Genomic DNA, 106,935 nt, shown 5'->3' with positions numbered 1-106,935 from the left:
TGGTGGCTTTGCTTTACGCTACCACTCAAAATACTTCACAGTTGCAAAGGTGAAGAAATGGAAACCTAGAAATGGACCTAACAAAGTTAAACCAGGAACTTTCTGGCAAAACACTGGAAAAACTGCATGGAGTACAGGTGGTGAGTCCAGTATCAAAGCCATTTCCTCCAGTCATGACAGTGAGGCTGTTTTTTTTAAATAGACCAGACAACTAAGAGTTTGACACTGCATCAAAGTGGTTTTTTTGTTTTTGTTTTTTTGGTTTTTTTTTTTTTTTTTTTTAAACACACACTTCTCTCCACAGCACCCCAACACTTCTCCTCTCTCCTTTCAAAGCAGGTGCCTCTGGTTAAAGTTTTCAGTAGTCATCACCTGGAAGCAGCCAGGTTCAAATTCAGGCAAGAGCTTTTTTTTTTTTTTTTTTTTTTTTTTTTTGCCTCCATCCTGACAGAAAAGGCAGCTTTGGCTGAGTAATACAGAAACACACATACACAGATTTGCCATGAAAAAAAACTGCTCACATTTATTTGATTAAACAAAAATAAAATAAACTGCATAGGAACATTTTAAAGTCCAGAGAGACACTGACTTTGTTTTAAGGCTGCCAGTAGCTGATACATCGTCTCCTTGCTACATCCTTCAGCCTTCCCTATGGACCACAAAGATACATTCAGAAGCCTCCGTTAACACAAGGGTTCTAACATTTTCCTCACTTATTCTACATAAAAGTTTGCACATAACCTGTCATGCTTTCTTCTCTGCGGTACTCAACATCTGACATCTAAAAATTATGTCACATTTTGTCCAAGTAGAAATGTGATGCCCTTTTTTGGAGCACAGAAGTCCTTGTCACAGCCTGTCTCATTATCAATTAGATATAAAAGATATAATAGATATAATTAGATATAAAAGCTCTGAGCAGCTCATTAAAAGCAGAGCACTGTCTGTCCTGCTGAGACATTTCTATTATTATTAGAAGAGCAGCATGATTAACCACTAAAGTAGAAAAGAAACAACTGCAACAGAAAAGGAAACCACAAAACCAAATCAACTCAAGACGCCCAACATCCAAGGACTGACAAAATCATTCTGGAACCCGATGCAAACCTGCACCAAGGCAACTCTACTTACACACTGGCAATGAAATTTTGTAAGACAGGCAATACCAACTACAGTCAATTAGATGAGGGGAGAAAAATGCACGTTTGTGACATTGGTTTCATGTGGATGACCTCCATTTTGTTCAAGGCTTCCAATTTCTACTTGACTTAAATTGCAGGCATGTGTTCAACACCCTCACTACTCCAATGAATTGTGCACGAACCAAGGAGCACATGACAGGTAATGCACAGTACAAACAAGAGTCACATACAGTAAGAAACCCCCACCAACTCAGGTGACTAAGCACACATTACAAACTAGTTAAAAACTTTTTAGTCATTTTAGAAAAGAAACTAAAAACAAAACCCAGAAACAGACATCTCTCCCTCTGAAGGAAAAACTACTACATTGTCTGAAAAGTACTCTACAAACCTATAAAAGGAATTTTTTTTTTTAAACTAGTCTGGTAGTTCAAAAGGAAGTTACTTAACTACGTTGCTACACAGACACTTAACATTCAGTCAGTAAGGCTCTATGAAAAGAGCTTAAAAAATTATCTACCTGAGTTTGTAAGTTGATACAATCATTAATAGAAGGTCTAAGACCATGCAGGTACACAAAGCAGTTTTAGAACCATTATTGGTTAAACAATGATGGAAAAAGATGCCAGTCTGGCTTGTTAACCCGTAAGATCACTTAGAGACATCAATGTACATTTTCCACCATAACATTTACCAAACCCAACACAGCCTATCATTATTAGGGGTCTCCTGTACCCACTTCTGTCACCCCCTAATATGAGCAGGGGACAAAAAAAGATTTTTTTCAATATAGTAATCTGAAAATGTGCTTCTGCAACTTTACTCCACAGGTAAAACAAGGGGCATGTTGCATGTCACTATTAAAGTTGCATAAAACCCCAACATACTGATTTTAAACTGCCTCTCCTGAGAATGTCTGAACCGAAACTGCCCTCCAGGAATAGGAACTTGGTTGCTTTGTCATGGTGGAAAAAATCCCATTGAGTCAAGAAAGCTACTAATACAATCACCAAGTCAAAAAAAATCAGGATCTTATTCCCTTCAAGCATTTGGTATAACGTTGTGTTTACAGCAATCGTAACATTAGTCTTTCCAACAGGACATATTTGTAGGCATGCATAAAAGTTTTTCTCTTGTAGAGAGAAGACCTAAGGGTCTTACGGACATAAGAACACTGCAAATGAACATGAAGTATGTCATGTCAGCTAGTAGTGTCATAATACTGAAAAAAGTTTACATTTCCATACTTCGTAGTGAAAACAGAACAAACTGAAAAGCGTTTCAGGTATCTCAGTCCAGTTTGCCTGAACATTTGGTTTTATTTACAGATCCTCTAGCAAGGGCAGCTTAATATTTCCATGGGCAGACAGCAAAAAACCAAAAGCAAACAAAAGCAAGAAGTCACCACATTGTACACACTTACTATCTCTGTTTCAATTAAAATGCTTGTCCAACAGGCAGGATGAATCCTTCCCCCAGGCAGATTCTCAAATTTTTCTCAAACATGTCTGATGCTAAATTGAGGTAGATGATTTACTTCTGCAAAGTGAGGTAGAACTTCAAGAAAAAGATAGTGGCATCTCTAGTTGTGCATTTTGTACCACAGCAAACTGGGTTTCAAACTCCCAAGGACTCAAAGACCAAAGGTACAACATTTGCCTAACGCAAGTACCAGTGTTCATTTTTTATACAGCTCCAAACTGTTTGTCTAAATATCTCTATCTTTAAATACCCTATTACCTTTTGGCACCGTTTGGCTTACACTCCTTTAAAAAAAAAAAAAAAAAAAACCCAAAAACCTGCAAAAAACAAACAAAAAAACCCCCAGCAAAACACTTTGGCACATTTTTTTTTTTTAAACCAGAACTGAACAAAGAAATCTTATTATCAAAGTTATGGCAAGATAAGCCTATAAATCTGCTCTCTTCAGAAATTAATTTTGGTTTAACTGCAACATGACAAACTGGGCCCATTTTACTGCAATTCCAAGGCAATGCCACATCCAAGTGCCTTGTTCTTCTTTCTCCCAACTTGCTTACATCAGGCCCCAATATGCATTAGTTTTCAGGTGTTGCCATCCTTCCCTTGCTTTCTTTACAAGTTTAAGGTTTATGGGCTTCCTTAAATAAATTATATTTAAAAGGTACTAAATAAAAAGGAGTGAATTATCTGGAGGACCTGCATTATCAAGTACTGAGTCTGCTTCAGTTTGCTACTGAAGTTCCTGCTTAAATAGTTCTGAGAAAGGACAAGATTGCTTCATAGGCTGAAGACAAAACAGCCATACTGACTGCTGATAACATTTTGTCATGCAAAAAGTTTACCGAGAGCCACTTGTTTAACCTGGCATAGTGAAATTCCTTTGGGAGTTCTAGTAGACAGGTCTGTCACCCATATCTGTTGTTCCCCAATGTCAGAGCTAAGAGAAAGAGGCACAAGCTCACCTCACCCTTCTCCAGGCCATTTCCACTAGTTCAGAAGATTACTCTGAATGCTTGTTCAGTTTGCAATCCAGCTTCAAAGCCTTGCTTTTTCTCTCTGCACTATGTATATTATGATACTGGGGCACTAACCTGAGAACATGCATAGCCTGAGAATATATATGCATGGAAAAAACAGAGCAAGGTTTGAATCTCATTTAAGTATTAATTTTTTTAAAAGCCCCTATGGGGTATCTGATGTTGGCATCGTATATTACCACTACTTATTTTCATTGCATATAAACCACTCCATTTTATAAGCTACACTACGACTTCTCAATGAGACCAAGTGTGCTTAGCACTATGACAAAGATAAGGAATTATTTTGGGTAGCTAAATAGTAGTGTTTTTAAAACGAAAAAAGCTCCCCAACACATGAGGTCAAACACTTGAGGTTTGGTTTGTAAGCAAATCCCACTGAATTAAATAGACAGCAACTTAGAAAGAGTTAAAGTCATTCCTCTTTCTGACAGAGCTGGACTGGGGGTTTGTGCAATGGCTCCATACAAAATAGCAAAGGGCAACTTCAGTGTCTGTCACCTTCTATGCGGTGCAGGCTGGAGAGGGGCAAAAAGGTTTCTGTAGTTCAACACCATCCTGAATGCACGCTTAACTTTTTTTTAATGCCTGAAAAACAACTCCCTTCTAGTCCCAGAGAATGGGGGAACCCAACAAGCATTAAAGCACAAGAGCATTTCTAGCATACTCCAATACTGTCAGCAGCCACTCTGGTCAAGGTAGTAAGAGACCTGGCATTTTTATTAAGACATGATAGGATAAATGCAAGGACACTGCAAACCAAACATTAAAGCTTTTTAAACCAGTTTTCTTTGGTATCTAGATCTTGCAGGCTATTAGTTTTCACAGCCCAAGTTGCAAATAATTCTTGGACTGAATAATACAAGACAAACATGGACATCTGTCACAACTGTAGACCACCCCCATGAAGGGAGGCATGTACACAAGAACTTGAAAAAGTTGAAGGTAAACTAGCTTTCTCTCATACCTATATTTTGAGTGGCCACAGAAATTTAATGACAGACATCTGTATAAAAGATTATCCTTTAAAGACTATTTTTAAACCATGCTATCCTAAGATTAAGCCTGACTGAAACACACTGCTTTGAAGAGTTTGCTTCCTTGAGGCTTTGGCTGAAAGGCAGCACAGTTATTTTATCCCATTTAATTTAGGTGTTTTTTCTCACCCTTCTTTCAAAAGAGGTGTTGCCATCTCATGAATCTGTCTGTCTCTTTCTGGTCCTTCAGTTTAAGCCTCCTCAAAAGCAGCAGCTATCTGTGGGCACACATCATCATGATGTCTACAAAACCCAGAAAGTCAACACACCTTGGAGGGGAAAAGCAGCAAGAAGGAAAGTGCACCTTGTGATTTATCACAAACTTGTGAAGAGCCTTTCAATCTCAGGTCACTTTTGTGCATGGTGGCTGGCAGAGAGATGAACCCTTTCCTTGGAGGATGGTTAAGGCTCTTCAGACTTTCTGATAATGACCATGTTTATGTTTCAGAGATCTTCTCTTGCAAACAGTAAGGTAAATACCATGGCATTTCCAAGCCTAAGAGGACTGATACATTAATTTTTTCATTGCAGAGAGACAGAAAAGCACTCCGTTCCCTACTTTAACCATTCCTATTTGCCACCAAAGGCCCTATCCAGAGGGTGAAGAAACAGCTCTGTAGAGACCATATCTGCATTAACAGCTAAACTGGAATGCCATAAATTGAAGAATAAGACCAAATATTTCCAGGGACTCAAAGTCACATTTTGCTAAAGAGATACCATACCTATTCTCCCAACAAGTTTCTGCTTCTCAGAAAAGCTGGTTTTTTTATCCCTGAAAGGGCTAACTTCCCCCTGCCTCCAAGCTTTTAAGGATCATATACATTTATTTTACACAGAATTCTTTGGTACTGCCCTGGAAAAAAGCAGCAAAGTTTCATCTTGACACAGTTTGCCTTATGCTGGTACTGGTAACTTTTCACTTGGATCTGTAGCAAGAGATACATGGAGCTACAGGCCCACCCCACCCTAAAAACTACAGTAGACCTTCCTGAATTTTTCAGTCCAGCTCTTTGGGGAAGCCAGAAGATGAAAAAAATATATTTTTGTTACCGATAAGAGTTATTGCAATCCTCTTTAAACACAAAAAAACTGTTGACTTCTCCAAAACACACCCTGAATCTCCAAAGCTGTGCTTATTTCTTACTTTTGGAAAAAGGTACCACTTCTGGTCTAACAAATCCATCAATCGTTATTCCCTTAAAGTCTCTCTACGGGGAGGGGCAAAAAAAGCTAGTCATTTTGCAAGAAAGTAAATCAAAAGGGTTTGATTTTCCCTGTTTCAATGCTCCTTGTAATCTCTTCTGTTATCCAGATGAGGTGCATTGATAAAAGAAACAGTAACTTTTTAAAACTAATTTAGCTTTCAGGTAAAAAGGGTAAAAAGAAATACTCAATGACAGGATACATTAAAGGAAGCCTTGCTTTCTATCTAAACTTTACAACAACTGCACTAAGCCACTAAAATGAACAATTTGGTTTAAACTTAAACAATTTTTGTGCATTTTCATCAGCTTCACTTTGTGCTGTTGGATTACTGTGTTTCAGAAAAAAATACACAGAAATGCCAAAAAGATGCAAACTTGCTCTTCCCGGCGAGTGAATCCCACTCACTTTCACAAAACGTTCAAAGTCATCTGGGAACAAGACGCTGTGCTCACCAGTAAATCAAACACACTGAGGTATAAAAAGGAGAACAGGAAAAAGTTCTCTGCTGCAGCAGCAATTCAAAAAACAAAAGTTCCCCCCTCCCATGTCCCCACCCACAGAACTGCAGTACGGTCAAGAACACAAATTCCCTACAAACACCTACTACCATTTTCTCCATTTAAAAAGTTACATAGAGCCTTTTTTGGCTTAGTCTACAGAACTCGCCACACAAACCACCTAATGTGCACAGCAACACTTGTTTGTGCATGAAACCCCATCGGGGGGAGAGGTAAAATGTTCTGAACTGCGAGTGTGTGGGGATGGGGAAGGGGTGAGAAACCGGGGAAGAAAGGGAGGACAATGAGGTAGATAGAATTTAACTTTACAGGCTCACTCCCTGCAGAAAAGATAAGTACATTCATCTGTAAAAAAATTAAAGATGAGGTAGGTTTGAATTAACGTTGTATTTTTTCATTTTTTCTTAGAAGAATTTCCCTGAGACAGTTTCTTCCTAATTCAAACACAGATTAGAAGACGAGAATTCGATTGTTTCCGAAGTCGACCACAACAATCATGCCATCAGGGGTGATGGCTATACCTGAAGGACGGTCCATCTGACCAAAGCCGCTTCCCTGAGTGCCAAACTTGCATAAAAAGCTACCATTTGACTCAAATATCTGCACCCGGTGGTTCCTGGAATCAGCCACGATGATGCGCCCCTCTTGATCCACCGCCACTCCCTGTGGGCGCAGGAACTGGCCGTTCCCGGTGCCCTCCGAACCCAGAAAGCGTGCTGACTGGCAATCTGGATGGATGACCAGAAGGCGATGGTTGTTGAAGTCTGTCACTACCAAGTGGCCCTCATGATTGAAAGTCACACCTCTGGGGGAATCAAAGTGCTTCCAGAGTGCCCCTTCGAAGCCATACTTGTTGAGAAACACGCCGTCGGGCCCAAACAGCTGAACACGATGGTTCCTTGTGTCAGAGACCAGGATCTTGCCCTCTGCATTGACGGCCACATCCCATGGGTAATTGAATTGCCCGTTCTTTGTTCCTTTCTCCCCAAACTTCAGAATGAACTGCCCCTCGAACGTGAAGATCTGGATGCGATGATTGTCCTTGTCAGCCACAACGATCCTACGCGAGATGTCACAGGCCACACCGGCGGGGCGATCGAACTGGCCCGGCCGGGAGCCCAGGGTGCCGAACTTGTGATGGAAGGTGCCGCACGGTTTGAACACCTGGATGCGGTTGTTACTGCGGTCAGCCACAATGATGTAGCCTTCTTTGTCTACACTAACCCCCCAGGGACGGCAGAGTTTGCCGTCGCTGTCTCCCTCACTGCCGAAGGAGAGCCCTGGCAGCCCAATGCCTATGTAGCTGCGCCCAGATTTCACCACAACTTTGAAGGGGCTGTTCTCAATGTGTTGGTTACACATCATCACGGATACCAGGTGCTCTCCCTCTAGCTGTGGACGGTAGCTGACCAGGTAGGTCCCGTTCTGCTGATCGCTGACGTCTGCTCCAAAAAGGTTTCCATCTGGGCCCATCACCACTGCAGAGATCATGTCCCCTCCTGAAAGGCGAGGCTCACCGTCATGGTCATAGCCTATCACTGTGAAAGAGGCCACTTTGCCCTGCAGCGCACGCTTGAGGCCTTCCCCGGTGGCTTTGGTCAGAGGAGCAAAAGCCCCACTGCTGACAAAGCCCATGGATTTAATGGCCATATACAATGCCTGGTCAGGGGGAGTGAACATGATCCTGTCATCTTCCTGAGGCTGGAGAAGGCCTCTCACATTCTTCAGCTCCTGCACCTGAGCCAGCATGCGGTCCCGAGCCAGAAGAATATCCATGGTACGACCTTCCTCCAGGACCTGCTGAACAGCACTAATGGTGTTGTCCAGCTTATTTAGGTTCTGACGTAACTTTTCAACTTGCAAGTAGAGTGACTTAGCCTTGACTTGACGAATCTTTTCCACCTAAGGGAGGAACAGGGGAGAGAGAAAAGCACACTTACATCAGAAAAGACAACCTGCAACACAGAAACGTTTCCTAATGTCGCTCTTCTACATGAAAACCAGTTGTGCAGTTGTTGCAGCATGTTGACACAGAACTGCAGAGCAAGCCTCAAAGCTGTGATGTAGAGAAGCAGAAATGAGAAAAAGCAATTATTTATCCAAATTTAGGATTATTACTCTCTCCCATCCTCCAGCCAAAATCATACATTCTTACTCTGCAGACCTGCTGCATCAGAGTGCCATTTGCTTACTAATAATAATTTGCTTCCTCAAATGCTGTTCTATTTTCTAGTTGCAAGGTACTTGACAGATCATCTGAGGTTTTTAGACTCCAGGGAGGACAGAGGTTACTGCAGGCTCTTAAAGAGCAGAGGCTGAGGCTTCTCTAACCAGAATTGAGACCGATTTCAGAAGGTAGGCTGTTATCACACAAAGCTGAGGCTAGGAGTCAGCATCAGCTAATGCACATGGGCTCTTGTCATTCCCCTGCCTGTCAGAACTGTTTTTACGTGACTGGATAATACCAGACACTTATCTCCAGGGATTTTTAGGGTCCAATTATTTTAATATTTTCTTGCAAATACTGGCAGTCATGCCAAGCTAGTGCTTTGCAACAGGATGCTTTGTAACGTCACTTCAAATGACACAAAAGGTTGCTGCCAGTCCCCGCTTGGGGGACTGAAGCCCAAGCAAAAGTCGTCTGTTTGTAACTATTTTATATAATTTTACGTGTGTGTGTGTGTGTGTGTGTTTATCTTTACTTGTGAAAAATCACTTTAAACCATCTGGCAAACACACCTGCCTTGTAAAACTAATTAAAATTGCAATTGTTTTATTGTTGTAAAAATACATTTCCTTAAGTCTGAATACCTACTTGGCTGCAGAACAATACCAGCAATGTATTTTAATGAGGAACAACTCACTGTCTGAAGACTCCTTGGTTATACACTGACTAGATTAACAGATGTACAAACACGCCATTTCATTTAAAGTTAAGGCATGCAGGTTTTACTAGACTTTTTAAAGTCAGAGATGCTTCCTCCAATATATTTCCAAAGGAGATTACTAATCTTAGGTCTCAGCTTAATCCTTGGCCTCAGCTTTGTACCCAAAATTGTTATTCACTAACACATTTCACATGAGGGATTAATACATTCACCTCTTTTTGCTAGAACAACTTACCACCACCAAGTTTCCTTCTTAAAATAATGTATTATAACCTGAAGAGAACTTGTTCTCAGTGCAGACATTCCAATAAAGTGCATTTATGCAGCCTCTTGGGATACAAATAGCTTAGGGGCAGCTCTTACTTCTCCTGTACTAGGAATACCTCAAAAGAGAAGGCTGCCAAGCTTCCTGGTGAAGGCTAACAGTGGAACACGAACTCATCTCCCTCAATCCCAATACCTCAGAAAAAGCAGCATTAGAAGTACAGTAACTATATAAAGTGCATTTATAATCTTGCCACTGACACTTATAAAAGAACTACAGAAAAACAAACTTCTCTTAGTGGATTATTAGTCTCACTGTAGCTAGAGTAGTTCCATACAATAAACTCTTACCAGAGTGGTCATTTTGCTGGCAACAGATAATAAACCAGAAAATTACTGTTCCAGTCAACGTTGATGGAGAAGAGGCAGGGGAGGAGTACTTCAGCAAGATGGCACTGCTTCTTGGCAGCATGTGCCTCACCAACCACATGTACACGCCATCCTGCCTGGTTCTGCTAGCATAGACAGTGGCCACACAGCACATGGTTTCCTGCTACACTTTATCTGGTGCAATAGCATACTGTAGGAGCATTCGCAATGTAATCTTAAACTTTTCCCATCTTGATGACACATTTTTTCTCCCCATACCAGTACTAGCTATCATGCAATCATAGGACAAGTTTGACTCACTGATCTAAAAGACCTCATCCAACAGCAGAGAGAGGGTTTCTGTTCAATTCTACAAGTGGGACCCAAAGGGCCAATCCAAACTAATCTGTGCTAAACAAGCAGAGAAGAGCCATGACACTAAGTTACCTTTCCAGAATAAAAGACTTTGCTGTTACATCCTTTCCTGCTCTCGAAATACCACGTGTGCATCGTGGCTGGAGTGCAGGAGTTTGGGACTGTGCAGATACTCTTACTGGAGATAATTCTTTTCTTCTACTAGTAAAAAAAAAAATCAGGGGGACACTATCTTGATTGAGGGTAAAGTAAGCTTTCATGTGTGGGGACAATGAAAGTTAGTATTGCAGAATTTCTACTAGTCTTTCTAAGAAAGCACATGGCCTATACAGCTTTACTCCCTTCCTTTGTTTGAGAAGTGGATCATATAAGAAAACCTGTATAGTACATACCTAATTCTACAGCAACGTGTTAAAAAGGTTTTAAAGGTGTTCTTTAAACAAGGTGTTTAAAGGTGATCTGATCCCCTCTCCGGTCAGTACTGAGATGTGAGGCACAGCTGCTGAGCCAGCAGGGGGAGTGCCCACCCTACCTGTGGGGCTGAGCTTGCCTCAGGATACAGTAGTCCCTACACAAAAACCCATCCAGTTTCTCAGATTAAGAGACACCTTCAGCACAAAACCAACCAGGACCAGAATCCAGCATCCTGCTACCTACAGAAAAAAATGAGTTTGCAGTAAACTGTAGTGTTTGAATTTAGTGTTCCTTGGGAGGATATCAGAATCTGGCCACGTACTAGTTAAAAAGCATCTTCTCAGTTTAAAAAGACACTTGTCAGCAGTTCAAACCACCAATATAAGGTGCATACCTTCCAGAGCAGCTCACACTCCCGCTCTTCCAAGGCCTTCTTATGTCTAGTAGTCACTGCTTTGACTTCAGACTGTACCACCTTAGCTTTCATCTCAACCTGCTCTGCCACAGCCTGGGCCTGTTCAATACTCAGCTGGGGAGAAAAAAAAAAGACACACTTAGGGCTCAACCAAACCAATCAGAAATGCATCAGGACTGCTGCTTATATTTGACTATGCTTTCAGGTGAAGGCATAAAGTGACAACTCTTGGGTTTTTACCAGGCCTTCGCCCATTTCATACATCAGAGCCTGAAAACTGACATAATTTTTTTTAATACATCTATTACATGGAATTTACACCTTTGTTGTACCATGCACCACCACCACAGGACTAAACTCCCCATGCAATTCCAGCAAGCTGCTAGTATGAACTCAAACAAAAGACTTGTACAGAAATTCATACACCTGTTTTCCTACATATAGACAACTCAGTTTGTCTTGTCCCTCAGAATGGTTCAGACTGTTGTGCAGTGGTTCTGCTTCTAGTAAGAAATGACACTGCAGGGAACGGACTGTTTTATCTATGCATCTGAGCTGCACAGATAAATACCCCTAACAGAATGTGAAGTTAATCAATTTTAAAAGAAAAAACAAAGATCAGATGGTTAACATTAGAAAGCGTTCATAAAGTTATTCACACCTTGGATAGAGACCAAATTCTAATATAACCTTGTAATATTAGTGTTTTTAAAACATTCTGTAGTACTATTCTGCAAATACACAGAACACATCTGGCAGGAACATGTCTCTTCTCCCCTTGAAGAAAAAAAATTGTTTCCTTGAAAAAACACTTCCCGAAGTGCTCCCAGTTTCACAAAATATTTCAGAAAAGGGCATAAAACCAAACAAGATAAAGAGCAGGCAAATCTGAAGGATCACAGTTCCTAATGGGTTCAATAGCATCAGTTAACTGAATCTTTTCAACACCTTTGTCATACAGTGAACCAGCATTAACATGCAGATGAGATTGTGAGCTTCTAAGAGGTTAGAAAGATACTAGTTTATTAGTTACAAAATTCTAGAACAAAATGATGGTTTGTGAAGGTATTTAGCCTAGAAAAGAGAAAGAGCAGGAGGGATCTTACCGATGCATACAAATGCCTGAAGGGAGGGTGCAAAGAGGACAGGCGGAGCCAAATTCTTTCCAGTGGTGCCCAGTGACAGGCCCAGAGGCAATGGGCACACACCGAAACACAGGAGGTTCCCTCTGAACATAAGAAAAACACTTTTTTTCCACTGTGAGGGTGACTGAGCACTGGCACAGGTTGCCCAGAGAGATTGTAGAGCCTCCCTCCTCGGAGATGCTCAAAAGCCATCTGGACACGGTCCTGTGCAACTGGCTCTGGGTGTCCTTGCTTGTGCTGGGGGGCTGGACAAGACCTCCAGAGGTCCCTTGCAACCTCAACCATCCTGTGATTCTGTGACTGTACCATCAAGCATTTACTTTTTTCTCTTTTTGTAATTTTGGCATATCACAGTATTTTATTTCTAGAATTTTAATATTAAGCAACACACACAAGACATCTAAACCCCTACCAACACCCTACACTGACTGTAGCAGCTCGACAAGTTTGACAGCCGAGAATGTAACTCGCCTTCATTTTCCACATTACATACTGAAAGCCACGGAAATAGCCATGGGTATTTGTTTTTAAATACAGCATTTTAGATACTTTACAACACCTTTCCCTCACTCTGGTCTGAGGAACTGGTCCATTTCAGAACTTGAGCTGTTTCAGGCTAGGTAGCCAGGAAATGCTCTGGCAGAAAACATCTTTTATCTTCAGAAATGCAGGCTTGATAAAGTGGGCAAAAATGTAATTTAAAGGCTTTACTGTACATTCAGGGCCTTATGGAAAATATCCTCGGTTTACTTATGTATATAAGTATGTACCAATCTAAGAACCACCTGATGGAACAATCTATGAACTACCCAATGTGATCCAGCTTTGTCTAGAAAGTCAGACAGGGCTTTTTGTTATCTTTCATGGAATTAGTTGTTTATATTTTCAAAGTATGATCTGGCAAGTTCAACAGCATCTAGTTTATGCCAACAATGGCAATGCTAAAACATAAAAACCGAAGTGTACTGTTACTTGGACATTTTCATTCCATGTAGTTATTTTAAGACAAATAGTTTGAATCGGATGTATCCTTCCAGGTCACATAGGAGTAGAGAACTGAAAGGAAAAGGAAGACTCCTAACTTATCAGGTGATTAGTCTCTGGAGACAAGATGAAGACAACGCTGAGAAAATAAGACAAGGCAATGTTTCTGATCTTTAATCCAAAGAAGTCTCTTGCAAACTGGCAGAGGAAAATAGGAGTGCTACTTACTAAGCCCTGTGCTGCAGAGGGGCTGTCAAGAGGAGCATGCCTTTCAGCTGTTCCTCCCTCATGCAACTCCCAGGTTAGTCACCTTTGCTACATTTTTAACAGAGAATGTCTTCAAACTCATGGACAGCCTAAATATCCCAGTCCCACTGGAGGCAGACCTGACCTGCCTTCACACAAAGCTTCTGGCAGACAAAGTTGACTTAACACTTCAAGTTGACAGAAAGTGAAAAACTCATTACAACAATTAGCAAAGCAGACATGAAGTCACAACTGGCCACAGATCAGGGCTTCATAAAAGCCAGTAAGTCTCAGTCCTAGCTGGAAGAGTCCACATGTAAGAGTACTGTGCCGCTATCATCTTTACTTTGCCATTCATATACAGAACCAGCTTCTACTGCATGGAAAATTTATGTATTTCTTCCCAAAAGAGACCTTGATTCTGGTCAAGTACAGCAAAACACCCTCGTCCTCTTCTTCAAGAAGAAACAGGTATCTCCTTGAGAAGTGTTAGAACTATGCTAGCCACTCATATTCCAATTCTAGCAAGCACATCTATGAAAGCAAGAAAGTCTTGATTTACTTGTTTGAGCTTTTTGTACAACAGTACCCATTAGGACTGTGATCTGTGTGTATGCTCTCCTCATACCTTATAGCTAAGGGCAATCTCAACTTCCCTCACAATTCTTCACTAAAACCAGAGTCCATCTTCCAAGAACTCCATCATAGCAGGAGAGGTATTAACTCCCTGTGGATGCTGTGATCTTTTGTCTGTGGGAACCAGTTATGGTAGGGCAAGTAACTATATTCAATAGCACAACCACTCATGTCATTATGTGGATTTATTTTTACTTGCCGGAGTCTGAACAGCTCAGATGAGTGAAAGATGCCCAAAACACTAAGGCTCTAATATCGTCCAGGGTATTGGTAAAGTTTTGGTTAAATTCACATGATCCTGCACTCTGCCATAACAGGCTAGAGCATCCTAGGAAGGCTAACCAGCATCAAACACAGCAGCAGACAGTGGTGGCGGGGGTGAGGGGGGACAGCAATAGGCAAGTTATCTATTTGAAGCAAAAGCAAAGAGCTTAAAGTACAACTTTTGGGAGTCTTCTTTACATGGAAATCCCTTATTCTCTTTGATTACTGTAAAATATCACAGCTCTGTCATAACTCTCTCCTGCTTTCTGCAGGCATTTCCTGTGCAGAACTTGTCTCAGAGAGGTCAACTTTTTAGGAAACATGTTAAGCAGCAGCATTTCTTGTTCTGGTCAGACACCACACAACCTTTTTAACAACAAATCCTTTTAAAGAAAAGCAGCTTTTATGATGCACTCCCCTCACGGTATGTCATACTTATTCCAGTGCTAGTGAATGAGATGGTCAGCTAGTTCACATGTTGGAGAAACAGAAGACAAAGCCTGTGTTTAGCAAAGAATCATGTTGGGTTACTGAATTTGAGATTGAGAACAACTATTTTGTTTCCTGCTGTTGGCTGATACAGTAAATCACGTATTTGCAGCTGTACCTATTCACTTATGACCTTCTCAGGGACCCCAAGATGGCCAATACCACTCCCCATTCTATTAGAGACATCACCAGTGCCTTGTGGGTGTTTTTTTAAAAAAAAAAAAAAAAAAGACTTTGCAATGTATCTTGAAAACTTCAGGGTTGAAACTGGTATTTCTAATTTGTCAGAGTAAAATTTAAGTAACAGTGTTTGTGCAGGTGATATGTTCCAGGGGGCCACAACAAAGGAAACCTTGCACATATTCCAGTGGGGCAGACAAGCATGTTTTCATGAAGGAAAGCAATGCAGACATCTATCACTAGCTATTGCTACCAGCACATTTCAGAATTTCTTGCTCTTCTCTATACACCTACCCAAATAACAGCAAAACATATTCAAAACACACAGTTTAGCAGAAGAGGACAATAGCATGCAGCATTACCTGTACTTTCAGATTTCAAAGCATTTAATGAGGATTATTAAATGTGCAGGTATCAAAGTTTTTATTCTCTGGATATTTTGTACAAACAGAAAAGGCTACTTTGTTAACACCTCAAGGTAGCTATTCCTATAATTCATACACCATCTTGCATCTTATTAGACCTAGCTCTGCATAAACACACCCCTACGTAAAGTGTCACTGGCACCCACGGTGTCAGTGCCTACATACAACATGCTCAAGTGCCAGTGCCTACATACAAAATGCTAAATCAAACACTCCTTTCCAGGGCAAGACAGCAGACCCGGCATGCCTGGCCAGTTCCTACATGCTCCAGCCAGTTTTGAGTAAAAGGTGAAGAGCAAAGTCATATTGGCCCCCAAGGAGTCCTTTGCAAGCCTCCTTTACCTGGGCACCTCTGTGAGTGCCCCTTTAGCTACATTTAATCACCTGGGGGGGGCGGGGGGAACAACTAGTAATGAGCTTGCTACAGCAGCTCTGACATGGCAACTGATGCTACACACAAAGCTTTGAAGAAACCAACTGCAAGAACCAGAAGTGGCAAAGTGGTACCATAGAACTGGCGGCACTTCTGGATATCTGGGCTGACTACAGAAAGGCCCAAATCAGGATTTGCCACTTTGTAGAATGGCAATTTTCAGGCATTTTTCACATTTCTGGTCTTCAATTGGACATTAGGAACTGTAGCCTCAAGTTAACAAAAAGCTTTCCACAATTTAATCTTAACTTAACTTAAATATTCCTATGCAATATTTAAATGTAACATTCTAGAAATATCATTACTCCAAGTTTTCACTCGTGCTGCCTTTTTAAACAAAAAATTATGATCAGAAGCATATAACACTCCAGGAGAAAAAAAACAAACAACCAACCACATTACAGAGCATGTGTTCTGACATACTACAAACAAGAACTGCAGAGGTACTGTAAAGGTGCTGATGCCCTCACTGCATGGCTTCCACAGTCCGATACCCAAATTAAATCAATGTGTCCAGTTATGTCCACACAGCACACAGGTGCTTAAAGAGGCTAACTTAGGTCTCTGAAACAGTAGAGCCTGTTAATCCAGATGCTGAGCCATGATGTTAGGTTATATCAATTCAGTTCAGAAAATTATCCATTTGAACAAACTGCAGCACAACGTGCCACTGTGGCAGCACCATGAGATATGTAAATGCTGCTTATGGTAACTGTATGGCAACTCATCAATGCTAGCTTGCATAAGCATTTGGATTTTTAATTCCATCCATCCAAAGATGGGAGGGAGGTATAATTTTTCAGGCATTAATTCCAATATTTAAGTTTGCTAGTTTAAATTTTCCAGTGAAGGTGCAAACCTCTGGAGAGAAAATTCAAACTTGAAAGCAAACTTTATTTTCTCCAGAGGAATCCTTCAGTATTTCAGGGGTGAATGGACCACAGGTAATGCCTGAAGAACCTTAAATACACACTTCCCTACCTCAATACAGAGGATCTACACTTTAAACACTAAGGAATTTAAGAGGAAATTAATCCTACTTAGAAGAGAAAAAGCTTTGAGATGCATATTCTCTGGCAAATCCCTCTCTAGCTTTTAAAAGCACATTAAATACAAAAAACTTAAGGAAACCTTTCTGTATATCTCAAGTTAGCCCTCCTCCACCAAATGGAAGGTGTTCCATCCATAAATAGTTTGTTTTCAGTTCTGTATGGTAACAAAAAGGTACAGAGGGCTTGTTTCACAGAACTTTTCCAATTACTTATCACTGTTTCAGAGCAGGATAAAACAACTAGGACATAACAGCCAGCTTTCTCCAGCATCAAGAACTTGATATCAACTTCCTAATGTTCTTATACTAGAAAAAATAATTGGAAGATCCTATACAAAGTATAGGTGCAGTAAAGATACTAGGATTAATAGGCTTAGCAGTGGCTTTCCAGTAATATTGGTGCAGCTATAGCACAAATCACAGTAGTTGGACCACTATAAAGGTTTCAGCCTAAAAACTGTAAAACACTAAAATATCCTCACTTAAAAGAAATATTCTCACATAAAGAGAATTTTAAAAGAAGCTTTGATAGAGGGAGGGCTAGAGGCCACGTTAACTCATGTCAGAAACCAACAAACAGTCACTTCGGTTTGTACTGCAAGAACAGACTTTTTGCCTAAGTTTTAGGCAGAACAGTAGTTTGGACAATGACACGTCAAATCCATCTTCTTCCCCGATAACCATCTGCTCATATGTTACACTAAGGAACTCACTAAAACACAACACAAAACAATAACTAGAAGTATAAAGAAATTCAGCTTATGTTGATATAAATCCTAGATTTAGAAAAGCACAATTGACTCCATTTTGTTTATAAAGCTTCATCTCAGATTCTCAAACCTGCAAGCCTGACTTCAAAGCCCCACACAAGGGTGGTGCCTGAGCTAACTCTATGTGACAAGCCCAGAACGACCCCTTGCAGCACAGCAGTGCCATCCTTCTCAGGTATCGACCTCCCAGCAGCACAGATCCATACAGCAACCCACAGGGAAGCTTCCACTGAAGGGGCAGAGGCTCAAGGCAACGGATCAGCTTCCTCCTCTGGCTGGCCAAGTTACTCACAGTACTTGCCTCCCTGCCTTCCCTAGAATAAAGGTGTTAATCTACTTCATATGACCTCCCCCACAATTTGGGAGAGAAGAGGCATTGCCTTAATGGCTGACCCCCCTTACCACCAAGGCCTAAGCCTTTCACATGCTGGTAGATAAGAGAGTGGCGCTCTCTGTTCTGCGCATGACCAGTCTCACTGCATTAATTTAAATGTGGAAGCCTGCACTGTCAAACATCCCAGCAAAACCAGCTATAGTTTCAGCTAGGAAAGAATTTATTTGTTTTCCAATAAAACCACTTTTAAGACAACTGACACGAACAGATCAAATTGTGTTTTAGCATGTTCACCTGGAAATTGACCCTAAATTGGAATGAGCACTCAATGCTTTACTGTTACCCAAGTGCATTAGATTACACACACATACATACATATATACAATTACACATGTATAGATGTATTTTAAGAACATGACATTTTGAAGAAGCCATCTATCTTTCATCATAACAGATTTACATTCAGTTTGTGGCCCAGTCCTTGGAAAAAATTCTGAAAGAAGACAGCTAAGTGTTCACATTCATGAGGTAAAACAAGGGAGCAGGACAAGCTCTCTGTACAGGAAGGCAGCAGTCCTGCTTCCCCCCACCCCATTAATCTAATTGTCAGCTTAGGCTCTCATATCATCCTGTGAATCAATTCAAGTCTCCCAAAAGGCTAGGAAAGTATCCCAGCAAGGAGGATAGCTTTCCACTGAGACAAGAAAGAGGTCCTACAAGCAACAGAGTTGGGTGTTTCTGCTCCATTCCCTGGCACCATCAACAGTCCTTGCAGCACTGCAGTGAACCAGCCAGGGGGCTGACCAAGCCAAAAAGTAATCCCATAGAAAGGTTACCCTTTCAGCTGGATCAGCTCACCACTCAGGCACACAAGCACAAGTTCTGGTATTAGGGACAGGCTTAGAAATGCATGATCCAGGCCAGGACCAACATGGGAAAGCCAGGGAAGCCTTCCATTGCTGCAGAACTTCACTGAGGAAAAAAGCAAGCCTCTTTCTGCCAGTCTTACTATTTCTTACAGAGGACTTCAACTCCTTTGAAAAGTGAGGTTTGGACTTTCCAGGAGTGACAGACTCCATCAGACTTCAGTGGATGAAGAGGCTGAAATATGTCCCAATTCACAGCATTTTTTTTTTTTTTTTTAAAGTCTGAAAAACAATCTTTCCTCCAAAGCCCCAGGAAGAGTTTAAATAAACATTTCTTCCTAAAAGCCTTCAACTTTGGTTAACCAGATACTCTCCAGCCAGTTGACTCATGGCTCGATTTCCTCTCTCTTGCAAAGCCCTTCAAATTCCACATTTTCCCCTTTACTCTCAACTACCCCTCCTCATCCATCCTCAACATCTTGTGTCAGAAAGCTATCGCTTTCAGAGTCTATTAAGAAAGACTTACTAGTACAGCAGTATCTATGAGCTCTAGTCTATGTTCCTCATATTGCAGCTTGTACTGGCATTTAATTCTCTGTTGACTGCTTCCAAACTTTAAGAAAAGCACTCAAGCCAATTTCTTTTAATTTAGACTCTAATTACTTTAAAGTTTGTTTTAAATTCATGCTGACATGCTGTCTCCTCCCTAGGATAAATACATAGCTTCACAGCCCTATCATCCCAAGAACAAGGAAAGCTCTGCTCCATGGAATTTTCTTACACAGCAGGCTCCCTGCATCAACCTTTGAGTCAGGCACCTCTGCTTTTAACTGCATCACATGCTCTTCTAGTTGTTGCTGATGTTGCTTAGGTAAGTAGCTGTCTTGAATTGTACAGTCTGCCCATTCCTTCATATGCACACACAGATTACTACCTCCTCAGCTTTATCACTGATCTGCTCGCTCACTACCCTTTTGCTGTACAGTAGTTCAGATTAAAAAGCCTACTAAACTAATAAAACAACTCAGTTCTTGAAAAGCATGGTTCATTTTACAGAATCTTTACACAAGCTGCCCAGTTAACACTTCCAAGATAGCCTCTTAACCTGGATGGGCTCTAGCTAAACCAGGGCAAAACTGCACAAACTAAGTTCAATTAAGCTGCTTGTTCGAGTTACATGAGCATAGTCAGTACCACCCATCTTTTACCTGTACCATCATAAAGTAGTCAGCTCACCACAACGGCAGGAGCCTCCAACATAAAAGCCAAAAGAAAATGGGGGAGGAATGAGCAAAGTAAACCCAGTAGGAAGCAAGCAGGAACAAAAGCATTCATGCAATAGTGGCAGGGTGGTACTCAATGACATTCAGCTAGTTTCTACTCTGAGACAGTCCCTCCTTAGATGATTTATCCACACCAGTTAGATGATTAAGAGCCCTGGAGGTCAAAAGCAGTAATTTAATTACTAACAGACAAGCCCTTGTCTAGGACAGCCTGGAGAAATTCAGAACACTGCACCAGTGAGGTTCTTTAAACTAGTATAATCCCTTCCTTCTTGCTCATTTTGGGGACATGTGAAATATTTCAGTATGGATACTGCTGAAGAGCCTTATGATCCAATTTAAAACAAATCTTGGAAGAAGCTACGGTTTGCAGGACTCTGTCCTAAGATGCAGTTTGAAACACAGCTCCAAAAACTTGGTGTTTGCTGTTCTGTTGTAACAAGTTAGCATCACAAACTAAAGGGAGACATCAACAACAGTTTACTATCTATACCATCCTAATACTTATTTCATTCCATTCCACAGGTGCAAAGACTTAAGGAGAGAAAAGTTAGCTGCTCCTGTTCCACTGAACAAACTTATTTCCTCATGTACTAGAAACAAGCAATGATGGGTGGACAATGGGTTTTTTGGGTTTTTTTAAATTATTGTTTGTACCATGTACATGCCAGGAAAGTACACCCAATTCAGAAAGTAAGTTTACTTCCTATACATGGCATTCTACCAATGTTTACTCAAAAAATTCTTGTTAGTTAAATCACATAGAAGTGTTGAGTTTCAGAATATCCAGCTCAAATCTAGAGCATGAGGCCAAAAAACCTAGAAGGTAGTAGTGTGGAGTGAAGCTTCCCACTATGCTTTCCCCATCCAAAGTCTCTTTATACAGGCAAAACTACTGCTAATACCATATAATAGTTACTACTAGGTATTACTCAGCAAAAGTAACTATCTACATATCCCTGCAGGTTAACTCCTTGTGTAAATTCCTTCTGTAGTCTGAAGTACTGTGCTAACCTTCCTTCCAGTTCTTGCCAGGTGTTTATATTTGCATTATAAAACATAGCTGAAGTAGAATGCAATAACAGGCAGTTATAACATGCATCTGTGTGTGCAGAGTAATCCTTGTATGGGGATAGCTCCAGATCCTCTGCACAGGCAGGTTAGAAGTTTCACACTAATCCAACAGCTGATCAGTATTTTATATTTGGTGGCAACACTGAAGACATAACCAGAGCCATAGGTAGTTACAGTGCTAGATGCTATACAGGCATGAAAGACAGCTGAAGTAAGTCTCAGTTGTAAAAACAAAACCAGGCTTGGCACTGCTATACAAGATCAGAACTTTCTTCAAAATTCTTCACGCTCAAGTGCATTTGTACAGAGCTTCATATCTATTGTGATTTACATGACAAGATTATGCTGCAAGAATGCAAAACTCCTAACAGCACTTTGTTTTCAGCTCCACAGCCACTTCTGTAAGAGATCTGAGAGAACAGAAGGGCTGAGAAGACTGACAGCAGAAGCAGAGAGTTTTTTGCCTTGACACCTTGCCCTGTAACAAGCTGTGGGGGAAGACAGAGGGGGAAATAAAATACTCAAGTTGGGAGTATCTTACTTGAATAGCCTGTCGTCCTTGCTGAGCATCTGCCAGGAGCTGAATGGTGAGAGTCCTGGAATCCTGTAGGGCATCTTGGAGGTAGATAAAGCTGTGACCCACGTGTCGTCCCATGGTACATTCCCGACATATGGGGACAGAGCAAGTATCACAGTAGAAATGCAGTACCTAGAAGAAAAAAAAAATCTGTACCACTATCTAATGAAGAATTAAAGAGAAAATAGAGCCAGGATGTAAAAAAAACCCAACAGCTCAACTATAAAGGAGATGGTTAGAGGCAGTAGCAATAGGCAAAGACTTCACAATAGTTTCTCCACAGAGGAAGAGCTATCCTTCCCAGTAAGCTCCAAATCATAGTCTCAGTTAGATGGAAGTGTCATTGTTTTCTTTGCAATACAATACTAGGAAGAGTGTCCACATCAGCTCCTCTTAAGAGCGGAAGCCATCTGCCAACACTTGCAGATTGGAGATGTCATCTATGGCATGTTTCAGGTGAAGACTTTTCCTGCATACACAAACACCACATTCTCTTAAGTGGATCATTTAATAATCAATGCACTGGAGAAGTGCAGCACCAGCACACCCCACCCCCCGGAAGGGGAAAACAAATTATGCATGCTGATAACCATCCTTTATGTTTTCAAAATACAGAAATCCCTCATGTTCAGAGCAGTGACAGTATTAGGCAAGGCTCCCTCCTGCCGCTCCCAACAGCAAAGCAAAAAACCTTTGCTATGACAGTGTTTCTACGCTAGTGATACTTAAGAGATGCTTAAGTTGGAAAACAAGACTGCAACATTAGCATGCCTATCAGAGCATTTGAATGCTACAGTGAACTGTGGGTAACCACTAAAACCCATTCTATTCACAAAGCACTTAAAAACCCTACATACAAATCACAATGAAAGTCTTACACCAAGATGTTAGCCTATGAAGTTGGATCCATTCATCGGCCATAACTGTTCCCATTCCACCCAGTAGAGGGAAGTAGCACACAGAAATAGCATCTTCCATGGAAGCGTGTTTTCTGAGGCAAGCAGAAATCAGCTGTTTTGTTTTCAAAGATGCAAGTGAAGGGAGTACAAAACTTTCACACAAGAAAGTTCTGTATTCAAAGTCTTGCTCTTAACTACATACACTATTTTTGTTAGAGTGTAATGTTAGAAAATATAGATTACCATGGAAGAGTCAAATGGAAATACAATGGCAAACAAGGTTACATACTACAAACAATTTTTCCATCACCAGCTATTTGAAATCTACCTCACAGAATGGAGCAAGAGCAGAACAAAGATTCGACAAGTGTTTGATATGCCTGTCTTCTCACAGCTGTCATCCAGCCACTCCCGATTCCAGCTAACAGTTCATGATATGGTGCATAACATCCCCCTTTCCCTTCTCCCTCAAAAGGAAGGGGGAGGACAGGACAGGTGATTCCCTCAGATTGCCTATGCTGCATAAAGTGACATTTTAAGCTCCTATAAGCGCAACAGCTGAAGTGGTATATGGATTAATTTCTCAAAGGGGTATGTGTGTGTTTATGCACACATGTCAGATTTTACTAAAACTTTTTTTTTTTTCAAAGTTAGCTTTTGCTGTAGGGAAACTGCAACAGATTTATGTTTTGCTTCTGTTCAAATACTAAATCCCCAAGCAGTGTCTCAGATCCTCCATCTTTTATAAGCAAAAAGCTGCCTTGGCTCTGAAATGCATTATTCAAATACATCATCTCCCTCAACTAGAGGGTTCCTTGTCTTTACACTGTGGTTGTCTAAATCTGTATACAATGTTCACTTGCTCATGCAGTTCTGTAATTTTGCTGTTGAAATTACAGGGAAAGTTTATTACATGTTGCTGAATGACTCCACTTAAACAACTGAGAAGTTGAGAGAGAATGAAAACCAAGACAGGGTATCAAGTTAAGTCATATGAATCCGATATACTTTAAAAACATACAGCAGGGATTTGGGGCCTCAATCAAGCACAGCAGCTGAAAGGAAAATGGTGACCATATGAACAGAAGTCCAGAACAGAAGTTAAATCTGTTATTAGTCCTCCTAAATAGTCAACACCAGAAACAAAAACTTGGTAAAACACCACAGATCAGTTCTGTCACCCAAGCATTCCTGCTGCAAGGTAACAGCATCCAGTGGTAAAGAGTAATCTAGCCATTCAAACCAAAGAGAAACTAAGTTTAAGCTGTTCAGTTGCCTCTTGCCACCCACCAAAATGTGGTGGAAAACATCACGCCTGAATTTAGAATGAAGAGAGACAAGAGCGATAATCTCATTTCAGAAATATGCAGATTACGTAGGACATGGCAGGGGAAAGTCTTGCATAAATACTACAGAGCCATTGATAAAGCCTCACATTTGTTTCTTCGTAAACAAAATGGTGAAAACAACCTAGATTTAAATCTGAGAGTAAGAGAATTAACAGGCTTGGGCGAAAAGTAGACAGTGATGGACTGATCTCCATCATTACACTGTTATTTAAAATGGTTACCTTAAATACACACAGGAGAAAGCACAAATGCATAATCCCTACTGGTCTCAGTGGGGAAGGGAGTTAGCCACCAGAAGAGAACTGGAAGTTCAGCCAGCTTCAAGATAAACTGGGAACCCCCCAGAAACTCCTTTCTGGACACAAAAGACTACAACACAAACCCCAAGCTTGGCAGAGGTACAAGAAGAGCAGTTCTCCTGTGGTCACTCTCACATACTCACTGTCAAGGAGCACCCAACAGGCTGTACATCAGCTCCACCAGCAGTGGGGCCACACTCCCAGAGAATTAAACTGGAAAGTACTCAGCTGTGCAGGGTGCAACAGCAAGGGGGATTTGTGCCAGCCAGGCCGGGCCAACAGAGCTTGGAGCACAGCATCCAGCTTGCCTGCACTTGCAACCACAACCAGGCATTTATTGTTAAGCTCAAACCTGCTCACATCCCAATCCCTAGGTCATGGCCACAGAGGTCACGTACTGCTAGATTAAGTTTCTATGCCTGTTTCTAAATAGAAGGGGGAGAAAATAAGCCAAATCCCCTTCCCCACACCCCCCCAACAAGCAACTCCCTGCAAAAAATTCATACCAACAATTTAAGTAGGACAATAGGCGACTGTGTTCTCAATTTAGATTTGATGCACTTGTAGCGTACCTAAAAGGTTGGCAGAGCCTCCCCTTCTTCCAATTTCAGCAATGTGAAAAGGCCATCCCACATTTCAGTTGCACTGTTAATATAGCAACATACTGCTCCTCCTATGCTTATACAACAAACAACAAGACTGGTCTTGAAATGTAGATGGGCAGGGGTAGTGAGAAGGAAGGGAAGAGTAATACCAAGTCTTCCATAACAGAGATCAGCTTATGATACTCAGCTAAAGAAAAAAAAAAAAACCAAACAACAACAACAACAAAAACCCAAAACAAACAAAAAAACCAAAACAAAACACCAGAACCAAACACACCCACCAAAAAAACCCAAACAAAACACAGTACTTCAAGGAAAGTCCTAGAACTTCCCCCCCTCCACCTTATCTGAAGAGGCAGAGATGATAGAGTCAAAAGATCCATCAAGCTGTAAATTAACTATTGTCCCGTTAATTTCACTATTTTCCCAAATGTATGAAAAAACTGTTTTATAAGCGAAAACTTTCAAACACACTGGTGTTTCCAAACCACACAAATGTTCTGACAGGCAGCAAGGAAAGAGAGAAATGTGAGAAAAGCAGAGACAGATTTCTCCTCTCAAAGAAATTCAGAATTGTGTAAATTGCATGTGATGAATTGTTTTTCTGTAGTAATTAAGTAAAAGTACAATTGTTTTAAGATAAAAACTGGTGCCTTTCTGACACCCATTTTGGTAACTATCTAGTAAGGGAAAAAAGATTCATAAGCAAGTTTAAAAAAAAAAAAGATGATAAATCTACCAAACTGCTTCACTACATTAATTAGTATTTTAGAATTTCCATCAAAATTAAATGAAGAGAGAAGTCAGAAGCAAGAGGGGAATAGTTTTAGAGATAGTTAGAAGTGATTTATTTTAAAATAAATCAGCTATGGGTTGATTATTTCCCAAACAGGAAATATTTCTGAATTGGTGGCATACAATTTTAGACACAAAACAATAAAGGGAGCCTACTTCAATTTAAACAGAATCAGTGAACCATATTACAGGGCTATTCATCTTTTACAGCCACAGCAGCCCAAGAAATACAACAGCAAGGCCATAAATGTGATTGCTTCAGGAAAGGCTGTACAGTGCACCGTAAAAACATTTTACAACAGCAGGAATTCCTGGGTGTCGCTCTCCCCATTTTTTGGTCCATCTGCTTTCAAAGGGGGCAGGGGGATGGGCGGAGATGTTGTTAAACGTCCCCTGGGACTGCACAGCAATCAATCATCATCTGATGAATGGCCACTAAAGTTAAACCCTGACCCCACTCAACAATTCCCACACCAGCCCTCCTCTCCTTGCTGCTGACCAGCTTCCAGAGTGCCCCCCCGCCTTCCAGCCCTCACCAAAATTTCCCAAATACCAAGCCCAGACAAAAGCAATGGAATGTAGTAGGCACCATGACAGAGGAGAATTCAGCAGAAAAAACAGTTGAGAAGGCTTATCCTTAACCTGTGTTTAAATAAATGTTCCTTCAGCAATACTCCAGCGCCCTTCTCCTCCCTGCTTGCAACCACTTGATTTCTTTCATTTCAGGGCACATTTAAGAGCATATATGCACACAGTTGTCAACAAAGCATATGAAATCTAACCATGTTTAAGCATTTGTTTTCTGTCATGACATTTCAGTGTCTTGCAATGATTTTATTTAAGCCTACTGTGTTAAGAATTTGTACAAGGCAGCAATACATAAGGTCACATTATTTTAAAATGTAAGTCTGATGCTCTAAAAGCTACCCTGTAATCTTAACCAACAATAAAAAAAAAATCTACAGACAAAACAGTAGCCTCTTGGTTTCTGCTTTTGGAAAAGTTTCAGTACAGCATTTGTAAGTTAACTTAGTTTGAGTTTATGACCAAAAAAAATCATACCTACCATAGTCAAGTCTAAAGTTTTCCATTACTAAAGGTGTTTTATTATCTAGTTCCCTTGACAATAACTCAAACACCAGTGGCTTTGTTAGGTAGTGTGTAAGGCTTAGAGGAGTATGAATTTAGTATAAACTAATTTTCCAATGAATTTTGGTCCTCCTCCCTCAGCACTGTGTTTTGTTTGTTTTGGTGTTTGTTCGTTCCTCCACCCCTGAACTGGAGAAAAAACTGGCTCCCTGTACCATGCATGCAGCAATTATTTTAAACAGCATATAAATACACCGCTCGGGATGACTGGTTCAGAGTTTGGTGCGGATAATCTTTGCAAGTGGAAAGAGGTAATATTTTTACTTTGTCGGAAGCTGGTCCTTAGTTTCCATTTTAATAGCAATTCATAACAGTTAATGTGCTTCACACCACAATCAGAGTAGCACTTTAGGGACTTCTGCACTAATATAAAGACTGAAGATACGTGCAAGCCACGTGATACACATCAGAACTACAGGCTATTTCCCAGTATACCTGAAACATTTCACTTTCAGAGATACTTAAAAACCTCTTTTTTTTTGGTACCAGTTAATGATCAAATTACTCTTAAAATCTGTGATTTGACTTAATGCTCTGGTGTAGAAAAGACTGGCTTAACACCAATTTTCCTCACTGCATCCAGTGGTAATGGGAAATGGTACACCAACTCCAGAAGGGTCTCCCCAGCAGACCAGAGTTAATTCTCTAATTCAGGTCAATATTCTAATAACAAAATTTCTACAAGAACATGAACATGGGCACCTTGAAGCATTACAGCCCTATACTACATAGGGCATGCAGCATGCACAGAAAGTTGTACCAAGTGGGATTAGTGAAACCAGTTTGCTTTTTATTACCTTCCTTTGCCACTTGGATGAACAGAGAAGTTCATCAAGTGCAAGAGGATCATTCAGCCCTTCTGTTAAATTTGGCTTGATTTCCTTACCCCACCTGGAATAATAAAAGCCCAGCTAACAGAAGACTTTAAGACTCATGCAAATCTGTTTGTAGGAAATAAAACTGTAATTCCACATGCATTTTTTTCCAGCACTAGTGCTAATACCCTTCCTTCCCCAGAAGCTCCAGTGGGTTCTATTCCTTGCTCCAGTTTCTCAGCCACACAGGTATCTCTTGGCCCAGCACGAGGGGGAAGAAAGCTCACTAATAAAACCCCCAATCTAACCAGCACTGCTCCCAATGTGAAACCACACACAGCTCAAGGCTGTCATTTCACTCCACAGTTAAACCGACAACCACTCTATGAGGAAGCCCTATACCTCCTGCCTTCCTCCTTTCCTCCTCTCTTCACTGCTCCTCCAGTCTCAGTGAAGAGATTTGGAGATCTTTACAAACAGCAGAAAATTAATTTTTGAATGAACTTATTTTCTATCAGCTCACCCTGGGATCAGAATAGCAGTAAGGCCAGCACAATGTAAGAAGAACCCACAACTAAGGACATGGAGACATCTGATGACAACTGTCTATTAAAAATCAGCTGAGCTACAGTACTAAGCCACATGGTTCAGCTCTGGTACTTCACCAAACTCACAGCTGGAAATCAGTGTAAATCTTCCCATTGATAGTGTTCATCTCAAGTTCTAACTGGATGAACAGTATCTAACCGGAGTTGAGTCTGATAAGCTAAACAGGCTGTTAAATCAGACTACCATACTCTCAAAACTCTTGATGTTTACCTTCTTCAATCCTGCTGTGATGTCATGAAGCCAGTAAAAACAGCTGCATATTTTAGAGAGTGGTGACATGGCAACATTGGGTCAGTCAAATCATCTAGGTTAAAAGCAGGTTTTTTTGGAAAACACACAGTTCCATTAATCAAGTTTAGAAAACCCAGTGGGTATTAACAGACAGCTGGGAGTGGAGCAGAGACCATTTAAGTTGTCTTTGCCAATGTAAACAGCATTTGCAAATTCAAAAGGACTTGGGTTAGAAGTGACAGGCAAGATCCACTTTGCTCTGAAGGCCAAATCATCACTGTAATGGTGCGACAACAGGCTGCAAACTGGGGCTAAAAGACAGGAAGTCACATCTTTGACAAAGCTGGTTTAAGGATCTGCTGGCTCCAGTGTGCTATAACATTGCATCCTCTGTGTTTTGAGTTAAAATCTTATAAATAAAACTTCACATGATGACAGTAGCTCCTGGTTATAGCCACCCACCTGGAACTGCAGCATCCCAAGCATTTCTCTCAGCAGCACCTCTGCCAGCTGCAGTACCCCCCCACTTCAGCCACTCTAAGTATGGAGGGAGCACTACACCACTCACCTGGAATTTGCCCAGCGCTTGAAGATTTAACATCTCATCAGCTAGCTTTCTAAAAGTTCTTGGGTGCAAGGTAACTTGGTCAGCTGATCTAATGTAATACCTCAGAGATTCCTGTTACTGATGGACTGGAAAGAACACCTCACATCCACCTTAACTCATCATTCCAGTTCTTCCTAAATAGGGATAAGCAAGGCTTAGTATACTTCTAATGTTAATACTGAGGTGGCACAGGTGTAATTATCCCACAATGGGCTATTATTTAATTACTGCATTACAGTAATTCTACATTCCACAATTTTCTTTTAAAGAAATTGTTTGGGGCAAGAAAATCTGCACTTCCTTTATTTAAAAAGGTCACAGCATCTGCTTTGGCACTAAAGCAGGTAACATGGTCAGTCTATGAAAAGATGCAATAGTATCAATAGCTAGTAGATTACTTAGCTGACTTACCACCAGTTCTTTTACAGATTTCAATAGGGGAGACCAGCCTGTGCTTCAACATGCAACTCATTAGCTGTTTAAAAGCAGCTTCTATGCCAAATCTACATGACACGAGAAGCAGCAGGGTGGTCTTGGCACAGGGGACAGTGGGTGGATCTAAATATTCAACAGTTCAAGCAAGCAAGCTAACAGCCTGCTGTGGAAGCAGACATTAGAGTGGGTCAGGACCCAGTTCCACTCTCAAGCCCATCTGTCCAAGTCACTGCTGTAAGTCCCTGCAAATCCTTCACTGAGCCTCCCTAACTCTTCAGCTCTCTGAAGAGCTAGTGTCTTACAGTTCTCAGCCAAAGCTTGGCCATGATTTCAGTGATGCTGTAAATTGTACTGGGTTGACAATTGCTTTGCTATTGCACATGAGGTTTTGTTTCTTAGAGAGAACCAACAAACTTCAACATTTTTGCAAACTCCTTATGCAACACATTTTCCCTTTTCCTGCACAGCTCAGCATTAGAGCTTTTGAAATTTTTCCTTCTATGCACAGGAAGGGTTAGAATAAGAGTCAGCGTACACTCGAGGCTCCTGCGTCCTGCTCTGTGACTAACATCAGTATAGGCTTCACCTCTCAAAATCTATATTCCTCAACTCCATGCTGTTCCTACACCACTGCAGAGAACACTACCTCCATTCAGGTCCTTGGCAACTGTTGACCTTCACATGGAAAGCTGACGGCAAGGATGCTATTATATGCCTTGCAAACAAATAGCTAGAAAACATTTTTGTCTCTTAATATACTGGAAACAAACCTTATTCCTTTTGATCTAAGGGGGAAGGCAGTGGGAAGAGAAACAAACCCTAAAGTTCCCAGATTTCACTCAAGGGCCAGCTAGTCCTCATGCTGAAGACAAGCAAATTGTGAAACAACGTCTTAAGCCGATGGGCTGCATGAAGTTTGCCAGAGCAGTTTCCTGATCCCAACACAAACAGGTCTTTTGTAGCATTAATTTTCTTATAGAGCTAGTCTGTAGTCAAACCACCACTACCTAAGAAAATTTACTTTGGTGCAACAGATTCCCATTAATATTTTTAGAGGAATTCTCTGGGGGGTCAGAAAGCCTATCAGGCTAGACATCTTAAACTCATAATGCTCAATTGTTAGGGAAAAAATGAATAAGAGGAGAAAGAACACATTTAGCCAGTGAAACTGTGGCTTTACCTATTTTAACTCTGTGATAGGTTCTACCTCAGTTTTTTGTTTCACATGTGGGGTTTTGGGGTTGGTGGTTTTTTGGGGTTTTTTTTGTTGTTGTTTTGGTTTGTTTTTTTTTTTTCCCCCTTCTTTTAAGCAGTACTAGAAATCCTGGTTCAGAAAAATATTCTTCAGAACACACATTTGCACTTATTCTTTCACATAGCTAATGCTTCAATTACGTTATCTAGTACTTTGTTACAAGAAAAAAGATTGAAAGTGCACATTTGAAAACTCCCACAGTTTAACCACCGTGTAGATTTAACCTGCAGTTCAAAACGCAGTAGCTAGAGAATGCTAGAAAACTAAGCAATTACAAATTCTGAGCCCACTTTGCAGCTTTATTATCTAGCTGGCCCCCCTTGCTTGTGTGGCCTTACTGCCATTAATAGGGAAAGAGCACAAGAACCCAGAGTCAAAACAACTAGTAGAGAACAGTGCTCAAAAGTAATAAATTTCAGACAGAGACTTTTTTATATGGAAGTACCATTAATATAAAACCAGAAGCGTGAGGTTAGCTCAACATCTTTAATTTCTATCTTCAAGTGCATACTGTATTTGGGCGAGATTTGTCTCTGTACCCATTATTTGTTTAAAATCATTTAAATAACATTACATAATCCCTACAGAATTAAAAAAGCATCTCTTTATACCTTTTCCAAGGAAGGAAAAAATATATCAACTTTTAGACTAACAAATCTCAAAGTCCTTTTAACAAAGAGGGTTGTTAACATACATTTAGCATTCAGATATCTAACACCAGGACTACTAGACTCTGGTAATTCCAGTTTGAGTAACAGCCTGGTAGGCAAGATCAGTCCACATACTTGTAACAAGACACTGTCCCTCCCCTCATTTCCAGTATCAGCTCTTCAACAGAGATTTACCTAGTATTACGCAAGCTAGTATCACTACAGAGATAGCAATTACTGAAGGGATTAGGCTGCTTGCAATGACTCCTTGTGGTAAGGCCTAGACTCTTACATATACAAAAAATTAAATACCTTTACTGGTTTAAATTTAGAAACAGAACCATAGTGGTCCTACAGCAGTTTAAACTATGGGGAGTAAAAACAAGTAACAGTAACAGAAATTTATGCATTATGGCATAAGCTGGTCACCTAGGATATTATAAGAAGGAATTCCTCCCTCCTCACATGCATGTTCTCAGTGGGAAACTGCCCAGCTGGCCAAGCCTGTGAGGCAGAGGAGGGGGAAGAAAGCATCATCCTTCTCTCCTCTCCTTCTCCCCCCACCACCCCACCATTAGGCATTGGCTGCTGATGCAGCCTGGATGTCTGATGGGAACAGCCCAGTTCTGCTGTTCCTCCCACTTCTGCCTTGCACCTCTTCTGTCTTCAGAGGAAAGCTGTAACAAGAACAGCCATGGTACTGAACCCCCACAGCAGGGGCTGTTAATTTTTTTTTTTCCTTCTTTAATTGTGAAACAATCCATGCCTATTAAACAAGTCCAGTTACCACCAGTGCCATATGCACATCAAACTCAGGTCAAAGTGAATATGACCAACTATAGCCTTTTATTAGGAAATACAGGCAAGACTGTTGTCTGGGAAAACTGACATATAAACCCATTCCAAGTGTTTTATACTGCAATGTTTTCAGTTACTGCTTATGTGGAACAGGTTTTGTGGAAAGCACAAAGGCAGCTCTGAATTGGCCCACTCTGTTCTTTCCCTTCCCTGTTCCTCTTGCCTTACTTGGTCCCAAAGACTATTTTACAACTATATACCCACATACCAAGTCCTTACAGAATAAGGCCTTTGAAGGAACCTCTCTTCACTGAAACCCAAGAATGGCTAACATGAACATTTGGAAGGTACCTTTTCAAAAAGCATTCAAGCTCTCCCTCTATACCATCATCCTCTCAAATGCTCACAGACTAAAAATATGCAAGTGTAAAAATTTTACTAGCTTAAGTACACATGTTTCAGAGCAGGAAGAAAAATTACGACATGTTGAGGTTTTGGTTGGGATTCCTCATAAATGAGGAATCTTAATTAAGCAAAAACAAATTTGGATTGCATTGAAAGAAAAAAAAAATTGGGTTTGCTCCAGACCCAGGCAGTAGCTTCTAAAAGCATATTATATACATACCGTATCAGGGTTCCTCAGCTAACATCATCAAATTGTACCATCCATGTCAAAAATAATCATTATCTGCTCCCAGCAGAGGACTTGACACATACACCGGAGTATCTTATTCAGAGAAACAATGTTGTCCTTGAGGATCAAAGCTTTGCTGCTTGTAGTAGAATGCCAGGCTAAATTTGTCAGATTAATACACTTGTTACAATTTCTCTTAATTTTAAGGAGGATTATACAATCACGTTTTATGAAAGACCCCTCACGAAAGTGTTATCCTATGGGTGCTAGTGCACTACTACTTCCAACTGAACTCCAGTATTTAACGTTTGTTTTGGAAGACCTAGCTGTCTTAACAGCCACAGGGCATTTCAATAATCATATAACAAACACTACTGCAGGTTACTCTTTAATCCCTTGCGAGTGAATGAGTAAATTCTTGTCCATCTATCTTATGACACAGCTCCACAACTACTGCCAAAAAGGTACTGTAAATCATGAAAGAAAAACATCTAAGAATAAGGACATGTGTTCCCCCGGGAAGTCAGAAGTGTTGACTCAGAATAATTTTTTCTCCATCACTATAGAACAGTAAGAACAACGGATAAACCTTTGTTTACAAGCCATTAACACAAAATGAGAGACATTTTTATTTCTATCTGAAGATTTAAGACTAGTCCTGATGGACAATTAAGTATGTCTTCATATATCTCTAGCTGTTTGCCTCTCTGGCAACAGAGCAGAAGCAAAACCTCTAGATTAATCACTTACCTGCCTCTCACTTATTTCCAAATGGGCAAAATACAGGTACAAGCAAGTTTAAAGCCTGTGTTTCCCCCCGACATGACAAAGTGGTCTTTTTCATTGCAGCTTTTTTTTTTTAACACCACCCCCCCCCCCCCCCCGCAAATACTTTCTGCCTTTCTGTCATAGATATATGCACAGTGTCCTACTATAATAGCCCTTTTCCACATGGAAAGGACTTAAGATTGCTTTCCTTTTGAATTGGGAGAGATAAGCATTCCCAGATGAATATCCAATTAAGTGAAAACCGGAGGAGAGCAGAATTAGTACTACTTCAAACTGCAGGGTAGATTCGAGGTGCTTACAGACAATGAATAAGAAACACTAATAATTGCACTTTGTCATTGCACCATAGACACCATTATTGAGTAGTAGGTTCAGTTTTGGGAGAGGGAGGACAATCTTCCATCCCAGTCAAGGTTTAAATTATGACTGATACACACAATCTATTTTTAACCCATTCCATGGGGGTCCCATGGGTCAAGTATGTAGTGTATGTATTCATACAGCCGCCAAACAAATTCTGTTGCAGAGCATTATAGTTTTTGTCTAACCAAACTATAGTGGTTTGGTACATTCTATCATGGTTCAGCAATGTATTTCAAGGACCCTTTAAGAATCTGAAAGCATTCTGAATTTTTAAAATGCTTAAATACTTTGAATCCTTCAGTGAAAGCACCAGCCTTTTCAATAGCAGCATCAACCATTCCAGATAACACTAGCTTTAGATTGCTTCTGTATTGTGCAGGCAAGTCAGCCTTACCCTAAACTTTAACTGTAGCCTTGTTTGAGCTTTAAATCAGGATAAATGTAAATACAGAAGGCTTGCTCAATCATCAGTGAAGGGAAGAAAAACTATCCAGGCTGAACTACAGGGGAAGAGTCAAATGTGACTCACTTTACCAAAGGAAGAAAGAAGGGTGAAGGGATGGTTAAAAAGATTAAATCCTTGCCCAATTCCCAAAGAGAAAAATACGGACTAGTCTTGCTACCAAAAAAAGCTGGTTTATTACAAAATCCGTACTGTCTTGTTATACATAATACAAATTCTAAGGGAGAGACCGTTCTTATAGCGAAAGCCACGTGAAAGTACACCATGAACATCTACATTAGAAACATGCTATTTCTGACAAGCACCAGCAGGAGTTTGACTGCAGTTTAGGTACACCAATTCACCAAAAGGCTGGGTTTACGCAAGGTATGGGTTGTTGTCGTTGTCCCCCCATCCCTCACCAAGGGAGGAAGCAGGTAGGCAAGGCAGAAGAAATTTTATTATCTCTGCACAATCAGCAGGAAGTTTTTATGAACTTGTGTACACACAAGTCTTGCATGTTAAGCCATTATCATTAATTTTTTATGTATTGCCAAACTAGTCCTACATGTCCCCTGCCTGCTAAGAAGAAAGTTTGAGGAGGTCATAGATCAGATTTATTCTCTCCAAAAAAGACGACGACTTTCTGCAATCCAGGCAGAAGAACAAAACATGCTTAACCAGATTTCCAAGCACAAGACAATTAACCTATTGAGTCATCTGCTTGGTCAAAAGACTTTCAAGGAAGCTACCCGCCTGCCTCTAGAATATTCTTCTATATAGTGTTTCCTAGCACTGGAACTACCACAGACAATTATGCTGAATTAAAAAAGAAGGCCAAGCTTTTGGCCAATGTTGTCATGCAGTTCTTTTTGCAACTATGCACACAGTGCTACGCACTCTGCTGGTTTCCTAAGTTATTAGGTTAACTTACTCTAAGACACAAATGGCTTATTGGGACAGTGTAATGGGTGTGTGATCAAGAGTGCAAGGGAGAAAACTCCCTAAGTTAACACGACAAGGATTTCAGGAAAAGCTGCATCTCTACCTTTGTCCTCTGCCAAAAGGTTAACTTGCTGCACCCCACACAGCCCCTTTACTATCAAAGTAACAGAGCAGCTTTAAGAGCCACACACAGGCAAGTACCTCTGGTAGCTTACTACCAAGACAGACCTACTGCATCAGGACCATCGCTTCCTGTAACGCTGCTTTCAAGTAATAACCAGACCCACTGATTCACTTAAGATTTAATGAGATTACAGCTTGAGGTGATTTGACTGGAGACCATAAAAGTTTTAGGAGCCCATCTGCTCTGCAAAACTAACCTCTCGCACACAAGCCCGGGTACGAGCTGACCTTTGAGAGCTGCAGTGTAGTTCAGGCAGGAATCAAGTCCGATTGGCACTTGTGATGGGCAGGCAGACCAGACAAAACAAGAGATTTGCACTTTCAGGCAAAGAGGAGTTTCCATATGCATCAGTACTCAAGGGGGAGTTTCCATATGCATCAGTACTCAAGGGGAATCTTTCCAAACAATCAGCAGTCTTTTCATTAAGAAAAGGCTAACCACCTTAGGGTGCTTTCCCCGCCATTATCACACCATTAATAGCAAATTCAAACTGTAATGGCAAAGGTTGCAAAATTACCGGTATTGCAAATACCTAATGCAATATTCACCTTGTATAAACACCAAAAATCCATTACAAAGTACTCTTGATCAAACTTTGCAGTGCTTTTGAAAAAAAAAAAAAGGAACTTCCTAATCACACTAAAAGGGCAAGTCACCACTGCTTTCCATCTCGCTTTACACTTCTTTTCCCCCACCAACAGCAAGCACACACATTTTCAAGAACCAACTGGTTATTTTTCTGATGTTTTCTAGTATCAGATCAAACACTGACTTTTATTCCAATAAAAAAAAGAAACACTGATTTGGAGGGATTGAAGGCAGAAGGGGAAAGAGCTACTGTTTTCACTCTGTTACTTTTTACAGACCTGTAAAAAAGCAGCATTTCTGCAAGACTGCCGTTAAAATACTTTAACTCTAGATGTAAATGCTGGACAAATATTCACATTTTGTTATTCTAAACCTGACCTTGTTAGCTGTAGAAGAGTCAGTCTCACTGGACAGGCTGTGTTTTGTAGCATAAAAAAAAATTAGGTGCTGTTATTTTTCCTTCTTCTTGTAGACTGAAATGTTTTGTTGTTTTGTTCTCACTTCAGTAACAGGCCTCAATATGCAAGTTACATCTGGAAACAGACAAAAGCCAACTGCCCAGCAGTATTGGAAAATTAAAACATTGGGTCAGACTCAAACGGACTAGGAAGCCAAAGGTCAAAGCAGCATTAAATCATTAGTTTCCCAGCTGCCACCAAGGCATGGAGTTGACCTTTGATTTTGTAAGAAGTGGTCCAAGCAATTTTCTGGTGGCAATATGGGCAATCTGGCACAGTGGAATATTATCCTTGAAAGGGGTGGGTGGGAGGGAAGGAGGAGTTTATGGTCTTGCAGGCAAAGATTAAACTAACTCTTTAATCTCTCCAGACCAAATTTGCACTGTGTAGCTCTAAGTGCAAATAATGAATATGAAGTTATCAAACTTTAGAGCAAAGACACTCAAGCATTTGAATCATCCAAGTAGCTTTTATTCATCTAGCAAGGGGAGCAAGTAGAATTTAAGAGCATAATGAATGCACTTCAGAGAATACTAGAATATTGTAATTCTTTCCTGGAATGATTTAAGTTTTCAGAAAATACAGTTGAAAGTAGTTTACTTAGTTGCATATTTTTAAAACAATACAGCTGAGATAGAGATCATGCTTCTTCAGACTGACAAGGACCAGAACACTGCATTTTAGTCTATTTGTATCCCCATTAATGATCACTTTTTTACATAGCTGAGGTAGCAAAGACAGAAAGCAAAGGCCAGTTTGTTGTTTTGTCTTTCTCTAGCCTCCATGATCTTAAATTTCATCTGCTACTGCCCTCTGGTAATAGTTCCCAACTGGTCCTTTTAAACTGCCCTGCTGAATGTCTGCGTTGTGCATGCTAAGTTCTGGTCTGGCTGCTTCCAAGTTCCTAGAAAGGGGTTGGTTTTACTGCTGCCTGGCAAAGAGCAGCACAGGTATCAAAGGGGTTTCCGATGCAACCAAGGTACATTTGAAGAGCATGTTTGATCCTCCATTAGCAGCTGAGCACATGCACACAGATGCAAAACCAGTTTGCATGCCATCAGCTGTTAAGAGATTTCTATGTGTATTTAAGACATTTCTATGTGCATTTTTTTTAAGTAATATGAAGCAATTTCCTTAGTCTAAAAGGGTCACCTAGTCCACACTTTATTGTAAGAGCAATTAAAAAAAATTATAAGCTACTGCTTTGCTTTGTGTTTTAGGGAGCAGCAAGTTGTCCAAACAGAACATAAAGAGCCTTCTCCCCATCCTATGCCCCAGTGTTCCAGGATTAGTCACTACCAGCTCTTCACGTGAGAAACTAAGAGTCACAGCAGCAACTTTAGGCATGGACTGAGTCATATATCCACAACCCCTAAGGACGGGGGCGGGGGGGGGGAAGGAGTATTTTCAGAAAACTGCAATTAGGCATTAATGACTTGAGTAAAAATACATCTCTGTGCTGCTAGCCACCCGGATTTGGTGTGTTTAGTTTTGGGGTTTTTCTAATACAATCAGTATTTTCACTGGCAAGGTGGAAAGGGCACCACCCTTAATAAACACCTTGGTGAATAAGGATGAGCAGAACAACCTCTCTTCCCGCACCCTTTCTTTCTAGAAAAGGTTGAAGATCACACAGCCAATATAAACATAACACATTATGAACATACAGACTGTTCTACACAGGTCACAGAGCTAACCACAGGAAGCAAGATTTCTCTCTCCAAAGAACCTGACATTATAACACTCAAACCAGTGGAAGAATATTTAAGTCTGCTTTAATAACAAGTACTACCAAAACAGAACACTGACAGACCACACTGGTAATTTCTTAGAGGAAGCAACTTCAAAGTTCATCCAGCTGGCAATTTAAGAGATACAGATGGGCAGCTGATCTTAATCCTTTCTGCAGGTAGCACTGAAGGAGCAAAACAAGCAATCAGAAGCCTTCTATTACAAAGACTTGGAAGACACATACTTCTTCATCAAGGCCTTTCAGAGAAAGAAAAAAAACAAACTGATTTTTTTGCTTGCTTAGCATTCTGGTTTACTTCACATTAGCACAAGGTCAAATTCACTACTGAGATACCATGGAAGTGTCACCTTCACTTCATGCAGCCTGCATGTGCCCACTGTTTCCTAGACAAGAGGATAGGTTCTACCACTGCAAATTTCCCTCCAAAGGAGAAAGACCAAAGCTTGCATCAGGTCTGCAAGCTACAACTTGAGTTAACTCTTAATGGTTGCTGCTGCACTACCTTCCATGGTCCTGAGAGTGGTGCAAGATGTACAAAGCTAAAAAGAGGCCTTGCTAAAAATAGCTATTCCTCACATTTCTAGTTTAAAAAATAGTTCTCATAAACAGGCCAGTCACCAAATGACATTGGTTTCGGACTGGATAATAAGGCTATTTCTGGAACTGGATACTACACTGACAGAGCTTCTGCCACAAAAACTTAAAGAAATCCAGCTACTTGCATACCTTCTTTCCCGAAAAGATGGTTCTGTTTATTGCTTAAGCTAGAAATAAGACAAGACTACGCCCTAGACCTCTTCAGGGGTTCAAGTATACTCTCTGGACCATAACCAGCAGCCAAGTGCTGGACCAGCAGCACAGGTAGTCATTTGCTCTTCAACAGAACACAGCATGGGAGTGTAACAAGATGGGAGTCATTCAGGTGACTGACTAGCCCTGATCTTGACTCAGCCCTATTCTGGCTGCCATGCAAAACTGAAAAATATCTTCTCTGCTTATACTAGAAAAAAAAATATTTTCCATTAGACCTCCATTCTCACCTCTGTGAATGGACTAGAGCCAGGACTTTAAGTTTACAGTAGAAGAAAAACACCCTAAAACTTGAAACCATTCACAAGAAACTCCTAGAGAATCACTAATGTAATGATTTTTTTAAGCATCCAGTCTCAGCAATGAAAACAATCCTATGAATGCCCACACGGCTGAAGCTTTATAAATAATAGGCCATTTTTTTGATTGAATAGGGTAATAACTGCTAATACAGTCCATCAAGATAACACACGAAAAGGGTAGAGTATTAGGCAACTATGCCCCTCCATATCCCAACTGAAGGGGCCCCATTTGATATCACCTAATGACGGTAAGGGACCTTGTAGCCTTCTACAATGAAGGTTAGGGAGAAGGAAGACAGGCCTTTGGGAGTTAGACCGGGGAAACGAAGAGGCCCCCCATCTGTGACTGCATGTTCCTCTTCATCTTATCACTAGAGCCAGATGCTAGAGGAGCTGGTGGAGAGCACAACAGCCCGCAGCAGAAGCCAGGGACAATAGCCTGGATGTTCGGGTGTGGTGGCCAACAGCAGCTAAAAACAACTACTTAATGCAAAGTCTTGGGCATGGCTGAAAGCACCCCACCCCACAGTACCTTCTGAGAGGAGTAGCAGGAAAGATGTATGGCTCCCCTCGCCTAGCCCCAGACCTCCTATGCATAGTGCCAGAACTATCTGCCTGAACCCTCCTTCAGTGCAGGTGCTTTGTTTTACTTTGCCTATTACCATGCAGGCAACAGGCCCACTTCCATCTCCACAGAGGCATTCTGGCGAAAGGCCCTCTTGCCTCCGAATCCTTTGTGATGCACACAAAGCAACAAAAAGCCGTTTGTTTGTGATGTGGTCTTTTTGCTTGGTCCTAACACACTGCTCTGGGAAGTGAGAAGACATTACTAGCCATCACAGTTTTCTTACTGGGAGGATGATCCCATAACCCTACCTCAGGGCAGGAAACAAAGTGGAATTTGGAGATTCCTCCAAAACCAGTAGTTAACAAAAGCTAATAACCCCCACAGTTTCAAGAACAAAGGGCTATTGTGTCTCAATCTCAGACTCTGTGGGCTTAGTGGATGGGCTTTCTAGTCAGCTCTCTCACTCCATGGGACTATGAGTTTCACTAGAGGCAGAGCTTCCAACCTGTTTGCTTTTGACAGGAGAACCACATCCAGTTTTACTTTCCAGCTCATGGTCTGCTTCTGAACGGCAGAAATGACAAAACTAGAAGTACGTGTTCAGCTCTGTGCTTTGTCAATCACATGGCTCAGTCCCCTTTGGAGCCATTCTGAGCCTAAACTGGGGTGCAAAGATTAATTCCCTTGTAGCCCAGAGTAGCACAAACTGCTCCTGGGTACAGACACAGACATCTAGCATTCCTCTGATCTGAGCAAGGCCATGAACCTAGAAGAGCTTATGAGTCAGCATCACTCTGTTCAGAGACACTAGGCAGATGAAATGATTTATTTCCAGGAGATGTTAAGTTCCACCACTTGTTTCTTTCCTGCTTGGAGAAAAGCAAGGGCCAAGAGTGGAAGACTACCTCTGACATGCAGTCTCACAGAAAGAGGTTCTACGAGAAGAGGAAACAGACCTTTGCTTTTATCCCACTGGCTTTCTTCAGCTTAACTCTCTCCCTTGGAGCTGCCATTAACACCTTACAAAAGGAAGCACAAGCCACAGCAGCCTTCTCAAAAGCCAGATCATGCTTGGACGCAGCGGATCAGAACTACCAGCTCAGGGAGAAGTGAAATTTGAAGTCTAGAGAGGTCTGCTCTTGGGAAGTTTGGTTCAGCTGCCAGCCACAGCCAGTAGGGGAATACAGGGGTCTGTGGGTGATTTGAACAGAACAAGTATTCCCTTCTGCTACTGATATAATCTGGGACAGGTTGGCAACAGAACCTTGTACCTTAAAGTCAACAGCTCCATAAAAGGCATAACAAAGATGTTGTCAGTAAAGACAAACATGCAGTTTTCTCTATTAGGAAGCAGCCTGTATGATCTCAAATACCTTCCTCTGCTGGCATAAAAAAAAATAAAGGAAAATTAAGAGTTATATGCAGTATTCTTGACGCTGCCTTACCTGTGATGGAAATACTACAGATTAAGAAGATTAATATAGTGCTCTAATCTGGTAGATCAGTAGCTGAAAGTCTCAGCTAGGTAAAGCTTTAAATGTGACCTTTATAAGTAAAGCTGATCTTGCAGGAAGTTGCATGCTCAAAAAAAAAAAAAAGTAATTCCAGTGAAACAGAGGCACTCAAGATGCTCGAGATCTGGAGCTAATACATACCAGGAAGGGATTTCTTTTCTTGGGAGAAGGGAGGAGTCAAGAAGGAAAAAAGGAAAAAAGCTTACTAAGAATGTTAACAGCAGACATTATATCTAATTTCTTTGCATTCCTCCCCCCACTCCTTTTCCTCCCATTTTTAAAAAACAGGAGCAAACTTGCGAGTTAAGGATTCTGATCAATGCAACATGTTAGGAAAAGAGAGCAGGAGGTCAAGAGGAAATGATTAATCCTGTGCAGAAGACTGGCAGGATGGGTCCTGGAATGGCTTACCAGAACAATGCCCCCACTAATAAGCAGGTCAAAAGACCCTTACAGTGAACAGAAGCCCCAGTTACACTGTACATGAATATTCTTCCTTAACCCGAAGTTACATTTGTTCATTAAAGCCAGATTCAAAAAACAAGTGTTGAATTAGAAGACAGGTGAAAAGTTGCTGTGCCAGACAAGCGGCAAATCTGAAAGATAAAGGATTACAATTCAACATCCCTGCAAGTGTTAAGAGCTCCATTCTAAGATAGTATTTGCAGAAGGCTTCAGTAAACTGAGGGACAAGCGAAGAGCCCGCTACTACATACTTCAGTTGTACCACTGACTTCTGTGTTCAGCTCATGCAGTGGACCAATGCCTCTTCTTGATAAAGACTGCTCTTCTGTTAGTGGCATAGTTTATTGTGCTTAAGAAACAAGAGGAAGCAAATTCACTGCGGGCAATACTTTGGACTTGAAGGCACATGTGGTTCAAGGTTTACTGTAGGAGATAGCCGTTTAGTACTGTGGTTTCATGGTGTCAAACAGAAGCAATGCAGTCCTGACAGATTCTCGGCTCCAGGTAATTATCCCAATCCCACACCATTTCTCCCCTCTAGTTTACCCAGCATTACAAGTCCCCAGGGCTGCACCGTGGAAGCAGTCAAGAGGAAGTCAGCCCTACTTCCAAAGAGACTACAAACTTACATAAAGCATTTATCAATTCCATGATGCGGCATGCAGCATGACCTCACAGATTTGTGTTTGCAAATACGCAGTGGGGGTTTCACAACTGATTCAAGGCTGACCCAAGCGAACCCTCCTATTAAAGGGCCACCACCCCGCCCGCCCCCCCCCCCCCCCCGTTTAGTCAGCTCCCCTCATGCAAGCATCAGCACCTTGCAGTGCCATCAGAGAACGGATCCGGCTGAAGACTACCCCGAACTTGTCCATAATCTGTAAAGAACGAGGTTGCTCGCAGCTCAGCCCACTTCCCTAGAGCAGCTTGTGGCACTGATGTTGGGGAAGCGACAGGAACGCTGCTACAGGTGTAAAAGCAAGTGGCGGGAAGGGCCAGGGCCAGCCGGGGAGCGAGAGGGGCCGGCGCGCCCCTCCTCCCTGCCGCCCCCTGCCCCGGGCCGGCCGGGAACCACGGCCTGGCCTGAAGGAGCCGAGCGGGGCGGGGGAACGCCCTCCGGCGGCACCGCCGATTGCCTTTGTACCGGCGAACGGCCTCCATTTTGAGGAGCCGGAGGCGTTCAGGGCAGCCCGGGGAGGCCAAGCGTCAGCGTCCAATGGCTAGGAATAAAAATGGCAGACTCGCAGCCTGCGCTTTCCAGCGCGGGCCGTCGGGAAGGCCCGCCGCGTTCCCTCCCGTCGTATGCCGCTTCTGCGTGTAGCGAGTATTTATCCCTCAGGTCCGCCTGCGCCTGCCCAGTAACCTGGGCACTGGGCCCCCCCTCCCACCCCACCCCACCAGAGGGCTGCTGCACGCAGAGCTATGGCCCAAGTGCAGGATTTTGGCAGCCACACCAATCCTCAAGGCGTGGTCAGTCAGAAACGCGAAATCTCTGTGTTTTACTAAATCTGAAGTGAAAGCGAGGGCTAATGATTTCAGTGTATTAATCTGCATCCTTCTCCCCCGCCCCCCATTTTTCTGCAGGGGAAAGGCACAGACTGTAAAACAGTACAGAGGTTTCAAAGCAAGGAGGCCTTTGGCATTAGCGGGTCATTTCAGCCAGGGAAATTCACCCTTCAAGAGCAGTCTTAAGACAAAGCTACAGTTTATTTACAAGCACGTTTGGACTCAGCAGGCTCCACAGCTCTTCTACTTAAAGACAAAATCCAGCTAGTGTACGTGTCAGTTTATGCCAGCACTTAAATGCCACCAGTATAGGCACAGTTAAGCAGGCACAGCTTATTCCAGTTTGTGACCTCTTTCAGGTCTGCTGGGAATCAACAGATGTTAGACCACTAATTTTTATTAAATCAGTGAATGAAATAGAAATTTAGCCCTTCAAGTCTGGAGGAAATTGAGTCAGAGTTACTAAATTCACCTTTTGCAAATCCATTTCCCTATTTAATCCACATTTTCATAGGGAAAACACATTTTTAAAACATTCCTTTCGTTTTAGGCCTAAATGACCCCTTCTACAACAAATTCCGCAACATGCAGTAAGAGAGACTGCCTTGAGGTAGAGACTGTCCTTATTAACACATCCTAGACACACACTTCAGAAGCTTTGTTCCCCAACACAAGCCGAAGCACCCTCAGAGCTGGGTTAGGTTGTTATACATCTCTGCACAGAATCACAAGCCAGTTTTCAGCAACACAGGAGTAATGAAAGCTAAAGCTCCTGCGAGCTACCAGGTTACTTTCTTCTGCACCTCGTGCGCAAATACGTAGGACAACTCCGTGTGGCTGGTTCAACATGCCAAATACAAGGATGTTAAAAAGCCAAATAATTGTTATCTGAAGCTCAGTGCACGTGCTGAGTTCAGTGCAAACATCCATTTTGCTCTGCCTCCCCACACAAAAGCCGGGAAAGTGGATTCCAAAGTTCAAGCACTGTTACTACAGAGGAAATGCTGAAATGAAACCCAGAGTCTCACTCTAGCTATGTTTCCACAAAATTTAAAGGACCAAGTTCTTGGACACCTCTGTCACACCAGTAACTTGCAAACTATTTAGGTTGCATCTCCTAAGTTTGCATACTTATTTGTCCTTATCCCATGACAATGAACAATAAAATAGAGCTCATACATCTACAGCCATTCACTGCAACATAAGCCTATTAAAAGTGAAATGGCTAATAAGTCCTTGAACAGATAAAAGTAGTAGTAACCATTATTAAAACAAGGGGTAACATGAGTTCTTACAAGAGCTATTTCTGTGGCTGCTATTTGTTTCTCCTCTGTTCCCTGCAGTTCATTATAATACACATTATCCAGGGTGGGGGGGTGGTAAAGGGACTGCTAACCAAAAGCTAGCACCTCAGAAGAGCCAGACACACAGAGGTTGTGATGTAAATGCATGAGAACATGCTGATGTTTTAAGACAGTCTCCTCTTATTTTGTGTGCAGCAAGATACTATCACAAGGGCAAATCCATTTCAACTACAGCTGAATTTTATGAACAGGATCAAGTCGCATTACTCCCCCCCCCGCGGCTGATTAACCTTTAAAAAAACAGAACCACCACCCCGCAAGTTTATAAGATCGTTTTTGACCGGCATAGGTTGTCATTGTTCCAGCCTTCATCCTGCACTAAAGTATCAGAAAATTCCCCCCAAAATAGGAACTACACTGTCCTCTATCTGCCCCGCATAATTACTCTTTCCTTGACAGTCACCATCTTTTACACGACAATCCCCACAAAACATCAAGCACTGTTCAGACCCAAAAATCAGTTTTTAATGCTGTCCCTTCTAATTCAAGTACAAAAGCCCAATCTGCTGTCAGTGCAAACATTTTTATGGAGTTGCAAACCTCCAAATTCCACCCAGAGCAACACTATCCTCTTTGAAACTTTTCCCAATGGCTGTCTCAAAGCAAGAGCCCATAAAAAAAGAGTTTATTTCATCAAACTGGAAGTTGTACAAGGGGAAACAGTCCTGGGAACACCACCACATTTAATTCATTAGACTTTTCAAATGTTTCGGATTTTGACCATTTCAGGGAGAGAGGGAGAGAGGGAAGAGAAGGCATTTACCAGCTCTAGCCATGATTGATTTAAAAACAGTTTAGGCAAACAGGCAGAAGCAAGTGCAGGGCTTCCTTTCAAATTTGAAAAGAAACATATCTTGTTGTTGGCCCTCCGGTCACATTCTGTGCTGTTTTTCCTTAGGACCATCTAAACAAGACAGATGTAGCCAGTATCCAGGCAGCAGCTGAAGCCTGAGCACTAGAAAGGCACTCTGGGGTGGGGGATGGAAGGGAAAAGAGGGAGAAGAGAAGGAGGAAGCCATTTGGCTATAAAAAGGATCTTTCTTTCCTGTTGAAATGCAATGGTAAAGAGTGTCAAAATGGCTTAAGGGTGGGGAGGTCAAACATGTTTTGAGATGTTAAAAACTCTTAAGCTTTGTCAAAAAGACTGAAAAAAATCTTAAAGGTAGGTTTTTGTTCTTCCATTCAAAATACTTAGCCATCATAATAGCTGCAAGCAATTCAGAAAATTCCATTATCTGTTCACTTTTATCACAAATTAGCCAGAACTATTCAGTTAATATTTTATCCTAATGAATCTGCCACTACAAAAATACTACTGAAAATTACTGTTTTCCAGTAATTCTCAGATGCACCGTATTTGCCAATCCTTCCTCCCTCCAGCAAGCCTCCATTTTAAAAATCAGTCACTGCTGCTTATCCAGTATGACTGACTCTGCAATAATAAGGATGCTGGAAAACAGACACTAAATAGCAGTTTTATTAATGACACAGCATCAGCACAATATACCTTTAATCTGTATCCCATCCAAACTGAACACAACATAGGGGTTTTTTTGCTGCTAAACAAAAATATTTTAGGAACCCCTGGGACTGTCATATTACTTGCCATTTAAATCCAAGAATGACATTTCAGAGCTCTTCTAAACCTTATGATTCACAAAGCTAGACAACTGATAGCGCTTACAAAAAGTCAAGACATGAGAGAAGGCTTAGTAAAGCTTGTATAGTATCTTTCGCCCTTTTCTATTTCCTCACCATAAAATGTGGAAAAAGGAAGTATATAGCTTGCACGGTGAAACCTTATTTGCTATGGCTACAATGTCTTTAAGCAACTCCAGCTTATTTTCTAGTTTGTACTGCAGTAATACAGGAGTCAGAGTTTGTTTTTTTTTTAATTCAGGATAAAGAATTTAGTGACATGAAATAAGAGCCACTGGAGCACAGACTGGCACCCCAGATCCCCCCCCCCTCCTCTCCTACTGATGAGGAAGCCAGGCTCATCCTTGCTCTCTTGGGCCAGTCACTCAGGTTCTGCTCTATAAAGTTGAACTGCTCCCACAAGAGACTCCAAACCACCATCCCAGAAGTTAGACTTGAGAGTTCATTCACAGGAAATTGGATTTACACCTGCCTCATCTTTGAGAGGTGCATACAATAGGGATACAACAGAGCAAAGCCATTTCTCCACCGTGATCTCCCACCCCCACACTTGAAGGGGCTGGGATAGGGGGTGTAAGAAGGAGACTGCCTTCAGGAAAGGGTTTTGAGCTGCAACTTCTGAACAGATGCTGGAAACCCAGATCCTCTATCCCCATCATGGAGCTTAAGTTACACATCAAGAAATTAATTCCATTCGCTAATATAGAAGTCAGGATGTCAGGGTCCTGACAATCCCCCTCAACCACTGAAGTCCTCTCATGTTCTATAAGCACCTTGTCTCTGTCTCAAGTTTCTGCATTCCACTAAAACTTGCTGCTTAGGGTGGGGATTGCACTAACTGGTATTACAGCCCTTTGGGTTACGGGTGTTACTGCTTTGCACCAGAGCTGTTCTATGGGAAAAGCCCTCCGAGAAGTGGCAAGTCAGACTTCTTTCTCACTTGGGCAGGTTTTAAGCAGGAAGCCTTTCCAGCACACCGTTGGGATTGGCTTTTTAGAGTAAGAGCCAGCCTCAGGGGTGTTCCTCAAGGCTGGTTTCATATTTGGCAGGTTGACTGGGCTGAAGAAGTCACCCTTCTCTATGCGTTCTCAGGAATAAGGCTCACTGCACGACCAGAGACACACACACGGCCAGCACAACACTGGACATTTATAGGAAAAGACAAGGGTGCTTACAGCAAGAAAAAGCATTTGGGTAGAAGCATAACTTTCCTCTCAATTGGGAAGTCTTCTGGAATTAAGGGTTAATTATTACAACCCCACACAATATAGGTAATACTAAAGCTGCAATATTTTAAACAACTCGTCAAGTCAGCTTCACTGAAACTGCTATCAGAAACATAGTCAGAACCTAACATGACCCTCTTTCCCCAACTCTGCAGAATTCAGAATTTAATCAACATTGTTTATTTGAATTTGGTCGAAACTAATATCAGTAGGAAATATCTTGTCAATCCTCTTTTAGGCTCATAAAGGCTGAATTCCCTTGTGCCAGACATTACTTTCAGATGCCAGCACTGTTGCCAAATTGTCTGGTCAGCTGATCTAGCAAGGACAGAAGCCCATCTTAGCCTAGTATATTTTCAAGCAAAGTATAGACAGAGATGGGTCAGGAAGAGTTGAGAGTCACAGAACCAAGCAGTACACCCCCCTCTTCCTTTTCTTCCAGGGTAGAATCAGTAAACAATTAAGATTTCCATACAAAATCTCAAGTCTACAGTATGTGATATTAATAGTTTCACCACAAAACCACCTGATTATTCTGAAACACAGCATCAGAAAACATCACAAGAAACTAGAAGTATTTTTTAAAAAAAAGCTCAGGACAATGAATAGCCAAGAGGTGGCAGTGTTTCTATCTGGTAAATAAGATTTGCTAAAAATATGCTAAAATAATTGTTTATAGCATTCTAGTAGGGTAGGAAGTCCAGTGGCATCCAACAGTGATACATTGCAAAGGGGTGCAGATTTTAAACTGCTCCTCTCTCCCTTTCAGCTACAGCCCAGTTAAACTGAATAGCCTCTTCAGGCACTACATCCAGTTCTTGGTTAAAGCAATTGCTTTTAAGTAGCAGTAGTAGTATACTACTACAAACATCCAGATTAATAGTAACTGGATGCTTCTAGACAAGGTGGCAGCAATATTTTAGTGGTTTAGTAGGCTCCAATAAATGAAAGCATTGTAAGAGATTGTCTATGCAGGTTTGTTTTTTTAACTTGACAAAGAAGTCTCAGCTTCAGAATAAAGATTTTAGCTTTTCCAATTTTACTTAAATTTACAAAAGAGGAAGAGTAACTGTATAAATCAGTACTTAAATTTCACTTTGCATTTAAGCTAGCCTAAGGAAATCCCAAGACTGCCTCACCTCTGAATTTTTAACATGGTTATTGAACACTGGAAGATGAAGTTTCAGTTCACATGTTCAGTGCAAAGGTCACAAGCTCTGCAAGACCATGATCAGAAACATTCCAGGGCAGTGTTGCTTAATTCATGGCAACAGCTTTATTTAACAAAAGCACTCAAGGAATGGTTTCCCTCCGTAACTCCATATGGGATCAAACATGAAACAAGTCAGCTTACTCCAAGAAGTGGCTTCTTTGACCACATGAGAGCTGGGTGTTTTGAGAATTTGTTTGGCTGGTTTTGTTTCTTTTTGTTTGTTTAAACTTTGATTTATAAAGGTCTTTCATATTGAAAGCATTTCTACCTAGTTGTAGTGGAAAAAGAGCCATGGTATACATATTTGGCAGGAATGTCTCCCCTGCTTGGAGGAAAACAGATACATGAAATGGGGAAAAACAACCCACACACCACGATATTCTGACTCTCACTGATTTAGGAGAGTACCTTTCAACAACAGCCATTTGCTCCTAGTGAACTGCTGGCAGCAGTTTGCCTGGGTCAGACAGGGGTCTCTGAAGAAGAGTTTCCTTTCTTAGATCACAAGTATAGTATTTTATATCTTTTCACATCATGCTGCTCAAAAGCATGTGCTACTTCATTAGAACATGGGCATCCAAAAACAAGTTACTCAATTTACAGCTGTGGAAGTCACCTTGGATTATTTCCCCGTACTTTGGCTCCTTAGGGCAAGGGACTATATAGCTGTCTGTAAAAGTATCTCTGCCACAGGAGCCAAATGGAAAATTGCCAATCTATTTCCAAAATGAGAATCCACTAATACAGGTGGCAACTATTTCTTTGCACACACCTTAGGAAAATTCATACCAGCAAGCTTTGTAGTAAAATCATAAGCCACAACATAGAATGACATAATTGTTCTCAAAGCAAGGAATAAACCAAATTCTGTCAGCTCCCCGAGAACAGACAACTAAAATAGGGTTACAATGAGAGTATACTCATTATCGTGAGTAGTTAGTCAGATTTCCATCCCAAGGTAAGCCATATACAAATGCACTTGAATTCTGCAAGAAGGTAACACTGTTCTCGTATGCTGAGGAATACCTGGAAGGGTAAACAAGATTTCCAAGACAGCATACCATTTCAGTGAGTCTCTCACCTGCTGATAGCATATTTGGATAGTACATAATAATCTCAGCTGGTAAGTATAACTATTTTTTTTTTGTTTTAACATGCAACACTTCCTCTTTCCAATCTATCCCCTAGCTTATGAGAAGCGTTTCCTTTTAGGTTTCCTCCTTGGATGGCATTAAAATGAATTTAAACTTCAAACAATAAAAACACTGATGAAAATACTGTAGTCTCTTCTGCCCAAGATGATATTAAATTTCATGCACTGTGTTATTTTCAGTTGAGACCATGTTTTTTTCTGTTGCTCATATTAGAAAACTAATGTTAAAGAGTGTAAGACAGGACATCTTCAAGACTTCCCCATGATAATTTTAGATATAAATCAAAATAGAAGGATACCTTGTGGACCAGTTACTCCAGAACTATATACACTATACAGCTTTCAATTTTTTTTTCTGAAACAGCTGTATTGAACATTGGTGAGAATAAAACAGCAGTTCTGACAGGATACTGGTTCAATACATTATTCCTAGATTGATTAACTGTCAAGATTTATTTTTCATTTAGGAAAAAATAAGTCAAGTCTTACTATGCTAGCCAAACCCTCATAAATACTATATAAAAATGATGTTTATATAGGTGTACTGACAATATATAATGAAGACAAATGAATACCAACAGAAAAAGCATATTACTAAACAGCTGAGAGGAATGAACACGTGCTCCATGTTCAGACAGTGACTTGCATGAGCAAAAAAAGAAGACTTAGAAGCGAGATGTTTAGTCACAAGAATGCTTTATAATGAAAAGCAGAACTATGGCTTTAACCAAAAATTCATTCAAAGCATCCAAGTTATTTAATTCCCTTTCAAAGTCTGGGTTGTTAGATTTAAGGCAGAGCTGGGGAAGGATTGGACAACAGAAAGGGAACTTCAGTACTTTTTCTCCTTCTTCCCTACAGCATCTTCAGCTGCAGAGTTGTCCAATTATTTCAGCCAGCCTGGCATTGGCTTCCTTCCCCTTACATTTGAGCCAGTTCACCCTGCTACTTGTTGCTAATCGATGTGTGAAGGGATCAGATACAGAACGCAGATGGTCTCAAGGAGGCTGAAGCAGAAAGGAGGCGCAGATTTAGATGACAAGGGATACCTGTGCCAAGGCTAGTGAAGCAACCAGCTGTGTTTTGCGTAAGCCACCTTGCTTTGCCTGCATATCAAACACTATGTCACTTCCCCTTCCCCATAAGGAATGCAACTTTCTGTGCCTGGATCCCGCCTGGAGTCCCCACCATTGAGGGGGTTCATCAGCTTGAGCTGCTTCACAGCCCTGTTCTTTGCTGAATGGCGTAGGCTGGCATTAAGAATAGGTTTCAGAAGTGACATATACAGAATGAAAATGCTAACTGTGAATTGTATTTACGGGGACATTACTTGAAAGGCATAACTTCTCTGTAAGAAACTGGTTGCCAAATGAGCCAGCTGAGCAAGTCCCCCACACAACGTTTTTGTGGCTAGATGAGCAAATCAGAAACCAATTAAAATAAAGCTAGTGAGTAGTTTAACACCCTAAATTACTTCTATAACTATAAAAATTATGGTCTTTTCTGTAGATAAATAAAATTCAATTGCTTGCAGCATCTAAGGACTGAGATATGAAAATGAAACTATTAACTGAAAGAATGGCTCAAGGTGATGATTTTTTTGTTCCAGTTTGTAAAAGTGAGCTTCATGGCAACACCTGCACTTTTAAACTAAGGTTCTTCCATTTCTACTCTCAGTGTAGAAAGTTTTTGGCACTGTTGCCAAGAGACCAAGATAGGAACACTAGTAAATACTGTCAGTAATCACGTACTACTTGAACTCACTTCACGGACTCAGAGGCATAGGAAAAGTAATGAAAGAACTGACAAGGAAGCGTTCAGGTGAAAGAAGAGCCTTTGGATCTAATCCAAGCCTGAGCATATAGTATGCCACTACAAGCTTAAGTGGCCAGCCAAAGAACCCAACTGCTCCAGTCTTTGCAAAGACATGCTGACCTTACCTATACCTGGTCAATGCCAAAGGCTCATGGAAGGCAAAATGAATGTACACACGATGTTAATTTTAATTGCAGTGCTTCAGAACTTCCAGCAGAATCTCTCTAGTAGTTCTCTGGAAGACCTATCTTCCTAGATCATAAAGAAATTTTAATTGTAACTAGCAGCATCACATGCAATCAAAGCATACAATTGCTCCCTGAAAATACTATTTCAAGAGAGAGCCACTCGGAATGGAAGCCCCACCACCACCCCTTCAGGCTCACATGAACACTGCCTTAGAGGTTTTTCCACTTGTCTTTGGTACAAAGACAAAGAAGTTAGGCTGGCTTGACACAGCTGCTACTGTTTAGAGACTAACAGTTCAGATTCAGAGGTACTTACTGAACTACTTTTTGACAAGATGCAAAGATGGGATAACATCACCTTTGCGAGAAAGGCAATAACACAAAGATAAAATGTTTGTTTTGACAAGGCACAATTATCTAAAACTTATCCCATCAAGTATAGCAAATTTGTATGCATCTGTATGCAGTCTGTCATTGGGAAAAGCACCTTTCAAGAGCAGCCTGAGGTTTGGAGCAGACAGCCCCCAGCAGCATGCCAGCTATGCCGAGGAAGTCAGTTCAAGACCCTCCAGAGGCTTGCTTCCACTCACACCAGCCTGCTTAGACTGCCCACTAACCTCCATCCCACCACTAACCACACATGCTAACTCAAGTAAGGGAGCCATGCTTCAGCAACAGAAAGCTCAAGGGTCATATGTTAGTTATCTCTGCTCTAGTGAGAGGCTCAGAGTCCTTGAAAAAATAAGTAATGCTAGAAAAGAGCAAGAGCTACCACGGAACAGTACTGTTGATTAAAATACACATTGTCTAGAACAGAGAAAGCAGATGACACCTTCACTCTAAGAAAGGGCACACTGTTACCTTTTGGGACACTGTCAGCTGCCACCATTTATAACCCTAGTCTAATTCCTAATTCTAATCTTATCAATGTTTCCATGATATTGGGGAGGGATTATTACATCCACCTCCTCACTTACAATTGTATTAAGTACAAGAGGGGAAGAAGCAAGAAGAATATTACATGTTCCTCCTGCTACCATTTTATTAAGTACAAGAACAGCACTGGGAAGACTGGGACCTCAGTGTTCCAGTAATTCTTCTGTACTTCATCCCCTCTAACTCCCTAATGTGGTGGTGGTGGTAGTTTGGTTATTTCTTTCAGGGTAGAATCCACTGCAGACCACTGCCTGACATTTCCACTTCTGAATTTTTTTTTTTGTCTTGGTTTTATTTTTTCATGAATTGTCCCTCCTCTCTTCCCAAAATATTTGCCCATCCATTTAAAAGCCTTTAACAGAAGTTGACACCAAATGCGTTGTGTTGGGACACCATTGCGACATTACAGCTGCTTCTACAGTAACTAGAGGGGGAAAAGTTGTATTTCCCACTTGTTTAGTCTAGTGTTCAGTCAATTCAATATGATGCAATAGATAATTTAGTTATCTGCACAATAGTTTCTATAACTTGCAAGCACTTCAGTGGGAGAATCAAAATTTTCATTTTCCCCTACAAATAACCATTGTTCTCTGAAGGGAGATGGTTCTTACAACAACTTTAGCTGGCTTGCTTATCAGTCATCAATTAAAGAAAATCTTGCTTCCAATTTGCTCATCCAGCCACAAAAACCGTGTTTAGGACACACTCAGCTGGCTCATTTGGCAACGAGTTTCTTACAAAGAAGTCATGCCTTTCTCAAGTAACATCCTTGTATGGATCAAGTATTCTTGAAATTTGAGTGACTTTGTCTAGCAGCCTGCAGACCCCCTTCACGCTCCAACTTCAATGTATTAAATCTCCAGTGCCTTTGGGCACACCATATATAGCAGTGGGGGCGGGGTGTGCTGCAGGGGGGTGAAATTTAACTCTCTCCCAGCATTGCTTTTAAAGGAAAAAAGAAGGCTTGGAGGCATGATTCTTTCCATTCTCTAACAAGTTTTTCCTCAAAGTAACGGACTTGCTCTGCCTCACATACACATGCACTTACTAGAATGTTTTCAAACTATATAGTTGACTTCCAAACCATAAAAAGACACAGCAACAGCAAGCTCCTAGAAGCTACCTTATTGTTATCTCTTATGCCCTCAATCACCTAGCATAGCATTACTCAAGGTTACAGAAAATCAGGAATAGTAAGTACCCCTGTCACGCGACAGGGACCAGTTCACTGGCGATGCGCAGACCACACTACCAACCCTTACATAAGGCAGCAGCATTCTCTAGTCCCTTGATGCAGCACTAGGTTGGATTACAAAGCTTAAAGGCATCCATAATGCAGACAGCTTTCAAGCTCTGCTCGCACCAAAGATTTAAGGCTAGGGATTTTTATATTGTACACGTAACTGTCTGACAGTGTGAATGGCATGAGTAACAAGAAGCACTGAAGTGAAGGGGGAGGGAAAAAGGGGAGGATTTGAAGTTTGATAGCTGACATTTTCCCCTAAATAATAGTTTGCCTTTTGTTAACCAAGACCAGCTGAACAAAAGGCTGTATAAAATTAGTCTTCTAGCACATGCCTGCCACTGTGGACAGCAAGTACCTAAACATGCAAATGGAACTCTCAAAACCCCGGACAACATGGGACAAGGGGAAGATACAACAACAAGCTCTAACATTACCATCCAAGGATCCTGTTGAAGTCACATTTCTGAGTCTTAGGTCCCTGCCAGCCTTTTAATCCAGCCAAACACAGTATTTGGTAGTTCTGTACATTTACAATACCTTAACTAGGGAAAGGAAATATTTACAGGAGATGGTAGTTTATAACATCAGCTATCCACAAAATGTATGGGATGAGCATGTAATACAAGCAAACAACTAGAAAAGATAAGGTTTAGCAAACTTGACAAAATACCTTTAAATATTTTGGTTATGCATGGAGACCAACATTAAAGGGAAAATGATGCAACACAAGCTTAGCTATTACCTTTAGCTCACTAAAGGACCCTTCTTCCCCCAAAGCACTGAGATCCAAGGTCAGGCAGTCACATTCTGACAGTCCTGGAAAGTACTGGTACCGAGCGCCTTGGGGATTACTTGTGTGATCTTAGTAAAGATTATACCATAGTAACAAACAGGAGTAAGACATAACTACTGAGGTAACAACAGGACAACAGCCTTTGATTGGATTAATCTGTCCATTTCAGAACAAGTTTAAGATATTCCACATTTCTTTGTTCAGCAAGAGACTATTTCCACTATAGCACTGAAGACATACCTCACAGTCCCCAAAATTTTAAATATTCACCTCTGAGAAGTGAGCTGCACCCATTGCTAATGAGACAAGTTTAGAGATTGCCTCAAGTTGCCTACCTACTGCTGGAAGGTAAGCCATTTTCTCCAAGTCAGCACCAGTGCAGAAGCATATAGTACAAAGTATGCAGAATCATAGAACAATAAGCTTCTCATTTAAAGTTTCCAGTTCAAGTCTTAGTCACTTCAAAAATATTTCACCTACATATGTAGGAAAACTGCTGACCAGACATCATGCTATCCAACAAGCTCACCATCTGAGGTTTTAGAAATGCATGTTATACACTCAAGTGAAATAACAGGAATGGAGCTCTTATTTCTTACAGCTGAACATGTAGCTATGCATTAATTCTTGTGAGGAAGTGGCAGCATTGCACACATATCCAAGAGGTAGCACAGTAGGAAAACACAGAACATATAATCGTGAGCCTCTTCTGTGGGTACCGAGTTTTACCCCTTTCCATACTAAATGGCTAGAGCATTCAAAGCTGGTCAGCATTTTTTAGTTCCTAAATAAGATTATTAGCTGTGGACTCCACAGTTGAAAATTTTGTTATTTTGTTGAGGGCTGATAAAGAGGAAGAAAAGTAGCTTAGAGTCAAAAGAACTTCAGGAAAGAAGTACTACTGCTGTATTAGCCACATAAAATTTCTCTTTTTTAAGGTGGGAGGGGGAAGGGGAAAGAGGAAGAGAAAGTTGTCCAAAGTAATATTGCATAGTAAAAAAGCTTTTGAACTCCAGTTCAAAACCAGTCAGCAGATAGTATTGCTCTGATTCTTTAACATGTTTTTGTTCTACTCCTGCGACTTTCAAAATTGGTTTGGATGCACGAGCAGTTTGTTAGATAAGAGGCCCAAACCCATCCCACCCACATAGCCCTTCAACAAGCACAGCCCAAGAAAGTAGAAAACAACCCGTGGAAGGAGCTGCAGCTGAGCCCATGATGAGAACAGCTAAAACAAGGACATATGCCTAATATATTTTAGGATCAAGGACATCCATTCATTACATTAACCAATACTTGCATTGCCAGGCAGTAGTCCCATTCCCATCCAGTACTTCTACACTTTAATTAAGACTTAGAATGATAGGGTAAAAGCATTACTAAAAATTATGTACTACATAATTATGATCCGAGATTATATTTGTAACTGCTCTATTGAAAGTGGTTTACAGCTAAAGACAATAAACCCCTTCTGTGAAATCTTATCTGTGGTAACATTAGTCTTGCATTTGGTGCATTGTTCGTACAGCTTAAGATCTGTGCTCTCAACACATCACTATTCTGTCTGATGGAAAGACACCAACAGCTTTGCAGGAAGGAAGGGAGTATGGGAGGAGAACTAGGAAGAGACAGGGTCAAGACAGTATTGAAAGAGGAATGATACCTTCTTAACTTTAAAACAGAGGAACTAGGTAGTTTTCCTCTAAGGAAACATGGTCTAGCAAAAGCATATTTACATGCTCTGAAGATTTAGCTGAAAAGAGTAACTCCTACACATGATGCAAGATTTCGTTACTAAATTGAGGCAAAAATTCAGTCAGACCCTCTCTCCAAGTTATGAGATACACTTCAAGACATCAGTTTTAGCAAAGCTGAAGTTAGAGAAAATTGTCAGTATACAATAAGACTAGTTTCATGCCTATTTATTGTATGTACATCTCCAGTCCTACCTTCTCAAGGAAGTTGTTATAACCTCAAGAGGTCTATGCTGCAGCCTGCAAGTTTCTACTATATTGATATTGTTAGTTCTTCAAAGATGTTCTCAAAGTAAAAACAGTCCAGGAAAGTTGCCTGAACAGACAAGGCATTTCTGTTTCTTCCAATTTTTACTCACTGGAAACTATCTGAAGTCATGTTTAATTAGGCCACTAGTGTAACGGTATCAGATTATCACCAGAAAAACAAACAACAAAAACAAAAAACCCACAAAACAAAACACCAACAACTTTGCTGTATTTACCCTAAAATGTTGAGAGTATTTGAATGTCAGTCACAGCAAAGCAGGGGAAAGGAGGGAAGGTTTTGATTCTGTCCAGTATGGTATTAAAGCTATTTTAAGCCCAGCAAAGTTTTCATTCTCTTACAAAAGAGCAGTTAAATAAAATACCTTTACATACACGGAAAAGCCAGGAGCTAAAGGTATGCTGGGGAAGGGGCATAAAAGGAAAGTAAGGCAAAGTAATCTAAGAGGTGACCTGTTTAGCACCAGATCTGAACATTATTTGTAAGTAAAAGAAAAAAGTGTGAAATTAGAGATTATTAAAACCCACCATCGTTCTAAAGATGTTAAGTCCACATCACATAGACCATGTATGAACAAAACAACTCACAGCCCTTCTTTCTTCACCAGGAAAAATTTAAAAAGGAAAACACAAACATCAGTAACTGAATCCAAAGTGCCGTCTTTCAGACTGGGCACCTGCATGTGCGTTTGATATCAGAAGAAAAAAGACACAGCAAGTACAATAAATGAAGGGTGCATCAGTATAAAGAAGTATATGCAGTTTCTTACATAGACTGGAAGTATTAATTTCTCTAGGTGATGTGCACATTGTCCTCCAAAGCTGAAACTACAGCAGCAACACAAAGTATTACATTAAGACCAGCACCTCCAGAATGCACTCCTACAAGTTTTAATCATTTTGTTAGGAGGTAAAAAACCCTAGCCGTTAGAAAAACGAACAGCAAGAGCCTGCATCACATTTGTATCATGTATTGCAGTTTCATATAAATAGCCCTTGAGCAAGAGACACAGAAGTGGGGACACAGGCATATTCCCTTTTTGTTAGCCAACTGTTTTGGTGAGACATGTGGGTGGACAGCATTAAGAGCACCATGGAGTAAAGCTCAGGGTTTGGCAGCAATGGCAAGCCATTACACAGAAGGGACCACAGCAAACCTACCCTTCCTTCCTAGCCACACTATTCCTCCTTTTCCCTCATACCAGTTCAATTTGGGCCAGACTCCTCTGCAATTCAAATAAACTTACATCAATGCTAGAAGAAGGAATAAGGGAAAAAAAAGTTTTCCATCAAGTTAAGCAAGACAAATTGGCTCACAGAAGCATCTCCTGAGTGCACACAACCAAGCCTGGTGAGAACAGAGGAGGAAGTGAGATCTCCTTCTTTGAGTAGCCATGAGATGTTAAGACAGCTCGCTCCCTTATTGTGAAACCAGAGCTTTACCCTCCTACATTAGAGCAGCTTAGGTATAAATTCAATCAGTAAATTTAGCCAAGGTACCGGATACGTAGCTTTCAGTTCAGCTGACAGTTTTGTGGTTGAATGCCTTCCCCTATGCATACACAAGCCTTCAAAAGTTGCACCTTTTACAGTCTGAGAGACAATAAGAAGTGTAATTTTTTGTAGTCTAAAAAGACAATAAATGCAGGAATATATGCAACTCCAGAATTCAGTATAGCAATCTAATTTTAGCCAGTCTTGTCCACATGCACCGATATCCCCATGAGCCATTTCAACCCACTGATCTGGCAAGAAACTTCTGAGATTGTGAATTAGTCTGATCAATGAAGAATCTGACCAAAGCCAGAACTGATGCAAGCAAAAGGAAGGAACAGCGTGGCTAAGGGCAAGGGAAGAAAGAACTCTTAAAATCCTTTCTTGCAGTGGGGGGAGCCATGGTGCTACAGGGTTTGCCTTGTACTCTATGAACCACTTCTAAAATGGAATCTGTAAAGCAATATGAGAACTAGGGGGTCACAGACCATTAAGTTGACTGAATTTGGCAACTCTGCTCTTTCCCTAGAAAGCATCAGAAGTCTGCTTTTGAACTGTTCTGACCATCCACCACCATCATCACCAAGTGGTACTAAAGCATGTAGCAGCTGAGAGTTGGCATAAAGGAAACCCCACATTATTTAACTTGAGACTTGTGGCCTTTTCCACTTTCTGCAACGGCAAACTCATTTGAATTCAGGTAGTTTATCTATACAAGCCAAGTATCATACAGTTGTTCCAACATTTTCTAAGCATCTGGTTTGGTTTGCAGCCTATTATTGAGAATTCTATGAAAAGAAAAACAGAGGTGCTCAGTCTGAGAGATGAGACCATCAAGCACACTTTGACGTATCAGTTAGCATATTTGATTTAATTATGGACAGACTAAGGCAAAACCTTTTTCAAGTTTACAGTCCTGTTCTAGCAGCTTTATGACAATAACATCACATTACTACTGTATGGACAGAATTATCAATGTTAGAACAAACATGGTCACACAGAAGAAAGTTTTCAGGGTTGCAACACAAATATTGCTACATTTGTAGAATGCTTTGAAACATCTGACTGAGATTAAGCATTTCCCTTGCTGCTCTGATAGCATTTTACCTCAGACAGAGCAGTTCCAAGAGGTAAGCAACCAGACTGGGTTTCAACAGCAGCTCTATGACAAAAAAAGATTGGCTTTTGCTCCCCCCTCTATCCCCCCCCCGGAACAGTCTACTTGCTTTCCTTTCAGGCATCGCTGTAGTTATTTGCAGGCACCAGCCACCCTGAAAGCAGTGTTCAGAGTTCCACTTTCTTTAATGTTTGCCACTACAGTAACAGTCAACATTCTCTGTTGTCAGTGACTGTATGTACTCATAGCACACAACAGGTTACTGTTGTTTTACATGAGTCAACAGCTCAACTAAGACCAGAACCAGCTCAACTAAAAAGAGACTGCTCCAGACATCCCAGTAAAGAGCTGAAATCTGCATTTCTCTGCATTGAAAGGATAAGCAACCATATTGATCTTGTCTTGGAAATGCATCTCTGTAGTCTTGTTTTGAGACTTGGAACACCCAGTAAGTAACCACCCACAGTGCTATTTCCCTCCTCACTTGAGGGAGTCTCAAAATGGGGGTGGAAGGAGGGAGAGTTATGGGGAATGGACAGTGCTTCCCAGGAGGAGGGGTGGAAAGACCAGAGAGGAACAGAACCAAAAGTAACAAGTGAAGTAGTGATGTTGGAAGGACAGGAGTTATGTTGTAGGTATAGAGGTAGAAAATAAGGGAGCCAGCTGCTTTGGCCCAGAAAAGCCCCAGGGACAGGGTCAAACTCCTTATAACTGATCTCAAACAGGGTGGATAGATGTGGAGTTCTCCTTCCCCAGAATGTGAGAGAACTACTATTCTAGCAGCGTACTGATGAGATCTGCCTGTGCTCAAACTTACCTGCATGACATTAGTCTGAGGGAATATCCTGCTCTGTCACCATCTTTTCCCACTTACATACTGAGCAGAACCAGAGTTTATAACTACTAATATTAAGCTTCCATTCCAGCCTTGCATTTTAGGTTTGTTTTTACACTATTAGACAGCCAAAAAAAAGTACTTAGTGCATCACTCAAGTACTCTCTTGGAAGGCTGCCTTTCTATTATCGTTCATTTTATGAGGCTGTAAATAGCATTCTTAGAATTAAACAAGCAATAACCCTCACAGTTTTGCAGCCACCCTTTCTCAAAAAAAATTGTACACCTCGCCCACATTTTTAGTGGAAGTGAGAAAGATTTACAGTATAAACTGTTCCCAACAGTCATAGTATCTCTCAAACATTTCCCCTTGACTGAGTAATAGATACTTGCAAATGCTGATCAGGCACACCTACATTAAGGAACCACCAAAACTCACTAATCAAGAACAGTAGTAGATCATTAATTTGCAGAATAAAAGCCTTTCTCAACAGGAGCTGAAGCTTGAAAATGCTCACTTGTTTTAAAGCAATTTCTAGGTCTACAGGACGCAAGGACACCCAAAACTAATCCTAAGAGACATGTACTCTTTTCAATGCACACTGTTGAAAATAAAATTAGTTATGCAAAATGAATTAACAAGCTTTTTTAGAAGTCCCTTCTAGAAAAACTGTATAGTTTAAGCAAGGCTAGAATGTCTTTTTTCCCTTTGCAATTTAAGCTTTTAAGTCTACAAAATCCCTTGGAGCTCCTGTCCCAGCTACTCTTCACCAAGTGGTAGAGAATACATCTGCTTTAGAAGCTGGATATTCTACGCTACGACCAACACCCCTCCGCTGTTTCATTTTACACGTTTCAACAAGAAGTTTTGTCATACTGATAACACAAGAACTAGAAGCTTTTTAGCCCATACCACAAGTCCAAAGTTATACTCCAAAATGAATGCAGAAACACAGCTTTTTTAGCCTATTAAGAATACCATACTTCATTTCATTCTGGCATTCAGTATTACGTATGTTCTTTAGGAAGCCCACTAGCAGGAAGATACTTAGATACCACTAAAAACTGTAAGCAGCCCAACTGCCTTAAGATTGCTGGGGTTTTTTTTGTTTGTTTCATTTCTGTTTATTTGTTTTTTTTAAACTTCCTTGCCCCTCAAGCACACCCCACCCCCAAAAAGTAATTAAGGTTTTTCTTTTTCCACAAAATTAATCCTTTGTCCTGACACTAGCAACTTTAAGAAACAGAAAAAGCTCTTCCAGAGCTTTCTAGAAAACTATTTCAGAGGTTCAACAGCATTGGAGGAGATAGGAAAAGAAGACAAAGGCATCACCACACTTCACTAGGCTAAACGCCTTCATCTATCAGTTAAGCAAGCATCCCACAGAAAACTCAGTACTACCCTGTCCTCAGGCAGGTTTTTCCCCTGAAGCGGCTTGTTGTGCTGTCGGATTTCATACTGGGAGGAAACTACCTCGAACACTGAAGTTACTGGAAAATTCCAGCAAAATCCCCCGCATTGACCCCCCAGAGCAGAAAGGGGGGGAACAGCAGACGGCCATTTTCCAGTTCCAGATGAAAATCAAGTTTCAAACTATCACAGCAAGAAACTATGTCCCAATGAAACTTAAGACACTTCCAGCACATTTTGAAGAAGCCTCAGCCTCTTTTAGATCTGTGAAACAATACTTAGGATAATCAGAAACAAAACTTGTGAGCAAAGCTTTTTAAATTAAGCCTATGTAAAGCAAGTTCCCATTTTTGTGTGGGTAAAGTTCTCGTTTGCACCAGAGAGGCAGCTAAAATGCTACCCAAAACCAGGAGATGTAGCTGGTATAGTCAAGGGTGAATGAACATCTTTGCTAACTTTCTGACTACCTTTAATAAAAAAGTCCTTTACTCGTTACAGTTATCTGCCTTCCCTATTTATTCGTTTGTTGTTTGTTTTTTTGTTTTTTTTTTTTTTTTTTTTCTTTGACAGGTTACATGCCGAACACGGTACAAAACAGACTCCACAAAGTAATTTTAACTCTGCATTAGAAACATTAGGAGCTTGGGGGACTCCAGACTTCTCTCGCTTTCATCTCCACGGTCTCGCCGCCCCTCGGTACGCGCCCGACAAGCTCCCTCAGAAAGGCAGCGCCCGCAGCAGCCCCCCGCCCCCGCCGCGTTACCGGCTTCCCGCCGCGCACGGGCAGCCCGCGGCTGCGACGACCGCCTCCCGGGACAGCGGCTCCCGCACCTCGCAGCGGCACACGCACACCCCCAGCTCACCTCCTCCTCTTCCTCCTCCTCCCGGGCGGCGGCGCGGAGCGGTGCCCGGAGGGAGCGGGGCGCCCGGGGACGCCGCCGCCCCGCCGCCCGCCCTCCCCCGGCCCGTTAACGGCTCCCGCCGCCCCCCCCCCCCCCCCCCCCCGAGACCACCCCCGGCCCCCGAGCCCCGCGGGGCGGCCAAGACCCGAGGGCCCCCGCGGGCGGAGGAAACGCCGCGGCCGCTCCCTGCCGCCGCCCGCCCCTCAGGGCCGGCCCGCCCGCCGCGAGGGTGCGAGGCGGGCGGGGGCCCTCTGGCGCCGGCGAGGGGCGGGAGCGCGGCCGCCCCCTCCCGCGCCGCGCTCTGGCTCACCTCGTCGTCGTGGTGCTGGCAGTAGCTGGCCCGGTCGGGGAAGACGGAGAGGATGTTGTAGGGCGAGGCGGGGAAGGGCGGGCTGAGGGCGAGCGGCGCGGTCGGGCCGGCGGCGGCGGGGCCGGCGGCGGCGGCGAAGCGCTCGATGAAGTGGTCCTTGGTGAGGCGGACGCGCTGGTGCGCCCGCACGCAGTTGTCGCACAGGTGCTCCTGGCAGTCGAGGCAGCGGGAGCTGGCGGCGTTGCCCTCGTCGCAGGAGCTGCAGCGGGGCTCGCCCTGCCGGCTGTGGGGCCGCCGCAGCAGGAGCGCCGCCGAGCCGCCGCCGCCGCCCGAGGAGGAGGAGGAGGAGGACGTCGAGGAGGGCGCGGCCGAGGCGGCGGCGGCGGCGGGCGAGGAGGCGGCGGCGCGGTGCGGCGGCGGCGGCGGGCGGCCGTGGTGGCGGTTGTTGCCGCCGCCGCCGCCCCCCCCTCCCGCGCCGGAGCCGGCGGCGGGGCCGGCCCCGGCGGCGCGGCCGTTCTTCTGCTCGTCGGCGGCGGCGGCCACGACGACGACGTCCAGCAGGTTGCTGAGGAGGAAGTTGGAGGAGGGCAGCGCGTCCATGCCCGAGGGCTCCGAGATCACCACCTTCTGGTCGCAGATGGGGCAGCGCAGCTTGAGCGCGTCCCCCGCGCCGGGGTGCCGCTGCGCCTCCAGGCACTGGCGGCAGAAGGCGTGCAGGCAGGGCAGGACGTGGAGCCGCCGCGGCGGGCCCCCGCAGGAGGAGCCGCCGCCGCCGCCCCCGGAGGAGCTGGAGGTCTGCGAGGAGGACGAGGAGGTGGAGGAGTTGGAGGAGAGGGGAGCCGGCGAGCCGCACATCTCCTTGCACAGCGGGCAGATCTGGAAGTCGGACTCGGGAAACGAAGCCATTTGCGATGGGCCTGACTCCCCGATGGGGTGGGGAGGGGGGTTAAAAAAAAAAAAGGAAAAAAAAAAAGTATCTCCTCTCCCTCACAAAAAAAAAAAAAAAAAGCCAACGGCAAGAAAAACGGGGGGGGGGGGGCGTTTGGAGCAGCGCGGGGAGAAGGTAGTTCTGCAAGCGGCTTACGAGCAAGCTGGCATCGATCAGTCGTTTTGCCAAGTGGGATCGATTGGCCGGTTTTGCAAATACGGTGTCATCGATCCGACGGTCTGCAGGGAGCTGGATCCTCGCCTCGTACCTCGCTGCTGCCGCTGCCGGGCTTGCTGCTGCGGGAGGCGGGGGGGGGGGGGGCGGGGGGGCGTATTTTTGGTATCAAGGTGTAGCTGTCCCGTTCTCTCTCAGCAAATGGATCCTCTCTTCCCTCACATATACTTAACCCCCGATCCCCCGTTGCATTAGACAAATTGTATCGATTCCCAGACGGGTCAATACCTCACACAGTCTTCTCATTTCCCCCTTGGGTCAGCAGTTTGACAACGTGGTTTGGTTACTTGTCTTCTTCCTAAACAGAAAGTGCATGGGCGCCAATCGCCCGATCCCCACCTCATCCAGCGGGGACCGGACCTCTGTCCGCCGGGGCTCGGCTCCGGTTCCCACGGCCGCAGGACGGGGTCGGGGCGCCGGGGCGGCAGTGCAAGTCCCTCTTGGCCGGGCGGGGAGGACGCGGGTGGGGGGCAGCAGGGCTTTAACTCAAGTTTCTCTCTTTCTTCTTGTGGCGTTGGGTTTTTTCCTCTTTTCCTTTAAACCTGTGCTTGTCGGGGGGGAAGGGGAAATTTCGTTTCAGTTCCCCCCTCCACTTTTGCAATCCAGAGCAGCTCTAGGAGAGAGAGAGGCACTGAAACACAGTGGCCAGGCAGACTTCTCCGGCTCCAGTCCTCCCCCGCCGACGCCTGCTCCACCACCGCATGACTGGGGGGTGGGGATGGAGGGCGGCGTTGGTGCCCACCCCACCAGCGGAGACTCGCGCTGGCGGGACGCAGAGGAGAAGGAGGAGGTGGGAAGGGAAGGGAAGAAGAAAAGGGCTCCGGGGACGGCTAAGAGCAGCAGTCCCCTCTCGGAGTCCCGGCTCCCGGCGGACGCCTTCCTTTCAGCGGGGCTCCCCACGGAGGGCAGCGCCGAGCCCGCAGCGGCCCCGCCACACGCGGTGCCCGGCGGCTCTCCCGGCCGGCGGCGGGCCGGTCAGCGCCGCGGGCTCGGCGCGGCTCGCACACGCTGCGGCGGCCGGGCAGAGGAGCAGCGGCAGGTCCCCGCCGGCCGCCCTGAATTATTCATGGGGGGTGTATTATATTCGCTCGCACAAATTGGAGCCGCTGTGCAATGCTATCCGAGAGCGCTACGCTCGCTCGCCCCCTCCTCCTCCTCCTCCTCTCCGGTTCTCGCTCGCTCTGAGCCCCTGCAGCGCCTAGGATCACATTTCCTTTGTCATCTCGCCTCTTCGCGTGGTGTTTTATTGAGAAAACAAAAATAATGTAAAACCCGAAGAGGGGGAGGGAGGAGGGGAGAAAAAGCAGCAAAAACCAAGACGCCCGCCTCCCCCACGATCTGCCGAGCCGGAGCCCACCGGCCCCCGGGGGGTGAATTAGCAGGAATTACTCACTGATGCGGCAGCACCGTCCCGGGCGGCGTGGGATCCGGGGAGAGCCATCGCGCCGGGCGCCTTCCCCCTGCCTGGCGGGGTGCGGAGGGGCAGAGCCGGGCGGCCCGGCCCTCGGACGGGGGGGGGGGGGGGGGGGGGGGTAAGGAAGGGAGGGAGCTCGCTCGCTCGCTCAGGGCGCGGGGCAGCGCATGGCCCGCCTCGGCGTGGCCCGCAGGGCTGGCGGCGGCGCTGGCTCCGGCCCCGCTGCGGCCGCCGGCACTGGGGCGGCGCGGCGTGCGGGAGCCTTTTAAGCTCCGACGGCGCGGGCTGACTTCCGCCCGGCTGCGGGGGGCGGCCGGGGGGCGGCGGCGGCGGGCAGGAAACATTCGCCCTCCTCCTGCCCGACCTGCCCCCATCCGCCCGCACCCGGCCCCCGGTTCTGTGATATCGCCGTTTTCGGCGCCGGCGGCTCCCCCCGCCCCGCTGTGGTTGGACGCGCGGCGGCCGCGGCGATCGCCAGCCCCCCCCCCCCCCCCCCCCGCCCCTCGCCCTGCTCCGGCGTGAGATGCGAGCGGGGATGGAGCGGGGGCTGCGGGGCCGTTCTTTGAAAGCATCGGGGCGTTAATGCAGCTTTGACCGTGCAGTGCAGCCGCTCGATGGATTGTTTTCTTACGCCCAGGCTCGGGGTGAGCGCCGGCTCCTTTCCGCGCCGTTGCGGTCGCTGCCGGGTCTGCCGTGCCCGGGAGGGCGAGCCCGAGCCTTGCTGCTAGCCAGGGGCAGGCGTTTCCTCTCCCGTAAACTGACGCGATGAAGTTAGCAAAAATTAGCCGCGATGCCATTCGCGCTGCTGCGAGACCGAACCTGAAGGAAAAAACGCAACAACTATTTCGTTTTAATGAAACGCCTCGCAACCAGCAACAGCTAAAAGGAAAGTTTCGGCTGCAGCACGGCTGAGCGGCCACCCTCTTCTTTCAGCGGGGCTTGTCCTAGCAAGGGAGGACGCATGGCATTTTACCCTCAACAAGGGAACTGGAAATGCTGGAAAGTTTTTTTAGAACGTGAAACTGGCTTGGGGATGGGAAAGCCGAAAAAAAATAGTAGGAAAAGGAATAAAAATAGGAAAAGATATGGACAGATTTGTGAACGAAAGCATCTGTAAATAAGCAAAATAAACTCAAAACAAGTTAGTCTTAAGTAACGATCGTGAGTTTTCGGAAACACCACAGAGAAGGAAAACTGGCTATTAAAATACATTGAATGATGTTCCTCCTCTGTTTAGGCCTTAGACATACAAGTAACTAATGCTATTTAGGCCTTAGACGCACCAATAACGCTAATTTAAATTGTCTACTTAAAAATAAAAATGTCTTCTGTCTTCTGCTGACAGGTACTACACATGGCGATGAGCCATGCCCGTGAGGATCTCCCGCCAAAAGCCCTTCAGAGAACTGAGAAACTCAGGAGCGCTAACGTCCTTATGCAAGACCAAGCCATGGGAATCGCTGGTAAAGTCCATGGGGCAACTAACACGCATTAAGTTGTAAACAACCATGAATATTTATTATGCCCCTCAGTAGTATATTCAGCTGAGAACTTGCCGTATGTATCACTAAAGGATTTGGTCTGGGGGCTGTGTTCTTTATATTACATATCCATATGTTCACATTTGAGCATGCAGGTGAAACCCACCACAGCTTTGACTAGCAGAGGTTAAAAAATCATCGAGCCTTGCCTCAGCTCTGTTTGGTTGTCCTGTGGTTGCCACAGAGGGTTACGATGCTGCGGAGGTTGTCCTTTTCCAGATGAAGCCAGTTAGCTGCGAAGAACAGTAACTCCCCGAACAACAAACGCGGGGTTGATCTGTTTGGGTTTCCCAGATAACACTTTCCACTAGCTCCCTCAGTAGAAACCATCATCTTTTGCGTTCAGAAGTATTTTAATTGGGCAGAAATTCCCAGATGCATGTCTCCAGGCATATCTGACACCCCTGCCTTCCTCAGTGACAGCTGTTTGCTTTCCAATGAAGAAAGAAGAGGGGAATTCTGCGCGTCCGCGCTTCAAATGGCTCTAACGGGTTCACGAGGCTACCTATACACTGTGGAAGGTCCTTTTCGCTGACAGGATCCACTGTATTTGTGCCAAAGCTCCCGAACCTCGTTTACAGCTTACACCCTCCCTGAGCTTGTAAAAGGCTATAAGCAATTCACTGTCCCTGAACAGTGGGTCCTTATTCCCCAGCTGTCATCCTTGTATTTGAGCACCTCTGTCTTTCTAAATCAAAGTCCTCCTTTTCTTCTTCCTCCACCACCGCCAAAGGAATGCAACATTTTGAGGCTTCCTCTGATTATGGATGGCTTTCCGTCTTCATTACAAGAAACGCTGAAATAAAGCTAAAGGGAATACGCCGATATTATACTCCGTTCTGAAACATTAGCTGCTGCAGCACTTGTGTGCTCAACTACACAGCAGATAGCACCATGCATTTTTCTGCTTAGTGCATTGACTCGATGGTTTTCGATCCAATTAACTTGTTCTGCTACAAAAAAACCCTCAGCTCTCCTCAGATAGAGCAAGGCCTCAATATATTTCATTTGTTTTCTAAGCCGGCAAACACATGGGTGAGAAACAGCGCGAGGGCGATAGGTAAGGTACGAGAGGCTTCTGGTTCCTTGGTAGACAGCAGGATGAGAACTTATTTTTGTGATTTTTCCCTGGGAAGCTAGTGCTTCACATTTACCCTTTTTGTTTCTTAAAAACAAAAGAACAATAGCTATCCTGGTTAGCAGGGCTATTGTCCCTCTGTGCCAAATAAATGAAATCTCACTGCTTACGTGAGTGTCTAAAGCATTTCTCTGCATTCTGCTCATTCTCCTTTGTGTCGCGCTGCTGAGGTTTCTCGCGTTTATTCCCTTCTCTCCAGTGTTTTTCACACCCATTTCTCTCATCTTTCTTTTGTCCTCCATTCATACACTGTTGCTGGTCTGAATTTGAAACGGTGTCGTTTGTACTAAAGGCAAGCCCATCATTTAAACTGTGTTGAAATCATAACTGTGTCAAGATCACATCAGAACTGTGTTAAAACATTAACCGTTGAAACATTCTAACAATGCTAAAATCCGTGCATGACTGGCCAGATCTTCAGAGACACCTAACAAGCATCAAAATAGCTCTGAAGATATGGGCCAACTTCCACGCAGTTGGAAAATCTCTATTTGGCAACATTTGTCTGTCCTTGACTAACTGCCCAGACACTGCAGCTAAAGTATGCATTAAAAATACTTTTTTTTTTTTTTCCCTTTCCCCCTTATATTTCAGTGGAAAATAGGACATCGGGGCAGAAGACTCCACCTGAGTCATTCTCTAGCATCTGCTTCCAATGTTGGGATGTGCTTTCCACTGTCCGTACTTGGAAGCTTCGTTCGCTTGAAGGAAAGCATCTGCTTTCCACCAGCAGCACGACAGGACAAACAGAATGGTGTTCCTGCCAAAAGCAATACAGCTGGAAAAGCCAGGGGTCTGGAGGTTAAAAGCTTTGTTAAATAGAACCAGGTACAGTAATTGTGGGTTTGGGGATATTTTACTGTAATTTTAGAGGCAAACATTCACATAAGGATCTCTGCCCTATACCACCTGCGTGAAATGGTCCAGCAGCCAGATACTGTTTGCCCTGCTATGTTGAGAACTAAGGCAGTGTGCAAGCTCAAAGCTCGGCAGGGCTTGTGAACAGAAGTCGCTGAGTAGCTGGTACAGGTCTCTGAACGTGCACAGGTAATAATAAACCTGTAGGACTGAACTTCTGTCGTCTTTGTTGCTGTTTTACGCCTAAGGACCCAGAAAACATTTCCATTTCCAGTATTGCTATACCAAAGAGGTCCACAGACGTAAAAAGCCAAGACAGTGGTCCATCTCTTCAAGTTCTGCATAGTATTTTCTAGGGATTATAAAGACCTAAAACTCTCCCTGTCCTGGTGCACCTGAGAATCCCCTTCCTTCTTTATTTGTTAGCAAAGAGGCAAGAGACACAGCATTGCATCCTGCTTGGATCTTTGCCTCCCATGCTCAAGAATTCTACTAGTAAATCAATGTACGAAGGGAACATTTCCAACAGGTCTATCCACAAGGAAAGGCTTCAGCAAGACCTTGATGGTGGTGTAGTCTTTAGGGATTTCACATTTGTCAAATAGTGCCAGATAAATGCTGTTGTTTTTTAGCTCACTGTTAGCAACTTATTCATTACACTCAGAGGAATATCCGTCTTTTTTTTTGGCTTTTACCATGACTGTATTCCACGGACAACTGTGCCGCTTAAGTCCAGCCACTTTAGCCCTGATTTGTGCTTTTTTTTTTTCTTTCTTTGTTTTTCCTCTTGCGAGCACAAACTTTTAAATTTGCCTCAGATTCCAAATTTGCCATGCCTGCTCTTGCATACTGACTCTCACTCAACCGTATATCTGTCATTGGATCCATTAGTAAGTACAGTAGTAAGTTCAACTTTCTGCATGTGTTGCTGAGCCTCCTGTATGGTATGCTGGATCTTGAGCAGGGTGGAGGGTTGGGGAGCAAAGTAAGTGTTGTCCCCATGGTATAAATCATTGGGAACTGGCTTGTTCAGCATATTAATTCAAGCTCTTGACACCCCCTCCTCCAGCCATCCATCTCCCCTACAGCAGGGTCACCTTGAGTTTAAAGATGTGCTTGTTAGGATATGATGGGATCCAGAGGGGAACAGAGACAGCCTCCCCTATACACGTGTGCAAGTGAAATCTATAGATCTTGTTGGTGTGCATCTTTGCATCTCTCCGCCCTTCAAGGGCTGGCTTTGGGAAGCAGGGATCTTGCACTCAAACAGCTGACGTTACTTTTAACCCCAGAGACATGACTAGGTTTAGGGATTGATCCTCTACTCTCCACTCCCAGAAAGAAGTAAACCCCTACTGTCTTGCCTTACAGCACTGAGCTCTGTAAGCAACTGATGCAAAAGTGTCATTTTCACTGCTATTGATAGAGTCCCCCAAAGCACCTTTATGCTTAAGCCTTGCTCTAGCTCTCCTGCTACTTGGTATGCATCTGAGAGGAAACTAAATGACCTTTCTTTTCTTTTTTTCTTGTGCATTCTGATTCATTCCTTCTTCCTTTCAGAAATTCTGGCTGAAAATCATCCATTTCTGACCACGTAGTGGGATTTAGCATCACGAGGACTTTTAGCACCTTTATCTCCCAGTGACTGCATCTCTAAAACCAGTTTCCTCTTCCAGACGTCTCAAGTGTCTCTCTGTTCACCATCTGTTCAATCAGATTTCTTGTTAGACTAAGTACCTGTGTTGGCTTTAATCTCTAATGGTGACAGTGAGACTATTGCCCTCCAGGATAGGCTCAAGGCCAGAAGATGCAAATGTCTGTTCTTCTCCCCCGACTCTACCCTTACCCTGTCACAGCTTTCAAATGTGATGCCTATCATTAAGAATGGTTTAAATCCAGGCTTTGGCCCACAAGAAGTCACTTCACTGACTGGACGTTGGACTTATGCAAAAACTGATGCTGGAGTAGTATTAGAGGCTCTCAAACTCACCTTTACAAAACATCCCATCAGATCACTTTTCCCTTCAGGAAAAGCTTGGCAGAATAGACGTGTCTTGTAAACGTGCTCTGCAGGTCAAATTCTGAGCAGCTGGAGGTAGAAAGCAGGTGCCAACTGCTATTATGGGCTAATAATTGCAAATGTTTTGTTATTAGCCTCCCGTTTCCTGACACTGCTGCTGCTCCAACACCTCACTTCGCATTTATCCTCTCCGCACAGTTAACTCGGCTGTAACTCAAAAATCCGCCCTACCTTCGTTCTTGTTCACATCCGCAAGATCCTTTTACTCAGCTGGGGGAGTGCTTTTAACTGCAAGAGGTGGTATACGCTAACGCTTAAGGGAGAATGGCTTGTCAGCTGCTAACGCTTCCCCACAGCTGTGTAAACTCTGGGCGTGGGCAGCTGTTCCCCTCCAGATCTGGCTGTGGGAGCTGGGAAGCCTGGCACCCTCAGCTATTCATTACCAGCCCCCAGTTCAGCCCCTAAACTGGGACGCGTGACTGTCCCCTAACACGCTGCAGCACCGCGACGGCTGACCTTGTGCCTGGAAGGGGGAAGCGCTCGTGTAGCCGGTTCAGAGGGACACTGGTGTCTTCCATCTCTTCGGCTGGTTGCAAAGAGACATCATCTCCATCTCAACGCTATCTGCGTCCAAGTGCTGCCTGTCTCCTTCTGCGTCCTCGTTGCTCCCTGGGGGACCTGGACAGACCGCTTCTCCCTCAGGGCCATGCGATGTAATTCCCTGAACATCGGCAAACCATGACCCTTGGAAAGCAGCACGCGGCCTCAGATGATTTTGTGTTACATGCAGCACTAATCCTGACCCGCATTTGGGAGCTGCTCTCTCCCGCAGCTGCTCTGATCAAGGCAGGTCAGTTCCAGAGGTATAAATTGAATGCTGAAAGAGAAAAGTGGACGTATTTCTGCATTGTCCTTAGCAGGAAACAGGCTTTGAGCTAATCTGGACCTGAAATGTTTAGGGTTTTATATGTTGAAACCAACACTGGTCAGGGACGGTACATGCAAAAGTAATATGCACCTTTATGAGAGCGAATGAACAAGCAAGCAGCCATGCAGGGTGATAATCAAAGTTTCTGGTTCATGTGAGTATTTATTGTCATTATAATTGCATTTCCTGCAGGGAAAGCTGTAAGATGGACTCAGAGGAAGCTTTTGCTACCTTGCATCGTGCAGTTCCTCCAGACTCAGGTTACAGGATGAGGCTGTTGTGCGCTCACGGGACGTGCGAGAGGTTGGAGTCTCAGATCCTGGCTTCTCTGCAAAGGCTCTGGGAACATGAAGTGATCCATGAAGAGACCTTTCCCCTCCTCGCTGCTCCACGAGGGAGCTTTCCCTGGCAGTGGGAGCGGGCGGCTGTCTCCCCTCCTACGTGGGACCCCAACGGCACCGTGCCGTCCTTTGTAAAAGCGGACTTGTAAAAGCAGCCCAAAGCCCCTCTCGCGTGCCGTTGGGAAAACAGGCAGCTGAAGCCCTTTGGGTGAGAGCCTCCTCCCAGAAAATGCACCCCAAGGAGCTGCGTGTTTCTCGGAGGCTATTCAAGGTCCCTTTGCAGCGTGCCTCTTCTCCGTGTGCAGAAGGGCCCTGCGCCTGCTGGTGTAAATCCTTCCCAGTATACCTCCACCATGGGAGCTATAAATAGGCTGTGGGATAAGACAAAGGGAAGCTTTCTTAAAATGGAGGATACCACGGGTCCTGATTGCAGGAGCGGGAACTTTAAAGGGAAGGCAGGGATTCAGGGACATTTTAAAGCTGTTGGTTTGGCTGGTGGTGTAGGTCTCGGAGAGGGGAACGCTGTCACTCAGAGGATCTTTTCCCTTTTTCACTTTACTAAAGCAGGGTGTTGTTTCTCCTTTCAAATAAAACCCACGTACATTTACGATGATGGATGGCTGCGGGGAAGAGAAGTTTGTATATCTTGTTTGCTAGCCGCAGAGCAGCGGAGTTGCGTTGAGCCTGACAGCCCCTTTTGTGAACCACTGCCTGGCAGTACAGATGCTCATTTGTTTAAATAAAAGCAGCCAAGGGGCTTGTGTGGTCTCCGCAGTGCAGACCCTACCCTTCCTCGGTGTTTCACAGCTACCGGCCTTTGGATGCTACGGCAAGCTGGAGAAGTAAAAATAAGGAAGGAGGGAGCGAGCCTCAGGAAGCCAAATCAAATGGCGGTAGCAGCATCTCAGGAAGCTCGCCCAAGGTGGTGGGGTGCAGGGCAGGTGAAGAAGATCAGAAGCGTAGGAAATCAGGGAAACAGATGTGGCCATGCCAGGCTTCAGGGAGGGAGCTCCCGAGATGCGGGGCCGGCATTCCCATGCCTTCCCATCTGGCGGTGAAGGAAATTATGTAAAGTGGAGGGGCCAGGGGCCCCCTTTCTCTTTTTTTTTTTCTTCCAATTCTTTTCTCCCCTCACTTCCCATGATGCAATTAAACAGCCATTGCTGACATCATCATGTATGCACGCTGAATGCAGCCATTGTGTCTCGGCTGCGGTGCTGTACTATATATAGATTAGTTGCCAATCTCTGCTATGTATCAGCAGGGAAGACACCCAAGGAATTAAGAGAGCAGTTGCACTGTAGGACTCCTGGCTTTTGTCCCATGGTCTCAAGACACGATGGGCTATACAGTGGAACTAGAAATAATCAAAGATAAGTGATTTGGAGACCGAGCCAGGAAACTTTTGAAGGATTGATTTGCAGCAGTGGTAGGAAAGCAGCCTTCTAGGTTGTGATGCATGAAGCAGGAAGACAATTTGACCCACACATGTTGCTAGCTTCTTTTACGTAAAAATAAATGGTTAGTCAGTAATCTTCCCTCGCCAGTCTCTATTCCAGGCAACATTAGATAGCTGCAGATCCTGCTTCCTTGGCCTTAGGTAGATGGAGGAAAGACTTCTACCTGGGAATTGTGGTTTTGGCCTTCTGGGCACTTGAGGGGACACAGTCAGTGACCTCCCCTCTGCGGCCGGTAAATGCACCCCGCAATCCACTGTGCAGAGACCAAGCAGAGCAGCCAGTGCCTGTCTTGGCACTGCCAGTGACATGAGAGGGTGAGCGTTTGGGGAGGACCGCTGCTACATCTGCAGCCACCACGTACCCGGGAATCTCTTCCACGCTGAGCCTGTTCAAGTGATCTTGCCAGCACTATGTTAGGGCAATTTGGTTTTGTGTATTTCCAATGGCAGGATTTTCTTTTGCAGCAAGGCAGCTCCCTTAGCTCCTTCTGGCTCCCTCCCAGCCAGCCCTTCGGCAGGAGGTGACAGGAGGTGGCTGAGCCAATCTAACAGCTCAACACTTCAGAAAGGGGCAAGTCCTGCTCCTTCCTGCTAGCTCCTGCTCTTTGCTGCTCGTCTCTGGACACCCCCGGCAGCTGACAGCAGGGGCTGATGAGTGCTCAAGCAGAGGAGGTGGTGGGACCAGGGAGCTGGATGAGCAGGAGAGGGTTGGGGTCCTTGGAGGTAAGCAAACCCTCCCTGTTCAGCAGCCAGCTGTTAGATTGACTCAGACAACAGACAATTTGAGGGTGTAAATTGACCCTGAGAGGAAAGCTTTGATGTTAGAGGCTTTTTTCTTTCTTGTTGACTTCACTCCAGGCCAAATTCCAACTAAACTGTGGCCACTAGCAGCTTTCTCAATCATTTCATGAAGTCCCATACCAAGGTGATGAGACCCACTGTTGCTGCAGCCCCAGGCACTCACCTTCCTGCCCTTACGCTGCCCTTGGGCCAGTCACAGCTCTCTGTTCCTAAGAAGTGTTCAGGTCTTCACTCAGTAAATGGTACTTTTTGTTGCTCTGGCTCTTGCTAGGCATTTAAGAATAAGCCAGGTAAAAATGTTTATTTCTTGTAGTTCCCACAAGAGTGTCTGTTGCATTGGTAGCAGGCAGAGAAAATGCTACCGGGATGTTTTGAAAATCTTCAGGGATGAAGGTTCCCCAGCCTCTCTGTGCCTCTGCTCCCACCTCTCACAACAAAGTTTTTTCCTTATGTCCAGATAGGATTTTCCTTCCTGCAACTCCTGACTGCTGCCTCATGTCCTTCCAGTCTTCTCAGACTGAATAAATCCAGTTCCCTTAGCTTTTCTTCACACATCCCGCTCCAGTCCTCTAACCATCTTAGTGACCCTCTACTGCACTTGCTCTCATATATCCATACCTTTCTTGCACTGGCAACCCCAAACTGGACAGCATACTCCAGGTGCAGTCTTGCTACTGCTGAAAACAGGGGAAAGATCACTTCCCTTGACCTGCTGGTTACACGCTTGCCGATCCAACTCAGTCTGGAGTTAGCCTTCATCTCTGTGGGAGCACACTGCTGGCTCGTGTTCAACCCATTGCTCACTGGGACCCTCAGGTCCTTCTCTGCAGAGCTGCTGTCCAGGCAGTAGGTCCCCGCCTTTGCAGGGAGTTGCTCCAGATGAGGTGCAGGACATCTTTGCATCTGTCCGTGCTGAACTTCATGAGGTCCCTGTTGCCCCATTTCTCCAGCTTGTCCAGGTCTCTGAACAGCAGCCCTGCTCTCCAGGGTAATGACATCCTTCTGCTTTGACATTGTCTGTGAACTTGCTGAGGAATTGTTATGTCTCATTGTGCAGGTCGTGGGTGATACTGGTGTAAACCAGTTCTGGCCTCAGTATTGACCCCGAAACTCACTACTCATAATTGGTTGCCTGATGGACTCTGAATCCATGACCACTCCCTCTGGAGCCTAAGCATCCAGACAGTTTTTCACCCACTTTCTGGTCCGTCCATGCAGCCCATATCGTCTCAGTTTGGCTACAAGGATGGTATGGGAGACCATGGTGAAAGCCTTGCTAAAGCCAAGGAAAGCGATATCCACTGCCCTCCTCACCCCTGTAGAGTGGGTCGCTTATTCCATCAGGAGGGCAGGCAGGCTGGTCAGGCACACTTTGTCCCTGGAGAGCCCATGCTGGCTATTCCTAGTCACTGCCCTGTCCTTCATGACGTGGACACAGTCCCTCAGGACTTGCTTCATAATTTTCCCAGGCACTGGATTGAGTCTGACCAGTTGGTCCTTCCCCAGATTCTCCTTCCTGCCTTTTTTTTTGAAGGCAGGAATCTTTCTCCAGTTATCAGGGACCACTCCTGGTTGCTATTACCTTCCAGAGATGAGAAAGTGTGCCCTCCCAGCGACATTGGCCATCACCCCCAGCACCCTTATGTGCATCCCCTCTGGTCCTATGGAGTTGTGTGTACTCAGCTCTGTGGTCCCTAGCTTGCCCCTCCTGTAGCATGGGGAGTGCCTCTCTCCCCTAGTCTGTGGAACTGGGCTGAGACCTTGCCAATAAAAGTGAGGCAAAGAAGGCACTGAATGAGGCTTCTCCAAGTCCATCGTCAGGTGTCAGCTAGGTAGGAAGCTGTGTGCCAGGGCACATCACAGCTTGGTGGGCTTGGTGCCTGCCTCATATGCAAGCCAGGAGATTAGATGTCATTTAAGTACAGAGCAGCTCATTATAGTTCTTGCATGACCAGATGAACCCTGCCTTTCTCTTGGATGGCAGCTAAAGCTGCTGCTGCGGAGTGAAAACATCTCAGTTTATATGGACTGTAAGTTGGCATGGCACCAGGTCTCTCCCCGGCACCCAGCCCTGTCTTGCTGTGTGCACCTGTTGGTGGGGGACAGCAGAGTGGTCCCCAGCATAACTCCAAGCTATTTAGCATGTTTCTAAGTCTGGATTTGGGACAGCTTAATGCCCTTCACCAGCAATGGTGTGTATGCATGTGTATGACATTTTCCATCACGGCCAGGTGTGCTTTGCACTTACCCAAGCAGAGAGCAGAAACAATATCATGTTTTATGTCTCACCAACCAAATCCAAACAGGATAGTACATGGGCTGACACTAACGGTAGACCTCAAGTCAGGCATCGATCACCAGATCAAACACAGAGCTGGTTGAAGCTGACGGATGTACAAAGCAGCCTTCAAGTAAGATAAAAGGAGCCAGTGAAGATCCCTGTGCAGTGTGATTGCTACTGCTGTAGAAACCACCACCCATGGCATCACGGCAAGCACTGAGCAGCCTGGGAAACAGCAGCCCAGCAAAGTGCCAAATACTGTTTATGGGGGACAACACAGGACAGTGTCAGTTAATGACTGCAATTAAAATTGCAGTACTTTTGCAGTTTGACCAATGACCAATCCATGGTGTTACAGTCTATTTTTCAGACAATTGAAAAAAATCACTGTATTGGGTGTAGAGATGTTCCTCAAGTGGACAAAAAAGACACATTATCCTACACCACTGCTATAGTTAGTAGCCTGATGTGTTTCCATTTCTGCTTGTACTTGCTAGTCCTTTTAATTGCATGTATATTGCAGAGTGAATGAGAGGCACAAATTTGGCTATGTGAATCTGGTCCAGTTTAAGCCCTTCTGATGTGGCTATCTTCACCAGTAAAAACAAAGGCAGCATCAGGGCAGACGGAAAATACCATGGTATTTCTGGAGGTACGAGGGAACGCTTTGTATTTCATGGATGCAAAAAGTATTTCTACTTGGTAATAGCTATGCTGGAACTGATTGTCTTTCAGTCATTGTCTTTTTAAATCCCAGATATGGAAAACCTGTATTTTTTTAATTGATTTTGTATCTTTTCTTGATATAGCTTGATACAGCACCCTAAAAGCTTCCACTTAACTGGGTAATTATATTTTGTTTTTGAGACAGAAATGTTTTAAACTTCCCGTAATGTTAAACACCTCCCAGAGATTCTTTGACGATTGGCCAAAAGCTTGACGGGGGGATGATTGACTACATGACTGTCAAAACAAAACTCCCAGAGCACTGAGCACCCCTAGGAAACTGGGCATCTCAGGAAAATCAAAACACCCAACCCCGACAGCAGGAGCTGAGAGTTGAGGTGGCATCTGCCCTGCCTTGACCGTCCTCGGGCACCTTGCCATGTTGGCCCTGGCAGGTAGCCGCTCTGAACTGAATTCATATATTTGTCTTTTAAGAAGTTCTGTTAGACTTTTATTCTCTGACTGCGCAGATCCAAAAGTTAGGAGAAAAACTGGTAAAAAGTGTAGTTCCTCAGCAGTGAAACAGAAAAGTGCTACCTTTTTGCAAAGCCCGAAGTGCTGGTTCTCTCCTGACATGGTAGACCAAGGGTGTCTCCAAAAACCTGTAAATAGCTATCTGATCCCAGCAACAGTGATCTGCAATGCTATGAAGCTGTCTCTGCTCTTTAGGTTTCTGATGCAAGTGCCTTGCGTAATACCTCAGGCTTCCAGGTATAGGAACCGTGGCCAGCCCATAAGGCTGAATGCATATCTTATCCACCTTGAGGCCAAAATAGCCTGACCTTTAGATGATCTTCGGAAGATGATGAATAATGTATTGCATCTCCCAGAAGGCTGATTTCTGCTCATATAGTAACTGACAGTTTTCCTGACATCAACCAACTGTGTCAGCTTGTATCTTTTTGAAAAAGGTTCTGGGGTTATTGAGGGGAAAAATCTGTAAGGGGAAGGAAGGACCGCTTCAAAAAGAATCAAAAACTATTGCAGCCATCAAATGGGAGTGACTCTTGGGACAGCCCTGCCATCACGCAGTGCCTGCAACGTTGGGATTCTCCTGAGCACAATAAAATCTATCGAAGAAACATCAGCAGGGCTGGAGAGAGACAGCAGGAACCGAGGGCTAGGAGAGCACTTCTGAGGAGTTAATTAGTGTTGCGTTGGTGTTTGTGGGTAAGCAGACCTGTGACCAAGGGCATATATTTATGAGATCATTTAGAAATTCCCAAAGAAGCTCTCTTCATTGGCAAACAGCAGCACCAAGCCAGCACTGACACACATACTAGCTGCTATGAGAGATAATTTAGATGTCACTCGTTACGGAAAAGGCATTACAGGAGAAAGTCCAAGTCCTTTGGGTCAAAGAAATCTCCAGGACTGCTTCAGCCTAGCTGCCTGCCTGCCATCTCCAGCCATTTCCCGCTGCGCTGGGGCTGTCCCCAGGAGCCCAGGGGTCCCTGAGACAAGCTGGGTCTTGGCAAAAGCATCTCCGTGCGAGGGGACTCCCTGCAGGTTGTGGATAAGCTCCCTCCCATGCAAGGAAAGGCTTGTCTCCCTCTGCTCTCCCTTCTCCTGCGGTTGCCATTAAAAAGGCCCACAAACAGGAGCCTCCCGTCGTGAGTCACCAAAGTGACTTTTAAGCCCAGAGGGAATTTTTAATGTGATTTAATGCTTAGAAGTTTACACCTGTTCGGGAACGGGTAAAGCTCCTAAGCCCCGCTTTGGTGCTTTTGAAAATGCTGTGCCATGCCAATTAGCTGCAGACGTGTTTGCAGGGTAAGAGCGATGCTTCTTGAGTTTCCCCCGCTTTTCTGGGCTAGACCATTTCCTGGGAGGAAGCCCTGCAAAACGCCCGAGCTCTCACCCTCATAGCACAGCGTGGACATTGTGGCGGCAGGAATGGGCCACGCTTCCTTCTGGTTTTTGGGCAATGAGGCTTTTTGATGCTCTGTCTTGGTCCCCTTGCCATCCTTCTTGGTGCTCACCAGCGCTCCACTGGGCTGCCCGCCTGTTTGCTCTAGCCTGGTGCTCACAGCAAGGTTGGGGTTGTCTTAAATGCTTTTGATAGTGGGGTGGCTTCTATTAAATCAAAATACACCTCTTAAATGAAAATACATATTTAGATATGGCAAATGCCTTAGCTGAAGGGCCTTTTGGGGAACAGCTAAGTTTCAGGGAACCATGTTTTCTGCCAGCATAACTTCACTGGAGCCAATGCAACCTCCTAAAAAAGCCTGCGTGCAGGGGATCGTATCCATCAGCAGGATTGGATCTACTTGGAAATAAGAGCACAGACTTCTTTTAAAACATAATAAAAAACGTGCTTCTCTATGACTTATTACATATTCCTTATGCCTAAGCTGACACCACTTGTGTTCCTTATGTGCTTTGCTCAATTACAATCTTAAGCACTTGTATGATTTTAAGCACCTGGAGAGCTTGGCTGGCTTCACCGGGTGCTGTTTGTGTTTAACATGATGCTGGGGTTACGCTGCAGATACATGCTACAGTCTAACCAGCTAAAACTACTGTTTTTTACTCAAGTGTGTTTGGTCTCTTATTTCTCATGGGGTTTTATTTTCTGAGGTGGTTCTCTGAACTAAGCGTTGCTCCAAGACCTTCTCCATGCCTTTGGAAGATAACATCCATCTTGTTGAGACTTGCTGCTTAAACCATGTGGGAATGAAGGGCCGTTTGACTTGCCAGCCTGCCGCAATCCTTTAGCAGCTTGGGTGACAAAGCAGGAGCTGTGGCTCCCAGGATCTGTGCTGCTCTGCAGAGAAGCTGAATGCTTAACTGGAGGAAAGCAGGGATAAGGGAGGTGGGAATTCAGTGTCTCATCACCGAGGGCAGTGGGTAGGAGAGCGGCTCCAGAAATAGGTCTCTGAGCATACCGAACATTTACGGGAGAAGATTGCTGAATGTAGCTCGCCCTGTTCCCCTGACCAGAGGATCTGTACTTACACCCCCCGAGGTCAGGGTGGGCTCCCATTGCTCTGCTGCAGGCTGCATCCACCTGGCTGAGCTCAGGCTGGGGCAAAGCCTGATGCCGGGGAGGGGTGAGGTGGACACGAAACCTTTCTCCGCTGCTCTTCAGCCAGCATCTTCTATGGCAAGGAAAGATGACAAATTGTTCGTTAAATTATTTAAGATATTACTGACTAGTTATGAATTATTCAAGTGTTTATTACTTACGATTTGGATGGCAACTCAGCACAGAAAATCACAAGCCTTTCAAGAAACTTGAGGCTGGCCGTGGCTTGCCAGACATGCTGGGGACTCGGGGGTGAGCCGAGGTGGTGGGCACAGCAGCATCTGCTGTGAGAAAAGGCATGGCTGGAGCCTGGAGCGTGTTGCAGCCTGCGCTGCTGCAGATGGCTTTGCCACTGGTGCTGCAGTCTCACAACCTCCTGCCACTCCTCGCAGTGCTATTTTTATTTAATATTTGCATGATGGCAGTGCTAGGACACCTTTGTACCATGTGCCATATGAACATATCACAGAGACAATCATTGTCCCAATGGTTTGCTCCCTATTACTGTGTTTTTCTTATTAACTAAACTATCTTTAGGCAGGAGAGGACACCACTAAAGCAAGAACATGCTAATTCTCATCAGCAAATGCATATGTTTGTTTTATGGCTTTGCACTGCTGAAGATACTTGAAGTTTTTTATCCTGGCCCTTTTTCCCTCCTTTCCAGCCTCCCCCATGTTTGGGGTTTTTGCTTTCTGTTTTAATTTTCCCATTCCTTGAAACTGTAATCATGTGCTGATCATCAGGACTTCTGTTCAATGCATACTTATCCTTTGTGGTCACCATTCAAGAGTTGGAGATTAGTGATCAAAGAAAGAGTGTACCTTATCTTCCAATGTTATTTTGAGAAAGACAAAGCAAGGAGATAAAAGCAGCCCGTTTGGACATGCAGCTCTGCTTAACAATACCTCCACATCAGTGTCGAGACAGTCAGGATTGGGCATGTGGTTAAAATATAACCCGTTGGAGCAAAAATTCTGCTAGTAGTGAGTTCTGACTACATAACATGGCTGCTAAAAAATGAGAAGAGGTTCACAATTACACTTTCAGCTGAGCAAGATGAGTTTGATTTGCAGGCATGCATACATCATGGCATCCAGCATCCACAAGGTAGTCAGCAATTGCTGGAAATCTCTGAAAGTGTTTATGAATACAGTCAGCTGAATATGTTTGTCCTTGAAATGCACTGTTTCTTATTTAGTATCCTGTGTTCATTTTTCCTCCCTTGCAAACATTTCAGTCATTCAGCCCAGGAACTGATTAAAACACCCAGTAAACACAGTACAGATGTCAAAGTGAAAAATTCACAAGCTATTCATAACAAGCCATCTGCTGAAAATAATTTGTCTAAACTATTTGGGGAAAATTTACAAAGTAATGAAAATGCTCAGAGATATTTGGGAAGATTCTAATTACCAAAAATCAAGAGAAGGCCTAATGATATGTTTTGGATAGAACTGCAATCTTTACAGCTCATTGCAGGATTTGGGATAATAAATGCTCTTTGGCTTGCTGTGCTAAGTACTGGCTGCTCAGTTTTGAAGCACGTAAACCTGTTTCACATTCATGACTACCCTACAGGAGCGAGCAGTTTGGGGGTAGTCTGTGGTCTGATTTATATTCCCAGGGCGATAAATGGCCAAACTCCCACTCAGGCTATATTTGGACTACATTGGAAATCCAACCTTCAGAAATTCAAACCACCCAAACAATAACATACAGTTTTGCTCAAGAAAAGGCATACCTAACCTTCAACAATTTTTCATTCAGGTAAGTCATTGTTTCTTTGGCCGTTCAAACTGTTTCACGAGTGCTGTATCCCAGCTTTCAGAGCTCCTGCTGAGTCCCAGAGACAGGCTTTTTCTTCTGCTGTGGCCCCAGGAGCATGTTTCTCCATTCTCTGCATCTCTTCTTTACTTTGGTTTACACACTGGTGCTTTGACAAACACCTGAGTTGGCTAAAGTGGTTTTTTTGTGTGAAATGCAGATTCAGGCCCCTGGGAGATATATTTGCCGGTAGATCAGAGATCAGAGATCTCGCTTTTAAACCACAAGCAATTTCCTGAAGAAGGCTTAAAGTGAAATAAGAAAGAAGGGAAAAAGATTAGTATCTTCAGGGGACATTTTCCAGCACATCACTTAAATTCTCCTCCCCAGCATACAGACTGAGTAAAGGTTAATCCTACAGCGTATAAAATCCCATACAATCCACACCCCCTCAATACACACATTTCCAGGAGGAATTCCTGTGACTGAGCATAGTTGGCAGCCACACAGAAAGGTATCTCAGAGCTTAATGGCCACAAGTCGGTGGAGATGTAGGTCCATCAATCTCCAGTGGATATAAAAGTCACACAGGGACATTGCTGCTGGGCACGTGTGGGATGGGGGCTTCCTTTGTGGGGGGACCATGTGGACCAAGAAGAAAGACCTCTCCGAAAGCCCACACCAAGAGGCAAAGAGCTTTCACTCTGGGATTAATGGGTCTGTGGTCAAACAGATAGGTAGGTACTTAATGAATTTTTCAGTAGAAGTTACATCTGAACTCTGTACTTACTGAGTCGTTCCCATGTCCTGATGCTTCTTTTCTTTGGAAACCGTCAGTGTATGTATTCTAAATAGATTGAAATGTCCATGAGTGCAGCCTGTTGTTGAACTTTACCAATGATGAACCCAGGAAAATTTGTCTGATGTTTGCAGTAAGAACTTGCTTCCCATTTTTAAGTGACTTTTGATATTCTAGTCCCAATAATGTACTTTTAAATAGAGATGAGCTAATGCATTTTCCAGCTGCTCTTGCCACTATCCTGTGTTTGTTGATAGTTGCCCATCTGCTCCTTGCCAGCTTAAAAATAAACATCCACAAGTAATATGAAAAGATGTTAATCTAGAGTATTATCCTGATGCTACTCGATTCAGTGTTTTCCACCTAAAAGTTCATTCCATTCAATAAAAACCATGAAAAAAACGCAGTAGCTCGCGTTACCAGAGGGACAAAATGAACTCCGTAAAACGTTGCTGCCAAATTAAGAGCTTCAAAACCTGCGTTAGCCTACTTCTCTTGCTCTTTTGCCTTTTATTGGTGTAATCTAACACTCGGATCCGCAAAGGTATTTGAGCGTCAAACTCTCATTTAATCCGATGGGAGTAAAGCACCTAGGCACTGTCACAAAAGCTTGGTCTGAGGGTCTCCGGCTTTGCATCGTGCATAACCCTGAGAGGGCTTCGGCACACGGTTTGACTCTCACGCCCGGCCAGCGTTGCCCGGCGCCATAGCCTGCACTTTCGATGGGGAGACGATGGGAAATCGGCGACCACCGCTGCAGGTCTTTGGGCAGAGCCCCTGTGCCTTTCTCTCTCCGGCGGCGGGGCTGGGAGATCACGGAGTGGAGACCAGGGGTTGGCAGAGTGCACAGCCTTGTTTAGGAGGCGGACATCAGGCGGGCGAACAGAGAAGGCAAGGTGGGAGCCCGGCGATGCTCTCGGGCGGGGTGCCCGCCGCGTCGCCGGCTGGCCGGCGGGAACACCCACCCGCCTCTCTGCGCACCCCCTCGGGGAGGGGGGCCGGCGGGAACACCCACCCGCCTCTCTGCGCACCCCCTCGGGGAGAGGGGCCGGCGGGAACACCCACCCGCCTCTCTGCGCACCCCCTCGGGGAGAGGGGCCGGCGGGAACACCCACCCGCCTCTCTGCGCACCCCCTCGGGGAGGGGGGCCGGCGGGAACACCCACCCGCCTCTCTGCGCACCCCCTCGGGGAGAGGGGCTGCTTCTCTCCCCGCGCTCGCCGGTTCCCTTGCTGAGGCGGCGGAGGGCGGCCGGGCGGGATCAGCTCCCGCAGCCCGCCGGGCCGGGCGGCCCCGGCTGCCGGCGGCTCCCGCCCGCCCTCCTCGGCGGCGGTTTCGGCGGGGTTCGGCAGGACAAGAGTGGCACCCAGCGGCTGGTGACTCCATCACAGGGATGCTCCCCTCTGCCCGGCCCCGGGCCGCGGAGGAGGGCGACCGGCCGCCAGCGCTGCCCGGGCTCGGCTCCGCGGCGGAGCGCGACACGGCCGGGGCCACCGCCGGGCTGGAGGTGGGTCTCCAGCCCTGGACTCCCAGCCTTGGGAAGGACTTGTAAACTGCTTTTTTTTTTTTTTAATAGGAAACACACACACGAAGGAGTGGCAGAGGCCCGAGGAAGTCGGCGGGAAGGTCTGGGCTTGCTGCTGCTGTGGTGGGGTGGGGAGAAAGGGAGCTACACGCTTTGGGACCTTTCTCTTGCTATTACAAACATCGGAGAGCAGGGTTTCTTCACCCGCCAGTCTTGTCCTGAGGTAGTCCTCCCAAGATGGCGACAGCGGTGCTCCAGGGCTAGATTGCATGAGGCAAACCTCGACTCTCTCTGCCAAAAAGAGAAATGGAAGAGGAGATGAAAATCTACCGGACTTAACTCCAATCCCAGCCAGTGGCATTTCGGTGGAGTTGCTGGGCCCGCCAGAGTGCCTGGGTTGGGAGCACTGCACTGAAAAAGAGATTTTTGGCAAAAATAATACAGTCCACCACCTTAGAGTAACAAAGACCGCATTAATCGTGCCTAGCAAGAAATGGTCTGCATGCTCATGTGAACCAGCCCCATAGCCCACAACAAGCATGGGTAGTATCTGCTGCAACGCAGCCATGGACACCCGTGGGCCACCAAGCCCAGCCAGGAGCGAGCAAACTGGAGAGCAGGAACCAGCCCGTCACTCACCTTCCTCCTCCGGGTCTGATCCAGAAGACAGCTCCAACAGAAACAGTGCCAGGCTCTGCCAGTTTTACTCCAGCTCAACTCCTAGAGCAAGTGGATCTTAACCCTACCCCTGTTTAGGGCATTGAACATTGCTGTCTGTAAGAAGAGGCTGTTGATAGGGATGATCCAACTGTGGTTTTGGAAATGTGATAAATAAATGGTGCTCAAGTGGCCGCATTTCAATAGAAGTGGAGTTTGGTGGAAAAAATATTTTAGGAAAAAAACCCCTGTATTTATTATTGTTTTTAATCCTTTTAGCATGATTACAGACCGGGCAGACAATCTACTTTTCTTGTGGTGTAAAAGAATCCTCCTAAATGAATAAAATATGGGATATGTTAGAGCTCAGCTTAAAAACTAGAAAAAAGAGAAAAGAAAAAAACAGAGAGAACACAGGCAATTCCCCGTGTCAGCTCTCACTGCCATCTGAGAATTCATGGTTGGGATCCTATGAAAGAACAACCCCTGGTGGGACAAGAATTAAAATTAGAAGAAGAAGAAAAAAAAAAAGAAATACAAAGTGACCCAAGAAACCTAGCCCAGAAAGAAGGAGGGCCACCAGAGGAAATGAAGTTAAGGGTATATTTGGAGGGAGTTTGTTTTCTCAAAGCCTTCCGTTTCACTGCAGCTGATTTAAAACGAGGGTTGTGTTTCAGCAGCAGCAGTTGTAGGAGTGCAAGAAGGGAGCCTGCCGCCTCGGCCTCTGCCGGCACGCTTTACATGAAGTTGTTTCTGGGCCCAGGTTCAGAAGCTGTTCCTGGCACCGGACCCGGAGGAAAGGCTGCCCTTTCGCTCCTGCGAACCAAGCAATGCTGCACAGGGGCATCACGGGTGTCCCTTGGCCTGGCTGCAGACAAACATGCGAGTTTGTTGCCCAGCAGTTTTCCCTACTTGGAGAAATGGTCAGCAGTGACGCAGGCCAGTGCCTACCAACACAGTGATTTGAACAGTGCAAGAACCGAACCAGATTTCATGTGCTGAGGAGCTAGTGCCATGCCATTAAACCCTTTCACATGATAAACGCTTGCAGAGTTGTCATTCACCCATCAGCTCAACTTCTTCCCTCTCAGATTAGGGCCTCACAAATATGCCTATTTGCTTATTTTTTTACTTCTTGCCTTCATTGTAAAGACAGCAATTCACCAAAGAACACATCCTTTTTTTTCAGGAGAATTCACCTATTCAGCTCACTTACTGTCTTGAAAACATCTCTGGAGGACACCCGAGGAAGCCTTCACAGAGCAGAGCTGACCTTGAGGTCCAATACCAAAAAATTAGCCCCAAGCTGCTGTTCAGCACAGCAAATTCCCACAAGGAGATTGGGGATGGATGCAGGAGCAGAGAAGGGATTTGCTCTGGAGGACATGGGCTCCTGGGGCAGAAAGCCAAGCATGCTGTGTGGTGGTGGTGGGGAGACAGCTCTGCTCCTGGTAGTAACCTCAGTGCAGTCAAGATTTCCATGTCTTGGCTAAAGTAGTTTTTTCCTCGTGGCCAAGTGTTTGTTAAGCAATGCCCTGACTGCCTGTTGCCTGCCTCTCTTAAACACACCAGACAATGGGAGGGGCAAGACACCAAGCCAGGCTCAAAAATCAAGTTTTAGCAACTTCAGTGAAAATTTCACTCCTTCTGCAAGCATACCTGGCCACGCAATGCCCTCCATTCCCCCAGGCTGGCTGTTTTCTAAAGTCTGGGGAGTCACAAACTGCTAACAGCAACACTTTTCATCTCAAAGTGCTTCTCCAAGTGGGCCACATCTGGGCTGCCCTCCACCTCTGGGCATGGTCTCGATGCCCGTCACAAACCTGCTCTCCTCAGGGCAATCCCACTCCAGCCAGCAAAGCCTCGCTCCTCTGCAAGCTCCCTCTTTTACCTTCTTCTTAACCACAAAATGCTTCCCTTCTCTCCCCACATCGAGAAACTCTGGGGACCGTGGCAAAAACAAATGACACCTGGAGATTTTGTAGGTCTTTGCTGGGTCAGGAGGCTTGGACTGAGAGATGGTCCTGCAGCGGTGGCTGGATGAAGGTGTGGTGGTGCCTGCTGCTCCATCTTTCCCAGTTGATGACAGGAGCAGCCACCTTTGTTTCCTGGTGCCCCAGGCTCCAGCCCTCCTCAGGGGTGTGATGGGGGTCCGTGATGTCCAGTGATGTCAGCTGGAGGTTGCTGACACCATCAAGCAAACACATTTCAAGGGATGGTTTAAATAGATAAATTAAGGGGAAGTTCCTGCTTAGCAAGGGTCTTTACGCTTGAAATACTGGTACTAACTATGTCTGAAAATAGTGGTGTGGATGGGGAAAAATAAACTACACTGCCAAAAGCTGAGCTGAGTAAATGCTGCAGCAGGGATGTTTCAAGTTCATTAGCTCTTTACAAAGCCATACTTATACCAAATTGAATAGAAAAATATCTCCAGCAAAGGGGTGTAATCCTGCCACCATGGTCCAGAGACCGAAGAGTCCGGTTGTCCCTTGCCGTGGCACAGGTGCCGAGCCGCACTTTGGAGCACAACGTCTAACTGCATGTCATGGCTGAGGACACTTTATTGCTTTCTGTCAACACCCTTGCACCGAGCTAGGAAGTAATATGTGCTTCTAGTGATGTGATCCCTCAGATGACATTTTAAATCAAGCTTCTGTCTGTGGGGAGGCATGAAAGATCCCATGACACCATTTTTATTTCAAGAAGAATAAATGCATTCATCTCCACAACATTGGCTAGATTCACTGCCTTATCCCAATAGGGCATCTTCACATAAACAGCTGAATTAAACTGCAGTCTGGAATAGCAGTCAGGGGTAGGAAACTCAGGTCAGAAACTCAGGAACTAATTTTACTTCTTCACTAAAGCTATCCGTGTTTTATCGCTCTGAAGGAGGGTAGCAAGCAGTTTGTAGTATGGCTTCCAAATAATGGGACCATTTTTCCTCGGACTCCAGAGTCATTTTTATTTGAATGCTGATGGCTGGTATTTATGTTTTCAAGCACAGTTGTGGCCAGGAGTGTGAGAAGAAAATCAAAAGCAAGGTCCAACCCCTATTTTCAAGGAATCTGGCCAAGCTGTGGAGGTCAAATTGCAGTTTAAAGCTTTAAAATGCAGTTTTAGTTCTAAAAGGAGAAAGATTGCACTGACAGCCAAAAGACGAACGGTGATAACAATTTTAATATCAGTGGGGACAGCTGATTTGAATTAAGCCTTTTCTCTCAAGAGAGAGCAGCAGCCCTTATAAGGGCCACATCTCTGCCATGGTGGAGCTTTTCATGACCATTAATAGTCACGACCCTCCCGAAAGCCATGTAAGCTTTGAAAACATTATCCCCATTTTACAGATGTGGGACTGTGGCCCAGGACTTGGCCCAGGACCTCTCCGAGGGCACTCAGCAATCCTGCAGTTGAGTCAGTACCGAAACTCGTGGGAGTCACTCCCATGCCCTGCTCACCTTCCTTGCCCTGTGCCAGAGTCCTCCGGGCTGGACCTCACCCCCTGCCCCTTGGGCTAATGAGAGCCCCTAGATGGACGTTCATGCCCTGGTGAAGACTGGCCCAGCCGCTTTGTGTGAGGGCAGAACAACCAGGAATCTTCTCTGGCCAGGCTGATTTCATTCTCAAAGCAGCAGAAAATAAGGAATCACTGTGAAGGGTAGAAAGCAAAGTCGATGAAGGATATAGGTATGTATACTCTCTGCAGTCTATGGTGTACTTAAATAACGTAGCAAGGATTTTAAAAATTCAATCTTGATCCTTTTATTTTAAAAGTAAGCATCACTTGTGACTATACATCTGGATGAGTTAATCATTGGTGTTATTTTTAGTTCTTTGATTTGTTTATGCATTTTGAAAGTTGCTGCAGCCTCAGTGGGTCTAACAACCCAAGAGGACAGGGAAATGTGAAACACGTTATTCTTAAATCTTTTCTCTTTTTTAGATTTTGCATCGGTTTGACTGAATTTTTTTCAGGTCAGTTTATATTTCTGTTAGTTTGGATCTGGCTGTGTGGATTGCCACATTATAAAGATCCTAAGCTGGAAAGCCACAATTTGCAGATCATTGCTACTTTATAAGCATACATTTAAGAACCACTTAGAGTTTTTTCATCTCACCTTTTCACAGACTCAACAATTTCTTTTGTTGTTGGTGGCAGCTGGGGATAAAATGTCTAGATGAACTGCTTACAACATGATCTGCCTTATTCCCCCCATGGGATAGGACTTCTCTGCCTTCTCTCCACCTGCCCTTTGCAGGATTTTCCATGCAGCATCCATGTTTCTCCTGGGCCCCAGCAGGTCGAACTACTGGGGTAGGGGGAGAGCTCTGCTCCGTGCAACCACTTCTCCCTCCTCCCAAGCAACTCTGCTGGAGAGACACAGAGGTTTAGCATCTCCCACCTGGCACCAGAGATGTTGATGTGAAATGCCCTCTCTCCTTTTGTCCAGAAAGCTGCATCCCTCCCTCCCTCCCCAGGTCTAGGGTGACTCCTGAGGAGCAGAAATCCAACCCTGGGGCATCCATCCTGCAGAAACCATACCTTGCTGGAGACAAGTACTGCAGACGGCTGCAGCTGCTCAAGCCAACTGGGATGGCAGCCGCCAGCCCCCACGCGCCAGTCCCATGGCTCAGGTGTCCTCAGGAAGGAGAGACTTAGCAAGGACTTTAATGCTGGATTAGGCTGCCCCAAGTTTTCCCTTTCTCTCCTACTACCAGCTCAGTCCGTGGAAGCGAGCGGGCGGTCTCCGGTGTGGGTTACAGCCTGGGACTGCCCCTCGGGGTGGCCACGTCCTCTCCTTGATCCGCAGCCCTGCTGCCTCTCCAAGCATCTGGAGACAGCTGATGCCTGGGGGTGCGCCCCGGGATGCCCTGGGGGCATGGGGACAGGAGCTCCTTGGGGTTATGACTCACAACCCGCCCTGTCCTCTGCCGTGCAAAACCTGGGGCCAGAATGGAGCATTTTGCAAAAGGGTCCTCCCCACTCTGTGTCTGGGGTGGACATTAACTGGCTCCCAGGAGCCCGTCTTATTCAAAACCCGTCCACCAGACCACGGGTAGAGCCCCCTGTGCAGACAAAATGTTCTGCCCTGTGTTTTTAGGTGTTTCCCTTCTCCACAAAACCTTTGGGATGTTTCACCAAGCTGCAGAGAAATCTACAGCAGTCCCGGCAGACCTTAATGGCCCTTTAGCCCTGGAGGACCGAGCAACACAGCGCTGTGGCCTTGCTTTCATGCCGCAGAGGAGTATGCACCATTCCCCCTGTGGTCAGAGTTGCAACCATTAATGTAACCACTAGGAAACTGGAGTTGACGTGACGTGTTGAGTGGTATTCGGTAGGCTTCCTGGCTGGATTTAGAGAGCCTGGCAGGCTGCCCTTCCACAGCAGTCATGTGGAAAGCCACGGAGAAGATCTGGCTATTGCGATAATGCCATCTTTCTGAAAAGCCTGTTTAGTGGCTGAATGAGCTCATGTGGATTCAGGACAAAAATCCCATAGTCATGCACCACAGAAAAAAGAATTGAAAAAGATCTCAGATAGGATTTTTCCCTGGGATTTACAGATTTGTCAAAACCACTGTGTGTCTAAAGCTGGGAGGACATATAAGGAGAGGATCACTTTGCATTTACCCTGTTTCTCATCTTTCCTTGAACATCTGCTACTCGTTGTTGCTAGAAGGAGGTTTAGGATGAGGAGTCACACCAGATCTGACCCACTGTCATCATTCTTTTACTTTCTGCTATGTAGCGTTCATTTTTTAACTCCAGTTGACTTTGAACAGCTCAGCAAGGCTCATCTGCCACCCTTCTTGGGAGCTGCTCTGCACCTTCTAAGAACACCCAGCTGAGTAGTTTTCCTCCTGATAATTCATCAGCATTTCCCAAAGAGTAGTTAAAAAGCTTTTGTTAAAAATATGTTAGGTCTGTCTTGCTGTATTGAACACACCTTGGAGGCATTAGTGTGCTGCATTGTGGATTACAATCGTGTCCGTGTCAAAAAGCCAGAGCATGATGATCTTGCGTTGGCTCTCAATTTTAGCAAAGGTGCCAGATCCTGAGGAATCATATCTTGAAAGAGCAGATTCCTCCACTGTTTTGTGGTCTCAGGTAACCAGTACTGTCCTCTGGGTGTCTGACATTAGAAGAGATAATCCCACTTATGCAGACTGGAAGAAAGTCCCCTCATGTCTAAGTCAAAGGCAAAGCAGCAGAAAGAAACGTGAGCTCCATATTTCAGAGGTATCACACTCCTCCCGTCAAGTGTTGGGAAGAGTTACCCATGCAAAATGGATATTTGGCCCTGGTTCCTCTCTTAAGCATAGTTCACTACCAGATCCTTTCCAGCCTCCGACCAGTGGTCCAACATGAGGAACTAAGTGCACCAAGTCACATTTTAATTTGCTGAGCAAGGGTCTAGGTACATGAGAAAGCAAACTGAATTGCCTTCAGAAGGGCATGAAAACATGGCCAAACTACCTGTGCAGGTTATCACCGCTTGATAACTTCTCCTGGACATGTCATACACCCCCCTAGGGAGAAAACCAATCTAGCCAGGGACTGGGAAGAATGATACTTTATATTTTCTATGGGTAAAACCAGGCATAGAGGAATTAGCAGCATGAATGACAAACCAGGAGGAATTCAGCTGGTGACCACTTTTCGTATAAACACCTTGGAAGACAAACCTCTGGCCCTGGAGGTTTGCTTTTAATTTGCTGCTCTACAAGTGCAAACAGATCAGTAGGGAAACTGCACCCAGGCTGATGGCTCCCAACCCTCCTCCTGCTCAAGGTGCGAGGCAGCAGGAGCCCGAAAATCACGGTTGCAACACATCAACTAATTGAACTCCATCTACCACAGCAACCGCCGTACCCTGTGCAGCACCACTCGGCTGCTGGGATATGAAGTTTCTCAAGGACAGCTGATGCAAACCTCATACTTTGGGAAGCTGGGGGAGCTTAAGGAGTTCATGCCAAAATGAATCAGTGTTTTTCACAAGAAATATTTTGAAGTGAGCCCAATTCTCCTTCAACCAGGGTGAGTTATCCCTCAGTATTTTCAGTCTTGTCTAAACCAGGATTCTCTCAGGAAGTTTTCATTCCCAGCACACATTTTTCTTCATAGGACGAGTAAGAGGAGGTGGGACCATCTCATGGTACAGGCCCTGGGCTGAGCTACAGGGTACGCTGAGTCAATTCATAGCTCAGGCCACAGATCCTGTCTGCATGTAATTGTGCCCCTTGGAGCACAATTCGAAGCGGATGGGGCACAAGCGTGTTTGGCTTCTGCTGAATGTGTCAGAAGCCCTGACACAGGATTTACACCAGTGCACACTGTGGGCACATGCTCTGTGTACCAGAACCTGCTGCACCGCATGCTGCCATGTTCTTGTTCCTCTGCCATATGCTCTGCAATGCTGCTGCTGCTGCTTGTGGGTAAACACCTGAGGGTCTGGCCAAGGTCAGCCAACGCTGTGAAAAAAAAACTCGAGAAAAACATCCAGAGCTGGGCTCGCCCACACGGCTTTTTGTCTGCCTGAAGAGGTGACGCCAGACATCACAAGGTTTGGGTCCAGCCTCCTTGGATAAGCTTGGTGCCCCTCTTCAAGATGCTCAGCTGAGATGGACGTAGAGGCAAGTTTTCCTTGCACAAGCAAGTCAGCTTTTGGGAGAAGTTTTCATCAACTTTCAGAAGAAGTTGCCACGCATGCTCATAAAAATTCACAGAGTTTTTTTGGACTGAACACAAGGTGATCCTGTGACTCCTAGCGCTGACACAGCCCCATGCACTTTGACAGTCACGTGGCTGACAAGATGCAGTTTGGTGGATGACCCCCCCCGACTCTGGTGGGAAGAGTGAGCCTGTGACAGCCCCCCCCAGATTGCTAAGAGCAAGATTTCGATCCCCAAAATAGCATTTCCCGCTCATCAGCGGTGTGGGGCTGCTGTGCCAAGGCATGCTAAGCCAGTACATGCAGTGCTCAAGACCATAAAACCAGTTATCAGTCTTTGGGGCGCTGCTGTCTGTGGGGCGTCCTGGGAGCCCACAGGGGTCTTGATACCAACATCCCCATCAGCTGAGGTCTGTGCAAGCCTCATGGGAATGGCACCCCCTGAGCCCCTACATCCTTCCCTGGGGCTGCATGTGGTCTGGCACCGAGGGGTTTTATTTCTGATGTCCCAGAGCTGGATCTGGGGGAGTGAGGGGGAGGTGCATTGGCATCTATACTTCTAGCAAGAATTGATCGGTATGAAGAATAAAAAAAATAATCAATGCATCCCATTTTACAAAACGCAGGTCAAAAGGGTGCAAGTGCATTAAACCTGCGGTCTCATAACACTGCCTCGCCTTTCCTCCACCAGCTCACGTAGGATGTTTTGGAGACGATGGCCCACATACATCCTTTTGGACTGCGAGCAGGGGTGCCTGCTGCCTAGAGACACCTTACAGGTTTGAAGATACCCACGGCCATGAACTTTCTTGTGTCAACCGGGAGTGCTAAGAGCTCATGCGACAGCCGATGTCTCCAGGTACCACTTAGCATCACCAGCTGGGCTGAGATAGTCTCCTACAGAAACTTTTTCATCAGTTTGCATGGCAGATCCCATCTGGGACAGGGAAACTTCCTACTCTAAGGGCTTGGTTTTAATTTTTTTAAAGCAGCTCTCTGATTTATTTGCCAAGCTAAAGTTTTTCAAGGATGCTGAGGCAAATCCCGCCTCGGATGGCGGATCCTGGTATTGCAGATAAAGCAAATAACCAGTAAAATGACATGTGCCAGGTTTTCCACACATCATGACAGAGGAAGCCACATGCCAAGAATAGATTTAAAATGTACAGAAGCAGAAAAATGCAGGAGTAATGAATATTTTAAAGCAGAGAATATGCCTGTTTAGTAGGTATTTCTTCTTGTGTAAAGAAAAAGGGGTATCATTCTGAATATACCCTTTCAGAATGATTTTCTAGTATTAACATTTTGGATTTTACACAAGTATCAACTATATTGTGGATACATATTATATTTATACTGATATATTGATCTATTGTATTAATATAATAAAAACATTTAGCTGAAAAGCAAAACAAACTGATCCTGTGCTCATCAGCTGCAAATTCAGTTCTAACTCGTCAGCTTCTTCACTGTTTTTAATTCTTGTTTTCCACTGCCTCTTCTTATGCAACATAACTCTTTTATTTACTCATTTTCATGATAAACTTATGCAGAACTTCATTCAGCTTTAGCACAATGGCGGGAGAGGATGGGGGCAGCTGTGTAGGATGCAAATGTGGAGCTGAGGCCTCAGCAGGGGGAAAGGGATTTGTGTGGGGACCTGAGCCCTGGCAGGAGCAAGCAAAAGGGGAAATTTGGCGAAAGCCCCCGTGCATCCATCCGGGACACTATCTGCTGGCAGGATGGCTTGTGCAAAGTGTGCGCACAGCTACTCGCTGCTCCTGCGAAACAGTTATTTTCTGTACGACAGCCACCACCTCCCTGTGTGCCACAGTTATTTTGGGCAAGGTTGGGTGGACTGGCATGGAGACGACCTGCTTTGAAATCCTCCGCTGTTCTTTATAAGGAAGGATCCCAGGTATGCAGGAGGAGGGCTGAGGCGCGGGCAAGTGAGAGGGAAGTGCTGGGAATGTGGCGGCTGGAGCTTTTTAGGATAGAAGCAGGGGAGAAGGACAAAGCGAGGGGACAGCAAAGCGCTGAAGACAGAGTGCTACAGTGCCGAATATTTCAAGTGGTTAAAATAATGATTCACACCTCAGAAACGTTGAGGTTTATTTAATATGTCATTTTTTTTGCCCTCTTGCCCCCAGCCCTGGAGGTGAGTAAGCAGCAGCCCTTTGCCTGCCTAGCAGAGAGCGAGGGGCTCTCCTCCCACGCCGATGCTGTGTGGCATCCCCAGAAACCCAGACCCCCCCCTCCCCTCCGCAGAAGAAACATGTTATTGGAGCTTTGCCTGCAGCGATCACGCTCCAGCAGCTCCTGCATCCACAGGCACCAGCCAGCATGCAGTGCAGACTTTGTCTGCCCCCGGGATGCACAGAGCTGAAAGCACCCAAGGATCTGGTTTGCTGCACTATTACATTCTCCTGCTGCAAGAAAATCAAACCATTGAGTAAAATGCTCCCGGTAGGAAACATGAAGACCTGCAAACAGAGAACCCAGAGCGGGTTTTTATTACTGTACCAGCCCAGTACACACTGATAAATGGTGAAATATGGTGTCTTCTGCTGCAGCTTTCATAAATGCAGACTGCTGGGGCAGAGTTGCTGCTGGCAGGGACAGAGGATACTCAAAGTGGCTTTTTGTTTCGACCCTGAGAGTGTACATGTGCTCTTCACTGCACCAAAACGAAAGATAAGGCAAAGCATGAATCCTGATTCATGCCTGCACAGAGCACATATGCATTAAAAACAATTATCCAACATTTTCAGAAGTTATTTGAGCAGGGGAAAAGCAAAGGAGGATGGAGGGATTTCTCACCAGCTGGGAAAAATGAGACCATAATTGCAAAGACACCATTACCTCTGCCTTTCCCACTCTGGGTCTCGAGTTCTCAGTATGGAACGCACCACGTTATTCTGTTACGATTTCAACAAAATCAGACAGAGCTGCGCGGCCACGTGGGCCGGCCGTGGAAACCCAACACTTGTGGGCTCGCGAACAGAAAATGCTGGGTGCCTCCCTGCGCCCACCTGGCACAGAGCGGGGGTCAAGCACCCCCAAAATCAGCGCGGCTCTGGCAGGAGCCCCGGCAGAGCGGGTCGGCCCCGCGAGGCGACCGCAGCAAGGAGCCAGGGATGGAGCCCTGGGTGCCCGCCGGTGCTTTTCTCCAGGCGAGGAAGGAGCCGGTCACAGGCGGCAGGAAGGCGGACGGGAGGGATGAAAAGGAAGAACCCCCCGACCAGAGGCCACAGCTGACGGCCGTGCCCAGGCCGCGCGCCCCAGCCGCCTCTGGTCCGGAAACGCCGGCAGGAGGCCCAGCGAAGGCGAGCCACGCCGGGAGAAAAGCAGCCTCGGAGCACGTCTAAGGTCGTGACACTCGACCTTTTCCTTTCTTTTCCTCTTTGAAACCTGATTACGTCTATTTTTAGGCCCATGCCTGGGGAAGGAGTGGGGGCAGGGGTGACCTGACCCTGCCCGATAGCGCAGCTCTGCTGCTTTCCCTCCCCTGCGCGTGCCCCCGTCCCCGTTTGCACGTCGCAGCGATGGCCCCATGTGCCCATGCACGCTCCGAGTCGCCGAGCGAGCCGGTTTGGTACCGGGGCCGCCTTCACCACCCCAAATCCCCTGCAGACCGATGTCCGCCCCGTCCGCTCGGCATGTGCGAAGAGGAGGAGCACGTGCCACAGCTGGCTCAGACAGGCAGCGGTGCTCAGCCACGAGCAGCTTCCAAGGGGATTTGCTCTTGGAAAGGCAAGGTTTGGTGCAAAGGAGCGTGGCCGCTGCCAGATGTCTGTTCCCTATTGAGATAGCCCCGTGTGCACTGCTGGTGAGTGAGGAACTTGCCGGGAAGGTACTGGAGCGGAGGAGGGACTTGGGGGCATCAGAGGCAGAACACAGAAATCATTGATTTAGAGACTGATTACTGCAAACCAACGTACACTCTGGGTTTTTTCCATTTAAGACGGACAAAAAATCACGCTTGCAGAAACAAGGAAAAGGGGTGAAATAACCGTGGGTGGTGATAGCAAAGCTGGCTCCCAAGACAACACCCCCTTCACCAAGCATAACGTCTTATTTTATTTTACCATTTTAGCTTAGCTGAGCAATAAGAAAATAACACCCCCCCCCCCCCCCCCCCGCAACCTTCTGGCAGACTGTTCTGCCAGGCAGACACCGGTTTTCTCCCACTCCAGCTACCCAAGCACCAGGAGCACAAAGGGGAAAAGCCAGGAGCTGAGCAGGACCTGTCGGCCTGGGGGTGTCCCCGGGCAGGGCTGGGCTCTCCCTTCCCTCCCCAGGGGCAGCAGCCGGGGCTGCCGGGACCTGGCGAGCGGGTGTTACTTCACCCAGTATGAGTTTTGCATCCTGCCTTTCCCATCACTCTGGTCAAAAGCAAGTCAGGACCAGTGCCGGTGGGAATGAGGGGTGGGGGCTCTCTGGTGCTTTGCGCTGTTTCGTACATCAGCATTTTGAAAAAACTAACGCTGAAGGCCGCTTCGGTGACAGTGGCTGGGAGAAGAGGGACTTGGATCCCCAGGAATTGGTCCCCATGACCATCAGCACACAGCTTTTCAGGGGGATGCAAGATCACACCCTAAAGGGACCTTTCAAAACCCAAGAAAGTGCTGCTTGGCCTTGTTGACATGGCAGAATATTTCTCTTTCTCCCTCTCTTTATTTTAAAGCAAGGGTTATCCTGTCCACCCAAGGCCTGACTTGTTTCAAATCACCCATGCAGCAGCATCTCACAAACACATTCAACAAAAAGAAATACTGGGGCTCTGTATGCTAATATGATATTTACACGTCATTTCATATGCCCCTAACACACACACACAGAGCTTTCTGCTTTGTTTTTTTTTTTTTACTGCTGTTGTTTTTTTTTTAAAAGGCCCAGGGTATGGTCAACCAATTCTCTTGGCTGCTTAGCAACAGGCAATTGAGACTGCCTATCAATTCTCAGTTTATAATAACCTGAGGCAGACCTAGATTTTTGTTTTCCCTTGAGCTTTTGTCTTCCCTCTATAATAAATACCAGAAACGTAGGGGCAGCGTGTGTCAGAAATCCCCTGGTGGAATATCTTTCATCGTGCTGGCGGGGCTGCTCCTCTGGCAGGACAGAGCTCTGGGTCTCACACACACCCTCTTCCCCTTTGTTAGAACATTTTAGAGATTCGTTCTGTACTAGACCACACCTCACAGTAGATTTATCTTTAAAATAGATAAGTTAAAAATAGACATTTTCTGTTTTGTGTTAAAAAGAAGACCCAAAGCATTCACCTGGACAGACAGACTGAATGTAACCCTCAAAATACACAAATAACCTGGATATTTGTGTCTTTGAATGTGCTGTAAAAAGAGATGGAACATAATTCATTTTACCAGCTAATGGAGCCCTAAACAGCGCATCCTGCACTGCAACTTAAGGGGCTGGAGCTGAGGGGCCCAGCCATGCTCCCGGGGGGATGCGGGGGTAGCAGTGCACGAAGGCGGTGGGAGCACGGTGCTGTGCCCCGGCGAGCGCCGGGGAGCTGCTGCCTCGCATTCGAGGAGGGCAGCACGTGGTGATGATGGAGAGGTGGGGTATTCAGCCCATCCGAGAGGTGCCTGATGGGCAGCGAAGCGTGGCGGGGTCCCTACGGCCAGCCTTGCTGCTGCAGCGTGCTTTCTCTGAAACCCTTTTGTCCTCCACTGGGAGCACCTTCGGGATGCTACTTGCTGACTATCACTGGTCTTACTTAGGAAGGAAAAGCAACCTGTAAAGCCTGGAGGTAAGGCAAAACTATGGAGATAAAGTGTGAGCAAATGGGGGAGCCTGCTTACCCCCTTCTGCCCCACAAGCAGCCCCATCCCCAGAGCTTGGGGCAGCTTCAGGCTGGCGGGGACTGCGTGGTCTTTTCAGGTGTGACCCCTCCATACTGGGATGACTACAATTCTCATAGTTACCCTGTACCAGACCTAAGCATTTCTATTATAAGAAGCATTTCCAGGAGACTGACACATGGTTTTTACAAGCGGTGAGCAGGAGGAGCCCAGCCACCCCACGTGCCTTGGATCACCCTAGCAAGGGATTCACATCCCTGGCACTGGTCCACAGCCCTCGGCTTCATCAGGGCCGCAGTCCTCCCGCTCACACAGTGCGGTGCAAAGCAGCCGTCTGCAGCCCTTCTGCAGGCAGCTGCCTGCAGCCGTGCTGCGCTCCCTGCCCGCGGTGGCCCTTGCCCCATCTCCAGACAGGCTCCAGCTCTCCTGGCTGGGCTTCCCGCAGAGGACGAGTGTTTTACCCCATGTGGGGAGAGGTTTCACACCAGCCAGCCCCTCACCCCACCAAGACATACCTGCTCACTGCAGGGCCCCGGGCTCCTGTGCTCCCCAGGCATCGCTGGCCCGTGACCCTCAGCAGCAGCAGAGGTAACATCAGATACCGTATCCTAATTGCAGGTGACCAACATGACCAGCAAGCAGCACTGTCCCTCGCAGCCAGGCTGTCTGAAGGGCACCTGCAAACCAACTGCTGCAGGGACAACTGAAACGCTCTCCTTTCATTGAGATCTCCACAAATCCTGCAGGCAGATTCTGATCCTTACCTGGTCTCCACCGTATGTACGTCACAGGACCAAGCACTGTTTTTCCGCAGAGCTCATAACCTGAATTGATGGTCAGAAACCGCCAGCAATGCTTTTGCTTTCTTGATCTTCCTGTGCAGATGAACGGGTCCTTCAGATGCTGGTTCATGCTGTTCCCGGAGGTGGCAGAGATGGTGGAGACTGGGAAATCCAATAATAAGCATGAATCCCCTCCCACAAGGACCAGACTGAAGGGTCATCAGAACCTTCCCCTTGCCGCAAGAACGGAGGTGGTGCCGGGGAAGGAGGACTGGGCATCCCCACAGTCCCAGCGCAGCCTGCGTACTCACTCACAGCCCTTCCCTCCGGCTCTGGGCTGCCGTATCGCCTAATACCATCACTCGTCTTTCATTTGCTGGGAATTCAGCAGAGGATCCAGCTATTTAAAAATCAGAAGGTCTGGAAACAAATCATAGGCAGGGTATACATGGGGACTGGTCTAGGTGTTCACTTAACCCAAGGGCCCTGTTGTCCCCGCAGAGACTGCTCAGCAGCTTTCCTCACCTCGAGTGATAGGAGCATGCTGCGTGCACGCATTGCCCCACTGGCATGGCTTTGTAAGGTACGATTAGCAAATAAATACACACATATTCATGCATGCCTAGAATACGAGGGCACATCTAGAAAATGTGTCTGTGGAAAAGCAGTACGTTTGATGCTCCACTTGATCTAAAAATGAAATTTTTATCTCAAAATGGGTTAATGAATTAATCACAAGTAAAGCAAGTACAGGAACTGTCATTAGCAGGACATTTACCATCCCAGGAGGTGGCAAGTGTCCCTATACAAAAGGCAGGGGCGTTTCTAAAGCTGGAAGGGGGAGTCTGGCCAGGAAGATTAACAGGTCCTTCCCAATTTAAAAAGATGCACGCGGGAGGTGGTGGTGGGGAGTTGTCTTGCATCATACCAAGGTCAAATACGAATCTGGCTTATCAAACAAAATATGGGTCCAGAAATCCAGAGCTTCTCCCAGCAAATCCACCTAAGCAAGTTAACCAGGAACCACACCAGCACTATCTCCAGCGGCTCGAGGTCCCCGCCGGCTGCTGGGGGAGGCTGCAGCCTGCCATTGACCCAGCCCCGCCGCCTTCGCATCGATGAAGACAGCGGTTGACCAGCTCCCCTCAGGCCTGCAATGCAGCGTCACCCGTCGCTCACCCTCCAGGTCACACATGTGCCACTGGGAAAGGAGGGGGTGCTGGCACGTACCCGCAGGGCTGCAGCTGAGCTGGTTTTGGAGGTATCAGGGAGCGAATACCCAGAGCAGACACAAAGGGAAAGGGCTGCCTTCGGTGTTCGCCCGTCGCGAGCTCTTCTGCCACAGAATTAGCACATCACTGGGAACATGAGTGGCCGGGACCTTTCTCCAAGAGAAATCCTGCAGGAAAGCCACGTCTCTGCACAATGAAAACACAGAGTCGAGTGACTGCCAAGGTTTCCAACACCAGTGCCGGCCTTCACAGCGGGAGTTTGCCAGTGTCAAGTCTGTGGTACGGTATTCTGCACCTTCTTACAGTGGGAGGGAAAAGTCACATTGCTTTTCTTGAAAGTTCAGTTATAACTGTGTTGAAAATTGTACCAATCTATCTTCTGCCTACATACCTCTCCCTGTGCTCTGCCCTCCTGTTAAGAAAGTAAAATTACAGGAGAAAGCAAGCTCTACCATCCAAAATAAGATGTTAAGGGAAAAAAAATGTTTCTCACAAAATCTGTGCATTTGACCTGTTCATAGCAGGAATTAAAAATCTACAAAAAGAAATCCAGGACACTTGGTGCACTGTTGTTTGAACAGTGATTTCTGGATGCAAAGCATCCAACAGGGATTACAGAAACACTGAACTCCAATGCAATCCTTTAGGAATGGGGAAATATTTTAAAACACATCAGCTGCGGTATAAATCAGAAACAGCTTCACTGAAGCCACGCAAGAGCTTGTCATCACAAAAGCGATAGCATTATAAGTGTACATTTAACTTATGGTAACTCTGGTGTAATTCTCCACTGGGAACTTACTTCTGGAACAGTTAATATACTTTTTAAAGTTTACTTATGGTATATGTTTATGGAAATACAACCACCAAAAAGAAAATGAAATACTGGAACAAGTATCCACACAAGAGGTTACGCTATTTTAACCACCCTGAATTCAACTCTGGTTCTCAAACGTGACATTTTCCCAGATACACCCTTCCCATAGAGCCTTACACATTTGTGCAACTGTACATCTGGTGCACGAGGTAGAATGAGACCCTTTCCCAGAGCATGGATGCAGCACTGGCAGCTCCATAATTAAGCAGTTTCTTTGAGGAAAACAGGTTTGCTTTAAAAAAAAAAGAATTGGCAACAACTAGAAATTCCAAACCAGGATAATATCGAAGATAGAAGAACAGTAAGTGGGAGTGCAAACTGCTGAGAAAACGGCTCTAGTGTACAAGAAGTTTACCGATACTAATACTGTGTAATTTGTGCATTAAACTATTTATTAAGTTCACACACATGGTGATATATTAAAATTCTTGTTGGCAAAACGTCCACTGAAAATTAAATGATGCTTTAGCCTCACCACCAGGATTTTTCACAAACCAAGTCATGTTTGTAATAAACTTTATTAAATGCGATAAATTATTACACAGTTCAAATGAGAAACCCAACAGGGAAATCATGTCCATTTCTGTTAAACTAAGTAGCAGAGCTTTGTTGCTGGCATTAGGAGAACAGCTTTGAGCTTCGCTAGAGATATGTTCTAAAAAATCCCCATAGTTCTTAATGAATAATTGAAGACAATATATAACGGAGATGCTTGTTTGCTACCTCCAGAGTTGGATCCTAGAGGACCATTAAATTAATTTTTAATAATGTATGCTATGGTTAAAGTTATGGGACACAAAATTTTACTCTAAATATGCTCATTGTATAAAGAATAATCCCAAGGTTATAACCTGGGTAGCAGGAGGTTTACAATGACTAATAAAGCAGAAAGGGAAACATTAGGAGAGCTTACAGCTTCTCCAAATTGTTTTTCACATATCATTTGTTTATGCCTCTCACCTAAAGACATATTCTGTGACTTTAACAGTGCACCATGATGATAATGCTCAAATTCTCCAGCGCAGTTCTCCTCACTTACAGTCAAGGTTTTTTTCCCCCCAGAAGCTAGGAATTGTGCAGGCCTTTCAAGTGTGCAGGGTCTGTGCAAGAGCCTATCCATTTTAGTTATTTGTCATACATGGTCAGTGAGGAGACAATTTCTGCTTGTGCCTCAGGGTAATGTTGTAAATGTCTCACAAATTCATTATCCAAGAAGAATTCAGTATAGTAAGTTGTCTGCAAAATAAATTTGTACAGAACAAAGTAATCATTAGGAAATCCAGCCCATTTTAAGTAATTGCTAACTGCATCTAGGCTTCCATTAATCGCTGCATAATAGTGTTTCACCTAGTATTAACTCTGTCCTCAAGAAAGGCTGGTTTATCTTTGGAATAAATGAACATTATAAAGGAAGGTAACAATGACAGAATGACAAAACCAGGACAAACTTTAAAGCAAGAAAGAACAGAGGAGTTACCAAATATCCTGTGCCATGGATGACTCAGTATTTGTACAAAACCTCTACATACTACCACTGAGATGAGCAACATGCTAGAACATATATGAATGCAGGTAGAGTACATTTTGTAACGCTATGATGGAGCATGAGGGTTTAAGACACAGAGCGACAGCCTGTACCCAGCGATGCTTTTATTTCATCAGAAGCAGAAAGCAGTTTTGGAAACCCTGGATTGTTATTTCTTGACAAACTCTTTGTCACCATCGCAGCCAATGGTCCATGTTCACTCAAGGTGGAGAAGCCCAATGGCACTAGTGCTTGAGACAACAAATGGAGGAGATGAAGGAGGAAGACAGAGATGTGCTCAACACCCAATCCCTTCATGCTCTCTTCTTAACCACTTTTGAACACAGGCATTTAGAATAAACCGGTCTGTCATTTGTACCTACCAAGAATAACCTGATGAAGGAGAAATTCAGGACATTCATACTTAGCCAGAACAGCAGTCCTTTTCTCTGAAAGAAACTTCTAGTGCCAACCAGCCACACAGACACGCTACACTCACCATACAGCCTTATACAGCTTTACTTGGATGAGAGAGTATCTTTTCACAAGAGATTTTTCAAATTAAGACATAATTAAGTTTCAAGGCTTCTAAGAGAGACCTGTGAGCTGAGAAGGTCTGTTAGGACTTGTTGAAGACATCTGAAGATACCTGCAAAGGGAATACGGTCTCCATGGCTTTCAAAGGGCTGCCACCCAGGTAGTGATATGCTACTAAATTATACCTAGAAATCTCAGTTGGAACCTGCTCTTAAGATCAGCCATTCATTGTTGGCCATGACAAACTACATTACGAAGGAGGTAGGCAAAAACTGTAAGCGCCAAGCTGTGCAATCCTAAACCTTGTTGTTCCTTTCCACATTTTTAGACCAGAGCATAAATTGTAGATGAAATGTGGTTCTTGCCAGAAGATTACAGTTAACGGTTTCCATACCCATCAAAGATGGAAAGAACCATACAGTAGCAAGAAAGAGATATATAATTTTCTTTTTTAAGTCCTGATCTTGGCCAGGAGGGGTTCAGACCTGCAGGGCCTTCTGTCCCACCCGCTTTTCACCATCTCAAAATCAAGATAGGGGATCTTGGGCTTCAGCACAGATTTCTGGCTAAAACCAGAATGCATATACATCCCCCAATTTACGGCACAGCTTGTTTTCCCTCCGAAGTCTGTCATACCAGGACAGCAAAGATCTGAGAAGTGAAAAAACATTTGCAACCATACAGGCTTCTAAATTCTGATTAATTAATCTGATTTTTTTGGTGGTAATAAAGAGTGCAAGAGACCCAGCTATTCCAGGCATCATACAACTACTGACCAAGACAAGATTCCCTGTTGCGAAAACCTTTGTGAACTGGTTAGTCACATTTAGATGAATGCTTTGTGACCTTTGGAGAAAGGTCTCACAAGCTCGAAGACTAAACAGAGAGGAATATGCATCTGATCACGCAATACACCAACAGCCCTGTGTTTAAATATCACCTGGCTAGAGGGATTGTCCATACTGAAGACAGCAGCATCATCCTCCAGGAATCTTCCCTTATTTGAATGTGCAAAACTGCACCAGAGAATTGGCTTGTAACACCATGAGCTGTTACTCTCTCAACACTGCTGCAAAACCAGGTATCAGTTTCAGAAAGGCCATTCCTCACTTGTTTTTGTGGAGGTTTTTTGGTTTGTTTGGTTTGGTTTTTTGGGTGTTTTTTCTTTTTTTTAAAATGAGCAGGGCTCCTCAGGCTACCCCACTGGAGAGGTTGCTGCAATCAGATGTCCTCCCCTGGGGCTGCACAGGCAGTGCTGATGAAGACAGCATTGACTCACCCTTGGTACCTCTGCTTCTCTGAGCCATTACTGCCTTTGCAGATCCCTGCTAGCAGGGTGAGCCCCAAATCACGCAGACTCTGTACAAGGCTGCCCTGGCTGCAGATTGGTGAGAGAAAGCAAATTAAAGTTAGATGTAGTGCTTATTGTTAAATACTTTCTAGGAATTTTAGTTAAGTGTGAAATTGAGGGATTTGCATTTAAATTTTTTTTTTGAGCATTGTGTGATTGTGTAGAAGTTAGAGCTCTATCTCGATGGACTGTCTGAAATCAATGCAAGTTGAAAACAGGTTACCCATGCCCTTGAACTATAACACAAGTAGGATTCAAAAACTCAGTCTACAACTATGACCCACTGACTCAATGAACTTGAAACATCCCATTAAAAAAAACAACCCTGAACGAGATGTTCCCAGGAGCATGACAAACTGATGGGTAAAATAATGTGTGGGTTGGACAATGCACTATCAAAGAAACGCCTTGATCTTGAACTGTGGCCACCAGATCACAGAGCAGTCTTGAAGGAGGACATCAGGTTCTCATCCGATTGCTGCTTTTAGTAAATGGTCCCAGAATATCCCATTACAGAGAGAGGGTGCACACAGCTACCACAGGCATTAGCTGACTGCTCAACTATGCCCCTGCAACATATAAAAATCAAATGGCAAAGCAGATGATTAAAGAGAAATAATCAAAAAGAAATTAAAGCTGACTGGTATCTTAAGCTACATCAAATTCCCTTCTGTTCTCCTGAGCAGCTAGGTAGGGATGTTGGAACTAAATTAAGAAGAAAATTATAACCCTGCTCTTTTTATCTAAGCTCTGCGTTAAACACTATTTCACATTGTCATTGCGGCCGTTACATTTGGCACAAACTCTGGCCACTCTCACTTTTCTGAAATCTTATTCCCTGTTAAAATCCAAGAGAAGTTTACAAGGAACTTAAGCAGCTCCATTTAAGGCATGTCTGGGCAGTCTGTAGTTAGTACAGTCCACAGCATAGATAGGACCAATTTAAACCTATGTTCTTTTGGCAAACATGTTAGGAAAAGCAAAAAGGTAAAAAAAATCCCAAACATTTAAACTTGCTAAAATACGGAGCCACACAATAGCCAAAAGCTATGGAAATAGAAGATCACAGAAAAGACACTTTCAGAATATAAAGGCTGGCAAGAAATATTAAATTTCAGCTCTACTAAATAAAATATCTTCAAAAGCTTTTTTGAGGACATTACTGAGATCATAATCAATCAGTCTGGCTACTTAGACACACAGCGCCCCATCAGAGAATTTAGCAAAAATGAAGTACTAAATTATTCAACATTTAAGCAATCGTGTAAGGAATATGT

The 106,935-nt window shown here is 44.6% G+C and overlaps 1 protein-coding gene across 1 annotated transcript; it reads right to left on the bottom strand.

The window, feature by feature from the left end:
• Positions 1-6,688: 6,688 nt before the first annotated feature.
• TRIM71 (tripartite motif containing 71) lies at positions 6,689-64,776 on the bottom strand. The gene is made up of 4 exons (XM_030009435.2): positions 63,408-64,776; positions 21,872-22,039; positions 11,130-11,264; positions 6,689-8,327 (listed from the first exon to the last, which is right to left on the bottom strand). The coding sequence occupies exons 1-4, from the start codon at positions 64,311-64,313 to the stop codon at positions 6,876-6,878; spliced, it is 2,661 nt and encodes an 886-aa protein (XP_029865295.1). The 5' UTR covers positions 64,314-64,776; the 3' UTR covers positions 6,689-6,875.
• Positions 64,777-106,935: the final 42,159 nt, after the last annotated feature.

The sequence above is a fragment of the Aquila chrysaetos genome, chromosome 3 (genome assembly GCF_900496995.4).
Source record: "Aquila chrysaetos chrysaetos chromosome 3, bAquChr1.4, whole genome shotgun sequence".
In the NCBI taxonomy this organism is placed as follows: Eukaryota; Metazoa; Chordata; class Aves; order Accipitriformes; family Accipitridae; genus Aquila; species Aquila chrysaetos.
Note: the sequence above shows the minus strand (reverse complement) of the source record. Positions and strands in the feature narration are given on the sequence as shown.

Coding starts and splice junctions, on each gene's coding strand:
- TRIM71 (XM_030009435.2), bottom strand. CDS start 64,313: ATGGCTTCGTTTCCCGAGTCCGACTTCCAGATCTGCCCGCTGTGCAAG. Junction 22,040..63,407: donor GCCAGCACCACGACGACGAG/GTGAGCCAGAGC, acceptor TTTTTCTTCTAG/GTACTGCATTTCTACTGTGA. Junction 8,328..11,129: donor AGTGTGAGCTGCTCTGGAAG/GTATGCACCTTA, acceptor TTCCTCCCTTAG/GTGGAAAAGATTCGTCAAGT.